We start from the raw sequence: 144,179 nt of genomic DNA on the forward strand, positions 1-144,179 counted from the left end.
GTCGACTAAATCTACAGGTGCAAACGCGTGAAGCGAACGCAGCTCGTAAATTGCAATAACAACAATTAGAATAAATTACGTACTTTTTTTTTCTTTTTAGTTAGTAATTTTTTTAAGTTTTCTACTGTGTGTGTGTGTGTGTGTGTGTGTGTGCGTGTGTGTGTGCGTGTGTGTGTGTGTGTGTGTGTGTGTGTGTGCTACAGCTGCGCCCTCTGGTGGCGGGCGGGTGGTGTCACAGCGGGACAGACACACGGACACACAGACAGACAGACATGATCTGCAGGGTCTCATTGTTAGTGCTCATTGCGTTCGCAAAAAGATTTTTGTCGACTAAATCTACAGGTGATTTAGTCGACTAAAATGTATTCTGGCGGGCCTTGATGCCGTCGTAATGGCTGATTTTACATTTGCTGAAAATAGCCGATCTACAAGCACACAGAGTACAGCATCTTGCAATGGGTCTGGTCCACAAGATTCGATACACCACCAAGATACCCATGTACCTGTCTAAATACTTCCTCAATGTAAACGAAGTCCACACCCACAACACCAGAGGGAGTGCAACAAACCATGTACAACCCAGATTCAGCACAAACAAGGGACTAAATTCTTTTCGCTCCTATGCCACCAAAATGTGGAACGCCCTACCAACAGTCATTAAGACATGTGAATCCCTTGACTCCTTCAAAACCGCTCTCAAAGGGCACCTACGGATGGCTGCAATTCGAAACTGGCCTCTGTAAAATCTGAATCCCCCCCACCCCCCCACCCCATTTTCCCTCACTGTATATTGTATCTTTTCCCTTTTTTGCTTCCCATTATGATGAATTACTGTTCTGTTCTTTAGCTACATAGAAATGTCTATTTGTATGACTCTAAATGTTTGTATGTCTTTAAATGTTTTGATGAATTGAACAATGTGGACCCTGTTGTAAACAAGTGTAATGCTTAATTGGGTCGTCCACTCACAGTTGACAGTCTTTGTATTGAGTTTGTGCTTAAAATGTACTGTAAATTCTACAAACTGTTAATAAATATTTCAATCAATCAATCAATCACAACGTGGCGCTGCGTCACGCTGCGATACGTTGTGAGCTTGTAGATAGAAGTGTAAAATGACTGGATCTCTTGTACACTAGTCCCTCCCTAACATTTTAGTCTCGTTTTTATTTGTTCAAAATCGACAGTATATTTAGTCATAGTTTTAGTCATCATAGCATAGTTTTGATTTAGTTTGTGAGTCAGTGAAAAAATGTAGTCGACGAACACTTCGTCATAGTTCTTAGTCGACATAAACAACACTGCCTGGCACCCCTAAATAAGCTACTGTAGAAACCATTACAACGCTTTTACTTGGGTAGTTTAAGTATATAACGATAAGTATATAGCGATACTTTTGGCATCACCACTGCATATAAAACACACACAACACATCAAAACATTCAGATTTAAGCCACTGGTTCTCAAACATTTTTATGTCAAGAATCCTCACATTCATCATGTATTTGGCCGCAGACGCCCATTTGAAATGATTTTCTGCCAAAACTAAAATAGGGCTTAAAGGGATATTTCACTTTCAAACTACTCTGGCTTTTGTGTTTAACCCCAGACAGTTTGTTAAGTTGCTTGATTCAGTATTTAGATATTTTATATACATTTTATCAATGCTATGATATACATATACATACTCACACGATGAGTGTGAGTATGTAGTACGCAGTAATTTTATTTTATTTAATTTTAGCTTTATTAAAAAAGTTCTTAAATTGACAATTTGTTTACTGTTGAGTGAGAAAACAATGTTGTTGCACAATCACTTTTTGTTTTGTTTGGGCTCAGGAGATAGAGCAGGTCGTCCAATGATCCGTGGGTCGGCGGTTCGAATCCCGGCTCCAGGCGTCTGTCTGTCTGTCTGTCTGTCTGTCTGTCTGTCTGTCTGTCTGTCTGTCTGTCTGTGATCCAACACGGACGGCGTGTTCATCATGACACAGACAGGTACAACGTACAGGTACAGTTTTTACAGCGACGCGGCCCACACTGGAGACAACAATTCTGCAAGGGCAACACTAAGCACGAAGCAGAGTTAATTACCGCAGCTAGGCTCAGCTTGAAACCCCCTTTCGTCCCCCCAAAATTGGGTCAAACCTAATTTGCTGTGTTCTGGACCGGTATGAGACATGAGAAGATTCAGCAGCAGAACACAACATCTCTATTTGTGGACTACCGAGTACTACCGAGTTCACCATTTTTTCACCACAATTTTGCAAACGCATCCAATGGTCTACATCAGTGGTTCCCAAACCTTTTTGGCCATGCACCCCCTGTTACCTCCCAACCTAGCTGATGCACCCCCCCCCCCCCCCCCCCCACATGGAAATATAAATTCCATAAGCTATATAGAGATATATATTTCCTTTTTATCCACATATATGCACATAATTATATGAACCTGAATATGCAGCCTAGGCTATATTCTGCATTACTTGCCATATATTGGCATAATATGTTAATATATTTATTTGTGTGTGTGTGTGTGTGTGGGCTACAGTTTTAACTACTTAAACCTTTCATTGACTGGGGGTTCGACATGGCTCTACGCTAGGTAGGCTTCTTTTTTCCGAAGTCTCTTTGCAGAAAATAGCAAAGAATTAATCTACAAACGTGACGCGTTGTGAGCTTGTAGATTTGCCAATTTTGGCAATTGTTCTTGTCAGAATAGGGACGCTAGTGTTCATGTGGTCCTTACAGTCCTTACAGTACCTAGCACCAGGCACGCGGCCAATCAGAGCAAAGGCTGCAATTAATTAAAAAGGCTCAACCAATGATTGCTCAGCGGAAAACCCTGAGCACAAACCTACGTTCAAGTCAGACACAAAGTTACAAAGCAAATAATGAATCTGCTGTGGAACTTTATTTTAATGTTTTTATTTGATATCATCTATTGGCTGGCATTTAGCCGACTATATCAATCCAGTAAACGCTTAGCCAATGCTTCCTCAGATGACCCCTGCAGCAGTACAGACCAACATGGTGCCAACTCGAAAACAAAACATAATTAATTGAACAGACAACAAAGGGATCCTTTTATCCTATTGAAACTTACTATGTCGGAGCTGTTGTAAACACATACACACAATGCATGCACACACACACACACACACACACACACACACACACACACACACACACACACACACACACACACACACACACACACACACACACACACACTAACAGCTAGAGGAGAGGGAAGATCATGGTCTTTGAATCACTTTGTTTTGCGCGATTATACTTACCACAACAAAACACAACAGGAGTCAGGACGAGGTGTAACTATAGGGTCAAAATTCAAATCACTACAGTAAACAGCTCTGTCCGTAGTGCCACTGCTGCCTGCTGAATAACAGGCTACTGACACTACTGATTGTAAATTGGGAAATTAGACTGGAGCTGCGCTGCAACGACAACGAGCAATTGAGATAATAGGCTGGCTGTGGGCTGTGGCTAAATAATATTACTGGGTAAAACTGCGTGTTTTGATACTGTTATTGTTATCTCTATATGACAATTATAATATTCCGAATATATATTTGTTATTTTTTATATTTTCATAACTTTACATAGAACATAAACTGAGGGTGCACATTTTGCAACTCAGGGTGCTATGCACCCTCAGGCACCCCCGTGATTAGCTGAGCCACCAGGCAACCCATGAGTCATGGCGTGTTTTAAGGGAAATATTCCTTTTATCAGAACAACCATCCTCTATGTTTGGTGAATACGTCTCATGTGTAGGTGTTTATGAGAAAACTCTGACCAATGTCACTATGACTCTGTCCTCTGTTTCACTCTCTCTTCGTCAGTGTGTGTGAGTGTGAGAGACAGAGAGAGAGTGACTGACTGAGAGAAAGACGCACACACATCTACACAGAGTGAGATAATGACTAGGCCTGTAGGCGGCTCCTGCACCACGTCAAAGACCTCCACTCATCTGTCTGCACTCTGCAGCGAGAGAGAGATAGAGAGGGAAAGGGAGAGCGTGAGAGAGAGGCTGCAGACTCCTGCCTCATCTCTAAGTTACACTACTGTACAGAGTTAGAGGGACACACACCACCCCGCACAGAGAGAGACACACACACACACACACACACACACACACACACACTCACTCACACAAATATACACACACAGAGTTTGGTATTATTTCTCTCTAATCCGCCTCTATGCTACAAACAAAGTTATGCCTCTTTGCGTCTGAAGCTGAAAATACTTAATTTCATGCACTGGATTTGGGCAACCTTGAATTTCTGTTCCATATGAGGAAGACAGTAAGAGTAAGTGCATGTCTTATTTGTGTCGTGTGTGTGTGTGTGTGTGTGTGTGTGTGTGTGTGTGTGTGTGTGTGTGTGTGTGTGTGTGTGTGTGTGTGTGTGTGTGTGTGTGTGTGTGTGTGTGTGTGTGTGTGTGTGTGTGTGTGCGTGTGCGTTGCACGTGTGTTTGTTTGTGTGTGTGTGTGTGTGTGTGTGTGCGTGTGTGTGCATGTGTGGACAAAAGGGTCTTCACCGCCATTTCCTGTTACTTGAACCTTAACCTTAATGTGTTCTGCTCATTAATTCAAACGAATCATTGCTTGAATTGGGCTTGAAGTTTGATTGCATACCAGGTACATTTGAAGGGATGGGACGCACCTTGCTGTGTGTGTCACTTCATTGTAGTTTTTGTCCAGTTGTGGTGGCAGTGTCTGTAGTAGAGATTTCAATCTAGCCTCATGTTTAGCCATGCTTCCTTACTCAGGCACTACTTTGTCATACGCTGAATAGTAAAAACAAGAAAGAATAGATAGATATGCTATTTTGATTATTTCTATCTATCTAACTATCTATCTATCTATCTATCTATCTATCTATCTATCTATCTATCTATCTATCTATCTATCTTTATTTTTTTACATTTATTTTTAATTCGTTAATTTAAAATGGGTGCAGTACTTAGTTTAGACAGTTTTTGGTTTAGTCTAATCATTGGTTAGACCAGTCATTAGTCCTACAACTACAACCAAACCCTCACCCTAAACCTAACCTCCCACGGGGCAGCACACCTAAACCTAACCTTAACCCATGTCTAATCAATGACTAGTCTAAACTAAGTATGCACCCCGTTTAGATGATGCTCTTACAGATTGATGCTTTTCTAAGCGTATAGTTAGTTACCTACCTGTGAGGATTTAGTGGATCCTCTATGACTTAGAGGTAGTGAGCAATAGTCTTAACGCACCCCTCACCAACCTTATGTCTAACCAATGCTATGTCTAACCAAAGGATGCCTCCCGTCATGATGTAGGTTCTAAAATCCTTTTGAGGAATTCCTAAAATGCATGGCTTTCCAAAATTACGTCATGTGGCAGCCAAGTCTATGGACTTTAATGTTTGTTTAGGGCAGTAAATGACAACGTAAGACGTCATCAGTCGACTAGTTGTTTAACTACCTATTATGGGGGGGACGGGGGGGGGGGGGGGGACGTTTTTATTTTATTTTATTTTTCTTCTTATCAACTAGTCAAGCAAGGTACCAGCAATATCAACTAGTGGATTTACCAGTGTGATGTTTTATTCCAGGGAAATGTATTGGTGACCCCACTTGATTTATAGTATCAGTGCAATTTCAAAGTTGGAATAAAGCATGTTTTAAAAATAAAGCATACAGTTGTACATAAAGTTGTAGCATTGATTAGAAATACATTACAACTCTTTGATTCCTGCTGATTTTAGTTTAAAAGCTACAGAAAGTGTTTCTGTACACATTTGTCAATGGAAGCATGCATGCATAATAGCCTATAATGCCAATAACCTTTAATAAAACTAATAATATGCAAATAACAGACTCAACAGGAAGGTTCCTTTCTTTTATTTATTTATTATCATTTATTTATTTTTCACCGTCACCTTCCCAAGACATTGTTTGAGATCCTCTTATCTAATTTACATACAGGATTTGGGGGAACTAGCTCTCGAGGGTTAAATGAGTATTTTTGGACTAAATATTTGGGCTTTTAAACATTGTGTGGCAATTTGAACTCTGGGCAGGACATGAATACAAGCCTGCACCCAGGGACCTCACATCAGGGTACTGTCGCTGCCAATATAGTTATGTTCAATTAACCAGACTGTCTATGGGCATTGTTCCTCTGTGTGTGCGCGTGTGTGCGAGCGTGTGTGTGTGTGTGTGTGTGTGTGTGTGTGTGTGTGTGTGTGTGTGTGTGTTTTTGTGTGTGCGCGCGTGTGTGTGTGTGTGTGTGTGTGTGTGTGTGTGTGTGTGTGTGTGTGTGTGTGTGTGTGTGTGTGTGTGTGTGTGTGTGTGTGAGCGAGTGTGTGATCAGTTTGTTTGTTGTCTAGCCCAGTGGTTCTCAAAGTGGGTTCCGGGGACCCCCAGGCGACACAGAGGGGGTTCCAAGGGGTCCCCAGATAAATCTTTGATAGTTACAAGGATCTGTTCGGTTCCATTTGTACAGAGTTATGGGTCTATGTGGCCTAATGCCATATACCAAACTGCTGGGGTCTGTGACATTTAAAAGTTTGAGAACCAATGCTCTAACTTGTTCAAGCTTACTTTATTCCCATCGTCACGGAGATAAACTTTGTAAATAACATCCGTACGTGTTTGTTATTTGTGCAGTGCAACTTATACTGTATATAACAGTGTGTTAATGAGACCTATAGAGATAATGATATTTGGGACAATGAAACCCATTCAGACATATAACACTACACAGTAGGGTATACATGTTGAATGCTTTACATCAGGGGTTTTCAACGGATTATGAACGAGGGACCACCACCCTGGCTAAGAATCAACCTGGGGACCACTGGGATATGGGTGTGGGGAAGAGCTCGAAATGAAATATTGACTGTTAAGGGCTTGATTTAATTCACATCAAATTAACAAATTAAATTAAGCCCTTCACAGCCCTTAACAGTCATTATCTAACTAACATAATTATGCTAGTGGTCCAGACTGAGCTAAAAAAAAAAAAGAAAGATTGAGAACCACTGATTTATTCCTTTCCCATAGTTAGTCTGTTCTCTTAACCTTCCATATTAAACTCACGTCTGATTAATTGCAAATTATGTATGAGTAAGCAGGCACGTGCGATTGCATGATAATATGGGCACATTCCCTAATAACCCGCCCTGACCCAACAGGTCAATCTGGTACACTTTCCCTTGAAATTCGAACTCCCTTTTCTGTGGAAGTTTGTTGACATCCGACATCTCTAACTGACAACATTGACGTGTCATCATACATCACCAGGTTATTTAGTTTCCCAACTAGTGGTACATTACTATATGCATGGTCAGGGACCAAAAACGCTTTTTCCGTGCTCGGACACAGGGACACAGGGACCCAGAGACACACAAAGCTCCGTGTAGGAGTGGTTGCACCACTCAAAAAATAACCTGTGTTCCAACGAATCCAATGTAGTTATTAAATTAGCCAGACAAACTTAACCATGCACGTTCTGGATTGTTGAGCTTGTAATCGACTACTTTTGCATGACACTCTTGCATGACAAATCATCGCATTTGTTTACAATAAAACAGAAAGTTGAAATGTGGAGATGCAATTAGGGTTTCTGCTCGATCTCAACAATATGCATTTTCTGTCATTATCAATCTCAGTCACCATTGAATATACAATCATTTTGTTCATTCGTACAGTGACATTTTCAGGTAACTAGGTTAGTTCAGTTTGGAGCCCTTATGTTATTTGACCCAGTTTCAGGTCACTTCCCCATGATCCAAAGCTAATTATATGGAAGAAACCTACATTTGGCAGTAATGTTTTGATTAAAATTTGATTTTAAATAAAAAGAAAAGGCAAATACAATTAATTTATGGTTTATGGAGGCCTTGGCAGTGGATGCTGAGTTACGGTATGGCTCCCCCATATCTTGCAAGTATGATTGAACCCTACAAACCCTCCCGCGCACTCAGATCAGCCAACGCAGGGAAGCTGTGAGTACCCTCACTAAAAACGCCGGGACAACGCTCCACACGTCCCAAACTCTTCTCCCTTCTGGCTCCAAAACTGTGGAATGCACTTCCCATTGCAGTCAGAACTGCAGCATCACTCCCAATCTTCCGCCGTAGTCTGAAAACCCACCTTTTCAGACTCCATCATGGCCCATAGCACTTATCCTACCCCCTTAGATAGCATTTCGGTAGACTTAGATAGCATTTGACAGACTTATAGCATGTTATGTAGACAGCACTATAATTGCATTGTATATAGTCATAGCACGCCATAGTACATATAGCATAGTAGTATAGATATATAGATGTATAGTCTCATAATATAGATATTCCACTGTTACTTTCTTAGCTTACGCATGTTTCATGATACAGTAAATGCTTTTTTGTGATGTATTCCCATGCTTTTTGTTCCTGCTTAATGTAAGTCGCTCTGGATTAAGAGCGTCTGCTAAATGCCTAAATTGTAAATTGTAAAGCAATATTTACCATCAGTCTATGTTTCATTTTCAAACAGTGCACGAAAACACCAATTATCCAGTCCATCTAATGCATAACGGCATGCAATGTTTCTCCTTTCAACTCTTCACAGAGATGAACCATTTGCCTTTGAGAAAGGCACAGTAAAGTAAACTACTAATAAAATAAACCACTTACAACTCTACCTAAGTTGACCGCGGTCCTCCAGGGCTCCATACTTGGACCCCGCCTGTGCCTTGTTTCCCTTTATACTGAATCTCATCACCAAAACAGGTAGTCTACAAGCTCACAACGCAACGTGCTTCGACGCGTTGTGAGCTTGTAGATCGGCTATTTTCCGCGAATGTTCGCCTATTTGTCCCATTATGTTATGACATGCCCAGAATTGGAATCGCTAGGGTTCATGTGGTTATAGATAAAAGATAAAAAGCCGAAACGTTATTTTTTACCGCTCTGTTAATAAATTATTGTGTGTAATAATTATGTGCAGACCTTCTCAAATATGCTTTTGTGCTGTTCTTGATCCTTGAACAGCTGCTGCACAGCTCCATCGTGGGCCAACGGATGTAGGGATGCAACAGTTAATCAAACTAATCCATTCAAAAACAGAATCGACAATGCAATAAAATAATTGCTTATTTTCACAGAATGTTCACCTATTATGACAGTATAGGGAGGCTAGGTATCATGTAGTCAAATGTTCTTATAGATAGATGTTCTTATAGATAGATAGGTCTTAAATTAGTTAAGTTCTGGGGATGCCTGATGGCCTAGCCAGTAGTGCATAGAACAGTCCTTGTGAGTCGTGAGGATGCGGGAATCAACTCCTACTCTTGTCACGTCTTCCATCTCTCAGACCTTGGGTTTCCTTTCTCTACACTTTCCTATCTAATAATGCATACAATGCCCCAAACATTGTTATGTTATACTTTTTTGATCCCTGTGGGGAATATGTGTCGTCTGCATTTGACTCACTCTATTAGCAGTGGTGGGCAGCCACTTGGCAGTGCCCCATTGATGGACACAGTCCCTAAGGCCAGTGTCTTGGTTAGGAGTATGTCCTTAACATCCGTGTCTTTTGGTGTGTGGTATGAGTAGTAGGCTATATTGTACAACTCTATCAATGCAGTAAACTGCTTCTTGTTTACTTTTCTTTTCTGTCAGATCTTGACGGCACCTTGTCTCCTCTTAAGTCTTCTGAGTGCGGTTGGGGTTTGCTCTGGGAAGTTCGGGACGCCCATAACAGATGATGTGAGCAGGCTGTCGCTGTTGGTGAGCTATGTTTTGCCTTGATTGTTCGCTGTTTGGCTGCATGACAATTACTTACATGTGTGTACGTGTAGTACGTGCCTTGCTTGCAACAATATCAATAATTATTAGTATTATTTATTCCACAGATTGTTCGCTGTTTGCCTCAGTCTGCATGACAATTACTTACATGTGTGTATGTGTAGTACGTGCCTTGCTTGCAACAATATCAATAATTATTATTATTATTTATTCCACAGATTGTTCGCTGTTTGGCTCAGTCTGCATGACAATTACTTACATGTGTGTACGTGTAGTACGTGCCTTGCTTGCAACAATATCAATAATAATTATTATTATTTTTTCCACAGAAGCAGAATATTCCAAGTGATTATGAGATTCCTGTTAATTACATCCCCAAAGAAGTGGTGAGTAAAATCTAATCAAACTTGTAAGACAGCGGTAAAGTACAGCAATACATCATCCGTGGGCCTGTATTGCAAAGTGTGAAGATGATAGCACTAATGCCTGATTTAAACTTTGTTGTGCATCGGGTCGTGCCCCTGGAAATAGCTGATCTACAAGTTTTGAGCTTATTAGATCTGCAATTTTCGATGCATGAGGCCATTGTATAACTACGTGTAACTGAGGTTTAATAGTGTTTGTCGTCAGTTCACAGTTCATTTACGAAGTAACAAAGTCTGTTGAAATAATACTCCACCCGAGGCAGTTCAACAGACTTTGTTCCTTGTAAATTCACTGTATACTTCAGTGGGTACTGGGTAGACAGTGTCTGTCACAGTCAGGATTGGAGCACATGACACGTTTCATCTAATCTTGCATTTTGTCTTCCAAGAGCATCTGCTAAATAAATACCTTAAATATAAATCGCACATTGATACGGTAACACATGTTGTACATTCTCTTAAAATACATACAGCTTTCCGGGATCTTAATAGTTGTATTTCTACTTTTATTTGGAATAAAGCCCGTCCGCGTGCCAAAAAAGCTCTTTTGGAATTACCAAGACCATCAGGAGGCCTGGGGTTGCCTAATTTTATGTTTTATTGACTTACTTGATTTACTTGATATGTTTTATTACTGGTCGGCAAATATTAAAAAGGTGAGTTATTGGGGCTTTACAGGAGATTGGCCCTCCTCTCTTGGATAAAACAAAATCAGCCTGGGAACAGGACCTGAATTTAGAGCTGGAGGAAGAGGCGTGGGAACTCTCTTTGAGGCGTATTCATACTACGTCTTTATGTCTTAGACTTTGCCTAATTCAATTCAAAATAGTACATCGTTTGCATTTCTCGAGAGAAAAACTATCTAAAACTTATCCTGACATTGACTCTACTTGTATAAGATGTCATCTGGAGCCAGCCTCTGTTGGTCCCCTTTCCTTGAATTCACCCTTTCACTGTCTTCTGATTCACTGTCTTTTGATGATGTGTCCTAAGTGTTTTCCTACATGTAATTTGGTTCACTGTGTAGCCCCTTAATCTAGTAAAAGGCCAATTTTATTTTATTGTATTTATTTCATTCTATTTTATTATTTATATCCTTTACTACCTGTTTATTTTATTATTATTTTTTGTTTTGTTTTGTGATGGAACCGGGGAGGGTGGGGTATATGTGGGGTTGTTTGTCTACAAAAACTGAAAATCTTATAAAAAAAATAAAAAAAAATACACACAGCTTAATGTTGAACAGTGAAAGTAATAGTGTGTGTGTGTGTGTGTGTGTGTGTGTGTGTGTGTGTGTGTGTGTGTGTGTGTGTGTGTGTGTGTGTGTGTGTGTGTGTGTGTGTGTGTGTGTGTGTGTGTGTGTGTGTGTGTGTGTGTGCGTGTGCGCGTGTGCATGTGCGTGTGTGTGTGCGTGTGTCAGAGCGGTATGTGCTGGGTGGTGCTGAACATCTACCCTCTGGAGCAGAGCCTGAAGAGGCTGGCCAACATGTTTGGAGCCATCTCCCACAACAAGGACAACATCATTGTCTTCATCACCATGCTGAAGAGCCTGCGCTTCACCTTCAACCACGAGGAGTTGGTGAGTATAGGAGCTGCCCCCGGCATTCTACTGTTCCACAGTGGTGGAAAGCAACTAAGTACATTTACTAGAGAGAGAGAGAGAGAGAGAGAGAGATGGAAATGTATTGTTTGTCTGACTCAAATGCATTATTACTGCATTACACGCTCTTGCGTGAGTAATTGTGTGACCAGTCAGTCACATGACTGTAAACAGGGTGATGTGTGAACCACTGCTCTGCTCTGCTCTGCCCTGTCCTATGCCAACAGTTTAGTACTACTGGGACAGTGGGATCATAGAGTAAATCATTTTTCAAACAAGAAGCTAATCTGGAATAAAAATGTAACATCCTCAAGTAAGAATACAAATAAGGCTAAATAAATAGATAGATAGATGAATATATAAATGAAAAACAAGTAGCAAAAGCAACGGATAAAACATACGTACGTACTGTACAAATGAATACAAGAAGACTCACCCCGTTTCTGTTTTCCTCCCAGAATTTTCCCCAGTGAGGGGTGGGAGAGGCTGGACAGCAGACGGCTGGATTTTGAATTTCTCTAACTATAAACATTCATGACAGCAGACAAGTACAAATATAATTTATGGAAAGCTACTACAGTGACGTCTGTTCACAGAAGTTGTTGTAGGATATGTGGGGATTATCTGACGAGGTACCATTTGAGGGGGCAAAACCTTACATATACTAAATAATACTAAATTTATAGGGTCAATATAAGTAATATAATATAGCCTTTCCACAGGAGTATCTTTTTATATTTTTCCAAAAAGAATACAAACAGCCAATAGCATATTACAAAGTTATCCCCCTCACTGGGGAAAATTCCGGGAGGAAAAACGGGCACGCACCGGGGTGAGTCTTCTTGTTACCGTACAAATCCACCTGCTACAACGTGTCCAGAAGAATCCAACATACTTGCAGCTTCCCAGAGGACTCTTTCTTTCCCAGAAAGAACTCTGGTCTCTTTGTGTCTCGCCGATAATCTTAGCATCTCTGCTACCCTTAGCAGAGGAGGAAGTGGAACAATACATTCATTTAGGATTTGGGTTAGTGACGTTCTGTGTCGCAAACCCTGCAGGAAGAGATAGTTGGAAGGCAGACTACTCCTTAAGATGGTTCTGCATCTCTCTCTATAGCTTCTTGATAGAAACTGCTTGTCTGACCTTGTTGTGATAAAGATAAAAGCTTCTCTTTGTGGTCTTATCCACTGTCTGAGGGGAATCAGATATACATCATTCGCTTCTTTGAATAATTAACCACCAGGGATGCGTTGGCATTTCTATACTGGATGTGTCATGATTGGCAAACGTTCCACGAAAATAGCAGATCTACAAGCTCACAACACGTTGTGAGGGGCCCACTCCTTTTTTTCCCAGTGTACCAAATCTGTTCGCCAAAGGTTGCCGATCTACAAGCTCACGTGATGTCCCAATGGGACAAGGATAGATCCCTAGGGGAAAGTATATAGGGTTTAAGTTATTAACACTAATCATAATCATCATCATCATTAACCTTATTTTGTGAGAAGGAAATCAATCTAGCAACGTGGACTTTTTATTAACCACTTGGACCCCAGGCATCCATATTCTGGGGGGAAGATTGGCCAAAAATCTGCTGTTTTTGGCAGAGAGATTTGGTGTAGACGGGAAAACGTGTTCCAAGTACAAAGCCAACTCAGGGTTTAAGTGGTTACGGTGCAAAGTACAAAGCAGGATGTCTGGATGTTTATGTGTACTACTACACATCTGCTATTTTGGAAGGGGGGGGGGGGGCACGAAAATGTTTGCCTAATAACATTCCGGTGGAAAGTGATCACTGAATGTATGGTCGCAGACATGAAAACATGTATCTTAAGTCAATGTGTGTCACATGTCACATGTTTGTGGGTTAGGAATGCTAGGGGGTGGCAATTGCCATTCCATGTGACCACAAATGATGCCCCTGCAAACTAATTTTTTTACAAACTATTTAAACAAAAAACAACAAAAGAAAACAATGTGGCCATACAAGACTAAAGATAAGACCAGAGGCTGAACAGAGAGGCTGCTGTGTGGTTCCACACCTGCTGACTTTCCCGACAGCATCAACAAAGCGGCAGCAGCAGTCTGTCCGAATTGCCGGGCACGAGTGAATGGCCACAGTGAGCGCTGAATGAATGATTGTACCGTGATATGTTTGGTCTACTGGCAGTCATATGTCTTCAACTGTCCCCTTGTACTGTTTGTGTGGACCTGTTGTCCCTGAGCCGCTGGAGACATGAGTCACGGACGTCCTGTGTGACTTTATGAGTTGTCGGTGGGTCTCTACGACAGTGTCACACCATCACTTCCCGTAGATTTACTTGACATACTATTAGTGACACATTAGTATAGTCACGTTGTGATTGCATAAACACAAGAGCCATTTGTCTAGTCAGTACAGCTGCCTAAATAAAAGGCGGCCTTTAGTAAGCTGTGCATTCGATTTAAAGCTGGGGCAGAAGATATCGGTCAACTTCATTTGCTCATTTAGTAGAATATCCATGATAGATTTGGCAGTGGTTCTCAACGTGGGTTTTCCGAGACCCCCAGTGGTCCTTGAGGGGGTTCCATCCATGGGGTCCGCAATGAAGTGATTGATAGGAAACAAATGGACACTGTGGATCTGTAACTCAGAGAATGCACACATGGAACCAAATGGACCCTTTAAGCTTTTTAAGATTTATAATTGTCTCCACCAGGCCAAAGGCACGAGGAGAGAGTTTGTTTTGCACTCCGTCTGTCCAGCTATTCTCCAGCACCGTTAACCCGGTCGATGCCAAATTTTGCACACACACTCCCTGGATGCCAACATGAACCTCTGCCCCACATTTTCTATCACTATCTCTATAGTCATGTGTTCAAGACGGATCTGTCCGATATTTCATATTCCATCCTAATTGGCTAACATTGGCTTCCAAAGTTTGCAGGATTTGCCCGACGTGCAATTTAGGTGAAGTCTTTCACAGACTTTCCTACTAGGCTGAGGAATATATCCCACCCTTTTCACATTGGCCTGTTTTTGGAACACATTAACATAATGCCTCAAATCATCCAATTGCCATCCAAGGCGTAAGAAGAAATGGCACCCTTTTCACATTGGCCTATTATTGCGCCACAACCTGACCTGCCCTGGTGGAGACCTCGAGGGGCACTTTTTCTAGTTCGTCACATGACAGTGTTGTGTGCTGAAAATAGTCCATCCAGATGCGACGTGCGACGTGTGAGCTTGTAGATCTGCATATATATATATATATATATTGAACTATTCTTTGTTCTTGTAGGAAACGGCGATGCAGGTGTTCAGGTGTCACTACAGACAGGGCAACCTGCTGTCTGGCCTGTACTTTGACTATGTCAAAGAGCTGCTGAACACCGCAGCGCAGGGAGTAGAGGGGTTCCCCTGTAAGCCTCCACCCTGCCACCACTCACATAACACACCAGGTACTGTATTTGTCTTTTTATTTCAAAAATAGTGAAATTATTAGGGCTTAGAATGACCTACAAATGTAAAGCATGGCATGATGTAGCCTAATGACTTTCTAATTCAATTGTGATATTCTCGGACATATCACACAGCAGGCTACATTTCTCAAAAGGAAATGCATGTATTTAATTCGGTCTGACCAGAAGCAGGGGACAAAACTGACCTCAATGTTAATTTGGCAAAAAACAAGGTTTTTGTAGCAATTTGTAGCAATTGTGGAAATACTATGCCTTTAATGTCAAATGTTCAAACATGTTCAAATCAGTACAAATCAGTAGTAGGTGGCGGCCTATACTTTACATTCCAAAGTCTTTATTTTGATACTCGTATTTTTTGGAAGAAATTAGGACTGAAGCCGATTCTAAAAACACCTTCTGGCCTGGGCCATGGCTCAGTGGTCCAGGCACCTTGGCTGGTAATCTAGTCTGGCAGTGTTTGACTCCCGATCCTGACGGCCTTTAATGCATGTCTTCCCCCCCATCTCTCTCCCCATTTCCTGTCAGCCTACTGTCTGTCCCTCCATAAAAAATATAAAATAAACTAAAGGCGAAAGCCACAAAAAAAAAAAACTATTTAAAAGACACCTTCTCAAGCCTGACCTAAGTTTTACGAAAAATAAATAAATGTTATGTTGCTATACTGTACATAGCAACAAGAACCCCAAAAGGGGTTCCCGTCTAGCCTGGTAAACCCCTCCCCCTTGAATGAATTTGCATTTTTGATATGTTTTCAAGGGAAGGAAGGGTTTACCAGGGTAGTTCCCTTCCAGAAAGGTGCCCACTCTTCCGGTCACCGATAAAACATATGAATGAATGACCAGAGGTGGTTATGTATCAAAGAGAGAGGTCTGGATTTCCCCCCCATCAACCCAACCCCTAAACCTTCTTTTCTTGCCATTTATTTTCTATTCTATTTATTGGTTTCTTATATATTTTTCAGGAGGTCAAGAAGAGGATGCACACAGCTGGTCTAACAGGAGTGCATGGTTTCTGCTTGTGATACCCGTCACAGCCTGTGTTGTCCTCGTCCTCTGGCTGGTAAGACTCTCTTTTCAAGGCTTTTCATCAGTGCTGGATTTCAAGAGAGGGAGAGAGAGAGATGGCCTACCTATCCCTAAGAAATAACAAGTAAATAAAGTAACAGCATGTGAGTCTAAAATAGATGGCATGTCAGAAAAATTTCAGAAAACATCCCATAACGTCACATTAATTAGTAGTTCATCACCCGTGGGTTACAAGATCTGTAGAGCGAAGATCAAAAAGGCTTCACATCTTTTTTAACAACCAGATCGTGATCACACGTACCATCTACAGTACACTGTAGGGCTGACATTGAGGACGGAAATTAGCCAGGAAACATATGACATGATTATGATCAAACACTTTGGGGATCGGCAGCTTGGATGCCCTTGTTTGCCCTCATAACCAGGTCAGTCTTTCTGATAGGCATCCCAATCAATCACTGGAGGCTCCCAAAATTCCCAAATGCTTCCGCCTACTCGTCTGGAGCATTTGAAGATTGCGGAAGAGATAGACTCGCTTGAGAGCTCTATGGAGGACTCCACTCATACTGTATCCAATCCAGTTTATTTATAGAGCACATTTAAAGACAACAGCATTGTTACTCTTTCACTGTTCCCCTTAAGTGGCCTTCTTACATGTAACTTATAATTACATCCTATTTTAAGTACAGTAGATATTTTAAGGCTAAAATTCAGAAAGTGTGAATCCTTGATTTATCTTAGGGGGAAAGGAAAAGCTTGTCTTACTTGCCTTAATGTGTCCTATAGTTTCAACCTCCAACTTTATGAGCCCAATTCAGGGTTGCCAAGATCTGGTTGTTATATTTCAATATACAATTTTCAAGGGTATATTATCTCACTTATTACACATGCACGCACACATGCACGCTTTGTTGTTAGCCAACCATAAAAACACTAAAATAAAAAAGGGAAGAACCTTCAAGGTTCAGGATTTTTATTGTCCCATTATAGAAACACACTGCTGCAGCATTATACGTAGTGTGAAACTCTTGGACTTCAGGCTTCCTCAACGGTGTGGATGATAATAAAATATACATCTAAATTAAGTCAAACTAGGTAGAATAGTTAAATAGTATTCAGATTTTGACATTGTAATGTTACGTGTGTGCGTGTGTGCGTCCGTACATGCGTGCGTGCGTAACAGAGAGCATGAGACACATTCTAGCCAACTGAAGTATAATTTAATTGTTGCGTGAGGCCATAAATGGTATTCATCATCTTCCCGCTTAAAACATATAGCACTTTTGGCGAGTGACAATGTCACGTAACAAAGCAAAATTAGGCTTACCACTTAAATTCTATATTCTTAGTTGTATGGGTCCCTAGGGCTCTAAGTCCTATATATTTCCCTAGTCTACACCAACTCTCTTCGCCGACTATCTACAAGCTACCAATTTACGGGGCTGAGTCGGCTAAGCGAACTTCGCAACATTCGACACGGCAACTCGCCTGCTATAGCGTGCTCGGTGGTGTCTCTCGTGGCTCAAGTTCGCTTGAGACGGCACAGCGCCCCTCCGTCACGGTCTGAAACTGTACTTTATCCCATCCTACTAGTAGGAGGGGGGTGTGACCATTTACCCAGCACCCCTTCCCTACTTCCTTCACAGGTGTTACCGATGCTACTAATTGTCTCCACCAGGCCGAAGGCATGTGGGGAGAGTATGTTTTGCACTCCGTCCGTCCGCGTGTCCGTCCGTCCGTCCGTGTGTCCGTGAACAGCTAATCTCGGCCACCGTTAACCCGGTCGATGCCATATTTTGCACACACACTCCCTGGATGCCAACGATGAACCTCTGCCCCAAACTTTCCAGAACGGCCTGTTATAGCGCCACCAGGAGGCCGCTTTGTGCAAAACAAGTTTTTGCACAGTACACCTACAGATTTTGTCCAAACATCACGCAAATTGGTACACAGTCTCTCTAGAGCCATTCAACGAAACGGGTCTTTCAGATTTATCAGACTCCATCCTGATTGGTTAAGATTGGCTTCCAAAGTTCACAGGAGTGCTCAGTTTCAAACAAAATGCTGCAAATCATGAACACATCGCGTGATTTCCGTGAAATTGTGCACCCACATTCCCACTAGGCCGAGGACGAAATGCCACATGAACAATTTCAACTCAGCCTCAAGGTGGCGCTATAACTGGCCGAAAGGTGTTTTTACCTCTAACTGCACGGGGCACTTTTTTTAAAGCTCTGTTCCATTCTGGTCAAACAGAGTCAGGGACAGGGTGCTGCAAATGTGCATGTTGGCTCACTGGAAACACACCAGTGGATCTCAAGGTGTCCTTGAGTGGGTTCCATCTCTGAGAGTGTACAGATGTGTAAAGTCCATTTCACTGAGCCTAGAGGGTTAAGGTTTGCTCAACTTTTCTCCTCTGAATATATTTTTACTCAGGTGATAATAAGGAGGAGGAGAGCCCCGGTGTTTGACATCGAGAGCGGCCGGGCAACGCCTTGTGACACGGTGCCGACCGTCTCCGCCAACGTGAGCCCTGCCGACTGCACCTCAGTCCCCCTGCACGTGCTCAGCTGCAGCAGTGCTGCCAACGTGCTGCCAATAGGACAGCACGGCAGCAGTGCCACCGTGACCGAACACGAGAGGATTCAAACACACAACGAGAGGAGAATGAAAGGGAACTCTGCTCAGCACTGACAATGCTCCCTCTCCAGGTTCTTACTTCTTTTACTGGCAGGTAAATCGTCAGGCTGGATCCAATGGCCGTCGCTCGATGCTCGGTCATCTCTGGCGGCTTCGACACACACGGACGGCCACAAGAGAATCCTCTAGTCAACTACATAGGACCTGAAGCGCCTGTCCCGATGGCTGGCGGTTGCCAGCAACTTCTGATAAATTGTTTTTTGTTGTGCTTTGGAAATAGAGAGGTTCTGATGGTTTTTTGTTTTGGGAACACAGATTAAAGAAAAAATAAAATAAGAAGATAGATGGTTACCTGCTAAAGTGGCATAGACTAGATGGGCCTATTATACCAGATGCTGCCAGCTCAGTTCACAGGCGGTTTGGCTGGTCGTGGCGGTGAGTGGGGAAACCTTCTCTATTGATCAGTATTAAAAAAAACTGTTCTCAGCTCAGATCTGTGCCTGAAATGGTATGGGTGTATGTTAATAGTTTCAGTAGTACAACTAAAAAACATAAATGGAATCCGATACTGTATCACTAGAATCACATTACATGGAATCACTGGATGATTCTGTTGAACTGGAACTAATGGATTTCATTAGACTTTTCATTTGATCGTTAATCAGGAATATGTGGCACCACGTCAGTTTAGCAGGTCTGATCTATACCACGGCAACAACCAAGAGGTCGATCCTTTGCAGAAGTGTCCTTGAGAAAGAATGCACAGTGTCAGTACATTACATACATTTACCTCTTTGCTTCAGATGACGAAATCAAGAAGAAAATCCCTAACATTTTGTCTAACACGATGGCTGAAGTGCTCTAAAATCCTTAACAACAAAGTGTAAGACTTAGAAGTGCAACTAAGGGCCACTGACTTGACCACTGTCCTGCATTCGAGGACAATTTTCTTTTTGTCACTTGGCTTCTGTTCTGAGTGGATGTTGACATTATTATGATCTGTGATCTGTCAATCTACCAGTGACAAACAACACGCTGAGAAGCTCTGCAAAGTGCCCCCACTTTCTCAATCAAAGATCAGACAAGATGGCAGATAGCCATCGCTGGAAGTCTCCTTCAATCCAACCATTGTATTCCAATGTTGTTGCCAGCTCGAGATCTATAGCCGCTTCTCTGCCTCAAATGAGTGTGTTTTGTACATCTCTCACTCAGTCCCTCAGTGATGGCCAGTCATGAGAACATGACTCCTCGAGAGCGTGAGTGTTCTTGTACTGTATGTGTCAGAATAAGAGAGAGAGAGAGAGAGAGAGAGAGAGAAGGGAAGGGAATGTAGTGTGTGTGTGTGTGTGTGTGTGTGTGTGTGTGTGTGTGTGTGTGTGTGTGTGTGTGTGTGTGTGTGTGTGTGTGTGTGTGTGTGTGTGTGTGTGTGTGTGTGTGTGTGTGTGTGTGTGTGTGTGTGTGTGTGTGTGTGTGAGAGAGAGAGAGACTGTGAGTGTGAGAGAGAGAGTGTGTGAGAGAGAGTAAGGGAGAGATGATGATCTCAGTCCAGGGCATAAGAAGGGCTTGTTCTTGTCACAAAAGAAGTGGCCGTAGGCTGGAGGAAATGACAGTTAGCAGCAGGACTGATGCCGGCGGAGCCCCGATGAATCAACAGCATCGCAATCTGTCCAGACCGCAGGGTATTTTGCCTCGTCTGTGAAAAATGGGGAGCATTTCAATAACGTTTCAATGTACAGTACTTCATGGGCTCATATGGGTTCCAAAATGAATGAAAAGAATGAATACGTTTTATTATGTTTCATTAATCAGCCTCTGTAGAAATATGTCTCACTCCTGTGTCAAAATGTTGCTTTTTTAGGTTAAGAGGTTAAAATAGCCTTTAACTGAAAACATGCAGTCTGTTTTTGTAACAGAACACTTTTTCCATTAACTCAGTAATATGACATTTCAGTTATTTTTTTGAATTGATGTATTTATTTTGTACAGGAGATATCGGGTGTGTGTGTGAACTTATTTGTTCAATCTGAATTATTAAAGGACTCGAGTTGAAAGCAATTCTACACATCAGTGTGATATTTGAGATGCTGAGAGAGACTTTTGAGCCAGGAATGTAACTCCAAATGTGTTTATGAAATTCTTTTGTTGTTTTTATATATTCTGATGCAGTCTGACAACACTGTAATTCAGAAACAAAAGGTACATATTGGAAGTGTTACACAAATAATTACTGTTGTTGTTGTTATGATTATTATTATTATTTCTGCATGTTAGAATAAATGCCAGTATATATTATTCCTACATGTATGCAATGAGTGGGATCCCATTCATCCATAAAACACAATATTAGGAAATAATTTTTAAATATAAAATGGTAAACATATACCATGTCTTTCTGAAATGCTTTACCAATTACCACCCATTCACACTGAAGAAGTCATGGAAGTTGTCCATGGCGCCAGCCGCCAAGCAGAGCGGGCATCAGACCATTTGGTTCCATTTCTGTACCGTCAGAGTTATAGGGGTCCTTGAAATTAAAATATTTCAGAACCACTGGATTAGTGAAATATGCAGACTGTTACTCACAGAGCTGCCTCATTCACGAGCCTTTTTGTTTCATAATTACTCAGAGAATAAATAAAAACACCACATTCTGTACATTTGAGTAAAAAGAAAAAAGTCAAGTCATCGTTTCAGACCTCAGTCTGTGGTCTCTAGTCATTCCACAGGAATGATGATCGGTCCACATAGCCTGACAGAGGATCTGATGCGTTTATCCACATCCTCTTTGACAATAAAAATTAATTGCAGTTTTATGGCGGAAAGTGAAAGCAGTCATTCACAAAAACTGGCTTTTGGAGACTGGTGTCAGATTTTGAATGGGAAGTGAACTACAAGTTACAGGATTTGTCTTTAAAAAAAAAATTATACTTGATTTAAGCGTACCACCTATGTAGACAACTTGGCTGACAACACTGCAGAGCTCAAGAACCTGATGTTGGATAGGACTTTGTGGAGGGCAGCGATCCAGGAATCCCGAGTTGGTGTTGGCTAGACCTCACTCTCGCAGCAAGAATACTTGATTAGATTATTTTTTATCAAAGTTGTTTTTGTTGGTAAATCATACAATCTCAGCTATCAACAGGCACGGGTGTGATTTGTGGTCTAAAGCCCTATTCATAGTCCAGATTTAGGTGAAGAGGTGGTCACCTTTTCGGTGGTCACCTCATTTTAGGGGCTGGCAATTGCCAACCCCTGGCCTATAGAGCGTTGCAGTCCCGCCCCCTTTCATAACGATGTGAGACCCAGAAGTGAATTCTCCATTTTCTCCATAGGTTTTTCAAAAAGTATTTATTTAAAGACGTTTACGCCACGGACAAAGCCAACTGGAGTTATGACAAATCATGACAACAAACAACATTTTGGACCGAACAAATAATTACAAAGAAGAAAAACAACAAAAATAGTGTTGTAACCTGCCGTTTTCTTCTTCTTTCTAATTATTTGTTCGGCCCGAAGAATTGTGTTTGTTGTCATGATTTGTCACAACTCGAGTTGGCTTTGTTTGTACGAGGCTCAATTAAAAGGTCTTTACATACATACTTTATGAAATGTCTATGAGGAAAATGAACGGGGAATCATTTCCTGGGCCCTGGTAGCGGGCGGGACTGCGACGCTCTAAAGTGTTCATTCTCTGAGTCCACCCACCAGGCCGAAGGCATGGGGAGAGAGTATGTTTTGCACTCCGTCCGTGTGTGTGTGTGAGTCTGTGTGTCCGTGTGTCCGTCCGTCTGTGTACAGCTAATCTCCGGCAACGTTAACCCGGTCGATGCCAAAATGTTGCACACACACTCCCTGGATGCCAACAATGAACCTCTGCCCCGAATTTTCCAGAACGGCCTGTTATAGTGCCATCAGGAGTCCGACTTTTTCAAATCATGAACGCAGCGTGCAATTTACGTGAACTCTTTCACAGACTTTTCTACCAGGCTGAGGAATAGGCTATGTCCCACCCTTTTCACATTAGCCTGTTATAGCGCCACCAACAGGTGGATTTTTGCAAAACACATGTTTGGAACAAAATGCCTCAAATCATCCAATTGCCATCCAAGGCGTAAGAAGAAATGGCACGCTTTTCACATTTGGCCTATTATAGCGCCACCAGGAGGCCACAACCTGCCCTGGTGGAGACCTGTGCCCCGAGGGGCACTTTTTCTAGTTTAACATCAAATTCAGTCATTTTATGCATATTGTCCCCGACTCTAAACATATTTTTTGTAGATTAATCTGATTTCAGATCAACACTGAGGGCATCTCAATCAATGGAAACACCATCTACATATAGGCCTACAGTATATAGGCCATATATTTATTGCAACCGAAAATTAAGGCCCATGCCCCAGCCCATACCTGCGCCCTAACTGGGCCCTAACTGGGCTGGCCCGAGAGGCCACACATTTTACGTTCTACCCGACCCAAAAACATCAAAAAGAAAAGAAGGAAATATGGGCATTCCCAGACCTGTTGTTTCAGCGCTTCTCGCCCTCAGGGTGTCTTACTGGTTTACTACATGTTGTGACATGTGTTACTGTAAAATCTATCAATCAAGCCAAAAACACATCTATAACACAGTGTTATAGATGTGTTTTTGGCTTGATTGATAGATTTTACAGTATTATGACAGGAAAGGGGGGAAGACATGCGGCAAAGGTCGTCGGGATCGGGACTCGAACCCACGATGCCGACATACCGTCACGTTGGATTATCAGCCTAGGTGCAGGCATCCATATAGGCATATGCATATTCCATGTTTTGCTAATGGGCTTTAAGGTAGGGTATGTCATGTTTGCAGTTCCTCTGTTAGTCTGTTAAAATAAGTGTTTGTCTGTTAAAATAATAAATGTCTCCTCTTAGCTCTTCAGTAAACAGAAAATCCATTTTCAGACTGGGATACCAGGATAAACAAGTGAATTTGGAAGTGATGGCACAAAGACATGAACAGACAAAATCGGAACTGGAATACTAGCCTACTCTCTCCTAATTTGCTGAAATTTGACCATCCACCTGAAAATGAAAAATGTTCTATTTATCAAGAGTTGGAGAGACGGAGAGATCTCACACCTTTAATAATTAACCTTTAACAAAAACAAACAAACGGTTTTGTTAAACCAAAAAATACCATAGGCCTATAGCCTACTCTACCTTCAAGTGGTAATTAATTTTTTGCCAGAATTGCCAATGCAATGCCACCCATATTTTGTTCTGAAATGCTTCTGCTTTTAGGTTAGGATAATAGGAATGGATTAGGTTAGGAATAGGATTAGGGATAGGATTAGAATAGGATCTCTGAAAATACACGGACCGATCTCTCCATGATGATTTCTACAATCAACACAGTAGCCTACCACAATAATTCAAACGATGAGAATGTGGGATTGTTTTGGAATGTGATGAGTGTAACAGATTCCAAGTAGATTTCATAGGAACCGACATACTTTTATTTTGTGGAACGACACATGATGAACAGAATGAACGCAACAGGAAGGACTCTTATTTTGGAATTACTCTACCCCCAGAAGTCGTTTAAATATTCTGGGTGGATTCATTGACGGTCTGAAATACTGTTGCTTAACGGTTTAAAGCGTTAACAAGGGCGAAACATATACGTACACATCTTTGCACAGCTGTTTCATTGATGCTCTCTTAAGTTATACATCGTCTGTGTCTGAAATGAATAAACGACATAAAAATGGAGGTAAGTTGCTAAGTTAGCACGCTAGCTTGAAAAGCCTTGTTACCCCGGCGTTAAGAATGTCTACATCCCCCATAGCCTATACTCTGTCTAGAGCAGTGGTTCCCAAACTTTTTCATGTCAAGGACCCCCAAATTGACACTGATGAGCCCGCGGACCCCCATTTTTAAAAGATATGCCAGGGACCCCCATAAGAGAAGATTTTGACGGCTAGCAGTGATTCTCAACCCGTTTAATTTCAAGGACCCCCAGTTTGACATGCATTAGTCAGTCCACGGACTGATTACTCAGTCAGTGCAGTGGTGGAAAGTAACTATATACGTGTACATTTACTTTATTTATTTAATATTATTATTTTTTACTTTAAAGTATTTCCAAATTCCAATACTTCTACTTCTACTCCACTACACGTCAGATCCCAATATTGTCCTTTTACTCCAGTAGCCTACATTTATTTGAAAACTTTAGTTACTAGTAATACTTTGTAGATTTTGATTATTCTAGAAGAGCAGCTTCTATTCTATTGCAGTGCCTTGTTTGAGGGCGGTAGAGTGTGCTGCTTGATGAGTGATGAGTTCCTGCTCAAGGGCACTGGAGGGAGAGCACTCTTATCACTTACTCACTTGCACCAGAGCCTTAGAAATAGACACGGCTCTGACTTGCACTAGCCTTGACGACCTTACAGGCTTATGCAAAGTAAAAAAAAATATTTTAGATAGCATGTTATGTAGACAGATGCCCTATAATGTTTATAGTTTCAATATACAGATTATTGATTTTCTTTGTATATTCTACTGTTTGACTGATGATAAGTTATTGGTTTACTTATGATCCTAGATGACTAATTTAATGCATTTGATTTGATGCCTTGTGTTGTCCTTGCTTACTGTAAATTGCTCTGGATTAAGAGCGTTTGCTGAATGCCTAAATTGTAAAAAAAAAAAAAATGTAATTGTATACTGATTAGCTCTTCACCACTGGATAAAACATTGAGAACCACTGTAACAGCATACCCATCTCCAATTATATCTTCCATACAGGTGTGTATGCTGTCCCTCTTTCTCTGGCCTCTCTGAGGCTGCTGGCCTCGCCCCTCCAGCTGACCTATGCCTACATCTGGCAGGTCATGAAGCAGAGAGACGTCAGACAGTACAGCAAGGTGGAGGAGTTTGTTGCCGCTGTGATAGACACCCGTCAAGATCTCCTGAGATTCAAGCAGAGTGCCCAGCTCCTCCTGGGACTGAGGGCACGGGTGAGAGCTCTTTGTCATGCATATGTCTTCGTGTATGTGCATGTCGGTCAGTTGTCATCCATGCAAGCAGGTCATTCGACTGTCTGTTTGTCTGTGTGTCTGTTCAACAGCTAATCTGGCATACTTTTAGAGCCATATCTCTTGTACATGCTTACAGCAGGCCAATGACCTCAATTCCTCAAAAACTGGCACCTCAACATTAACGTTTTGGAGATCAGACGGCGAATTGCAGTCGCTGTACCGCACTGTTGTGACGAAAAGAGAGTTGAGCCAGAAGACAAATATCTCTGTCTAGTGTCTACCGAGCAATTTTCGTTCCTACTCTCACCTATGGTCATGAAGTGTGGGTCATGAACGTCCGAAAGAATAAGGTGGCGAATACAAGCGGCCGAAATGAGTTTTCTCCGACGGGTGGCTGGCATCTCCCTTAGAGATAGGGTGAGAAGTTCAGTCACGCGAGGGAGACTCGGAGTAGAGCCGCTGCTTCCTCGCCTGGAAAGGAGCCAGTTTAGGTGGTTCGGGCATCTGGTTAGGATGCCTTTCGGGCGTCTACCTAGGGAGGTCCTCGATGCACGTCCCACTGGGAGGAGACGGGGACCTCAGGGCAGAGCAAAGCTTTAGAACGCCCCGGGATCCCCCAGGAAGAAGTTACTAATGTTGCTCTGGAGAGGAATGTCTGGAGCTCTCTGGTGGAGCTGTTGCCCCTGCGACCCGTCACCGACTACGTTTTGGTCGAACCCAGGTTTCTTAAAGGGGAATACCACATTTTCAGCTATATTAATGACATAGTAAAATGTTGAAAATGATTGGTATTCCCAGTGGTATTATTCAAGCAAAACTTAGTTGTCAAGCTAAGTATTTGTAATTTTGTATAAGCTCTTTTCCATTCTGGACGCATTCTTCAAAACAAACTGCATAGTTGAGGTTTGACTGTATTTGTGAGAACTGACAACCTGGTTTGCAGTGGTCATACATTTTGTCCAATTCCATGTTTTTGATTCTGTGTTGTAGATCATTTTGGAGTTGCTCCAAACAGAGGATAGCCCAGACTCCGGGACCATTCAGGCTCTGATCGAGAAACTTGACGTTGGTGTCAACAAGGTAATACCAGTAAGACGCCTTGAGGACGAGAAGCAACCTCGCCCTAAAGGGTGAAACAACAGGTCTGGGAATGCCCATATATGGACCCTTTTTTGTTTGTTAATGCCTTCGTTTTCGGGCCTGTTGAGAACTCTAGTTTTCCAGGCAGCCTGGCTGCGCTAATGACTTTGGGGCGTCTAGAGTTTGAATGGACAGGTATCACACACACACACACACACACTCCCTGAGCGGGTTGATAAAATTGGCGATCGCTATCGATACAAAACAACAAATACAACATAATTACATTATAGTATTAAAGTATTGAGAATCTGTGCAACATACAACCAATAGTTTCTGTCTTTCATTGTCCCTGCTAAGAATGCAGACTTCTGATGTTGACATGTGTGCTGTGTATATTTGCAGAATGATCTAGAGGTGCAGCAATGTCAGGCTAACTTCACAGAGGTTGTCCAAATGCTGCTTAAAAACCCAGGACAGAAGAAACAGTTCTTCCAGGTAAAAGTCAATCTGAAGGAAGCCGCCTAATATAAAATTTATATTTAATTATCTAGTTCTAGTCTTTAGTAATGACAACTGAAGCATAATCATATGGCAAGTGGAAACAAACACATTGAAAATAATGAAAAATGCACCAGGATCGTCTGTAGCTGACTGGATAGTGCATCGACCACATATTGTTTATTCCACACATGGAGGATTGTTGCATACACACACACACACACACACACACACACACACACACCTGATAAAAGGTAGATTTGCATGTAACTGTATATGGGATACAATAACATATTGCATTTATTTCACCAAAACCTACACCATAGCACTGCCATTTAAGTGTGTGTGTGTGTGTGTGTGTGTGTGTGTGTGTGTGTGTGTGTGTGTGTGTTTTCTCTCAGGATGACTTCCCTGTGAAGTATGGCTCCAGTTTTGATACAGATCTCCAGGCCCTGATAGCAGGCCTGGTGTGTAAGCTGGAACAACTGCTTCCTGTACCCAACCTGTCCCAGGTAGCTAGTGGTACAACAGCCTGATTTATGAACAACATACTGTGTATAGAACTGTGCCCTCGGAACTGGATATGGCACCCTACCTAACTATCGGTGACACACAGCATAATGCACACAGGGTAGCTGTACCTGTTTACCTCTAGACTTGGTAAACAGGGCCTTAGTTTGCTCTGTACTGTACTGACAGATTTCTTTTCCCTGTCCACCAAATCTCTTCACCATAAACAGCCGATCTACAAGCTTGTCGATCTACACATTTTGGCTAATGATCGCCCCCAGAATAATGATGCTGATGTCACTGTGCGAGTGCTTAACTACTGCCTGGCATGCCCGCTACTGCAATATTTTCATTGGTACCCAGAATACATACAGAAAGACAGCATGAGAGAGAGGGGGGTCAGGGTTTTACCATTTCAGCACTGCAGACCGTGGCACAGTGGGCTGGGCTAAATGCTGATCAGTGTAAACTGACGTGTTAATTACGTTTTTATTTTATTTGTATTGATATTTAATGTTTCGTGGTTAGTACGAGTCGAGTCACCGCCAGCTGCGCTTACGTCAACGAGGAATCTCAGGAACGCAATGTGTTGACAGCTGGGCGTGACGTATATTAGCAGCTTTCATATGTAGTAGTTTCAAGGCTATTGCGGCCACATTAATTCCATTTTCTCCAGAAACTGGCTGTATCAAATATGAATGGACATCATTAACGACGCACAGCCACCCCCCTGTGGTTGGAGTTAGCTAAAGGCTTCAATTTCAGTTTCAGTTCATCCCAAGATACATTATTATTACTATATATAAGACTAAAGGCGGCGATCCGAGCACTCAAAAAGTTAAAAATTAGAGGGTAGGTTAAAAAAATATGTTACTTTACAGTATCTATAAAAGTTCAAAGAAGCCTGGCTTCTTTTAACTTTTATAAATGAAGTACATATTTTTTTATTGTCTTTAGTATTCCAGTCCCACTGATCTTTGAAGCACCAGCCTACTTTATATTATTGTTTTTTTAACATCTCCATCGAGCACCTGGTTGATTTTCTTTTCGTCGCGTTACATTATTATTACTATGTATGTTCATTCTCTCTGGCTCTGTCTCCTTTCTCCACTCAGCTGGGTGACATGATCTCTACTGCACCGTCAGACCTGGAGGCATGTGGGCAGTACATCCCTGGCCCCGATGAGCTCAAGACCCTCCTCCAGCACCAGAAACCCAGAGCAATACATGGTAGTTTTCCATTTGAGCATCTGTATTTGTAGTATTTAAATACTTTAAATACTGCTGTTTGAAACTCCGATCACTTCCAGGGTCTAAGGACCCCGGACTTGTAGCCAGGCTAAAAACTTAAGCCTGGCGAATTTGCGCTTGGCAAAAAAAAGAAAAGAAAAGCTGCACGACAGTGGGATATTAGTCTAGCTACTGGACTTGCACCATTGTCGAGAAACGCAGTAAGGCTGCCTCAGTGTTCTTGAAAACTGCTCATTCTGCACCGCACTCCCTCGGCTATACACCAGACAAGTTTAGCGATTACAGACAGACAGACGGACGGACGGACGGACGGACGGACGGACGGACATTCACTGTATAATCCTTTTTTCCTCATCTGTAAACCCTTTTAAAGCCAATGCAGTATTTCATATAAAAGTTCCATGGCCACCTCAGTTTACAGAACAATAAGAATATACTGTATGTGTTTTCGTGGTCAGTGCCACATCAGCTCTGTTTAATGGACAGAAAGGTTATTAAGTTAGATGTTTCATTTACTGTGCAGGCTTCTATAGAAATAATTTTAAAGAAGTCCAGAGATGTTTTTAAACATCATTCAGAATACTTTTGGGAGAAGGATAGGAACTGCTGATCAGCCTTGATATCCACGTGTAGCACTACAGCATTTAGATTACTGAGCCTTAAAGGAACAGTTCACCCATTCGGAAGTTCATCTTAACCCATTGTTTCCCTCTGGTCCCTTTGCGTTGCAGCCATCACATCCACTGTGGGCAACTGCGTCTTCTCAGCACTTTCCTTCTGTCCCGCCGCAGTGGAACCGCCAAAGTCACCAGAGGTCGCCCTGAGTGTAGCAAGCCCTGCAGCATTCAGTGACATAGAAGACCTGGGAGAGATGTCCAGAGACTCGGACCACCCTCGGGTGACGGAAAGCCCTGCCACTCCCACAGACGGAGGAACGAGTAGCATCGATGCTACATCTGCAGACCCTGCGCCTGAGACGAATCAGGAAGACACTGCTGAGACAAACACTGCAGCAGCGACACCAGTAGCCAGCACAAGTCAGGAGAACACTCAAGAGGTCTCTGGAACTAAAGAGTACACGCGTATCCAGGACAGAGTAGAGACTGAAGAGCTGCAAACGACACCCCTACTCGGAATGCCGCCAGAGTCACCAGAGCCAAGGCAGTCTCCTATGTTGATCCCTTTGAAGATCATTCCCATGGCGATAAGGGATGATTCTGCCTCGCCGAATGAAGGAAGCACAGAAACCAGCATCCCACAGAAGCCACAGACTCAACGAGTCACGCTGCAGCAGTGGGTGTCCCAAATAGCTATTAACTCCCTGTCACTCCCAGCCCTGCCACCCTTAATTCCATACAAGTTCGATGATGTGAGGGCAGGGTCCAGCGAGAAACAGGAGGTGAACAGCGGGAACCGGGAAGTGAACAGCGAGAAACGGGAAGTGAACTTGAATGAAAAAAAGACTAAGTTGGCGTCTAATCCCCCAAAAGACACCAGGGTCACCTGTGAAGTTTGCAGAAAGAAATTTCCCAGACAGTCTCAGCTGGAAGACCACCAGCGCATACATACGGGTGAGAAGCCGTACCCATGCTCAACGTGCAGCAGGACATTTCGGACGGAGGCCATGCTGACATACCATCAGAAGATCCACACTGGTGCGCGGCCATACAACTGCGGCCACTGCGCCCGGGGTTTCATGAGACTGCAGACCCTCCGGCGGCACATAAGGTTCCACGTCACTCAGAAACCTTTCTACTGTGAAATCTGCAACAAGGGCTTCACACAGAGTCCTTACTTCAAGAAGCACATGGAGTGCCATACCAGTACGAGGAGCTTTCACTGCAAGCATTGCAAAAAGACTTTCCCAACCCAATTCAAACTGACAAACCACGAGCGCTGGCACACAAGGGAGCGTTCGCACATGTGCGAACGCTGCGGCAAGAGCTTCACTTTGCCCTCCATGCTAAGGAGGCACATGGGCTACCACTATGGTAACAGGCAGTACTTGTGCTCGAAGTGTGGCAAGACTTTCGTCTACGAGTCGGACATGAAGAAGCACCAGCGCTACCACGTGGCAAGGATCCAGACGCCATGCTCCGTCTGCCAGAAGACATTCGGTACCAAGTACGCCATGACGGTTCACATGCGGATCCACACCCAGGAGAAACCCTACCAGTGTCCCATCTGCCAAAAGTTCTTCAGACAGTTCGGGAACCTGCAGGTGCACAAGCGGCTGCACACAGACGATCGACCCTACAGCTGTGAGATCTGCGGGAGAACCTACAAGCTGTCCTCCCACCTGAACGTCCATAAGAAGTCGCACACGTGCGAGCGGCCCTGGACATGTGACATTTGCGGGAAGGGGTTCCCCATCCCGGGCCGCCTGAAGAAGCACATGCTGACGCACATCAAGGAGGATGCTTCGGGGGGCTCCAGTAAACGGCAACCCAGGAGCAAGCACAGGAAACGCCCTCTGAAGACAAAGTAAAATGATGATAGCAATTGTAATAATGTTCTCAAACTGTTTTTCCATCCGGGGATCTTAGAATGTCAGCTGTGTTTAGTGTAAGCTCTGTGGGGTGCAGAGCAGACCTGGCAAAGGATGGACCTTTTAGATGTGGTGTTTTGGTGTCTCACACTTTGATTCCGCAATTTCCGCTGAGCTTCCACTGAGCTCAAAACGCCTCACAACGGGGTTGTGACCCTGTAGATCTGTTAACTTATGTTTTAAGATAACAAAAAACAAAACAACAACAAAACAAAAAACAACAAAAACTAAGGCCATTTTCTTTATCATTAGTTAGTTTCAGTTTATTTTTAAAAACAAAACAGCTTCAGACTTTCAGTTTAAGTTATAGATTTGTTTTCTTTTTTTATATATATATATTTTTTTACTTTTCTGTGTGTGTGTGTGTGTGTGTGTGTGTGTGTGTGTGTGTGTGTGTGTGTGTGTGTGTGTGTGTGTGTGTGTGTGTGTGTGTGTGTGTGTGTGTGTGTGTGTGTGTGTGTGTGAAGCCTTGTTTAAATTTCGTAAAGTTAGCTAAAATGTTTTATTTTGTTCTATTATAGTTTAAGTTTTGAGTTATTTTGTTAGTTTTAGTTAACACCCAAAGATTATGTTTTATACGGCCCATCGCGGTCCCGCCGCTAGTCGCGTTAGAATTTATCATAGCTCCCGTTGCTGTCGATCGCCTCGGGAGTGTTTTGGCTACATCAAGCTAAATGTGCTCCGTTGCTGCAAATTGCTGGGTGCTCTGGTCCTAAATACCCCCGGGTGTTCATGGTGTTAACTATAATAACCTTGCTCCATACAGGCCGCCGCCAATGGTCAAGACGCCGTGCCCCATGTGCGGCAAGGTGTTCACCAAATACACCATGAGGATCCACATGAGGATCCACACCCAGGAAAAACCCTACCAATGCAACATGTGCAAGAAGGCTTTCACCCAGATCGGCAACCTTCTGGTCAGTGCTGGAAAGCAACTAAATATAGCTTTACTCAAGCACTGTACTTATGTGCAATTTGTGCAATATGTCAATTTGTAGTATAGAGGGTATGCACATGACATCATCGTACCTGGAAGTTATGCGGGAACGCCCACTGAGTGGCAAAAAACTACTTTCTGGCCTTGACAGCCCATTCATCCAAAAGGAAAAGTCCTGTCTGATTGCATTAAACAATGTCAAACTCACCAACATTGCAGCTGTACAAAAAGCTTGAATTATCCTCTTTCTAGCAAAGTTTTTGTATCATAAAAATCCACCATAGTAACGTTATGAGCTACTTTCCGTCAAGAAATGCCCTGCATTTGATTATCTTTCTAAGTGTCAGAGTTTGGAAGTGCTTGTTTTCAATAACACAACATTTAGCTGCCTCCTGCATTATGGGACATTTAGAAACAGGTGGTACGCAGGACTGTTGAGTGATTTCCAACGAGCGCTTCCAAACTCCAACACTCCATGCTGCTCAATGTTTTGACACTCAGTCTAGATGAGGGGGGCGTGTCCTGATGGGAAAATCATGCATGTGCATACTCTATTGAAATTGATTCAAATATGTCTAGATGCAAATGGTTTTATTTTTTGACACCACCGCCAGGTGCACAAGAGGCTGCACACGGATGAGCGGCCCTACAGTTGTGACGTCTGTGGAAGAACCTACAAGCTGTCCTCCCACCTGAACGTCCACAAGAAGTCACACACAGGTAGGACTGCAAGTATTATTTTTAAACTTGTTTTAAATCAATATTTTATACCTTGCTATACAACGGTGTGGCGCAAGTATTGCCCATCGACAAGCTCACAGTGTGTTGTGATGTGACACGTTGTGTGCTTGTCAATTGGATATTTGCTTGTAGATCTCATAGCTTGTAGATCTGCTATTTTTGAAAAGGTGTGAAAATGCGGTGCAAATCTTTGAATATAATAATCTTTCAGATCAAATGTTTTTTTTTTTTTTTTTAACTTGTTTATTGCCATTAAAAGATCATTTACAGGCAATTTGTTTCATATTATAAGACATGTTCATTTTCTCTCCGATAAGCATACAGTACATGCACACACATCTACATACGTTTATACACACATACATCTTCAGATCTAACGAAGACAAGAAAAAACTAAAAAAGGAAGGGTATCTGGGCAGCAGCTCTACCCATTTGTAGAATCTGCTTCCAGATATTCTGCCACTAACTCCCATCTCCTTTTTGAAGTTAGGAAGCTTAATTTGGGCTGTCATATATTTCATCTTATATATCTGTTCAACTTTTTGTAGCTACTGATCAATAGTAGGGGGGTTGGGTTTCATCCAATTAAGTGTCACAATCTTTCTTGCAACTGTCAACAGACTAACAGAGCGAACGTTTTGGAACAACATATATATTTTCAGATGGGGGTCGGCAGCCAAATCCATATGTTTTTTGGGGTTCTTGTCATGAAAATGTTTGAGAACGACTGACACATAAATAGAAACATAGGTTTTTACAGAAAACTGTCAGCATTTAGATGGCATTTGTAGAATCGTCCTCCGGTCTAAATGGGTTAACTGTTGCACACCTCCACACAGGAGAGCGGCCCTGGAAGTGTGAACTTTGCCAGAAGGGCTTCTCCATCCCGGGGACCCTGAAGAAGCACATGCTGACACACACCAGGGAGCAGGCTCCGGGGGGCAAACAGATTCACAGGAGAAAATACAAGAAACACACCGGGAAAACGGAAAAGTTTGAGGACGATAGCGATGTTTATTAACGTTGTCAAACGTTGCTTTTTCTTGTCGATACATGGATTATTGCAGGGGTTCTCAAACTATTCTGAATCATGTTATATTATCATTAAAATCTTTTTCTTTTACAATTATTTGGGCCCTGGCCCACAGGTTGAGAGTCATATTATAGTAATATTATTACTATAATATGACTCAACCTGTGTGCCAGGGCCCAAATAATTGGCAAAAAAAGATGGAGTGGAAGTTGCATTTGCACTCACATAATATGAGTGCAAATGCAACTTCCACTCCATCCCATGAGCGTAATACAAAGACGACGAAGAGCGTTGTGCAGTGAAAGATAATAAATGTTCCTTTTGCCATTGCATTTACCACACAGGCACTAATATCCCTATTCTGGGGGCGAACGTTGGGCAAAAATAGCCAATCGTAGCTAGATTGTAGATTTGGCGATTTTCGGCCAAGAGATTTGGTATAAAATTATGATTTGCCGCCTGGAAGTTACGCTGGGTGAATTTCTTCCATAAACGAGACTTATTTTGAAAAAGAAAGAAATCCCTTATACTGTGTCACTGTTTGGCATTTTATTTAATAGTGGCATGTGCCTACTGCACAAGGCTTTGCCATTTAATTAAATATGTATACTTTTTACTTTTTTTAACATTCCATTAAACAAACATCCAAATGAAATTAAATCTGCATGGAATGACAGATAAATAAATTCCTTGGCTGCTGTGACATACAGTACTTCTCCACGTTGTCTTTGTTTTTGAGCTGTATTTAACTTACACTTGAAATTATTTATCTGAAAAAGGATGTGTGAAGGGATAAAAAACAAAGAATAAATATGGAAAATCAACTTGAGGGGTTCATTTATATGCCAGGTATTGTATACACATTAATTAATCTGATACTTCACACCCAAGCTGTTATCCAAATACAAAGTTAAAGGGTAATTGATCATCAATTTATGTATTATTGTTTTGGTTTTTGTTTCGTTTGTACACTTTAAGAGTTGCATACCAAAAAGATCCTAAGTGGCATTGCTGGAGTCAGAACATTGGCTAAAATTGACCATTTTAAATAAACTATTATTATGGCAGATAGGGCTCTATTTTCGTCCATGCTAAACCCCTTATCCCTAAACTACTAAACATTTTTGAATACCGGTAGTTAAAATAGCCAATCTACATCGACACCTTGAGACCTTGTAGATTATTCAAAAATGTTAAAAATATAAAATAGTAAAAAAGGCAAAGTAGTTTAGGTATAAGGGGTTTAGCATGGACGAAAATAGAGCCCACAGTTCCATATTAGTTTATTGTGGGTTAAGTTAAGTGCCAAAACAAACTGGAAGCTACGCTTTGCTGCCATCTAGTGGATTTCCCCTCCAAATTGCTTATGCAGAATAAGCAATTTGGGCTTGATTGATTGAAAACTTATTAAAAGTTAAGCACAGGGGGGAAAATATATGTGAATAATAAAATCAATAAACATATGTTATTTTTTTTTAAACAGTTAAGCACAGGAAAGTACAGTTAAGTGCTAACAGGATTAGAAACCCAGAAAGGCTTGTTTCCATTGGGGACGGGTCCACATGTAACCCATTTTACCCAGAACCACCCATTTTACCTAGAACCATGCATGATGCATGTGAAGATGAAAACAGTAAGGTAAGGACGGTGTACATTAGGTTTAATTCGGTGTGATATCGCTGCAGCTGCTCTTGTTGGTGCATTGGTTTGGTACGGTTAAATATAAACGTACTGTTGTGACTTTGGGCCTACATTAGATTAGAGTACAACTGCTGGTTTGTTGACTTTTCGTTCAGTTTGTTGTTTAAAGTAAACGTTAATTAGGGCTTGATGGTGTCAGCTGGATCATCAGTTGGCGTCCATGATGAGAAACAACGCAATTTCACCGGACAAAAATGATGCAAATTAAGACCTGAAGTCAAGTCTGAAGTCAAGGAATCTTCAATTCTCGGGCTATGCGTACCTATAGCTGCAATAATCAGTTACAGTGTGTTATGAGTGTTACTTTTACTCTGATAATTGAAATGGATTGATTTGGTTCTATTTGTACAGTCCGAGTAAAACAAAAGTACATTACTTTATTATACTGTAGATTTTTCCCCGTAACTATGATAGTCTTGGGCTCACTTTCCGCGCTGAAATCACGTACTTCTTCGTACATGTAAAAAACTAAAATGCTGACCCTGTAGCCCCGAATGTTAAGTCGACATTCGGAACCCGTGTGGATTTATTATTATTGTTATTAGGCCGTGTTTTTCATTAGATATGTGCATCTTAATAATCCCGTGTCGGATCCTGACGGAAGTTCTGGGGGCGCATCCGGTGCAAACCGGTATTACCATAGGTATATGCTCAATGTAAACAGAAATCAGCCTAGGCCTAAACAAGAAGGGGATGGCGTTCAGGAACAGAAGAGATTAAAACACATATTAAAGTATACAGACTAACAGAGACGCCGAGTTAACATCCGGGGCTTCCGGGAAGCATATTATATTTTGCATGTGTACATTTTCTTAGGAACACGGACTTTACGGGCGGATGTCCAGTGAATAATGTGGGGTAAAGCTCAAGACGATCATAGACGTGCAAATGTAAAAATCGATAAAATACATGATAATCTTGAAAGGCTAACTTTACTGTGACTCTTCAACAAGTTGAACTTATTTTGTTTAAGTTTACCCTTTTGCTTAATGTATTAGGCCTACTGGCTCTCAATTACATCAGAGTAACTGAAATGTAATTAGATTATAGATATCATATCCTGTATTTGGTGTTTTACGTTATTTTGCCAACCAGATTGTTCCAACTAGGCTTTAGTTTTTAAATCAATAAATCGATTCACCAATTTATACTTTTTCACACAACAATGTCATGCAAACAATGTCAACTTACAACTTGTAGTTGCAAGTTTGCCGATCGGCTATTTTCAGCAAAGATATTTTATGTAGAGTGAAAAAAGAAAATACACTAGCATAGAGCCCTGAGGGACTCTGAGCAACTATACTATTGTTAGGTGTAAATCGATTAGTTCAATAAACTGTTGGGCCTTATAGTTAACTTCCAACGTTTAATGAGGTGCTACCGTGCTGCATGAAATCAAATTTCAACCACTGTCTTTTGTCTCTTGTAACGATGTGTGCCATTCCACAGGCACTGTTAGAAGAAGACAGTGAATAATAGCTGAACAGCAACAAGACAAATTGACAAGATCCCCTCCTCCCCGTCTTCCTGTTCCTGACCCTCTCTGAAACAAACCTATTTCACCATGAATGAAGTCAGCATAGTCAAAGAGGGCTGGCTCCTGAAACGAGGTGAGTGAATCTTTATTGAGATTTTGCTATTCTAACATAGAAAGTGGGTAGCATTATTATATCAATAGATAGTTTTACCCATCGTGGTGGTGGGTAAAACTCAATTTCTACTGGGTGTTTCTACTGGTTGTTGGCACCGAGTGTGTCAGCAGGGAGTTTTGGGCGGGAGGAGTAGGACAAAGTCCCTATACGTCCTCCCGGTGGGGGCTCCTCACTGGCAGGTGAGTCATTAGGATAGTAGTAAAATGGCTAAAATATAATTGGCTATTGCCATTTTTTTTAAATGAATAAATTGTGTTGCTTTGATAGGGAGATCATGGTTAAAATGTTCACAAAGAATATAATTACACAATGTAACCTTCTCAAAAATGCATCTTCTTGTCTTGTCAAGGTCTGTACCTCAAGACATGGAAACTGAGGTACTTCATCTTGGAGAGCGATGGGTCCTTCCTTGGCTTCAAAAATAATCCTCGTATAACTGACCCGAGTTTACGTCCACTCAACAACTTTTCAGTGGCCGGTCAGTCCCAAATTATTGTGAGACAGCATAGCAAGTTTAACATTGCTTTTTGCTCTGGACTATTATAATGGTTATCACCTTGACTTTTTTCACCCATACATTTCTAAAGCCCATAACCTGTCCTCTACCAACTAACTAAATGTTTAATTGCTCTTTATGTACAATTAGAATGCCGGGTAATGAAGACTGAACAACCCCGTCCCAACACATTTATCATTCGTTTCGTGCAGTTGAGCCTTGAACGCAGCTTCAGGCACGGCAACGACGGCAGGCACGGCAACGACGAGAGGTGGGAACTGAGTATATGTCACCACTGTGTTTAACTTAAATGAACCCTAGTGTACTTCCCTATTCTGGGCATGTCATAATTGGTGAACATTCAGCAAACATTTAGTGAAAATAGCAGATCTACAAACTCAAAATGTGTCGCAATGCATCGTGAGCTTTGAGCTATGAGCTTTTTCGGGTAAGAGATTTGGTGTTGTAGAGGGAAGAATTAGGGGAGGGAGTATAGATCCCCGGGGGACTCTATTCAACTGAAGTATAGGGTTTAAGTGGTTAACGAACAGTTTATCTGAAGTTTTCACCTAGTACATAAGGGCCTTAACTCTTGAGCCCCATTGCCCCCGCCGGTGGGGGCAGCGGCTCAGAACCTCCGAACAGCGCTCAGCGGGTCAATGGAGACCCAATTGGTGTCCGGTTCCAAATCCGATGTTGCAGATTTTCCCCCTGGGGTTTAAGAGGCTGCATTGTGATATGCATCCCCTACCAACAAACAAGGAGAATAATTAATTCAGCATTCTTCTCAAACACTAATAAGACAGGTTGTGCTTGGTGCTACAAACATGTAAAGAATTATATTGTTGAGAATTTTGTTAACACATTTAATTTGATTGTTAAATAACTGTCCATACTGCTGTTTGATTTCAGTGCATTTTTATTGCATTTTTATTCAACAAGCCTTGTTTATTGACTCTCATTGAAAATAGTTTTGTGCTGCTGTCATGTTGTCCCTATAGTTTGTCGATGTAGCATGACAAGAATGTTAGATAACTAAAGTTGGATGAAATTAAAAGGGTTCAGGTAAAAAAAACAAAAAAACATAACAGGCTGCATAAGACTGACCCTATTATAGACCATGTTGTAAGCAACACAGATGCAGCTAATACAATGAATAAGGGGTGTGTTTTCTTACGGTAGATTTAAGTGTGCCAATGTGCATTGACAGTTCTGTTGACTTCTGTCTATGCATATAGTAGGGGGTTAAGGGTGATTTGTGATGTAAGATTGTGAGATTTTTGTGCCACAGAGAGGAGTGGATGCGAGCAATTGAGTCTGTGATCAATGGCCTCAAAACATGTGAGCAGGAGGAGAAACCCACCTCACCGAGTGCATCCAGCCCAAAGGAGACGGAGGGGGCCACGAACCTTAACAAAGTGGTGAGAGGCCCTAAGTATCATGCAGTGGGAAACATAATTATGTTTAGGAATGCAAATGATTTATATATGAGCCCGTGATTCTATTTGCGAGCTATGGGACATCCAAAATGCTGTCACACCAAAGACATAAAATATGTGTCCTCATGTTGTTGCATACTTTTGTGAGTTCATCCTGAAGTATGATGAGACAACAAGTTAAAACGTTATTGCTTCTTTGAGAATTAAAACTTAATTCACTTAAATTAATAATGAGCTCAATGTATTAGAATTAGGGCTGGGCGATATTTGTGGACAAACCTAAATGTTACATATGTTTTTTTGTTCAAAGTGTCTTCATTAACATTTTCAAATCACATATGGGTCAATAGAAAATAACTTTTTTTACCAATCTCCAATCTCTCTATTTTGTGGCCATATTATCATATTGTAATGTAATACATTTTTGGTAAAAAAAAGGGGTGCACATTTAACATGACTTTGACTTTTAACATCAAAGTCAAAGTCGTACGATTTGTCACGTTACCGCAGTTAAATTTGTTGTCTGCATTTGACCCATCTCTTGGAGCAGCCATGCCGTGCTCAATAATCATTTGATTAGTTGATTTGACCCCCCAATCCAACCCTTTGATGCTGAGTGCCAAGCAGGGAGGCATTGGGTCCCATTTTTACAGTCTTTGGTATGACCCGGCCGGGGATCGAACCCTGACCTCCCAGTGCGGGAGGGCGGACACTGTAACAACAAGGCCACTGTCTGGTCATTTATGTCATATCATATTCTATCCAAATCCCAGACGATATCTGGTCTCATCTCATGTCATTATCTATATATTGCCCTCTCCTCGTTCAATTGACGTTTATGTCACATGTAATAATTGGTACAGTATTTTATTGCACCTTTGTTCTGCTTTATAGACAATGAGTGACTTTGAGTACCTGAAGGTGCTGGGTAAGGGGACGTTCGGGAAAGTTATCCTGGTTAAAGAGAAGTCCACTGGTGTCCATTATGCCATGAAGATGCTACGCAAACAGGCCATCATAGACAAGGTTAGATGGCACATTTAAGACCACTTTATTAACCATATTCATAATATGTCATAATAGGCAAACATTTGAGGAAAACTTGCAGATTTACAACACGTGAACTATTTTCATCAAGGATTTGGTGTATAGGGGAAAAGGGATGGGGCACTGCCTTTTCAACGTGGTATATAGGGTTCGAAAGGTTGATTACTCTTGTTTACAACATGGTGATAGTTAGAAACCAATGGTGGACATTTTTGGTTAAAAGAAGAAAAAAAAAGCTTAATCTCTATATTCTGGTAAGACAGGAGTGATATTGTAAGATATTGCAAGTTAAAAACATCCAAGTGGTGTATTTCAAGCTGCATCCCAAGGTCTCTCAAATGACAGATACACGTTATTACGTAGTAGTTGCTCAATTCTTCTCTCTTAACCACTTAAACCCTATACTCCATTGACCAGAGTTCCTCCCTTATCCCCTCTACACCAAAACTCTTTTCTGATCATGTTTACACAAAATCATACTGCTTCTTACTGTGTGTGTGTGTGTGTGTGTGTGTGTGTGTGTGTGTGTGTGTGTGTGTGTGTGTGTGTGTGTGTGTGTGTGTGTGTGTGTGTGTGTGTGTGTGTGTGTGTGTGTGCATGCGCGTGTGTGTGCGCGTGAGCGCACGCAGGGTGAGATGGCCCACACAATTACAGAAAGCAGAGTGTTACGAAACATGAGACACCCTTTCCTCACAGTGAGTACAGCATACTTTCTTCATACACTCCATGTAGGGCTGGGCATTAAAATGTATCATCTGTCATTGTGGGATCCATTTAATATTGTGAATCATGATATACAATTTTGTTAAATGAACACTACCAGTTATGTGTTTATGCAGTCAAATGTGATGAACATCAACTAGATCATTTGATGTAATTTTCCTTATTGAGATCATAACGTCAACGTGGAAACAATATTTAAATGTTTCACTAAATAAACTATATCAAAATATATATGTATCACTATCGGAAGAAGGTCTTTTGAATAACCCAAAGACTTTTTATAATCAAGTAATCTTATTATTGTTTTGATTAGATACAGTTATAACATTTTATTTTATTAAGTCTAAAGTTTACAGTAAACTATGGTAATACAGTAGACAGTGATGGTAAAAGTTTTCAACCTCAACAGACATTTAGACAAAAGTATTTTAATTTTGGTTAGGTTGTAAAGAGCACATGCATAATTCATTGCTAAACAAAAAGTAGTAATTAAAAAACAAATGCCAATAATTCCTGTTTTACAGACATTGAAATATGCTTTCCAAACCCTTGAGCGGCTGTGCTTTGTATTGGAATATGCCAATGGAGGCGAGGTGGGCACACAAACACATGTTCAAACACAGATGTCACACGCTACAGTTTCAAATGACATAAGTGGGTTTGGCTTGCACATTGAAGTACATTCGGTGTTGTCATTCTTTCTCTCCGCCTCCCCTCCTTTAGCTCTTCTTCCACCTGAGCAGGGAGGAGGTGTTCACAGAGGACAAGTCACGATTCTATGGTGCTGAGATTGTGTCAGCACTGGACTACCTCCACTCACGTGGAGTAGTGTACAGGGACCTGAAGGTGAGAACGACAATGTTCTCTTAAAAGAACATTTGGGTATTACAGGATGGTAGCATATTAATGGTCCACTGGAATCAGTGTCCAACATTAATAATAATAATCTTTATTGTCCCGAAGGATATTAATGGTTGCCTGAGTCCGACATTAACGGATGCCGGATGCACAACGCTTCACGTTGCGATGCGTTGTGAGTTTTACTCTGCTATTTCCACTGAATGTTTGCCCCATAATAGGGATGCTAGGGTTCAAGTGGTTGGAGACAAAACTGAAGACAAAACAACATGTTTGGGGGTTTTACATGACACTCCCCGAGTTCCTTGTCAAATTGTTGACAGACATTTAAACTCAACAGTATGTTTACATAGATACATACATACATACATACATACATACATACATACATACGTCAGAAAGCCAGTATCTACTAGCTGTTAGATAGGTACTGCTTATCAGTTACCCCATTTGTTTCCAAACTGCGAACAATCTTCAAGTGGATGTTTTTTCTGTAACCGAAGTTACAGAGCTGATATCATTGCGAGTTTCAGCTATTTTGTCCCTGCGGCAGTACTAGCATCATGTCCAGGGGGTGTACTTGTACATCAAGCTTCACAGGAGATAGGCTCCTGCCCTATGGCCCTCATGGCTCAGCAAGGCTTCCTTACTTACTTAATGATGCACATGCACATGATTTCCGGCCTAGTGGAGAGAATTACCACCCACACGTTATTTAAGTATGATTGATGTGCTACATAGAGTCTTCTGTTCCTGTGTGTATTCTGTTTACAGCTCGAAAATATTATGCTGGACAAAGAAGGCCATATCCAAATCACAGATTTTGGCCTATGTAAGGAGGGCATTACTACTGATGCTACCATGAAGACCTTCTGTGGAACTGCTGAGTACCTAGCACCTGAGGTAAGGCACTGATGACAAGACAATGCAAATGGCATGTGACGTGACTATTATACTATAGTATACTCCTTACTGCCAGCTTCACATACACATGGCCACATACACAGACTGCCACAACAGCTTTGTTCGCTTCCCGCGTTTACACGTCTTACTTGTAGTATATTATCATGACCGTGTGCCTTCAACAGCCTGCAACTCTACTACTGTCACATTTCATGGATAGTATACTGTAATGAGTTATGACATAATAATGTATGACTATATGTACCTAAGCTACAGTTTTGTATATAGCCTATCAGTATAGATATATATTATGCCATGACAACATAATGGAAACAACAATTGCATGTTTGGAAAATGCTGCTAAAATACCAATGTGTCTTTTACTTCTCGGGTACGTTGGCTTATACTTTAGCTATTGAAAAATAGCAGACCTACAAGCTCATAGCGCGGCACAAACCTTTGTATATTCTTTCAGAGCGAACGTTTTTAACTCAAATCTTTGCCATTTTCAGAGGAGGGTCGGTGGGGGTCCTTGACATGAAAATGTTTGAGAACCACTGACCGAAACATAGGTTTTTCAGAAAACTCATGATTAAGAAGACTTTTTGTAGAATCGAGTTCAGGTCTAAATGGGTTAATTGAACTTTCAGCCGATTAAACATCAGCAAACCAAAGACAAACATGTATTTGCCCACGTTCTTGTCAGACGAGGCATGAATGGTTTCTAATGGTGCCCAATTGAATACTTTATTAGGCAGAGATGCAATCACGCTCCAATTCTATTTTATTGCAGATTCAGAAATGCCATGCAATTAAGTCTAATGTCCAGACCTTTCTAAATCACTTTAATGTCCTTCATTGTGCTAGATCCTCGAGGACAATGACTACGGCCGGGCAGTGGACTGGTGGGGTCTGGGTGTGGTCATGTATGAGATGATCTGTGGCAAGCATCCCTTCTACAGCCAGGACCATGAACGCATGTTTGAGACCATCCTCATGAAAGAAATCAGCTTTCCTAAGAATGTATCCTTTGAGGCCAAGGATCTGCTGGCTGGCCTACTCAAGAAGGACCCCAAGCAGAGGTACCCGGCGTGTGTGTGTGTGTGTGTGTGTGTGTGTGTGTGTGTGTTACTTATTATAATAAAAAATCAAACTAAACCAGTGGTTTTCAACACTTTTCATATCAAGGACCATTATTTACTCAGCATCTGAGCCACGGACCACCATTTGATGAGACTTTTCAGACCTAAAACGTAGAATATTTTGTTCTTTTATAGATTTTATAGATTATAGACTGATAACAGGCAAATGTTGATCAAAATAACAATTCTTCTACATTCTTTAATTTAATTAATTGTGTAGACTTCTTGTAAATTAAGTAATGCAGATGTTTAACAATAATGTAACTCTTGAGAGTGTAAAATACATTACAGAGCCTTTTCATAAAACTAAAATCTAAACTAAACTAGCAAACCCGCTTTAAAAATATATTTAACTGAAAATGAACTGTCAAAGCAAAATAAAAACGAATGACATTCTTAAAACTGTAATAACTATTTTGTTCTGGATTCATATATTTTGCCTTGACATTATTACTCTTCAATTGATAGGTTAGGAGGAGGCCCTAACGATGCCAAAGAAGCAATGAGCCACACATTCTTCACCTCCATCAACTGGCAAGACGTGGTGGAAAGGAAGGTAGGAAATAGTGAGGCCAAAGAATGCAAAGATTTGAAGTTTAATTCCAGACATGATAAGGTGAGTGGGGATCAAATCACATTTTGTAGTCTACATTACAGCTAGCTATTACAATTACCTATTGGCCTATTATATGCTATTATCCCTTTGTGTTATTCAACTCCCCTTATAAAAAACTTCAACTTTGGCATTGATGTTTATGTTAATTATTTTAATTTTGAAAATGTAATTGAAATTGCTACTCCCTAAAAGCAGCACCAATATTGCACTGGGGCAAGCCCTCAGAATGGCTGACTAAAACTAAGACTAGTGGACAAGAGATCCAGTATAAGTCATTTTACACTTGGTTGCATGCTGAAAATAGCAGATCTACAAGCTGCGACACGTTGTGAGATTGTAGATCTGCTATTTTAATCTGCTAGTGTAAAATTACAACGGTATCAAGGCCCGCCAAAATACATTTTAGTCGACTAAATCAACTGCAGATTTAGTCGACTAAAATCTCATGACATTTAGTCGACTAGACTAAAACATTCCAGGTGACTAAAATGAAAATGTCCTGACAAAAACTGTTTGACCCTGACTGTTATGAGTCCCAGAGGTTAAATCTGCAACTTATTATGTATCAGTGTACACTTGTACTCCGTAACCATACTTGGTCATTGCTCCATCCCACCTCAGCTTACCCCGCCCTTCAAGCCACAAGTGACATCCGAGACAGACACCCGCTACTTTGAGGAGGACTTCACAGCACAGCCCATCACATTCACACCTCCAGATGAGAAGAGTAAGTATTATCATGTGTGTTGGGGGGGTTGACATTTGACACTTTGTGACCTAAACTGTTCTCAACCAGGTTGATGGACAGTCAACAGTTTTGACAGTTTACACATGTTGACATTTCCTGTTGTTTGTTTGTTTACAGATGGCAGTTTGGATTGCGAGGACCAGAGCCAGAAAGCACATTTCCCAGAATTCTCCTATTCGGCTAGCATAAAAGAGTGACTGATACTATCTCAACCACCAGCACACATGCTCATACTCACAACCAACCACACACAGACAGACAGCTTCTGTGGCCATACCTAAGCAGCTTTTCAGTTACCAGTAGTGCCATACAACTTTGGTGATATATAAATAAGCATGTTTTACAAGGCTTCATAACTACACATTCTGTGTAGAACTTCTTAATTTTATTGTATTGTTTTTAGTTTTTGTGTGTTCTTGCGAGCAGCTGTGTGGGACTGGGACCCAGACCTTCCACAATCGTATCAGAAACAAATGCTAAATGGCATATTTACTACTGAAGCCGTAGTAGCCTATCTCAAGCATAAAGAATATGTTTACTCAAGAGCTGAAGACAGCTTTTGACAGGAACTTTAGCACATTCACTGAAATGCTGTTATTTTGTGAATCATTGCACTATTCTCAACTTTGTCCATTTCAAGTAAGCACTTTGTCTTTTATTTTATTTTATTGTTGATATTGTTATGGGTTCTTGCGAGCAGCTGTCACAGGGAGGACAATGTGGGACCCAGACCTTGCATTATTGGTGTGATTGCACTATTCTCAACCTTTTTCAAGGAAGCCCTTTTTATTTCTTTTTTATTGTTGCTATTGTCTTTTCTTATTCTTTTTTGTGTGTTCTTGCGAGCAGCTGTCACAGGGACAATTTGGGACCCAGACATTGCACTATCACATCAGCAACACACTCTAAAGGGCTTAAGTAATAGCCTATTTCAAGCATAAATAATGTATCCGTTTATTCAAGAGCAGCTTTTGACAGGAACTTTAGCACATTCACTGAAACGCTGTGCTATTTTGTGAATGGTTAGTGCACTATTCTCAACCTTTTTTCATTTCAAGTAAGCTCTTTTTCTTATTATTTCTGGGACCTCCAAATAATCTACACTATCTTAATTGAACTGATAGTGTACACTACAAATGGTTTTATTTGTACATTCTCTCAGGGTTATACAGAAACTGTATGCTAACTATACAACAGGAAACGATACTTTTATTGTGTAGAACATTAGTCGGAAAGGCTTAAAACCTTTATTTTGGAGATACTCTACCCATAATTCGTGTTGACTTTATTCTGGTTGGCTTGACTGTTGAATCGTTTTAATATACCTCGTTCGTTGGACGACTGGTCCATTCATGTTCTTATCTTCTTAGCTTATGTTCTTATCGGGTGAAAAATGAACAAGAGGCACAAGACAACGGGTAAGTTAGTTGATCATTCAGCTTTGTATAGCCATGATGCCGCCCAGCCGAGCAGTGCAGCTAACATTAGATCCTATACGCCAGAGGGACGACGGCTCTGGCTGCGATTGGTTAGCTGTTTTCGATTATTATTTTTTTGATTTGATGGAAAGTATTTTTTGAAAATGTTCATAGTTCATGGAAATTGTTTATAAATAAATACATAAAACAAATAAAATCAATGTACTTGTTTGTTTATTTAGTAAGATTTGGTAAATGTTTTTTGTTTTCTTTCATACATTATTTGAAAATGTATTATCAACCCCAACGTTAAATTATGTTTCATTAAACGATCTAACAATCTTAATATTTTATAAAAATATGCCAACGAAATAAAAAAAAACTACATAGCAACCAAGGAAAGTGGCCAATCAGAGCCCCACTGTCGCTCTGAGCTATGGGATCCGTGTTAGCCTTTTGGCTAACTCGTCAGCTAACGGCTAAGCGTTTATGTTTATGTCTGAATTTGTGCTCCGTCGTTGCGCGCAGACAATGGCAGATCTGCAAGCTCACAACGCGTGTTGTGACTGTGAGCTTGTAAATCTATTATCTGCGCCCAACAACTCTATATGCGCCCAACCCACCACGCACGCACGCGCGCGCGCACACACACACACACACACACACACACACACAGTGACACGCACTACACACACTTTTTGATTGAAGTATTTATTAACAGTTTGCAGAATTACAGTACATTTCAAGCACAACTCAATACAAAAAACTGTTTACTGTGAGTGGACGACCAATAAAGCACTAGACTTGTTTGTTTACAAGAGGGTCCACCTTGTTCAATTCATCATAACATTTAGAGACATACAAATAGCCAAATAGGCTATACACTTCTATAGCCTATAGCGGGAAAAAAACAGGAAATCATCATCATAAAGGAGGTAAAAAGGGAAGAGAAAACATATACAGTGAGGGGAAAAAGGGGTGGGTTAGGGATTCAGATTTTACGGGGGCAGTTTCGAATTGCAGGCGCGTACACACACACACACACACACACACACACACACACACACACACAGTGAATGTCACTGACAGAATGTGTCACTTTTTACCTCTGCACAGAGCCCCTTTATTTGACTGCACACAGAAGTAATCCGTATATATTTTAAATACTTGATCTATATCATGATCCATACAGGTGTGTCTGCTGCCCGTGTTCCTCTGGCCTCTCTGAGGCTGCTGGCCTCGCCCCTCCAGCTGACCTATGCCTACATCTGGCAGGTCATCCAGCAGAGGGACGTCAGACAGTACAGCAAGGTGGAGGAGTTTGTTGCAACGGTTACTCAGACCCTTCCAGATCTTATGAGTTTCAAGCAGGCAGCTCAGCTCCTCCTGGGACTCAGAGCACGGGTGAGAGCTCTTCGCACATGCATGCACTATGCCATACGCTGCAGCCTGCAGTGTTAGTGTTGGTATGCAATGGGTTAATTTAGAGCAGTGATTTTCAACCGTTTTCATATCAAGGTCCAATGGGTCCAGGTGGTCCCCAGCTAAATGATGTAGAGTTGGCAACCAAATGGTCCTTTATTAGATCTTTTAACTCTTGAGAGCGTAACATCAATTACCTGGGTGACTTTAGTGACATTCCAACATTGACATTGAGTGTTTGCCTAATGGATCATTGAATCTCTGTTTTATAGATCATTTTGGAGTTGCTCCAACCAGAGGCTACTCCTGACCCCAAGACCATTCAGACTCTCATCAACAAGCTCAACGTCTGTCGCACAAAGGTAACATTATGGGATTTAATTTATACTTAAATTGGGAAAGTTGATTGAGAATAGACACTCTTTTTCCAGAAATGCACTGCATCCCATTCATAGTTACAAGTATATACTTTCGAATCTGGTGGCTTCCCAACACAGTCCTAATCTTACAATTCACAGTATTAAACGGTAGAGGGCTGCAACTGGATTTGGATAAAAACATTCTATAGATAGAAGTATAGACCTTCAAAATAGGTGATCGCATCGGACGATATGGTTTATGGTGATTGGCTCTGAAAAACCTGATCGGATGGATATATACCAATGTGTGTTCCATGATACATTTTTGAAAGATTTGCGTATGAAATTGAGCACTAATAGTTTTGGTTACAAAGAAGTTCACAAACAGCTCTGCGCTGCAGTGTTTAATTTATTATAGAAATTAGAAACACCGACATTTACAGAATCTGTAAATAAATGTCAGTGTTTCTTCAATAGAGGGAATGCGCGTGACATCATCATCATACCCGGAAGTTACGCGGGAATGCCTACTGAGTGGCAAAAAACTACTTTCTGGCCTTCATAGCCCATAGATCCAAACAGAAAAGTTTTGAACCAGTAGTTTTGGGGACATTTTAGCAGAGTGCTAATTAATAAAACACCACTGTGCGTTGTGTTTTTGCAGAAGGATGCAGAGGTGGAGCGATGTCAGACTAACTTCATGGTTCTGGTGCAAATGCTGCTTAAGAACCTAGCACAGAGGAAACAGTTCTTCCAGGTAAAATGCCAAATGTCATTATGTCAATTTGAAGGAAGCCGCCTAATCATGTAATGAATATATATTTAATCATGTAGTATAGTCTTTAGTAATGACTAGCAATGATACACACACACATCACACACACACACACACACACACACACACACACATCAAAAGTTATTTACAGTAACAGGTGTAAAAATAGATCTGATGTGGTTAAGGGACGCAGAGCGACTCGCATGGAGTTTTGAAAATACGATTTTCACACCTTTTTTTTTTTTAGAAACTTTTTTAATATTTAGAGAAAGCATGGGACAAAGAACACACACACACACACACACAGGAACAATGCCTAATTAGTCACTTTTTACTACAATACAATACAATACATGACACTGTTAATTTGTCCTGGATATTTCTGATTGTTTTAGGATGTCTTCCCGGTGCAGTATGGTCCTAAGTTTGATACAGCTCTACAGGCCCTGATAGCCGGCCTGGTGTGTAAACTGGAACAACTGCTGCCTGTACCCAACCTGACCCAGGTAGGTGCAAAATGTAATACTTTGCATATTACTAGTTACCGTCATTCTAAATAACTGTCTGGTTCTCAACTTCTGGTCCGGGAACCACCAGGGGTCCAAATGAACCCTTGCGTTTCTGTAACTCTTGAGTGTGTACAAATGGAGCCAAATGAACCTGTTTGTTAATTTGTTAATTTTTCAAATTGAGGATTTTACAGTGTAGATTGGGGACGGGGTCCCAGAGATGAAAAACTGGTCCATTGTCTCTTAAAGTAATAAGAGTACCGGTAGTTTAGTAATAACTACCTTAATACTAACTATTCATCTCCTTCCATCTCTCAGCTTGGTGCCATGATCTCTACCTCTATGGAGGCATGTGCACTGTTCATCCCTGACCCCAGTGACCTTAAGACCCTCCTAAAGCACCAGGAACCCAACGCAATGCTGGGGAAATACGGTAACTTTCATTTGAGTGTGTCACTTACATTTGTATATTTTGTTTAACATGACTAATTTACTTATATTCATTTAATACACGTTGACTATACTTTAATATAATATAATATACTCGCTTGTATATTTTGTTTAACATGACTAATTTACTTATATTCATTTAATACACGTTGAATATACTTTAATATAATATAATATACTCTAAACCAGGGGGTTCTCAACATTTTTGGCTGGGGACCCCCGGACATGCTTTGGCCATGTCTCGCGAATGCACTGTAACTTGACATTACATAGAATGTTAACTTATTGCATCCCTCTGGTCCCTCTGCACCACAGCCATCTCATCCAATGTAGGCGACTGCGTCCTCTCGTCGCTGTCCTACTGCCCCACCACAGTGAAACAAGAAAAGGTAGAGACCGCCGCTGCCGCAAGCGCAGCAAGCCCTGCCTCTTTCAGCGACACAGATGACGTGGGAGAGATGTCAACCAGAGATGACGACCATCAGGTGGCAGAAACCTTCGCTACTCCTACGGACGGAACGGAAAGCAGCGATGCTAGATCCACTGACCCTGCGGGTGAGACAAATCAGGAAGACACTGTTGAGACAAACACTGCAGCAGCGACACCAGTAGCCAGCTCAAGTCAGGAGAACACTCAAGAGGTCTCTGGAACTAACGAGTGCACGCATATCCAGGACAGAGTAGAGACTGAAGAGCTGCAGACAACAACCTCATCTGGAAATCCACCAGATGCACCAGAGCTGCAGGAGTCTCCTTTGAGGTCGATTCCTTTGTCGATCAATGCAGGAAGCGCAGAAACCAGCAGCTCACAGAAGCTACAGACTCAACGAGTCACGCTGCAGCAATGGGTCTCCCAAATCGCTACCAACTCCCTCTCACTCCCAGCCCTTCCGCCTATTCCCCCACTCAAGATGAGACGCCCCGGCGTGAAGCAGGGACAAAAGGTGAAGAAGAAATCTAAGCCTCCAGTAGACAAGTTTGACTGTGAATCTTGCGACAAGCGCTTCCCTTACCAGTCTCTTCTGCTAGACCACGAGCGCATCCACACGGGTGAGAAGCCGTACCCGTGCTCAGCATGCGGAAAGAGTTTCCGGACGCAGGGCTTGCTGACCAACCACCAGAAGCTCCACAGTGGCATTCGGCCATACAGCTGCGGCCACTGTGCCCAGGGTTTCATCAGCATGGCATCCCTCAAGAGGCACATCCTGATCCACCTCGGTCAGAAGCCCTTCTACTGTGAGATCTGCAACAGGGGCTTCACACAGGCATCGTACTTCAGGAGGCACATGGACTGCCACAACAGCCAGATGAGCTTCGCCTGCAAGCATTGCGACAAGACTTTCCCAACAGAGTTCAAACTGGAAAACCATGAGCGCTGGCACACGAGGGACCGCCCGCACATGTGCGAGCGCTGCGGCAAGCGGTTCCTCATGCCCAGCATGCTGAAGAGGCACATGGGCTACCATGTCGGTGAGAGGCAGTACCTGTGCTCGCAGTGTGGCAAGACCTTCGTCTACATGTCGGACTTAAAGAGGCACCAGCGCTACCATGCGCCAAAGGTCAAGACGCCATGCCCCGTCTGCCAGAGGCCGTTCAGCAAATACTCCCTGAGGATTCACATGAGGATGCACACCCAGGAGAAACCCTACCATTGCTCTATTTGCGAAAAGTCCTTCAGTCAGCTCGGGAACCTGCAGGTGCACAAGAGGCTACACACTAACGAGCGACCCTACAGTTGTGACGTCTGCGGGAGAACCTACAAGCTGTCCTCCCACCTGAACACCCATAAAAAGTCACACACAAGCGAGCGGCCATGGACATGTGACATTTGCGAGAAGGGGTTCGCCATCCCTGGTACTCTGAAGAAGCATATGCTGTTGCATTCCAGGGAGACCACTCCCGGATTCTCCAATAAACAGCGACACAAGGGCAAGCATAAGAAACATTCCCTGAAAAGGAAGTATGATGACATTGACCATGGCAACGAAGATTATTGATGTTCTCAAAACATGATTTACTTTTCTTTTTTCTTTTTCTTTTTTTAATCTAGGTTAAGTTTCCATCCTCATGTTCCTGTCTAGAGCTTCATTAAGTCACTGGTTCCCAACCTTTTTTCCTTGGAGCCACCCCTTCTTACATCTGATGAACAATGAGACTTTCCATACATGCACACACACACACACACACACACACACACACTTGTTTAAAGGAGACATAGCCCCTTAACCCATTTTGGGGCGGGAACCCGTTTTGGTGTTAGCATTAAGTTATGCTTTAGCTATTTCAGATCTCCAAGCTCATAGTGCGACACCGAGTGGCACGCTACGAGCTTGTAGGTCTGCTAATTTTTTTTAAGCGAAGAACGACTGACATAGAAACATGGATTTTTCAGAAAACTGTCAGGATGTAGAAGACATTTTTAGATCTGATCTCAGGTCAGAATGGGTTAAGTCCTATATATTTAAGTTCGGTCCTCATACAACAAATAGCAAACAAAAAGATGACGATCTTTCATAGATCCGCCTGAACCGGGGTCAAATCCAAAAGTTTACCACAATCCAGCTCATGTCATGTTTCACAGGAGTGCGCCGGCCTGTCTCTCCACCTGTCCGATTGCACAAGCCTCTCTACCTGCCCGCTCGCCTCTCATTGAAAATGTATTATTATGTGCATCAGTCGCTTCCCGTGTGAAAAGCCCTCAAAACGTAGTATGTACTCATTGTACTGTAACATGTTTCATTGAAGGAGGCCCAGGTCTCCTCTCACCACAATTAGATGAGACTAGGGGTAAAAAATAAAAAAAGTGCTAATATTCAAATGTATTTTGCCATTTGAATGGCATCGAAGCTTTGAACTTTCGATATAATTAGATCATCAATCAATTTATGTAGTTTGTTATTGTTTGAACTCTCCTTATATTTGGAATAAGGACACTGTATACATGATACAAAAAGCCCCCCCCCCCTTAGGTATTCGTCTTACATACAGAAGTCTATTCAAGTAATCATACACTTGGAAATCATATATCAAATATTTGGCAATTATGATGACCATCTGCTTTGTTTGTTTTGATTAATTATGATAACTCATATTGGCTAACTATGATGTGGATATTAGAACGCACAATGAAATAGGTTACAGCCAAGAATTACCGGTGATGTAAATATCCAGCTGTGTCTGGAAATTATTAATTGTTTGAACTAGCAGTTTATAAAAAAAAATTAAAAAAAGATTGAAAAGAAAAATTACGGAAAGCTCATTTTGAATTCTGTAGGTCAATATCTTGATTATTCAGTGTGACAGAACCTGAAGTTTAGATGGATACAATGCAAATCCAAATGACGCTTTGTTTGTTGGAAATGGGATATCTGAAGAAATAAAATGAGAGTCTAGTAACAGCATGGCCTCCCTGTCTACTGATAGTAAGTCACTCTGTGCCGTTTGTGAGCAAACCCCATCCATCCATCTTCAACCATATCCGTGGTTGGGTCGCGGGGGCAACAGCTCCACCAGAGTGTTCCAGACGTCCCTCTCCAGAGCAACATTAGTGACTTCTTCCTTGGACGTTCCAAGACCAGTGAGTCGATGTGTTTCCTCCAACTGCACATTGGTCTTCCCCGGGGTCTCCTCCCAGTGGGACATGCTTTGAGGACGAGCAGCAGCGACTCTACTCAGTCTCTCTCGTGTGACTGAACTTCTCACCCCGACACAAACAAACAAACCCTGACACATCTCAATGTACTGTTGTGTTCTGTCTGTGGCAAAGCTGCACTATACAGGTTGGTGTCTCCCATTTTTTTTTACATTTTAATTAAGTAGTGATTAGTGAATGAATAACTACAGTATACCCCAATTCAAAAGTATTGTTCAAGTTATAAATCTTGTTTGTCTTCAACAAAGATTTGGTGGCACTGGCCCCCCTGCAGTATCTCTGAGGACCCGCTAGGGGTCCTTGATCCCCTGTTAGAAGACCACTGATTTAGACTTCAATCAAACCCTTATCAACTTGTATTATTTTTGTTTGGGTCAGCCATTTTTAATGTTTTTAAGAATTAAGAATAGGTGGCGCGTGGCGGTATGAGATTGAGTTGAGTTGTGCTTGAATTGTACTATAATTCTGCAAACTGTTAATAAATATTTCAACCAATCAAACCTTATTTTGAAAATTAAGACCCGGAAATTCTCGCCGCTGACAGGCGGGCACCGGAAGTCTTATATTTGCTGCGTTGACACTGGCGTCTCAGGCCTGGGAACGGCTACGAGGCTAGTTCTACTAGCAGATATAAGTTCTTGACTTGTGATCACTCCAAACTATACCCTTTTTTCATCAAAGAAGACACAATCAACATTACGGATACTGTGTTGTGATTACTGATTAACCCCGGGCCGGTCACCAGGACAACTCCAGGACAATGTTCAGTCCAGTGTGACAGACATTTGCAGCATGCATGGCTAACTAAACTGTAGCTGCTGTTATACTTCCAACAGGTTCTACTGTCTGTAAATACAAATATAGTAAGTTTAATTTGAACGAGGGTGGTCGAGGAATATGGATCAACAAAGGTCTAAGAAGAATTCTGCTGGTAAGAATAAGAAACCACCTCATAATGTCTCACTCTCATCATAGCCTAGCCAGTCCTCTACGACCCCCTGGGCAGAGATGGGCAGTATTTGAAATACATGTATTTGAAATACGTATTTGAAATACTTTTTTGTATTTTGTAATTTGTATTTCGCTGGGATGGAAGAAATTAGATGTATTTTGTATTTAGATAAACTTTTTGACCCAGTATTTGTATTTTGTATCAAAATACATTTTCAATATATTTTGCCCATCAGAGATGGGCAGTATTTGAAATACATGTATTTGAAATACGTATTTGAAATACTTTTTTGTATTTTGTAATTTGTAATTACCTGGGATGGAAGAAATGAGATGTATTTTGTATTTAGATAAATTTTTTGACCCAGTATTTGTATTTTGTATCAAAATACATTTTCAATATATTTTGCCCATCAGAGATGGGCAGTATTTGAAATACATGTATTTGAAATACGTATTTGAAATACTTTTTTGTATTTTGTAATTTGTATTTTGATGGGGATGGAAGATGTATTTTGTATTTTGTATTTAGATACATTTTTTGACCCAGTATTTGTATTTTGTATCAAAATACATTTTCAATGTATTTTGCCCATCTCTGCCCCTGGGTCAGCTCATTCTATAAAGTCTTAAAAATGTCAGAAACTTTACTACCATTGGGTTCTGACTCGCGGGGCTAATCATAGCCCTGATCTAGCCATGTTGCTTGCCTTGTCTACTGACTTGGAGATCGGGGTTCGATAGCCCTGGTCCAGAGAGGGTAACAAGACAACTCACCCCGTTTCTGTTTACCTCCCAGAATTTTCCCCAGTGAGGGGTGGGAGTTTAGAGTATATACTCTAAGGGTGGGAGAGGCTGGACAACAGACGGCTGGACTTGTAATTTCTCTAACTATAAACTTTCATGACAGCCTAAGTACAAATATAATTTATGAAAAGCTACTACAGTCTGTTAACAGAAGTTGTTAGATATGTGGGGATTGTCTGACGAGGTACCATTTAAGTGGGCAAAACCTTACATATACTAAATAATACTAAATTGTTTATAGGGTCAATATAAGTAAAATAATATAGCCTTTCCACAGGAGTATCTTTTTATATTTTTCCAAAAAGATAATGGACAAAATGTTTTGATCATGTGACCATTGCTAGGGTCACACTCACAGTGACTTTATATTTGCCTGAACTGCACTTATTTATATACTACTTGATCTATATCATCTATACAGGTGTGTCTGCCTCGCCTGTTGTTCCTCTGGCCTCTCTGAGGCTACTGGCCTCGCCCCTCCAGCTGACCTATGCCTACATCTGGCAGGTCATCCAGCAGAGGGACGTCAGACAGTACAGCAAGGTGGAGGAGTTTGTTACCACTGTGTTAGACACTGGGTGTCAAGATCTCCTGACATTCAAGCAGACCGCTCAACTCCTCCTGGGACTCAGAGCACGGGTGAGAGCTCTTTGCCATGCAAGCACTTTATGCGCTGCATTAATTTGTGTGCAGGAATGTGTTGGGGGGCCGTGTCCTCCACAGAAAGTGTTTTTATTTTATTTATTACTTTCTAAAGTTACATTAAGTCCAAGTACATACCACCATTGTCACCAATGGGGAGTGGGTGCACTGATTTAAGGGCTGCTAGTGCTAGATAGACATTAACATGCCGGCTATAAAACTAGCCTAAAATGGCAGATTCTCTTGTTCAAAGGCCATTATGAGGTCCCACCAAACATTAAAGGAGGTGGGTTTGTCTTGCCACTGTTCTGCACTCATCATAACGGTAGGGCACTGGCAGAGGCATCCAAGTGTACCCAAAGTGAGTGGGATACTGTGGGGCATGAAAGTCCTCTACCTCTAGGTATGTATGTTAAAGCCAGAAGGGGAAATTGTTCCTCAGTTTTGTTGCTGCGAGAGTGAGGCCTAGCCAACACCAACTCAGACATTCCTGGATCGCTGCCCTCCACAATTTCCTATCCAACATCAGGTTCTTGAGCTCTGCAGTGTTGTCAGCCAAGCTGTCGCGCTGCCGCAGCACGTCTATATAGGTGGTACGCTTCTTTCTTTCTCCCCCTGGCTTTGCCCTGGTTTGGCTCCCATAGGGTCAATTTACTTGCCTCAAGTTCTGGGTGCCTGACGCTGTGCCCTGCCAGCCTCATCCTTCTTTCTCTGACTTTGTCCGTGACCCATGGTAGGTCCCCATAGAGGTCCACACCTAGTGCCCTACATAGGGCAGAATTTATAGGCTTACTGTACCAGGCTAACTTTAGTGACATTCCAACATTGACGTGTTTGTCTGAAAGTTATAATGGATCATTACATCTCTGTTATAGATCATTTTGGAGTTGCTCCAACCAGAGGCTACTCCTGACCCCAAAACCATTCAGACTCTCATCAACAAGCTCAACGTCTGTCGCACCAAGGTAACATTATGAATATGGGATTTAATTTATACTTGATTGGGAAAGTTCATTGAGAATAGACACACTTTTTTTCTTTCTTCCAGAAATGCACTGCATCCCATTTATTCAAGTAGACTCATTCAAATCTGGTATCTTCCCAACACAAACAATCCACAGTAGAGTGCTGCATGCAACTGGATTTGTATGAATATCTTTTTTAAATGGAATTATAGACCTCCTTCAAAATCGGTGATCACATAGGACGATGTGGCGTATGGCTTATCAGCTCTAAAAATCCTGGATGGATGGATAAATGGATAGATGATCAAAAAAATAATAAATTGCGTATGAAATCGAGTTGGCACCGTCGTTTTGGGGACATTATAAGTGTGTTTAATAATAAAATACTACTGTGTGTTGTGTTGTTACTTAACCTATTTTGACCTGAGATCAGATTAAAAAAATATCTGAAAAAGCTATGATTCTATGTCAGTCGTTCAAAAATAGCAGGCCTACAAGCTCGTAGCTTGTAGATCTGCTATTTTTCAATAGCTAAAGCATAACATAACGCTAACACCAAAAGGGGTTCCCGCCCAAAATGGGTGTTAATAAAATACCACTATGTGTTGTGTTATTTAATACAATATCACTGTGCGTTGTGTTTTTGCAGAAGGATGCAGAGGTGCAGCAATGTCAGACTAACTTCATGGATCTGGTGCAAATGCTGCTTAAGAACCTAGCACAGAGAAAACAATTCTTCCAGGTAAAATTATGAAGTCAATCTGAAGGAAGGAAGTATCATGTAATGAATATATATTTAATTATCTAGTCTAGTCTTTAGCAATCTGGGAATCAGCATAAAAAGAAAATCAATTTCGGTGGTGTGTCTTTTCTTTTCATTCATAACATTCCTAAACTCTGCACAGGAGTTGCCGACAGATTCCGCGGCGGAGCTCTTAATCTGTCTTGAACGATAGATACACATTACACAAGTCGTATTACACACACACACACACACACACACACACACACACACAGAGTAGGCCTACATGACACTGTTAAATTGTCCTGGATATTTCATTTCTGATTGTTTTAGGATGTCTTCCCGGTTCAGTATGGTCCTAAGTTTGATGCAGCTCTACAGACCATGGTAGGAGGCCTGGTGTGTAAACTGAACAAACTGCTGCCTGTACCCAACCTGACCCAAGTAGGTGCAAAATGTAATACTTTGCATATTACTAGTTACTGTCATTTTAAAGCACTGTTTGGTTCTCCATGTCTGGTCCCGGGACCACCAGGGGTCCAAATGAAGCCTTATGGTTCTGTAACTCTTGAGTGCGTACAAATGGAACCAAATGAACCTGTTAGGTCTATTTCGTTCCATTTGTTTAATTATCAAACTGAAATTAGAAAAAGGTTGCTAATCACTGTTTTTTTTTTTATATTTATATTTATTGGGTTTTTTTCTTCAACATAACATAACATGACGTAACATAACATGACGTAACATAACATAACATAACATAACATAACATAGCATAGCATAGCATAGCATAGCATAACGTAGCACCTCACGGTGGGAGCGGGGAAAAGGAGGAGACCTCGGGAAGCCGATACACACACACACACACACACACACACACACCATGCCATTTTGGTCACACCGTAACCTCACCACTCGACGTCCGATTAATCACTGTTTTAAATGAATAACTAACATAATATTATATTATACACTATTCAATGTCTCTCTGTCTCCTTCCATCTCTCAGCTTGGTGCCATGATCTCGACCTCTATGGAGGCATATGCACAGTTCATCCCTGACCCCAGTGACCTGAACACCCTCCTCAAGCACCAGGCACCCAACACAATGCCGAAACTTGGCATATATGGTATATTTTGTTTATCATGAAAACTTTATTTACATTAAGTTAATTGTATACAATTATTGCATTATTTATTTTACACTTTTTTTTTGTAATGATACTTGGACATTAAGCTGAGTTTAAACTCTTGCCTGCTGTCATGAGTCATTTCAAGTATACTGTAATAAACTCATAGTCAGACTCATTACTCTAAACATGCCACTATCGTGGTCCTTTAAAATGAATAATAAAACATTAAAAGTAATTTTATTATTTTTAATAAATGCACTTTAATAAATGCACTTAAGTAGCCTACGTAGCCTACGTTTATTCAGTTGCATTTCTGGTCAAAACAATGCTTATTGCACGGAGCCTAGCGGTCGCAGTAATGGCGCCGGCCTATGCTTCTCCTCGGCCTGTGAAACAATAACAATCGATCCGACAACACACACACGCCATTAAGCTGACACAACATCCGGCCGCAGTGTTTTGGATCTTTCCTGGCATGTTATTAATTAATCCCGGCGGGTTAAGGGTTAAAAATAATACTACCTAGAATGTTAACTTATTGTGTCCCTCTGGTCCCTCTGCACCACAGACCTCTCATCCAATGTGGGCGACTGCGTCCTCTCTTCACTGTCCTACTGTCCCCCCGTTGTGGAACCACCCCATTCACCAGAAATGGTAGAGACCGCCGCTGTGAGCGCAGCAAGCCCCGCCTCCTTCAGCGACGATGACGACGTGGGAGAGATGTGGGAGATGTTCATAGACTCGGACGGTCAGGTGACAGAAACCCCTGCTACTCCCACGGTACTACGCTTCTCGCAACAGAGAACGAGAAGCAGAAATGATAAATCTACAGACCCTGTGGGGCAGAAAGAAAACACAAAAACCAGCAGCCAATGGAAGCTACGTGAGCTACGGGTCACTTTGCAACGACTCAAGATGAGAGGTGGGAGGGCAGGCCCAGAGAAGCATGGGCAAAAAGTGAAGAAGAAACCCAAGCCTCCAGTAGACAAGTTTACAGGTGAGTCTTACTTCAAGTGCCTCCCCTACCGCTGTCTCTGCTGCTAGACCCAGACCACCGTTACACGAGAACGGTTGCCAGAGAAAACGGTAAAAGTCCCGCTGCGTTCTCATTTTTATTGACCCTTTACACGAGAATGCACACGCTATAATGTCGCTAGGTGGCGGTAACGGAATACCAGATAGACCAGTCACCCACTCCCCTCCTTCACGCAACCCTATCTGGATTTTTCTTTTGAATAACGCTTCCAGACCACAACATCTCGTCACTCCCTGCTTTCTACTAACCGCATCGAGTGACACACAGGCTGACAGGCAGCCCAGAGGCATGCAGGCAGGGCGTGCCACAGGATGGTTATATTTTATACATACATTAGGCTGCTGCTACATAAACGCTGCTGCCGCCGGCTTTTTATTTACGTCATGGTTTTACATTCACCATCGCTGATGAGCTGCGTTTTGTAGGCGAGGAGGACCGCTTGCTCATTGTAGGAACTCCAAATATATCACATATGGCTCTGCATCAATGTAACCATAACGCGTTGTGAGCTGACGTGAGCAATCACAAGTTTTGCGCATTCACTGTTTTGCCTGTTTACATGGAGACTGGAGGAAACAGCGTTTTCAAAGATTTCCACTCTGGAAGGTGTTTTCACCCCCCGAAAACGGCGCTGTTATCTAAAAGGACGCCCGCAAACGATACTTTATTGTGCCGTTTTCTAGGAACACTGTTCTCATGTAAAAGGGGTCTCGGAGCACACTGTTTCCGGATGCAGGGCTTGCTGACCAACCACCACAAGTTCCGCAGTGGCATTCGGCCGTGTGTAAATCATAATGTCATATAAGCAGTAATGCCAAGTAAAGTATACTGTGGCCCATACTCTAAACATGCCACTAACATGGTCCCATTTAACCCACCTGTAAGTGTAACCTATACGTTGTTATACCACAGAGCTATCTCTGTGTTGTTGCTATTTAAAATGTATTAACATTTAGGTTTTCAGAAAACTTGGATTAGGTTTTAGAAGGTGTTTGTAGAACTCATTAAATACAAATGCACTTCTTAAAAATCACATTTCAAGCATGTTCACTTATTGCGTCCCTCATGTCCTCCTGCACCACAGCCATCTCATCCAATGTGGAACCACCGAAGTCACCAGAAAGGTTCGAGACCGCCGCCGCGAGTGCAGCAAGCCCCGCCTCTTTCAGCGATGCAGAAGACACGGGGGAGATGTCCGGAGACTCGGACGACCATCAGGTGACGGAAACCCCCGCTACTCCTACGGGAAGCAGCTATACTAGATCCACTGACCCTGCAGGGCAGAAAAATCAGGAGAACACTTTTGAGACAAACATTGCAGCAGCCACACCGGGAGCTAGCACAAGTCAGGAGAAGACTCAAGAGGTCTCTGGAACTAAAGAGTACATGCGTATCCAGGACAGAGTTCAGACTAAAGAGCTGCAGACAACAACCCCATCTGGAAATCCGCTAGATACACCAGAGCTACAGAAATCTCTTTTAAGGTCGATTCCTTTAAAGACTGCCCACATGCCGATTCAGAAATTTTCTGCCTCGCCGAATGCAACAAGCGCAAAATCCAGCAGCCCACAGAAGCTACAGACTCGGCGGGTCACGCTGCAGCAATGGGTCTCCCAAGTTGCTACTAACTCCCTGTCACTCCCAGCTCTTCCGCCTATTCCCCAACTCGAGATTCCGGAGAAAAGGCCCCGGGGAAGGCCCTGTGGAGCCTCTGTGAAGCAGGGACAAGAAGTGCAGGAGACCCCAGCAGGCTCCGAGGAGCTGACACAAATAGTGAAGAAGAAACGTAAGCCTCCAGTAGAAGGGTTTAGATGTAAAACTTGCAACAGGCACTTCCGGAAGCAGTCTGTGATGCTAGACCACGAGCGCATCCACACGGGTGAGAAGCCGTACCTGTGCACAGAATGCGGAGGGATTTTCCGGACGCAGCGCTGTCTGACCAACCATCAGAAGATCCACAGTGGCATTATGCCGTACACCTGCGGCCACTGCGCCCGTGGTTTCATCAGTGTGACACGCCTAAGGAGGCACAACCTGGTCCATCTCGCCGAGAAGCCCTTCTACTGTAAGATCTGCAACAAGGGCTACACACAGGCATCGTACTTCAAGAGGCACATGGAGTGCCACACCAGCCAGACGAGCTTCCCCTGCAAGCATTGCGATAAGACTTTCCCAACAGAGTTCAAACTGGAAGACCATCAGCGCTGGCACACGAGGGACCGCCCGCACATGTGCGAGCTCTGCGGCATGAGGTTCATGACGCCCAGCTCGCTGAAGGTCCACATGGGCTACCATATCGGCAAGAAACAGCACCTGTGCTCGCAGTGTGGCAGGGCCTTCGTCTACAAGTGGGACTTAAAGAGGCACCAGAAGCAACATAACACACCAATGGTCAAGATGCCATGCCACGTCTGCGGGAAGAGATTCACCAAATACTGCCTGAGGGTTCACATGGTAACGCACTCCACGGAGAAAACCTACCGTTGCCCTATTTGTGATAAGGCCTTCCGCACTGCTGGTACATTAACGAGCCACAAGAGGCTACACTCCAACGAGCGACCCTACGCTTGTGACATCTGCGGGAAAACCTACAAGTTTTCATCCCACATGCGCGAGCATAAGAAGTTACACACATGCAAGCAGCCCTACAAGTGTAACCTTTGCGAGAAGGCGTATACCTCCTCTAGTAGTTTGAGGAATCACAAGCTGTTGCACTCCAAGGAGACCACTCCAGGATTCTCCAAAAAACGGCGACACAAGAGCAAGCATAAGAAACATTCCCCGAAAAGGAAGTATGATGACTATGACGACAAAGGTTATTGATGTTCTCCAAATATGCTTTTCTTAGGTTAGCTTTTATTCAACGAGCATTTTAGTTTAGCTTTTATTCAACATGCATGCCATCCTCCAGCATGTTCCTATGACCCTATGATCTTCTTGTCACCGGTCAAAAGAGCTTCAGTCCACTCACTGGTTCACAACCTTTTTTCCCTTATTACATCTGATGAGACTCTCCATACCATACGTGCACACGCACACACTTCACACGAAGGAGACATAACCCCTTCCTATATATTTAAGTTCAGTCCTCATACAACAAATATCAAAAAATGCAGATCTATCATAGATCCGCCTGAGGGGGGCCCGGAACCCCAGTGTGGGAGCCACTGCATTAACTGTTGAGGCTTTTATTTGGATCTTATACCCACAGCTGTATATTCCTACGGTAGTTTAACTAGTAGCTCTGTATTACGAAGAAGAATAGGGCTGAACTTCAAAGCTTGGATGTTGTGTTGTCCGTTGCATTGAAGCGTAATTCATGCAATTCATTAAGCAAATATTTGGGAATTATCAGGACCATCTGCTTTGTTTATGTTTTGATTTATTATGACTCATATTGACTAAACTATGATGTGGATATAAGAACACACAGTAAAAGAAGTTACAGGCAGCCAAGAATTAACATCATCTGTATCTGGAAATGATTGTTTGAACTAGCAGTGTATGATGGAAAAGATGGAAGGATGAAAAAGAAAAAATACTGAAAGCTAAACTGAATTAATTCTGTAAGTCATTTTTTTCAATATTCATTGTGACAGAACCTGAAGTTTAGATACAATGAAAAAAGTCAATTGATGATTTATTTATTGTTTGTTGGAAATGTTCAATAAAAAATGAGAACGCAACGGGACTTTGCCGTTTTATCTGTATAATGGTGTTCGGTGGCGAAGCTGCATTATACAGGTTGGTGTCTCCCAAATAAATTTATTTTAGTAACATGAACCATTTTAATTTGCGACCCAAAGTAATTACTTATTAGAGAACTAATCACTTATACCCCATTTAAAAAAGATCAGATCTGAAAAAATATCTTAAACTTGTATTATTCTTTTTGTATGTGTCCATAGTGTTTGTTCCTTTTTAAGCTGCCTCTTGTGCTATGTTCTACTTCCTTGTACCTGCAGTTTATTGTTTACTAATGGGATTGATCTACCTGTCTCATCATTATTATTATTAGTGTCATATGGGTATAGACCAGTTTGAAAGGTAAATGTTTTACTCACAACCATAGACTGTAAAAGCTCACAACCCAAAATGGGCCCAGAGTCTGATTTGGAAACATTACCTAAACTTGGCAGCAATGTATTATTATTATTATTATTATTATTACAGTAGGTGGCGGTATGGCGCTGCACTTCAGTGGTTGTTAACCACCATAAAGCTAACCTCGCGTCACCAGGCTTTCCACCATAAAACTAAAGATATGATATTTTTATACAGAACATTTATTTAGAAAAATAAGACCCGGACGTGTTTGTTATATTGAAAATACTATTGCAATGTATGTGATTGTAATGTTCATAGATGGTCATTTTACTTACATAACTTCTTTTTAATAAATAAGACCCGGAAGTGTTTCCACTTCCAGGGACAAATTCAGCCGAGCGAGCGCCGAGCGCGAGCGTCATAGGGCGCTTCAGTTCCGTTCAGCTCAGCTGGCTGGAGATGTAAACAACGAATGTTTAAATTATATACCCCTCCACGTGGCAAGCTAAAAAAAAAAAAATATTTTCTTAAAAAAAAAAATCTAAGACAAACAACATTATGATAACATTACAGATGTGAGTTATGTGACTAACCCAGGAAACTTCAGTGTGACAGACATTAGCAGCATGGCTAACTGGCTAACTAGCTGCTAGCTGCCACCAACAGGTTCTACTGTAAATAATACAAATATAAAAAGTGTTATTTGAACGAGGACTATGGAGCAACAAAGGTCAAACACGCCTGCTGGTAAGAAACTGCCTAAATATCTTTAGATTCTATCCTATAGTGATGATAATAATAGTAACTTAAAGCTTCGTTGCTGTCGGGAGGAAACCGCCTAACTCTATTTTTTTGGTTTTTGATTTTATTCCATAAATCAGAACACCCTTTACTGTGTGTTTCGAAAATATTTAACCAATGGAAAGTAGTAAAAACGCTTTGGACATAACCTCTTAACTCCATTGGACCCTCAAACTGTCTGCTAAAACAGCTAACTCTACCACCACCTAGGCTCTCCCCCGATTTTGGAGATTCTTCCCAACAGCAGAGAACGTTTTATTTTAAAGTGTTTTATTGTGACTGTGAGAAAATATAGCTGATCTACACGCTCACCTCAACCGTGTCAATTATCGTTCTAACCTTTTTCGTTTGATCTGTGATGATGTCAAGTGAACCAGAGAATCGATGGGCAACTTTGATGATGGAGAGGGCCACATTGTATATTATGCGTTTTGAGCTTGTAGGTTAGCAATTATTTTGCTATAGTTGAATTAAAATCCAGATTCTTTTTAAATTGGAATCCTGAAAAGTAACATTTTTATTTAATTTCAAATGCATTTAGGTATATGTTTACTTTATAACTAAATACAAATACATTGGACGTAAAAATATTTTAATACTAGTCATTAAGCTGCTATATAGACTTAAGTAATTAAAGCGGGTCATGTTTGCATGTTTGGTATTGTAACAGCTGAAATGAATAATATTTCAGTATTCTGATATTAACCTGAGGGCCACAGTAAGTGATGGTGGGTAGCCTGTTGCCCATGTGTGAAGTAGACTACTGTGTTCTGGGTGTAAGCACAATAGCACATCTAGGATTCCATGCGCGGACAAAAGCCACTCGTGGCCGAGTCACCGAGCCACTCTTCTGGGTTTTTAGACAGCTGGTGGATGGAAAAGAAGCTCCACCCACGCGGCAGGATGCAGCCTCAGCCAGATTCCAGGAAAAGCTTGCCCCCGCAGCATTCTGCCGCATGGGTGGAGCTTCATTTCCATCCACCAGCTGTCAAAAAACCTGGACGAGACAGCGGAAAATGGCCGTGCCTGTCTGCCCAAATGTGGAAACACTGATAATGAACTGAACTGGTGGGTGTGGCCCATAAAACATAATTTTAACAGATTCTGTACACTTGAAAATACTTTCTCCTAGTATAATCATCATAGTAGTACCTACCTGGTGATTATGTTTTAGTGGGGATTTTTAAACAAAACCTTTGCATCTTGAAAGAGGATAATTCAAGCTGTTCAACATTGTTTAATACAAGATCGGAAATTATTTGGATCAATGGGTTGTCAATGGAGGGTATTGCAACTCTAGATTCATCCCATTGTAAAAAGAAAAAAGTGTTCACATAGACGGCTGACAAAGCCGGTTGCACTACGGTGCATTCGAAACCCACAACTTCCATGCTGGTGCGCACTGGGCAGTCTCTTTACCACTGTGCCACCCAAACTGCAACACAATATAGGTTTCCCTACTTCATCTTTCTCTCTCAGCTTAGTGGTCCTTCCTTGGCCTAAAAAAACATTGAAGACCCCTGGCCTGCACTGGAACATATTTATAGTTTCACTCCATCTAACCAACAGTATTTGCAGTGATCATGTTGAGAGTTTCGCGTTGTAACTTGTCCCTCCCTGACAACTTTTCCCCACTTTCAGGAGGCCAACTGACCTGCTCCACCTTGTCTCTTATGGTTCCAACCTTGCGTCTGATGTCAGCGTTTGCCTGGCAGGTGGTTCAGCATTGTAATGTGATGCATTATGCGAAGGTGGAGGAGCTGGTGCAGTTGGTGACGGAGGTGGTTCCAGACCTCCTGAGTCTCAGAGAGAAGGTTGACCTTCTGCTCGGACTGAGAGCAATGGTGAGATGGATGTTTTGTTTAAAAAAGTGATTTAGTACAGTGGTTCCCAGACTTTTTCATGTCAAGGACCCCCAAATTGACACTAATTAGCCCTGCGGACCCCCATTTGAAAAGATATGCCAGGGACCCCCACCCCCATAAGAGAAGATTTTTACGGCTCTAGTAGTGATTCTCCACCTGTTTGTCTGAGTTACAGACACATAAGGGTCCATTTGGTTCCCAACTATCGTTTAGTTGGGGACTCCCTGGAACTCCCTCAAGGACCCCACTTTGGGAACCACTGATTTAGTAGATGATGAAGACTTATTCCAGTGGAGCTGAGTTTTTCATACCAGTGTTGCGGACTCTATTTTTTCTTCTTGTTCTGCCTTTTGTCCAGCACCTGGGCTAGAGTGGAGGTGCATGCTCTATTTCCTTTGTTGTTGACCATACTCACACTCACAATGTGTCCATTTTCAGGCTGCAACCAGCGGTCCAGTGTCTGTAACAGACTTACAGACACTGGTGTGGGAATTCATCTCCAGACTGGATAAACTGCTGCCTTTACCAGACATCAAACAGGTACCATAATGAATTATACTGTAGACCTGACTTATTTACCGGCCTTTTGGTTCTGGGTGAATATACAGTGGTCAGTGAGACGTCAAAGTGTCTTGTTTGCAACTGCGTTATGCCTTTCTTGCGACGCAACCTCATTCTGGCAAGAACCATTGTGATTATTTGGCAGTTCTTTGTTCTTTTTAGTGTTCAACTTCTTCCTTGCACTTTTGCAATATGCATAACCGTGACTGCCCGTAACCTCACAATATCTTGCCTAAACCTAAGTTTAACCCTAACCTTAACCTCACAAAAAACTAGGCTTGACCTCATACTTACACTAACATGAAAAAATAAAGGAAAAAAAGTATGTGCGGTCGTGGTGGGATTTGAAACCATTGTTGTTGAAACATGAACCCATTGTCTTCAATTACTGAGCTATCAAGCTCGCTGTTCCATTGGATATTATTTGATTTTGGATTTAGCCAGAATGAGGCTCAGGGTCTAAGAAGGATTCAAATTTTTCATGGGCACTTTGGGAATAGAAGCTGCAGCATTATGGGACAGAGTTGTGAGCTAGTGTATAGAGCACAATTTGATGTATTATTCTTTTTTTTTGTACATTCAAATGTGTTCCCCTTGTTCATTTCAGACTGCAGAGTTGCTCGGTGCTGCCCCCTCTCTTCTGGAAGAATGTGGACAACTGGAGTTTGAACCAGCCCAACTAAAGACACTGTTAGACCATCACACACAACAAGATAATGCCATAGAATGTATGTTGTGAAATCCTACTGGATATTTTATTTTGTATGCATAGGATTGCCGTTGGATAGCGTTTGGGTTTAATCCGATATCCGAAGGACAAAGCACAAAACGATTGCATAAATGCAAGATTTGCAATGATGACAGTAGTAGTAGTAGTAGTAGTAGTTGTTCAAGTTGCGTCAGGGAGGCCTCCAATTCTGGGGCCAACATTCACCGAAATTAGCAGCGAGTCACAACGCATCACTTTTTATGTGTTTGTGAGTTTATTGAAGGGCTATTTCTTGGGCCGACAATAGCAGATCTATAAGCTCACAACGCTAGGGGGAGTAGATAAAAAGCCACAGCAATGATGTGTAAACAGGAGGAAGTATTGTATTTAAGAATAACTCTTTAATCATCTATCCTCCCAGGTTCCTTGGCTCAGAGTCTGGATATTCATTCATTATGGGTATCGGCTCCTCAAAGCAAAGCACAGCAGGACTGCTCCAACAGAACGACGAGGTCTGGGAGGAAGCTGAAACCACGCAGGACAGAGGAGGACAAAGATGGACAGTCTGATGATCATACATACAACATTGAGGAAGAGGAGGATGCCATGGGAAAGCAAAGTGATGAAGAATGGCTTCCATTTACAGAGGACTGCAGTAGGTGGCTGCTATACAGTATAGTATGCTAGTATAAAACAATGGCTTTCTGGTTATTTATTGTCACTCATGGTCTGTTTAGGTCCTACTCGAGTTGAGCCTCACCCAGCTGCATTGATGACCCAAGCAGAACCATCATCACCACATGCCCAAGTTGCTACTGCTGGTGAGGGAAATTTTTAACTAAATTATTATAATTTAAGCTATTACACACACCTTTACAAATGCTTCCCACCAAAGGTTAATTTGATATTCAATTACACGTGATGTGTATTTATTCACATACTCTCCACCATTGCCATATGCTTCTTGCATGGATTCACTACTGCCACCCTAAGGTTTCCTTGGGCTCTGTACGTATTTCTATGCTCTGGGGCTTCGTGCAGCCAACACATAGAAAGGTATGCAGACTATGGACGAAGACCATTTTCATTTCATTTCTTATTCCTCATAAAAGATGCCATTGCCTGGCCCTGTATCTCAAAAGGCCAAATAAATAGTTGATTAAAGGAATGTATTCAGCAAAATGTAGATTTTTATATTAGACATTATTTATTGAGGGAAATTAAGATTCTCAGATGAAAAAACAAAAAAGGCTGCTTAACTAACTGGTTAATCGATAAGCGTGCGTGCGTGTCTCTCTCTCTCCCCCACCCCCCCCCCCCCCCGAAGCTAATCCCTCAAAACCACTCCACTGATATTTGCCAACTGCCAACAAAAGTACCGCCACCAGGGTAGTTTTGTTTGGTACTAAAGTTTATAATGGAAGTCATGTTGCTCTGATCAGGCTTAAACCTTGCCCACATTTGGAGTCATACTGTACAGGGCGTTGTGTTGATCCATTGAAAGATGGACACAGCAAACGGAACACGGCAAGGAAAAAACTATATAGCTCACTGGAAAGGATGTGTGGGAGATCAAGATTCAAACTAAACTTTCAACTCTTAACTTTTATCATTTGCAGTTTCCAAGAACAACTCCATGACATGGTGGACCTCTAACTTTGCACGAAAGAAGAAGAAGACGTCGTACATGGCACGGCATTTTGGAGATACACTTTGTGCGTTGGTCAGGAACCATCCACATCTGTATGATGAAGCATCGCCACTACGCAGAACGCATCTCCTCTCCACCTGGGATGACATCAGCAGAGCTTTAAAACTAGGTCAAAAAGAGTGCAGGCTTAAATGGAAGGCCATACGTGACCGTTTTGTAAGGTCCAATAAGAAAGATCCGGAGAAGCGGACTCGTCATGATCTGGCAAACATCCAACGCCTGGCATGGTTGAGTCCATACCTTAAAACTCGTTTGTTTTCTGCGATGACAAACGTTCCAAATGATGATATGGTAAGTGTCATATCTTACATCTTATCTTACATCTAGAATTGGAGAGCCCTGTTTGTGTTCAGGTTTCCTCAGAGCACCATTTTCCTTCAAACTGCAAAAATCACACCCGTGTGCACTGAGCGGTGCAGGCTGCTCAACAACACCGCTGGCTCCCTGCAGTTATTGACCTGGTTTCCTATTCCCCATTCCACCAAGTCTTTGAGTTTTGTGTGTGCATAACTTCCTTTTCCTCTTGCTGTGTTGCCAGATTTGGCAAGAGAAACAAGTGGCTAGGTCTATGAAAACAAGCAGAAATGAAAATAGCAGATCTACAAGCTCACAGCGATATATTGTGAGGTTGTACAACTGTTGTTTAAATATAATATTTTGAGTATTCTTTTAACATTTTAACAAAATGTTCAAATGGATGTCCGTGGACAGTTACATCTGGGGTTCCTTGACGTTAAGAAATGTGGGAACCACTGGTTTATTCAACATTAGGAAGTAATCCCAAATAAGCAACTACTATACACTTTAGAAAAAGCCCATAAAACACAACCAGCAACTACCAATAATTTATTTACAAGCGGCTTTACAGAAAAACAAGGCAAAGGTCGCTTATAATAAGCAGACATGGCAACACTGGATGAATGAAGTGAAGCACACACAAGGAGCCCCAGTACAATAATACAATAGTTATAGAGCGTCACTGTCCCGCCCCCTTTTATGACGATAACGGGCCCGGAAAAGCATTTCCCATGCATTTTTCCCACAGACATTTCAGAAAGTATTTATTTAATTTTAAATGTATTTATTTAACCTTTATTTAACCAGTAAAAGCACATTGAGACTGCGTCTCTTTTTCAAGTGGGAACTGGCCAAGCGGCAGAATACATAATTACACTTTCAACGCTACATTGTACATGTCAACTCAAGTTATACAACAGCCAAATAATAAATCCATGAGAAATACCCCCAGAAGCCTATACAATATATACAACAATACTCAAAATAAAACAAAATAGTACACTAACAATAACCGGGTAAGAAATTTGGCACACAAATACACAAGTACGTTTATGGACAGGAACCAAAAAAGACCTTTTAAGCCTCGGACAAAGCCAACTCGGATTGTGAAAACTCATTACAACAAACACAATTTTTTGGACCGAACAAATAATTTAAAAAAAGTGTTGTACCCCTGCCATTTTTTTCTTCTTTCTAATTATTTGTTCGGCCCAAACAATTGTGTTTGTTGTCAGGAGTTGTCAAGATCTGAGTTTGTTTTGTCCGAGGCTTAAAAGGTCTTTAAATAAATACCTTCTTAAACGTCTATGGGGAAAAATGCATGGGAAATGCTTTTCCGGGCCTGTCGTCGTCATGAAAGGGGGTCGGACTGTGGCGCTCTATAGCTGGTGGGCGGGCAGGCTGCCGGGTGGGTGGAAGTTCTCTGGTGCACATCAGCAAGGACCTGAGCTGGTCACAATGTGGGCACCGTTCTTAACCCATGAGGCCGATTCTACAAAATGCCTTCTAAATCAATAGTTCTCTCACTTTCAAGATGTATTTGTTTATTTTTCAATGGCAGATTTACAAGCTTGTGGTACAGCACGAAGTGACATGCTATATAGAGCGTCGCAGTCCCGCCCCCTTTCAGAATGAGTGGCCCAGGAAATGATTCTCCTTCATTTTCTCCATAGGGTTTTCAAAAAGTATTTATATAAAGACTGTTACGCCGCGGACAAAGCCAACTCGGATCGTGACAAATCATGACAATAATTACAATGTTTTGGGCCGATCAAATAATTGGTAAGAAGAAAAACAAAACAAATAGTGTTGTATCCTGCCTTTATTTTCTTCTTTCAAATTATTTGATCGGCACAAAATAATGTGTTTATTGTCATGATTTGTCACGATCCGAGTTGGCTTTGTCCGCAGCGTAACCGTCTTTAAATAAATACTTTTTGAAAAGCCTATGGAGAAAATTAATGGAGAATCATTTCCTGGGCCACTTGTCGTTCTGAAAGGGGGCGGGACTGCGATGCTCTATTGGGGGGCTTTGAAGAAGGGTCGGCATCGGGGACTTTCTAGCAGAAAGAGGCCAAATGCCCAAAGTGACCGGGTGCTTTTTTTGCTAGTTCTGGTTCACCTTTGCTTATTGACTGAGTGTGTCCTCCTAGTAGTGAACCTACCTCTTCTGTATAATACTGTGTGTCATTCAGAATGTAATAAAAAGGCCTAAATGACAGTCACCTCATCTGCTTTCTACTAATACCTCGCTCTGCCTAACAAAATAAATTCAGTTGTGAGAATTGTATTATTATAATTATAATGATTTATTATTAATTAGTTGACATTATTAGCTTAAATCCCCCTGTATTACTTTGATTTGATAATTCAAACAGTTATGAGCTTGTGTATCGAGCACAATTTGATGCACTGTATTACCACTTTTATTTGTACAAATGGGTTCGGCTTGTTTCATTTCAGGCACCAGAGTTGCCCAGTGCCCAAGAAGAACCATCATCACATGCCCAAGTTGATACAGCTACTGCTGGTGAGGGAAATTCTAAACATTGCACTTACCTTTTCAAATGCTTCCAACTCAAGGATCATTGTCTCCACCAGGCCGAAGGCCTGTGGAGAGAGTATGTTTATGAACTCCGTCCGTCCGTTACCAGCTAATCTCCGGCACAGTTAACCCACACACTCCCTAGATGCCAACGATGAACCTCTGCCCCAAATCTTCCAGAACCGCCTGTTATAGCGCCACCAGGAGGCCAACTTTTGTTTGATTTTCAATTACACGATTAATTTACATACTTGTCACCACTGCCATATGCTTCTTGCATGGATTCACTACTGCCACTCTAAGGTTTCCTTGGGTATTGCTCCGTACATACGAATTCCTTAAAAAAGAAAAAAAAAAAAGTATCCCAAGATTTTGTAACCCATTTTTCACCCCTGTGTCAATTATCTAATGTGATCCTGGGCTCTACACACCCTCCGTCAACCTAGTCCCCATATATGGGGGACATGGGGAGAGCAACATACTTTTACATGCTTTTACATACTTATTCCTAAACTCTGAGGCTTCGTGCAGCCAACGCATAGAAATGTATGCAGAGTATGGATGAAGGCACCCAGTCTGTATCTTTTTCTGTACTAAATTGGCGTTTAAGGCTAGTTCATACTGGATTTATAGTACGGATATAGGCTTTAGAGAGGAATGCACACGCAGATTAGACACACCAACGGAACGACATGCGGAAACGACGGCCGGACATGCGGTCGAACATACACTTCTCCGTGCTTGCGGTCAGGGTTAGGGTTTTTGGTATGTTGTCAGTCTAATGACAGTCGGACCAATTGTATGTCTAAACTAAAGCCTGGAGACTTTTTTTCCCTCTTTTAGCCAATTGTTTTTACACTTTATTCTTCCGAAATTAGTCATTAAGCCAGTTAATTCCTGCCCACACGTTTATGGCTTTCCTGCCAGTGAGTAAACCCCCACCACAGGATGTAGCGCCTCTATCCTACTCCTGCCATTCATCATTCTCCACTGACAGGTGCCGGTTCCGTAGGAGTACTTTCAGTGACACATATGAGCCTGCCCGTCCCACTTCCCTCCCCTGAATATGGTGTTTGTATTGACAAACACCTTTTCCCCTAAGCTAGTGCTCAAATGGGTCTTTATGGAATTACTAAGGATGATAACAATTAATCATTTATCAATGAATCACCGTTGTAGCGTCAAAGTCCTATTACTTTCGGCTACTGGTTGTCCAACGCCGATGATCTAGTCTAGATGTGTGATATAAAGATTGATGTCCAAACGTTGACTTAAAGTTCAAAATTGATATTTTATTCACTGTAACTTGTATTAAAAACGGCAAAAAAGGCCTGGGCCGTGGCTCAGCGTTCCAGGCACCTTGCCTGGTAACCCAGTCTGGCAGTGTGCCGCGGGTTCGACTCCCGATCCCGACGGCCTTTACTGCATGTCTTCCCCCCATCTCTCTCCCCATTTCCTGTCAGCCTACTGTCTGTCCCTCCATAAAAAATATAAAATAAAGGCGAAAGCCAAATATATATATATATATATATATATATATATATATATATATATATATATATATATATATAAATAAGGCAAAAAAGAATGTCAAAACCATATAAATCACCAGCCTATGTCTCACAGTCAGAAAACTGTTTGCCTTCACATCAGGACAACAACCGAGCATTCCATCAGGTGTCATTAAATAACCTGGCCGACCTTGGCCTTGACCAAGCCCTTGGAATGATGTCACCAAAAAAACAGAAAATGAACAGAAAAGAAATGGCTCTTACAACCAATTCTTCAATTAAACATAACAATGAATTACAAATTCTATTCTATCATTGGGTGGTTTTCTGTGAATGTAATGTTGTCTGCCCACACACGTGGCCGAGGAACGCACATGTGGGCCGGTTAAAAAAGTCCCCCCCCCCCACCTTGGTAGCCAGAGAAACAAGTCTCTGCATTTGCATGTGATGTGACAGACAAGACAGTGCACTTTTCATTTTATTCCTCATAAAAGATGCCATTGCCTGGTCCTGTATCTCAAATGATCAAATAAATATTTGATTAAGGAATGTATTCCTTCTGTATATCAGTAAAATGTAGATTTTTATGTTGGACATTAATTATCGAAGGAAATTAAGATTCTCAAATAAAAATCAAAAACTAAAAAACGCTGCTTATCAACTAACTGGTTAATTGATCGATAAGCTCTCTCAACCCCCCCGGAAGCTAATCCCTCAAAACACTCCACCCATCTGTGGCCAAAAGATGGACACCACAAACGGAACACGGCAAGGAAAAAACTATATAGCTCACTGGAAAGGATGTGTGGGAGATCAAGATTCAAACTTTTAACTCTAACTTTTATCATTTACAGTTTCCAAGAAATCCAGGGTGAAGAAGTATTTCATCATGGGAGAAGGTTTCATAGATGCACTCTGTGAGTTGGTCAGAAACCATCCGAATCTGTATGATGCTACATCGCCACTACACGGCACACAATATTCCTACGCCACCTGGGATGTCGTCGGCAAAGCTTTACAACTAGGTGGACAAGAGTGTAGGCATAAATGGAAGTACATACGTGACCGTTTTGTAAAGGCCATTAAGAAAGATCCGGAGCAGCAGAGTGGTCGTGATCTGGCACTGATCCAACGCTTGACATGGTTGATACCACACCTTCAACTTCAACCTGTGATTCCAAATTATGATATGGTAAGTGTCATATCTTGCATCTTATCTTACATCTAGAATTGGAGAGCCCTTGGAGAGTTTGTGTTCAGGTTTCCTCAAAGCAACATTTGCCTCCAAACTGCAAAAATCACACCTGTGTGAACTGAGCGGTGCAGGCTGCTCAACAACACCGCTGGCGGCCGGAAGTTCTCTGTTGCACATCAGCAAGGACCTGAGCTGGGCACATCATGTGGGCACCGTTCTTAATCCTTAAAGATTCTACGAAATGCCTTCTAAATCAATAGTTCTCACACTTTCAAGATTTCTTTCATAAAAAAAAAAAGAAAAAAGCAGATTTACAAGCTTGCAGTGCAGCACGAAGTGACACGCTGTATTGGGGGGCTTTGAAGATGGGTGGGCATGGGGGACTTTCTAGCAGGAAGAGGCCAAATGCCCAGGTGCTTTTTTCTGCTATTTCATCTGGGCGACAGTGGCTCAGGGGTAGAGTGACCGGATGGAAATCGCAAGGTTCTCAGTTCGAACCCGGGCTCCCCCAGAGTTGGTGTCGAAGTGTCCTTGAGCGAGACACTGAACCCCTAATTGCTCCCAATATGCAGGTTGGTGCCTGCATGGTTTACTCCGGCATCGGTTTGTGAATGTGTGTGTGAATGGGTGAATGTGCTGGGTGAATCAATGTAATGCACAATCTATGTAAAGCGGCTTGGATAAAGATGCTATAGAGCACCGAAGTCCTGACGTCACTGTCGGTAGATGGCGTCAGTCCCCAGGTTCATGTATTTTTTATTTGAATTGAAATCCCCATTTTAGATCCCTTCATATAAGTTACTGCGTTTGAAAAATAAACCGATCATCCCGGTCTTTTCACTCATATGGATATGAAGCATCGACTGAAGGTGGAAATGTACAAATATACCCAAAGAGTAACAAAATAAGCGTTAGAAATGAGTCACGGGGCACGGTGGCACAGTTGGTAGTGCTGTCGCCTCACAGCTAGAAGGTCCTGGGTTCGATTCCCGCTCGGGACGCTGTGGGTGCTGGCGGCGTGTTTCCATCTCCGTGTCATCAGTGCCCATACCCAGTGCCTGTGTGGAGTTTGCATGTTCTCCCCGTGTCCCCTAGGGTAGGTACCCTCACAAAAAACATGCAGTAATCCTGGTCACTAAACTGCCTCCCCCTGGCCAGCCGGGGCGCCTGATGGAGGGGAAAGGAACTGGTTGGAATAACGTGTTCCTTCCACGCGCTACGTCCAACCAGGGAAACTCCCCTCTGTCAGGTGTAAAGGAGAAACTTGGACACTCAGGCATGAAGGAAGCATGCGTTCAAGTCTGTTGCTCTCCCCTTGTCCCCCATATATGGGGACTAGGTTGGTGGAGGGTGTGTAGAGCCCAGGATTAGATGATTGACACAGGGGTGAAAAATTGGTTACAAAATCGTGGGATAAAAAAATATATTAAAAAAAGAAATAAGTCAAACAACCCAGAGACTAAATTTCGGGGTAGGCTGCATCTGCCCCGTCGCACAACAGAAACTGAATGTTAATTAAGTTTATTTTTATTTTTATTTTATTGATATTTAATGTTTCGTGGTTAGTACGAGTCAAGTCACCACCAGCTGAGCTTACGTCAATGAGGAATCTCAGGAACGCAATGTGTTGACAGCTGGGGCGTGACGTATATTAGCAGCGACATTGCCTTCATATGGAATTTCAAGGCTTTTGCGGCCACATTAATTCCATTTTCTCCAGAAACTGCCACACAGCCACCCCCCTGACAGAAAGGCTGAGATGATCGTTTATTTTTCAAACACAGTTCTTATATGAAGCGATCTAAAACACCCCTATGGGGATTTCAATGCAACTAAAAAAATCACACCAGTGTGAACCAAGTGGTGCAACTCCCGTGCGTCCAGCAGGTGGCAGCCATGTCACATACTTCTCTCGTTCCATGCTCACACAGACACACACACAAACACGTACAGGGCATTGTAAGCTGGATGTAGAAGTGGTTTGCACCACTTAATAATAATAATAATAAAAAAAAAAAAATGCATGAACCTGTGTACTGGCGCCCTCTACTGAAAGTGATGTCAGACTTCGGTGCTCTATATAAATGGATAAAGATGCTATATAAATGCACCATTTACCATGTATCTAAGCTTATTGACTAAGTGTCCTCCTAGTAGTGAACCTACCTCTTCTGTATAATACTGTCATTCAGAATGGAAGAAATAGGCTTCAATAACAGTCACCTCAACTGCTTTCTACTAATGCATCTGCCTAACAAAATAAATTCAGTTGAGAATTGTATTAAATTATTATAATTATAATTTTGTATTAATTTGTTGATATTATTAGCTTAAATCACCCTGCATCGCTTTGATTTGATAATTCAAACCGTTATTAGCTTGTGTATAGAGCACAATTTGATGCACTGTATTACCACTTTTATTTGTACAACAAATGGTTTCTGCTTGTTTCTTTTCAGGCACCAGAGTTGCCCAGGGCTCCCGTAGCAAGTAAGTAAAGAAACTGAACATCACACACAGTAGGGAAATGCCAATATTTTCTGATATACAGTACAGTATGCTAGTATAGTACAATATGGTAGTTTTGTTCGGTACTTCATTGAAATATTTATTTTATAATGGAAGTCATGTGGCTCTGATCAGGCTTAACCCATTTTGGGCGGGAACCCCATTATGTGTTTATACTTTAGCTATTGAAAAATATCAGATCTACAAGCTCATAGCGCGCCACCGAGTGGCGTGCTACGAGCTTGTAGGTCTGCTATTTTTGAAAAGTCGCCAAAATGTGGCGCAAATCTTTGAATATATATTTCAGAGCGAACATTTTTAACTAAAATATTGGCTTCTGGGGGGTCCCTGGAACTACATATTTTGAGATGGGGGGGGGGGGGGGGCTCTGTGGCCCAATAGAGATAATTCTGGGTGTCCTTGACATGAAAAAGGTTGAGCACCACTGACATAGAAACATAGGTTTTTCAGAAAAAAATGGGTTAAACCTTGCCCACATTTGGAGTCATACTGTACAGGGCGTTGTGTTGATCCATTGAAAGATGGACACAGCAAACGGAACACGACAGGCACTATATAGCTCACTGGAAAGGATGTGTGGGAGATCAAGATTCAAACTAAACTTTTAACTTTAACTTTTATCATTTACAGTTTCCAAGAAGAACATGGCACCAGGTTTTTCAGATTCACTCTGTGAGTTGGTCAGGAACCAACCACATCTGTATGATACAGTATCGCCACTACACACATTACAACATTGCTGCACCACCTGGAATGACGTCGGCAGAGCTTTCAACCTAAGTGGAGAAGAGTGTAGGCGTAAATTTAAGTCCATACGTGACCAATTTGTACGGATCAGTAGGAAACGGAAGAAGAGTCAGCGTGATCTGGAAAGGATCCAACGCCTGGCATGGTTGAAACCATACATTAAAATCCGTACAAACGTTCCAAAGGATGATATGGTAAGTGTCATATCTTGCATCTTATCTTACGTCTAGAATTGGAGAGCCCTGTTTGTGTTCAGCTTTCCTCAAAGCAACATTTGCCTCCAAACTGCAAAAATCACCTGTGTAACTGAGCGGTGCAGGCTGCTCAACAACACCGCTGGCTCTCTGCAGTTATAGCCCGCGGGCGGCTGGAAGTTCTCTGGTGCACATCAGCAAGGACCTGAGCTGGGCACATCATGTGGGCACCGTTCTTAATCCTTTAAGACCCGAGGCCGATTCTACAAAATGCCTCCTAAATCAATAGTTGTCATACTTTTAAGATTTTTATTGCAGATTTACAAGCTTGCAGTGCAGCACGAAGTGACGTGCTGTATTGGGGGGCTTTGAAGATGGGTGGGCGTCAGGGACTTTCTAGCAGGAAGAGGTAGGCATGTAACGATATATCGTATATCGATTTAAATTTATATGAATCCCGACGATATTAATTGATTTAATAAAAAATAAAAGGGGGGGGGGGGTAGTGAATTATGATGTGTGTGATATAATATAAATTAGATTCAGTAGTAGAATACTGCAGAGGGGAGCTGTGTGTGTGTGTGTGTGTGTGTGTGTGTGTGTGTGTGTGTGTGTGTGTGTGTGTGTGTGTGTGTGTGTGTGTGTGTGTGTGTGTGTGTGTGTGTGTGTGTGTGTGTGTGTGTGTATGTGTCTGACTGTGCCCAGGTGATGGTCGTTGATGCTCAATACATCAAGGAAGGCAATTATGTTTCTGCACTGTCAAATAGGTCTACATCTAACCTAAGATGCCATCAAAGAAATCTTTGTTTTACATGCAATGTAGTTAAATAAAAAATTGAGAAAAGCTCGGGAGGGGGGAGATAAATCATTTAAAAAATATTCTTTTCGGTCATTTGTCTGGAAAATATTTTTTTGTTTAAAATATCGTGAAAAATCGTATCATAAACCTCATATCGTGATACTGTATGTATTGTATCGATTCGTGAGTTTAGTGTATCGTTACATGCCTAGGAAGAGGCCAAATGCCCCGTAGGGACCAGGTGCTTTTTTTTTGCTAGTTCTGGTTCATCTTTGCTCATTGATTGAGTGTGTCCTCTTAGTAGTGAACCTACCTCTTCTGTATAATACTGTCATTCAGAATGTAAGAAAAAAGCCTAAATGACAGTCACCACAACTGTTTTCTACTGCCAGTAAGACCCCTGTGGGCGAGACCTTGCAAGGTCACGCTGAAAGAACAGAGCTTCTTAATTCGGCAGAGAAACAGGAGTTCAGGAATCTGGTGTCAGTGAGTTCAGATGTAGAGTTGCTGGCCGGCTCCATAGTGTTTGATGAGGTCAGTGTCGTGATCTTCATACAGTATATGGAGATCCAGGTGATGATAGTCAGCTCCACATATGGAGATCCATGTGTTGTACCAACTTGGTTCATTTGCAAGTGTGACTCGCGTCGCGGCAACCACACTGGTCATCATGACACTGTCACGATATGGCCATATATTGACATTCCCATATATGGGCCGCTTAATATTGATGACATCGGGGATCTCCATATATGGGCATTCCCAGCCGATGCCCTAATACAATCCCTGCTATGCCCATATATGTGACCATTCCTGACGGTCAATTTAATTGTTTCATATGAAAGCATATGGGAATCATGGCTTCAAATTGACATTGGCTCGTGGCTGTTCAGTTTGACCCACCACTTTCGGAGATATGGAGAGTAATGCCTTGCAGAAAACAGCGAGTTGAGAAAACAGGCTTTAAAAGTTCACTTCTGTGTACTCCTGTTTAACTGCATGTTTATTGTTTAAGCATTTATTTTATATTTACATGTCGATTTCAACTCTGACATTTATTTCAGACATGCTGTATTATGTGAAGAGTCTGCATGTGCTATTAACTCATTTTGGATTAAAAAAAACAGTTTTTCTCCTGAACAGTTAAGGTCCCCACACACCGAGCGCATTTTTCGGTGTGCGTTTCTGCATCGGTTTTCCGAAAAACGTGTCCAGTATGCAACCACCTTTAGTCTCGCCATGTCTGTCTCTGTATCAAAAAGAGTCACATAGGCCCAGACACCTAGGCCAGCCTGACGGTGTGCCGTGGGTTCGACTCCCGATCCCGACGGCATTTGCCGCATGTCTTCCCCCCCCCCCCCCCCCCCCCCTATTTCTATCCCCATTTCCTGTCAATCTACTTTCAACCTATCAAAAGGCTATTAAAGAAAAATAAAAGTCACATATCAAACAAGTTGAGAAGTTGAGAAACTATTAATCTGATGTCCGTGAGGTCAGATGTAGATTTGCTGGCCGGCTCCATATATGCAGATGTAGTTGCCGGTGATGATCCAGTCTTCATATATGGCTATTTAGGGTTTGATGAGGTCAGTTTTGTGATCTTCATATATGGATTTCCATGTGTTGTACCAACTTGGTTCATGGCAACAACAGTGGTTGGACTGACAACCATATATGGAGATCTAATGGTCTCCATGATGTCACGAGGCGTGACCATATATGGGGTGTGATGTCATGAGGCGTGACCATATATGGAGGCGTGGGTAACTGAACGGGGAACTAACAGGAAATGCAGGTTTTCATAGTAAATGCGGTCGCAAATATGTCTGCCTAAAAAAAGCTGTTTTGAGAATTCTATTATGTATTATTAATTTTTTATGTTGTATTTGGCGGCATTGGCTCAGTAGAGTGGCCGTATGGGAACCGGAAGGTTCCCAGTTCGGGCCCAGGCTCCCCCAGAGTTAGTGTCGAAGTATCCTTGAGCAAGACTCTGAACCCCTAATTGCTCCTGATAAGCAGGTTGGTACCTCCGCCATCGGCGTATGAATATGTGTAAGCGCCTTGGATAAAGGCACTATATAAATGCACCATTTATTCGCTTAAATCCCCCTGTATTGCTTTGATTCGATAATTCAAACAGTTATGAGCTTGTGTATAGAGCACAATTTGATGTGCTGTATTTAATATTTATTTTATTTGTACAAATGGGTTCTCCTTGTTCCATTTCAGGCACCAGAGTTGCCCAGTGCTAAACCCTCTCTCCTGGAGAGTGTAGTAAGTAAGTAAAGAAACTGTTAACATCACACACAGCAGGGAAATGCCAAAGAATGTATGTTGTAAAATCATACCGTGTATATAATGCATGAAGTTCAATGTAGTTGTTTGTTTTAAACTCATTAGTTGAACATTGAAGTGCATTAGAAACAATTGTAATTAGACTATGTGTATGTATGTGAGTCACTCTGTCTGCATATTTGTTCACTAAAAATGTGTTGGACATGAAAATAAATACGCTAAATGATATTGCTGTAAATGGTTTCATAAATGGAAGCAAGAAGAGATGCAAAACTATTTTAATGAGGCTTTGTCGATCTGCAGTGAATATTGTATCATATCAAACACGAGACTATGGAGTATGGACATTTTATATATTATATCTAACTCATTTAGGCATTTGATGTAATTTGGTCATCAGATTAATTATTATTTAATGCATAGTTATTATGCATTAATATGTACATAACTGTAAATTGTAGAATGATGACGAGACACCATTTATTCCTTTACTTCCTGAACTAACTATTCTATAATAATCTAATGTAGAATTACAGCTAATCAGCAGTGTTGGATATTTTCATTATATTGGACCTTCACACAAATAATACAATTCTAGTTAACCCAAATAAATGCATCATGGTTGGTTAGTTATAATTCCCTTGATAAAGTTGATATGCATTTCCCTTGTAGGTGCAAATATACAGGCCAGTGAAATTCTGATTGCAATTCTAAACTCTTCTCTAGAAGAAAACCACAACAATGATCTGTACAGATAAGGAACTGTCTAACTACTAACTACTACTTATTTATGCATTCTTTAATGTTCCACCCTCCCAGGTTCCTGGGTTCAGAGTCAGCGTAAGAATCCATCCACAGCATCGTCTCCTCCTAGCCAATCTGTGAATCCCATCGTCAAATATTCGGGAAAACAGCTGCCCCTGTTGTTCCAGCCAATAGTCTGTCTTGAGAGACTACCTCAAAGCAAAGCACAGCAGGACTGCTCCGATATAAAGAAGTGGACGAGGTCTGGGAGCAAGCTGTTACCACAGGGGGCCGAGGAGGACAAAGATGGACAGTCTGATCACAGCATTGAGGAAGAGGATGGTGCCGAGGGGAAGCAAATTGACGAGGAATGGCTTCCAGAGAACTGCAGTATGTTGTCAATGCTGATACACACTATGCCAATATTATATGGCAATAGTTTTCTTGTTGTTGTTTATTGTATCTTATTGTCTCTTATTGTCTATTTTAGGTCCTTCTACTCAAGTTGAGCCTGACACAGATGCATGGATAACACAACCAGAACCTGCTGGTGGTGAGGGACAGCATATGTTTGTTTTATTGGTCTGTGTAACCCTAAGAACTGCTGTAGATAAACCCATTTCCCATACAATACTTACCTGTTAAATAATGACCCAAATCCTGATGACTTCAGTATATTTATTCAGACACTATTGTCATTTGACTGATGTATCGTGACAGTAAGTACTATTACTTTAAATGCATGGGATGGGGCCATAGCGGATCAAGATCAACAGTGCTCAAGACTGATCTGTCCGATATTTCATATTCCATCCTAATTGGCTAACATTGGCTTTCAGGATTTTGCAGGATTGTCCCGTTTTGGACAAAAATACTTAAATCATGAACGCAGCATGCAATTTACGTGAAATCTTTCACACACTTTCCTACTAGGCTGAGGAATATATCCCACCTTTTCACATTGTCCTGTTATAGCGCCACCAACAGGTGGATTTTTGCAAAACACATTTTTGGAACACAATGCCTCAAATCATCCAATTGCCATCAAAGGCGTAAGAACACACAACCCTTTTCACATTGGCCTATTATAGCGCCACCAGGAGGCCACAACCTGACCTGGCCTGGTGTGGAGACCTGTGCCCCGAGGGGACACGCTTTTTTCTAGTTTAGGAATATGTATTTGTAACCTCTGTGGCTTCATGCAGCCAACGAGTTGACATTTTTGCATGCATGCACAGTATGGACGGAGAATCGGTGTCGTGAACCATAGCCATACTTTACACTGTATAAATGGGCCATTCATATGGATACAGATACAGACAGACTTTGTCCGTACTCTGCATACATTTCTATCGGTGGGCTGCCAGAGGCCCCAGAGCCAGAATGCAAAGTCAATGCTGATATTCAGTATTATAAGGCAAAGGCAACAGTTATTATTGAATGTATCTTATTGTCTGTTATGTCTGCTTATAGGTTCTTCTACTCAAGCGCCTGAGCTTGCAGCTGCACTGGCTGCATTGATGAGCCAAACGGAACCTTCGCATTCTGAAGTTGCTACTGCTGGTGAGGGACAATGTGCACGTTTATTTAGTTTACCTTTTATGAGGTTTTTCTATGTCCAGCTTTTAGTGTTCGTTTAAACGCAAACATTGCGCAACACAAACAATGAAGACGAAGGTGAGGTGATATATGATGATGTATTATTTATATGTATACGTCATTTGAAAAGTGCTATAAATTGCATGTATCATGATTACGGTGTATATATATAATCATGATACATGCAATTTATAGCACTTTTCAGAATTCTCAAAGTTGCTTTTAATGGTTTGTGAAACCCTAAGAACTGCCTGTTTTAGATTAATCTAATCCATCCACCGTGTCATCTCCTCAAAGCATAGCAGAACTGCTCCACGTGTAAACCACTGACATCAGATTAATAGTTTAACTCGTGCTTCTCAACTTGTTTGAGGCCTGAAAACGTCAATTAAAAAAAAATCCATATGTGACCAGGTACTATATGTACATTTTCAGGTACTACGTGTAAATGTATTTGTGGAAAAAAGACCCCTTGTTTGTACAGCTGTACAGCCTGTAAAAATAATCACACCTGTGTGAAGTGGGGGGTTCGCTCTTATCATACGTCATCATCTCATTCTGGCCAATCACAATCTGTGTCTTCACTTTACACACTTTTGTCTTTACACACTTTTGTCTTCAATGTTTGTGTTTACACACTTTTGTCTTCAATGTTTATGTTTACACACTTTTGTCTTTAATGTTTAAAGCTGTACATAGGAGAGGCTAGCGCCCCTCACTGTGATAAGAGAAACCCAACAGCTATGCAGTTTGTGCAATATGCTTTTAAATGATCTGAAACCCTTGTACTTTTTGTGGTAAAAGCGCTCAAACTTTCTTTCCTGCCTTGATCTCCTTACCCCCTCACACACCCCCCCACCCCCCCTCTTCCATTCCTGTATTTCTTGGAACAAATTGCACGATGGGAACTATGCACAAAAACTAATTTCATCCACTTTTTTTACTTTTAATTTGATTCTGATTCCTGAATTAACTATTCTAGGTGATACAGTATATAATAATGTAAAATGACATCTAATCAGTGTTGGATATTTTCATTATATTGGACCTTCATTATTATTTATTGTATCTGTTATGTCTGCTTAGGTTCTTCTACTCAAGCGCCTGAGCCAGCTGCACTAATGAGCCAACCAGAACCATCATCGCATTCTCAAGTTGCTACTCCTGGTGAGGGACAATGTGCACGTTTATTTAGTTTACCAATAGAGCGCCGAAGTCCTGGCGTCACTCGCTCATCCCCTCGATTCCCCTGGTTCACGGAAGTCATTTCTCTATGGAAAATAACATGGGGTGATATTTAATATATCGTCTACAATAAGCATTGTGGTCCAAAAATAAACAAGCTGTCTCTTGTTATTGTCAGGGAGGTGTCTCTGTGTCGTTTGCAACAGTCATTCACTCATATATGATACAGTCTGCGAAATTGTAACTAATTCAGTAGAAGTAACAATAGCGTTTTCTCTCAGTCAGTTGATTCTTCATATCCATATGAGCGTAACAGCCTGGATGAAGATTTTTTTTTCAAACACAGTTCTTATGAGGCGATCTAAAATCCCCCTAAAAATAAAAAATGAACCTGTGGATTTGCGCCCTCTACCGATATTGTCGTCAGACTCCGGTGCTCTATTCTTTTAATATATATAATAATGATACATGCAATTTATGTAGCATTTTCAAAATTCTCAGTTGCTTTTAATGGTTTGTGAAACCCTAGATTAATCTAATCCATCCACAGTGTCATCTCACAGCAAAACTGCTCCACTGACGTAAACACCACACATAGTAAAAACAATATTCCCAGTTTGATCAATGTTGAATGCTCAATGTTGAGATATCTGCCGAATTTTCTTTCATGGTCTGATTAACACCGTAATCGCCCAGAACGGAGTTCACCGTCATTATTATTTTATCCAAGTTTATTGATACTAGTCCTTACCCGTTGTGAGATATTTGCCGATATTTCCGATCTACAAGCTCACAACGCGTCGCAGCGTGACGCGTTGTGAGCTTGTAGATCTGCTTTTTTCAGCATTCGTACAAAGTATAAAATAACCTATAGTGGATCTCTTGTCCACTAGTCCCTTCCTGACATTTTAGTCTAGTTTTTATTTGTTGACGAAATTGTCAATATATTTAGTCTGAGTTTTAGTCATCATAGCTTAGTTTTCATGTAGTTTCCATTTAGTTTTCGTCGAAAAAAGGTAGTAGACAAACATTTTTTTCGTCTTAAAACACTTTTAATAACACATTTGCGGTGTCCAACTTTATCATTTGCAGTTTTCAAGAGAAGACACAATTCACTCCCATTTGAAGATGGGAGTTGGCCAGGATGCGAGTTGATCAGGAACTGTCCACATCTGTATGACGGTTCCGCGCCTCTGTATAATGAGGAGCCACTGCACAACAAAAGAATCCGGGACAGCTGGGATGAGATCGCCAGAACTTTAAAATTAAGTGTGAAACAGTGTAGGAAAAGATGGAGGAACATACGCGTTCGTTTCCGGTCAGCCCACAGCAAAGTTCCGGTGATGCAGAGTGCTAGTGATCGAGCAATGATCCGAAACCTGAATTGGTTGGAACCATACCTTGATCACGTAGTCAGGAAGCTGTTGCCACGCAGGACTGAGGAAGACAAAGTCACAACAGGTCAGAAATCTCCTGCATATCAATACCAATAAACACAATGTTTAACCCATTTCGGGCGGGAACCCCTTTTGGTGTTTTAACCATTATTATAAACTTTAGCTATTGAAAAATAGCAGATCTACAAGCTCATAGTGCGGCATTCGGTGCAGCGTTATGAGCTTGTAGGTCTGCTATTTTGCCACAAATCTTTGAATATATATATTCTTTCACAGTGAACGTTTTAACTCATATGTTTGTTTCTGGGAGGTCCCTGGAACAACATATTTTCAGATGGGGGTCGCCCTACACATACATATACTGTCATTCTGTGGGTCCTTGACATGAAAATGTTTGAGCACCACTGACATAGAAATGTGGTTTTCAGAAAACTGTCAAGGCATTTGCAGAATCGTCCTTATGTTGGTGGACATAACAATGGATTCAATAAACCTAGGGGGGAACCGTAATGCAATGGAAAAAGATGGGTTTTTAACTTTTTTATCCTGTTGTAGATTTAAAAATGTGAATCAACCTTTATTTGTCAAATACGGATTAAAAACATAGTATTTCTAAAATGCAGTGAAGCCCCACAGATAGTTAATAATAAAACAAGACAAACCTAAAAATAAAAATCAACCATTTAAAGCACTTAGGAATACCCATCTACATTTCCAATCCTAATACTAATAAAATGGCCGAATGGCCTGGGGATAAAAACTTTTTCTAAGTCTTTCCAGGACAGCCTTGTGCATCCTGTATCTTTCCCTGAACTTCAGCAGCTCAAACAGCCCGTGAGCAGGGTGGGTACTGTCCTCCATGATTCGCTTGGTCATTGTCCTGCGTGCTTGGTGTAGAACCTGTGATCCGCCCCGCCGTCCTGACTACCCTCTGCAGGGCCTGCTGGTCTCGCACCGTACAGTTCCCATACCAAGCTGTGATGACTCCTGACGGGACGCTCTCTATGGTGCAGGTTTAGACGTTATGTAGTGCAAGAGGAGACACTCCGAATGATCTCGGGCGTCTGAAATGGTACAGCCTCTGCCGTGACTTCTTCACCAGAGTGTTCGTCTGAGTTAACCATGACAGGTCTTCAGTCAAGTGGACACCTAGATATTTAAAACAGGTTAGCCCTTTCCACCATGGTCCCACTGACGTTAAGGGGAGTTCTTGTTGCCCTTTACCCTGGAATTCACTAGCTTCTCCTTTTGTCTTGCTGGTGTTCAGGAGGAGACACCAGTGAGTCAGTCTCTCCACCTCCTCCAGGTAGGGGGACTCATTGTCTCCACCAGGCCGAAGGCATGTGGGGAGAGTATGTTTTGCACTCCGTCCGTCCGCGTGTCCGTCCGTGTGTCCGTCCGTGTGTCCGTGTGTCCGTGAACAGCTAATCTCGGCCACCGTTAACCCGGTCAATGCCATATTTTGCACACACACTCCCTGGATGCCAACCATGAACCTCTGCCCCAAACTTTCCAGAACGGCCTGTTATAGCGCCACCAGGAGGCCGCTTTGTGCAAAACAAGTTTTTCGATGCCATATTTTGCACACACACTCCCTGGATGCCAACCATGAACCTCTGCCCCAAACTTTCCAGAACGGCCTGTTATAGCGCCACCAGGAGGCCGCTTTGTGCAAAACAAGTTTTTGCACAGTACACCTACAGATTTTGTCCAAACATCACGCAAATTGGTACACAGTCTCTCTAGAGCCATTCAACGAAACAGGTCTTTCAGATTTATCAGACTCCATCCTGATTGGTTAAGATTGGCTTCCAAAGTTCACAGGAGTGCTCAGTTTCAAACAAAATGCTGCAAATCATGAACACATCGCGTGATTTCCGTGAAATTGTGCACCCACATTCCCACTAGGCCGAGGACGAAATGCCACATGAACAATTTCAACTCAGCCTCAAGGTGGCGCTATAACTGGCCGAAAAGTGTTTTTACCTCTAACTGCACGGATCTGTGGATAACCTGGTGGAGACCTGTGCCCGGAAGGGCACTTTTTCTAGTTTCACTCTGTAATCGGGCCAATCACAGCCGTGTCATCCGCAAACCTAACTATGGAATTGGATGATTGAGTGGCTATGCGGTCATGTGTGTACATGAGAGTACAGTAGTGGACTCAGTACGCAGCCTTGTGGTGCACCTGTGTTGAGGGTCATGGTTGATTAAATATGTCTTCTGGTGTTTACCGCCTGTGGTCTGCCTGTCAGGAGGTCATGGATCCATCGATTTATAGCCTGTTTGTGTATTGATGTTATTGGTTTTAAGCCATTTTGGTGTTTTTAGCATTATGATATACTTTAGCTATTGAAAAATAGTAGATCTACAAGCTACGCGCTTGTAGAAAATGTGGCTCAAATCTTTGAATATATTCAGAGCGAACATTGTTAACTCAAATCTTTGCTTCTGGGGGGTCCCTGGAACATATTTTCAGATGGTGCTCGCTGTCCTTCTACTCAAGCTGAGCCTGACCCAGCTGCAGTGACGACCCAACCAGAACCATCATCTCCTGCTACAGCTGGTGAAGAAGAATGTATGTAGGCATGCAAACGTGTTGTTTTTTTGGCCATAATCGCCATTTTATAATGCAAGTGTGTGTGTGTGTGTGTGTGTGTGTGTGTGTGTGTGTGTGTGTGTGTGTGTGTGTGTGTGTGTGTGTGTGTGTGTGTGTGTGTGTGTGTGTGTGTGTGTGTGTGTGTGTGTGTGTGTGTGTGTGTGTGTGTGTGTGTGTGTGTGTGTTCGTTCTGAGAAGAGCTACTCAAAGTGATTTCCATGCTAACGAGACAACAGAGCGTGAAACTCCATGATGCACTGGATGCGCACGCATTGCATTGTGTAGAGACTACAGTTGGGATTAGTGGTGGGCAAAAACGTTCACCATTCGTCTGCTCCCAGCAGAGCGCATAAGCTACTGTACGCATGCAGCTGTGTGCATCCGAAACACAGCACTGTCGATTTTCTAATTTGCACAGGGTAACATTTCCGTTTCAGGAAATGAACTAGTTCCTTCATGGTCACAGAAAAGAACCAGTTCTTTTGAACGAACGAGTCGCGACCCATGACTAGTTGGGATCCTTTAGAACTTTCTCACAATTTTTAAAGGGGGATAAACGGAAAGAAGGTCCACACACAGCAAGTTGAAGCAGCTCACTAGCGTGAAGAATGATGCATCAGGTCCAGCTTTGGTGAACTATCACCTGGCAGTGATAGGCAATAACCAATGGGATAGATACTTCTACTACACGTCTGGAAAACCGGAAAATGTCTTTAAGGGCACAGCCCACCAGCTGCTCAAAGGCCAGAAGATATCAAAGTAATGGCTGAAATGCTGCCTGGGCGTAGCGTTTTGCTCGCTGAACTTGAATCGTATGTATGTGCCCGTGCCCACTGCCTCTCCTGGATAGAGCAATTCCTGGTCGGCCATTATGGGATTTTCTGAGGAATTACAAAGGAATGGCATGTCGTTTGAGTCGCCTTTTTTGCACTGACACCCATTGAAAGGAACTGTAATTATCAACGTTTGGGGGATCAATCGTTGTGGACCCTGGCTTTTACTTCCGTTCGCTGCAGCTCAACAACAGCTGGATTTGGGGTTCCAAATCCAAATAGACCCTTACAGGTCTGGAACCACTGGTATTGTAATTTTATAGAAGACATTGATCTTGCATGCCGTCCCCTTATGGCTAAACGTATTAGAAAAACATTTAAAATAGTTCAAATCGAGTGGGTATGACTATGCGCATACTGTACTGTACATAAAGTGAGTGGCAAAGTGAGTTTAATGTTGTTTAAGGTTGTTTAATGCAATCAGATTTTCTGTTTGGATCTATGGGCTGTCAAGGCCAGTAAGTAGTTTTTTGCCACTTAGTAGGCTTTCCTGCATAACTTCCGGGTATGATTATGATGTCACACGCATACCCTCTATAGTTGTAGTTGAACAATTTTTAAATGTTTTTCAAAATAGTAAAAAATAGCAAAAAAGGTTTAGGGATAAGGCGGCACAGGAAGTCCACAACTCCACATCCCATCTCTGACGGTGTGATGAACCCGATTCCGGAAATGGTTCCAAATGTGATGGAACCGATTCTGTGTCTTCAATGTTCTGGTTCCTCTGGTTCCGGATCCCGGTTCCCAACCCTAGATGAGACTGGATATGCTTGCACGTTGCGCCGGCTGTCAAGAAGATCATGCGCATGCCTTAGCTCTTGGCTTATATTACCTTTACCATTAGCATGCATTTACCACATATATATATATATATATATATATATATATATATATATATATATATATGTATACATACACAATATAATGCCAAATACATTATTATGCAACTAATATATTTTGATACATTCTGGATTTTGATTTGTATTCCAATTTATTTCTTTTTTCTAACAATTACGATGATGCAAATAACATGCAAAATCATGTTGGAGCAAAGTATTTGTGATCACGTCTGGCAATTTGTGTTTAGTGCTGCTGTGAATGCCAAGGAAAACTGGAGATATTTCACTAAATACCCATTTTCTATCAAAACACACACACACACACACACACACACACACACGTCTGCATTTTGAGCAAACGTGCAGCACTATACCATGGGGTCTGGGTGAATGTAATGCGCAATCTATGTAAAGCGCCTTGGATAAATGCACGTTTTACTGCAAGTACCACCTCCTTTGCATTTACGAAAGGGACCCCGCCACCCCAGCTTGCAGGGCTTGGTTTGGTTTGTTGAGTCCGTTACATTAACCTGACTCTGCCAGATTGCGGCAGTATTGAGTTCACAATAATAACTAGAAAAGTCACAATTTTTTAAAATTGCAAAGTGTGGTTGCCGCAGTCGCTTACATATGCCCCTCCCAATAATATTGCCAGCCAATTACAATGTCCCGTCACCCCTGTGATCATGCGTAAGTAATTCTTAAATAAGGGATTTATCCCCCAAAAATCATGTTTTTGCAACGTTACAAATTCAAATTTGGTGGAAATTCTTCCCAGGTCGAAATGGGCGTGGCCTATATGGGGAGCTGCTTCATGACCATCCATGGATCCATGGAAAAATGTACGACTTACGGTTCAAAACATAAAGTGGGCTGTTATAGAGCCATCATGAGGCCGACTGATGTAATTCCTTTTCAATAAATTTTCATAATTATTATGAACCTCCCCCCAAGTCTTATGGTCTCCAAAAGAAAAAATACTTAAATTGGAGACTTAATTAGTCTTCGATCTTCCATTAGCAATGAGCAAGCACACGATTTCCGATGAAGCCGGTCGATTTGACATGGCTACAGTGCGTGGCAAAAACTGAGGGAGGAGTAGTGCGGCAAAGTATCGCTCATTTACAATAACAATAGTGTGGTTGCCCTGTTAGGGCAACCACACTAATAATAATAATATCTGGGACTTATATATAGAGTTTTTCTAATACCTTTCTAATATGTTTTACACAAGTTTCCTCCTACCTCAATCTGGTCTCTCTCAAACTGAAACGATGAACCTGAACCATAATAATTTCGCTGTGGCACAGCTACAATACCAGTCTCGCATTGATCCCACCTCTAGCGGCATATTGCTCACTGCTGCCACCAGCTAGCCGAGTCAGGTTACCTTTACCAGTGGTTTCCAAATCTTTTAGCTCAAGAGCCCGAAGAGAAACTTCGACGTTTGCCCAGGACCAGAACTAGTTAAAATAGCAGATCTACAAGGTTACAACGCATCACTTTTACTGCCACGTTGCAAACTTGTAGATCTGCTATTTTCACTATACTACTTCTTGAACGTTGTTTTTTTTTAATGAAAATCTGAAAATATTTGAGGTGAGATGAGACGGAGGCTATGCTGTACCATAAACATGCTTCGCACTTCCTATCTCTGCCTCGCAGTGTGCACGCTGTGGAGTCGGACACAAGTGGCTTTAGATCCCGGATGGCTGCGACACCAGCAGCCTCTGTTTGACATGGATTTTCAAGAAGAAAAAAAAGGCTGCAAAAAAGCCAGTTCGTGACTTAGCACCAAGAGGAGATCTAACATATTTCCTACAGCAAGTTAATCTGAGTCCTCTTTCCTTGCAGCACACGTTGCCGCCAGGAGGAGAACAATCCACAGGTGCAGCTTCTGTGGGCTTAGAACTGGCGACCTGATACGTCACATGGGAACCCACACACGGCCCTTCCCCTGCGACCATTGCGACAAGCGCTTCCCAACCAAATCCACGCTGGCCTTGCACATGCTCTTCCACACGGACGAGCGGCCCTACCAATGCACATACTGCGGGCGTGGGTTCAACCACCCAGGCACGCTGGTGACACACGAACGCACGCACACGCGCGAACAGTGTTACACGTGCCACATCTGTGGGAAGAAGTCGGTCCAGCGGCCAACTCACAAGAGACACATGCTCACGCACGAGGGTGAAAAGCAATACTTGTGCACGGAGTGTGGGAAGGTATTTGCGAACAGCGGAGAACTAAACCGGCACACAAGATTCCACACTGGTGAAAGGCCTAACCCTTGCAAGCTGTGTGGGAAGAGGTTCACTGCCGTAGGCACACTTACTGTTCACATGAGGACTCACACCGGGGAAAAACCTTACAGTTGCATTCACTGTCCCAAAGCCTTCGCCACCAGTAATGCACGCAAGTTACACATGTACATTCACTTCGACAAAAAGCCTTTTGAGTGTTCTAAATGTGGCAAGGGTTTTGCACAAGGATACCTAAGGAAAATGCACATTAAGAGTGGCAAATGTAAAAAGTACTAGTAGTATAATACTACTAATGCTGCTACTGATAATCTACCCATACATTAATAAAATCTCTGTGCTGAGCATAATGTGTGCAACCACCAATTGACCGACCAACGGTATCTTCAGAACTTCAAAACCAATTTTGTCTGCAACTGTCTGAAGGGGCGTAATGTTATGATTTTGACCGGCCGGTTGAGAGGAGAGTTCGTTACTAAATAAAGAAACCAGTGCTTCTTTCACCTGACAAATATCACTATGTGATCTTTTTTTTTTAGATGTTCCCTTTACCATTAGCATACATTTGCCACAGTTTGTATACGTTATATGCCAAATACATTATTTTGCAGCTAATTTATTTTGATACATTGTGGCACAGCTACATTACCAGTCTCGCGTTGATCCCGCCTCTAGCGGTCTCATGCGGCTGCATATCGCTCCGATCAGCATTTGATCGTAGTGCATCTGACTCCGCCCAGCTAGCGGAGTCATGTTGCCTTTACATCAGTGGTTCCCAAATATTTTAGCTCAAGACCCGAAGAGAAATTTCGACGTTTGCCCAGTACCCAAACTAGTTAATATAGCAGATCTACAAGGTCACACATCGCTTTTATCGCCATGTTGCAAACTTGTAGATCTGCAATTTTCACTACTTCTTGAACGTTTTTTATTCATGGAAATCTGAAAATATTTGAGGTGAGATGAGACATTGGCTATGCTGTACCATAAACAAGCTTCACACTTCCTATCTCTGCCTCGCAGTGTGCACGCTGTGGAGTCGGACACAAGTGGTTTTACATCCCGGATGGCTGCGACACCAGCAGCCTCTGTTTGACATGGATTTCAAGAAGAAGAAAAAAAGGCTGCAAAAACCAGTTCATGACTTAGCACCAAGAGGAGATCTAACATATTTCCTACAGCAAGTTAATCTGAGTCCTTTTTCCTTGCAGTTACTGCCGGGAGGAAACGAATCCGCACGTGCAGCTTCTGTGGGATTACAACTGGAGACCTGATGCGTCACATGGGAACCCACACACGGCCCTTCCCCTGCGACCATTGCGACAAGCGCTTCCCAACCAAACCCACGCTGGTCCAGCACATGCTCTCTCACACGGGCGAGCGGCCCCACAAATGCACATACTGCGGGCGTGGGTTCAACCACGCAGGCACGCTGGTGACACACGAACGCACGCACACGCGCGAACAGTGTTACACGTGCCACATCTGTGGGAAGAAGTCGGTCCAGCGGCCAACTCACAAGAGACACATGCTCACGCACGAGGGTGAAAAGCAATACTTGTGCACGGAGTGTGGGAAGCTATTTGCGAACAGTGGAGAACTAAAGCGGCACACAATATTCCACACTGGTGAACGGCCGTACACATGCAAGCTGTGTGGGAAGAGGTTCACTGCCGTAGGCACACTTACTGTTCACATGAGGACTCACACCGGGGAAAAACCTTACAGTTGCATTCACTGTCCCAAAGCCTTCACCACCAGTAATGCACGAAAGTTACACATGTACATTCACTTCGACAAAAAGCCTTTTGAGTGTTCTAAATGTGGCAAGGGTTTTGCACAAGGATACCTAAGGAAAATGCACATTAAGAGTGGCAAATGTAAAAAGTAGTGATCCACCGAATATTCGGCCGCAGAAAATATTCGGCAGAAAATGGCTGAAAATGCATTTTCGGCCTATTCGGTTTCAGCCCCAATAGGCAGAAAATATATCACCGAATAGTGTATGCAATTAATGCATTCAAAAGAGCTGAATAAATGTTTTATGGACCCATAATAGTGATTATTATTTAAGTTACATTTTGCCATAACCATTTCTTTTTCCATAAATCAGGTAGCTTTAAGGTACGGCCATGACAGCAATGGTAGGAAAAAAGATATATAATTTTAATCCTATTCGGATATTCGGTTTTCGGCCAACTGTTTCCTATATTCGGTTTCGGCCAAGAATTTCCCTTTCGGTGCATCCCTAGTAAAAAGTACTAGTAGTATAATACTAATGCTGCTACTGATAATCTACCCATACATTAACAAAATCTCTGTGCTAAGCATAATGTGTGCAACCACTAATTGACCGACCAACGGTATCTTCAGACCTTAGAAACCAATTTTGTCTGCAACTGTCTGAAGGTGCGCCGATCTATGTTCACGGCCAAAGTTGCTGAAACGGAAACCTTTACAACACGGCTGGGGGTGCTCCCAGGTCCCCACCTAAACCGGTTTAACGTGAATGGACTAGTCTGCATCGTCAAGGGTGCCGTGAATTTACCAAGGGTGTTCTGGCACCAGAGCAACCCCTAACTCTGTGCCTCTGTTTGTCTGTCTGTGGATCTGTGGAGTGTGCAGTGTGCACCAATTCTTTGTGTGTTTAGGAGTTGGTGTAAGATTCAAAAGGGTAATTCATTGTTGCAGGACTAATGATCAGGACCTTGCACATCTGGACAGTTAAAATAAAATAGAGATAAAATCGTAGTGTCTGGGTGTGTGAAACTTGTAGCTGTGGTTAGTTTGCTTTCTTCTTTTTTTGTCAGGTTAAACCTGACATGAATTAGTCAAATGTAATGACGACTGGCTCCTAGTCGGGATCTAGTCCTTATTGGCTGCCACACATGCTGCTGTCATGTATTGGTTACTCGGGTCATATGACCAGGAAACCGGTAACAGAAATCTTTAGAGACACCCACTGATATGTGACGTAATGTTATGATTTTGACCGGCCGGTTGAGAGGAGAGTTTGTTACTAAATAAAGAAACCAGTGCTTCTTTCACCTGACAAATATCACTATGTGATCTTTTTCTTTTTTAGATGTTCCCTTTACCATTAGCATACATTTGCCACAGTTTGTATACGTTATATATATATATATGCCAAATACATTATTTTGCAGCTAATATATTTTGATACATTGTGGATTTTTATTTGTATTCCAATTTATTTATTTTTTCTTACAATTACAATGATGCAAATAAATAACATGCAAAATCATGTTGGTGCAAAGTATTTGTGATCACGTCTGGCAATTTGTGTTTAGTGCTGCTGTGAATGCCAAGGAAAACTGGAGATATTTCACTAAATACCCATTTCTATCAAAACACACGCGCACACACTGCTGCATTTTGAGCAAACATGCAGCACTATACCATGTGGTCTGGGTGAATGTAATGCACAGTCTATGTGAAGTGCCTTGGATAAATGCGCCATATAAATGCACCTTTTACTGCAAGTACCACCTCCTTTGCATTTACGAAAGGGACCCCGCCATCCCAGCTTGCAGGGCTTGGTTTGGTTTGTTGAGTCCTTTACATTAACCTGACTCTGCCAGATTGCGGCAGTATTGAGTTCACAAGTTTCCTCCTACCTCAATCTGGTCTCTCAAGCAGAAATGATGAACCGGAAGCAGCAGGACAAAAATCTGATATATCCATAATAATTTCGAGTTGTAGTCCTGTTAGGTTGTGTTTACATTTGCTCTGTGGCACAGCTACAATACCAGTCTCACGTTGATCCCGCCTCTAGCGGTCTCATGCGGCTGCATATCGCTCCGATCAGCATTTGATCGTAGTGCATCTGACTCCGCCCAGCTAGCGGAGTCATGTTGCCTTTACATCAGTGGTTCCCAAATATTTTAGCTCAAGACCCGAAGAGAAATGTTGACGTTTGCCCAGTACCCAAACTAGTTAATATAGCAGATCTACAAGGTCACACATCGCTTTTATCGCCATGTTGCAAACTTGTAGATCTGCAATTTTCACTACTTCTTGAACGTTGTTTTTATTTATGGAAATCTGAAAATATTTGAGGTGAGATGAGACATTCGCTATGCTGTACCATAAACAAGCTTCGCACTTCCTATCTCTGCCTCGCAGCCTGCATGCTGTGGAGTCGGACATAAGTGGTTTAACATCACGGATGTACCAGCAGCCTCTGTTTGACATGGTTTTCAAGAAGTAAAAAAAAGGCTGCAAAAAAAGCCAGTTCATGACTTAGCACCAAGAGGAGATCTAACATATTTCCTACAGCAAGTTAATCTGAGTCCTTTTTCCTTGCAGTTACTGCCGGGAGGAAACTAATCCGCACATGCAGCTTCTGTGGGCTTAGAACTGGCGACCTGATACGTCACATGGGAACCCACACACGGCCCTTCCCCTGCGACCATTGCGACAAGCGCTTCCCAAACAAATCCAACCTGGTCCGGCACATGCTCTCTCACACGGACGAGCGGCCCCACAAATGCACATACTGCGGGCGTGGGTTCAACCACCCAGGCACGCTGGTGACACACGAACGCACGCACACGCGCGAACAGTGTTACACGTGCCACATCTGTGGGAAGATGTCGGTCCAGCGGCCAACTCACAAGAGACACATGCTCACGCACGAGGGTGAAAAGCAATACTTGTGCACGGAGTGTGGGAAGCTATTTGCGAACAGTGGAGAACTAAAGCGGCACACAATATTCCACACTGGTGAACGGCCGTACACATGCAAGCTGTGTGGGAAGAGGTTCACTGCCGTAGGCACACTTACTGTTCACATGAGGACTCACACCGGGGAAAAACCTTACAGTTGCATTCACTGTCCCAAAGCCTTCGCCACCAGTAATGCACGCAAGCGACACATGTACATTCACTTTGGCAAAAAGCCTTTTGAGTGTTCTAAATGTGGCAAGGGTTTTGCACGAGGATACCTAAGGAAAATGCACATTAAGAGTGGCAAATGTAAAAAGTAGTGATGCACCGAATATTCGGCCGCAGAAAATAATCGGCAGAAAATGGCTGAAAATGCATTTTCGGCCTATTCGGTTTCAGCCCCAATAGGCAGAAAATATATCACCGAATAGTGTATGCAATTAATGCATTCAAAAGAGCTGAATAAATGTTTTATGGACCCATAATAGTGATTATTATTTAAGTTACATTTTGCCATAACCATTTCTTTTGCCATAAATCAGGTAGCTTTAAGGTACGGCCATGACAGCAATGGTAGGAAAAAAGATATATAATATTAATCCTATTCGGATATTCGGTTTTCGGCCAACTGTTTACTATATTCGGTTTCGGCCAAGAATTGCCCTTTCGGTGCATCCCTAGTAAAAAGTCCTAGTAGTATAATACTAATGCTGCTACTGATAATCTACCCATACATTAACAACATCTCTGTGCTGAGCATAATGTGTGCAACCACCAATTGACCGACCAACGGTATCTTCAGACCTTCAAAACCAATTTTGTCTGCAACTGTCTGAAGGTGCGCCGATCTATGGTCACGGCCAAAGTTGCTGAAACGGAAACCTTTACAACACGGCTGGGGGTGCTCCCAGGTCCCCACCTAAACCGGTTTAACGTGAATGGACTAGTCTGCATCGTCAAGGGTGCCGTGAATTTACCAAGGGTGTTCTGGCACCAGAGCAACCCCTTAGGGCCGATTCATACTCCTATTTTAGAGCCGAATAAAAGTCGGTTCGGCTCTGTAGAGCCTACAATTTGACGTCATTTGAGGTTCGGGGGGGCGGGTACCATCCTAAAGTCGGCTCTTCGGTGCTACTGAAAATTTCTGACGAGCCGAAATCATCTCGGCACTACAGCGCCGAAACAGCGGTAAAATAGGAGTATGAATCGGCCCTAACTCGGTGCCTCTGTTTGTCTGTCTGTGGATCTGTGGAGTGTGCAGCAGTGTGCACCAATTCTTTGTGTGTTTAGGAGTTGGTGTAAGATTCAAAAGGGTAATTCATTGTTGCAGGACTAATGATCAGGACCTTGCACATTTGTGCACATCTGGACAGTTAAATTAAAATAGAGATAAAATCGTAGTGTCTGGGTGTGTGAAACTTGTAGCTGTGGTTAGTTTGCTTTCTTCTTTTTTTGTCAGGTTAAACCTGACATGAATTAATCAAATGTAATGACGACTGGCTCCTAGTCGGGATCTAGTCCTTATTGGATGCCACACATGCTGCTGTCATGTATTGGTTACTCGGGTCATATGACCAGGAAACCGGTAACAGAAATCTTTAGAGACACCCACTGATATGTGACGTAATGTTATGATTTTGACCGGCCGGTTGAGAGGAGAGTTTGTTACTAAATAAAGAAACCAGTGCTTCTTTCACCTGACAAATATCACTATGTGATCTTTTTCTTTTTTAGATGTTTACCATTAGCATACATTTGCCACAGTTTGTATACGTTATATATATATATGCCAAATACATTATTTATTTATTTTGCAGCTAATATATTTTGATACATTGTGGATTTTTGTTTGTATTCCAATTTATTTATTTTTTCTTACAATTACAATGATGCAAATAAATAACATGCAAAATCATGTTGGTGCAAAGTATTTGTGATCACGTCTGGCAATTTGTGTTTAGTGCTGCTGTGAATGCCAAGGAAAATTGGAGATATTTCACTAAATACCCATTTTTATTAAAACACACACGCGCACACACGGCTGCATTTTGAGCAAACATGCAGCACTATACCATGTGGTCTGGGTGAATGTAATGCACAATCTATGTGAAGTGCCTTGGATAAATGCGCCATATAAATGCACCTTTTACTGCAAGTACCACCTCCTTTGCATTTACGAAAGGGACCCCGCCATCCCAGCTTGCAGGGCTTGGTTTGGTTTGTTGAGTCCTTTACATTAACCTGACTGCCAGATTGCGGCAGTATTGAGTTCACAAGTTTCCTCCTACCTCAATCTGGTCTCTCAAGCAGAAACGATGAACCGGAAGCAGCAGGACAAAAATCTGATATATCCATAATAATTTCGAGTTGTAGTCCTGTTGTGTTTACATTTTGCTCTGTGGCACAGCTATTGATTGATTGATTGAAATATTTATTAACAGTTTGTAGAATTTACAGTACATTTTAAGCACAAAGCTTTTAAGCTACAGTACCAGTCTCGCGTTGATCCCGCCTCTAGCGGTCTCATGCGGCCGCATATCGCTCGGATCAGCATTTGATCGGAGTGCATCTGACTCCGCCCAGCTAGCGGAGTCATGTTACCTTTACATCAGTGGTTCCCAAATCTTTTAGCTAAAGACCCCGAAGAGAAATTTCGACGTTTTCCCAGGACCCAAACTAGTTAAAATAGCAGATCTACAAGGTCACACATCGCTTTTATGGCCACGTTGCGAACTTGTAGATCTGCAATTTTCACTACTTCTTGAACGTTGTTTTTATTTATGGAAATCTGAAAATATTTGAGGTGAGATAAGACATTGGCTTTGCAGTACCATAAACAAGCTTCGCACTTCCTATCTCTGCCTCGCAGCCTGCATGCTGTGGAGTCGGACACAAGTCATTTTACATCACGGATGTACCAGCAGCCTCTGTTTGACATGGTTTTCAAGAAGAAGAAAAAAGGCTGCAAAAAAGCCAGTTCATGACTTAGCACCAAGAGGAGATCTAACATATTTCCTACAGCAAGTTAATCTGTGTCCTTTTTTCCTTGCAGCACACGTTACCGCCGGGGGGAGACGAGTCCGAATCCACAGGTGCAGCTTATGTGGGTTTAGAACTGCCGACATGATACGTCACATGGGAACCCACACACGGCCCTTCCCCTGCGACCATTGCGACAAGCGCTTCCCAAACAAATCCAACCTGGCCTTGCACATGCTCTTCCACACGGACGAGCGGCCCTACAAATGCACATACTGCGGGCGTGGGTTCAACAACTCAGGCACGCTGGTGACACACAAACGCACGCACACGCGCGAACAGTGTTACACGTGCCACATCTGTGGGAAGACGTCGGTCCAGAGTCACACTCACAAGAGACACATGCTCACGCACGAGGGTGAAAAGCAATACTTGTGCACGGAGTGTGGGAAGGTATATGCGAACAGTGGAGAACTAAACCGGCACACAAGATACCACACTGGTGAAAGGCCTTACCCTTGCAAGGTGTGTGGGAAGAGGTTCAGTGTCACAAGCTCACTTACTGTTCACATGAGGAGTCACACCGGGGAAAAACCTTACAGTTGCATTCACTGTCCCAAAGCCTTCGCCACCAGTAATGCACGCAAGCGACACATGTACATTCACTTTGGCAAAAAGCCTTTTGAGTGTTCTAAATGTGGCAAGGGTTTTGCAGAAGGATACCTAAGGAAAATGCACATTAAGAGTGGCAAATGTAAAAAGTAGTGATGCACCGAATATTCAGCCGCAGAAAATGGCTGAAAATGCATTTTCTGCCTATTCGGTTTCGGCCCCAATAGGCAGAAAATATATCACCGAATAGTGTATGCAATTAATGCATTCAAAAGAGCTGAATAAATGTTGTATGGTAATGGACCCATAATAGTGATTATTATTTAAGTTACATTTTGCCATAACCATTTCTTTTGCCATAAATCAGGTAGCTTTAAGCCTTAAGAGTGGCATATGTAAAAAGTAGTAGTATAAACTACTGCTACTAATAATCTAAACCTAAATTAACATTCTCTGTCGATTATAATTCAGACACTGTAGGCCTACGACCAATTGACCTTCTGCACACCGCTGCCATCTTGCCAGCAAGGTAGTAACTACTGTAGGTGCAATTTCCCTTTGAGAGCCCATTCATCCAAACCGAAAAGTCCCATCTGATTGTATTAAACAACGTCAAACTCACCAACATTGCATCTGTACGAAAAGCTTGAATTATACTCTATCTGCAAAGTGTTTGTTTCATAAACATCTACCGTAGACATGTTATAGACATGTATATTTCGTGCTTGGACACATGTTCATGCTTGGACACAGGGACACACACACATAGCTGTATATAGGAGTGGTTGCACCACTCAAAAAAATAAATCCACCTAATGAACTGCCCACAGCCCTCCTATGAGATAGAGTAGAAATAAATTGTGGCAATTTATCATCAACATTAGTGAGGACCAATTATATGAAGATAGGTTGAAAAGTGGTGACGTGGTCCTTTAAATATATACATTATACTTGGTACAGTACATTCTGGATTTTTGAGTGGTGCAATGTGTGTGTGTGTGAGCACGAACATTTGTCCGAGCACGGAAATAGCATTATATCCTTTGTTCACCACCAAGTGTCACTGTTGCACAACCTAACATACAGACACACACAGGCCAGGGAGGAGGGCTTGTACAGTACAGTACAGTACAGTACAGTACAGTACAGTACAGTACAGTACAGTACAATACAGCACAAGTACAGTACAGCACCACTCACTTCAGATTAGCCTGGGCACCATTTCATTTCCGTATATGATCCGACAGACAGGAACAACAGGCGTCAACTTTATTGAGGGAAAAGGAAGGTTCCTTCCTTTTTTCTCAATAAAAGCTACAGGCTACGAGAGCTTTTATTGAGGGAAAAGGAAGGAACCTCATATCATCCGCTCCCGCCCGGATCATACAGACTTTTGAAACAGAGACCAGGCTTTCCTCCGACGTAGTGGAAAGCCTGGTGAGGTGAGGTTACTTCAGATGAGTCTGATGTTTTCATGTTGTATTATTTTTGTTCTTTCTTATAACTTTACAGTGATGCAAAATCATGTTCCTGACATGATGCAATGTAATTGTATAATCACGTATGGCACATCACATTTAATTAAAATACATTTGAATGAATGTGTTTAGTGCTGCTGTGATTGGCATTCTGTCCCATAGTTTCATTTTCTGTCAACATGTCACCTACACACGTGCATGCACGCATGCACGCACACACACACACACACACACACACACACACACACACACACACACACACACACCCCTGCAATGGATGAAGAGTTGAACAAACCATATAAGTGTATTACATCACTTGTTGGCATGCTGCGTCAGAACCAAAGGGCAAACCCATTTTCTTGTTCCTATAATGGCCCAGCAAAAGTCACAATTTCACCATGTACCGTTTGCAAATGCATTATACCGGTAATCTCCATGTATCTTAATGAGGTTTGGGGCAAACTTTACACTTGATTGTATTACCATAGTAAACATTTTCATAAACACTATTTTCAATCACTAGTTTCTTTTTAATATTCGTTAAGTAAATTATGGTCCCATTCATTTTAAAATTGATAATGTACTGTAGGTGTAGGCCCTACACCTACATTATCAATTTAAAAATTAAGGGGACCTAAGGGGCCCTACACTGTAGGGTATGTTTCTATATGGTTTCTAATGGTTCTACCAAGTGAAGACCCGCCCCCGCTGGGGTGGCAGCCATAGGCGATTTTTGCCTCTGCTAGCAAAGAAAATATACCGGTATGAAAGAAGATATATTTTGCTAATTAGTTTTTTTTAGGGGTACCGAACACATTTTTGAGCGATTGGGCGACAGAACATGGATTATACAGGTTGTATAATAATAGTCTAGAATAACTTGTGTACACATCTGTGAGAACTCTAAGTAAGATCTGTGCCCGTCGGCCACCAGCATACATGGGAACGATGCAAGTTGCGAACCTTGTATGCAATACCCGTTGTCATAGCACCCGTTTGAACAATCTGTGTCCCTTTTGTGCCCAGCCCCATATGGAGATCTCGCTATCTGTTTGTCTGCCTGTGTCTGATAGTGCAAACTGACTGTGAAAAGTGGACTGCAGGTTAAGCAATCAAATGGCAGGTGGTGTGGGGTTGCAATGGCAATCAATTGGCTGAGGCAGAACCTGGGAATTGTGCAGGTGAGGGGACTTATTAGGTACTCTGGTAGAGACTGACCAGAGCTTTTTGTGCCAATAGACCATATTCGCACGGCACGACAAGTCGTATGTTGGCATGTTGCATTGAAAAAGCTGGGTTGCATCCGTAGACATAGAAAAGCTCTGGGGTCAATGTTCTCAAGAGTGGGCAAGCCCACGAGTGTCAACAACAGAGTGTGGAGGGGTGTTGTCCAGGGGTTTTCTTTTTTTTTTACTGCTAGGTGTGTTTTTTTTTGTCTTTTTCTTTTTGTATGCTTTATTTAAAATCATTAAAAAACTGATGACAAAAAAAAAAAGTGTGGGCAAGCTTGCTAAAACAATATGGCACAGCCTCCCCCTGCGGCTGTTGGAGACATATACATCAAGCAGTGTTCATGCTTTAAAAAAGACGCTGAACAAACACCACCTCAGTAGTCAGTATGTGACTCTTATCCCACACCCCGACTTTTATTCATCCAACCTTCACTTTTTATTTACCCCAGACTGAGTAGCTGCAGATCATTTATAGGCTCATTGAATATGTTTTTCCTCAAAGCCTGTATCTGTTTAAGCTTGAACAAAAAAAAAAGCTTCCATGATGTTGCTTCACAGGATCTTCCTTGTGCGTCACAGAGCGGATGTTCGGCTCTGACAAGAAGCGCTGTGGCCAGTATCAATTGTCAGCATGGTGTAGCATGCCTTTGGCACTTCCGGCGCACTTCCGCCCCATAGTGTAAATTGTGCGCTAAACACATACATGTAGCTCCAGCGGCAAATGAGGCATCTATTTTAATATCTATTATTTTAAAAGGGGCGACTGTGGCTCAAGACGTAGAGCAGGTCGTCCAATGATGCATGGGTCGGCGGTTCAAATCCCGGCTCCTCCTGTCTACATGTCGAAGTGTCCTTGGGCAAGACACTGAACCCCAAATTTCTCCCGATGTGCTGGTTGGTTGGTACCTTGCATGGCTTCCGCCGCAATCAGTGTATAAATGTGTGTGTGAATGGGTGAATGTAATGCACAATCTATGTAAAGCGCCTTGGATAAAGGCGCTATATAAATGCACCATTTACCATTTAATATCCATGGTTGCAAATTTGCAACGGTGTGGCATTTCATTAATTTGATGGCAAGATGGCCGTCGGTTGCATTTTGGACTGGATAAAGAAAGATGGCGGATTTGAAATAGCTACAAAATAGGCTTCATTTACTGTCTGTAGAAACCAATGGTGTGACTTTGTCCATTTCTTTTTTACATTGTCTTTCAGGCATTGGTCTCTACACACCACCGGGTCTGCACACATGCTCTCTGTGTTCGTTCTCTCACAGCCAAGAAGACTGTCTGAAACACATCAGACAGGAGCACATCACCGGAGAGCCCAGCACTGCAGCCGACTCAGCACCCAAACACGACGATCTCCTATATTCCCACATCACATCCCCGAAGAGACCACAGTCCTTCCCCTGCGACCATTGTGACAAGAGCTACAAAAGCAAAGATAATCTGGTTAACCACCTGCGCTTGCACACGGGCGAGCGGCCCTTCCTGTGCACATTCTGTGGGCGTGCGTTCCGCTCCATGAAAACGCTGAAGGTACACGTGCACATACACACGGGTGAACCGTGTTACACGTGTTACATCTGTGGGAAGACGTCGATCCAGAATAACACTCACCAGAGACACATGCGCATGCACAAGGGAGAAAAGAACTACTTATGCACAGTGTGTGGGAAGGCATTATTTACGTCTGGAGAGCTGACGCTGCACACGAGAACCCACACTGGTGAAAGGCCATACAAATGCAAGGTGTGTGGGAAGGGCTTCATTGCCAGTTGTTACCTTACTGTTCACATGAGGAGTCACACTGGGGAAAAACCTTACAGTTGCACGCTCTGTTCCAAAGCCTTCTCCTGTGCAAGCCAACTGAAAAGACACATGTTCATTCACTTTGACAAAAAACCTTTTGAATGTTTTAAATGTGGCAAGGGGTTCGCGCAAGCATACCCATTGAAATTGCACATTCGGATAGGCAAATGTAAAAATTAGTATAGCCTACTTGCTACTACTACTACTACTACTACTATAAAGAAAGTTGGTCACTGTTCTGCAGCAGTTTGAAAGACATTAACACCCTTAGTACTGAAGGTGTACATACGGTATGTGTGGGGAGTCGTGACTTTCTTCACCTTATTGGTCGCTGAAGCGACACCTCCGTAATATCTTACGGGGTAAAGTTTGGCACCTATACTGTAACCACTCCTACACACTTTCACTTAGAAACTCCATTCAAACTTTGACATGTTCAGCTTACTGTGGAATCCTGGGGGTGTGCATGAATATTTGAAATGTTTTGTTGTTCTTTTGATACTTGACTTTAAGTGATAAAACTTTGGACCCTCCCTATTCCTTCATACTTGCACAGAATTTGCAGCAGCGCTGTCGCTAAGTACTGCAAGTGTATGCAAGTAGGGCAGAACGCGGGGGGGGGGCAACAAAAAGTGCCAAGCCGACCTTCATAATAACAATTTTCTCCACGACTCCGCAACATAATACTGCATTGCACACCCATGTGTACGTCCTCGTAAACGACGAAAGTAGCCGATCTGCATGAGAACGCAGCGCTCTCCTCGGGAGGGGAGGCAGCACACATAATATGCGAGTAGGGCAACCAAATCGTCAGCGACGTCCCTGATTTGCAGTTTTGGAAATATATAACTTCAAGCACTCGTGCCCCAATGCATTGTCAATGGTCATAGCCAAAGCGTAGCAACAGCAAAGAACACAAGTCTATATCTTTTACAATGCTCTTGTAAGCCAGATTGTGGAGGCCAGGGAGCCAGATTTGGCACAAATGACCAAACATTTGTGTTTGATTGCTGGTGTTGATACGTGTGAATGAGGCCTGAGTCGCTCTGCCAGCCAATCAGGCTGGGCCAGCTCCGTTTTGAGAAGCAGCCATATTGCTTTTAGTCTAGTGCAGACAAGAAATCAAACTGGCAATGTATTTATTTAACAACGGAATGCAAAAGTGCACTACTAAACACATGTAATGAACACAGAATGCTGTGTTGGCCATGTTTGAGTAAGAAACTGGTCACGGAACGTACATTTATGTAGATTCTAAACGGATTTCAAATTTGCTTTCAGTTTGCATATCCTCTCTAGAGCGGATACGGAAATAGCCTGTATTCAAGCGTGGAAATCACTGGATACAGTAGGCGGGGCTAGTCTGTGACAGTCAGTTTAGTCAGCATAATGTTTTTTATTTTGTATTTCATTACATCCAGAATTATTAAGTTGTTATTAGCTTTTGGTATTGTGTTGTATTAGCAGTCTCTGCAAAACATGGCATAAACATTTCAATAATGTCATTATAAGTGACAAATAAATCCCACTTTGAATTGGACACATTCATTGAGAAAACAGGCCTGAAAGGTTATCTTCTGTGGACTCTTAACATTACATCTCCTAGCTACATGTATAAGCATTTATTTCAAATTTAGATGATTGATTAGATTTTTGATTTGATTTCAGCTCAAGTCATTTTGGATTTAAAAAAACTGTTTTTCTCCTCTGGTGAAAAGCTGGAGGTTGCACAATGACAGGCTCTCAGTCAAATCTGGTCACAAAACATCAAAAGAAAACATATCATAAATAACATAAATATCTGGTTCATGTTTTTTAAGAAAATAAATACTCAACCTTTTTACTTTCAAGGACCCTTACTTTGATAGGCATTAGACCATGGACCCCCATACATTTTAAATCTCTTGACCCATACTTTTCCATACTGTACACGTTTTCCCCCTTTTTTTATATATATATATTTTTATCCCACGATTTTGTAACCCATTTTTCACCCCTGTGTCAATTATCTAATGTGATCCTGGGCTCTACACACCCTCCGCCAACCTAGTCCCCATATATGGGGGACATGGGGAGAGCAATGTTTTCCCCCTTTTTGAGTGGTGCTGACGTCACTCGCTCGTCTCAAAGTACATGAACCCATGGATTTGCGCCCTCTACCGATATTGACCCCCAAACAGTAACTGTCATTTCTCGACAGTTTCGGACGCGGGCGGATGCTAACTTGCATATATTGGGCAATTTTCATAATTAGAATAATATTTTCATCATGCTTTAAGTAGCATGTGACGGGTCAAACTAGGGGTTTTTCATGATTCTGAATCCATTGCAAGCATTAGTTTTGCACGAAAAACACTCATTGGGCTAAATGAATGCCTGCAATGGATTCAGAATCATGAAAACCCCCTAGTTTGACCCACATGCTACTTAAAGCATGATGACATTTTGAAAATGTTGCCTTAAATTGCTTGTTAATGGTACCCCAGCTAATTATGAAAATTGCCCAACATATGCAATAGCATCCGGCAGTTTCTAAATGCTGGGGACCCACACTCAACATTTATAACATAAAACTGTTGGTAATTAACTAGTGATAATAATCCCCCAAACAATACTGTACATTGTACAACAAGGTCAAAAGTGTATATTTGAGTGTATTAATCAAAATTGTTCTGAGGTCAAAGTAGGCTACAATATAAGTGTATTTTCCAAAATAGAGGTATACTGTTAAAAAATAAAACACATTTGGAAAATAATAAGGCTACCAGAAAATGCTAAAAATAAATAAAAAAATAGATAAATAGTAGACTAGGCTACTGTAAAATAGATCAAAATGACTGAGTAGCCTGCTGTAAAATAGTTCGCCTTTTGTATTCTTTTTTTTGCCCTTGAGCTTGCCGTCGACAGATCATCACATGCGGCTCCGTCTTTTGAGCTAATTTAGAACTTCCTGTCTGAGAGCTAGCTAATTTAAGACATCCGGTTGCCTTCAGAATAAAATAAGGTTATTTAATTAATAATTATTACATTACATTATTAGTATTATTATTACATTACAGTTATTGTAAAGACACACATTATGTTTCTGTGTAAAAAATAAGTAATTAAATAACATCAAAAAGTTATCTAAATGGATAAATGCTATTCACTGGAGTGAATATTCTATTATATTCTAAAAACGACTTATAAATCCTAAAGCCTTGTCTATACTTCACTGTGCAACGGTCCTATGCTGGACAATAGCAGATATGCAAACTCACAGCACATCTCATTCAAGACACTGAACTTGCAGATCTGCCATTTTTGAACACACTATAAAGTTAACCATTTATCATGCTGCTCTACGTGGCACTGCATTCTGTGACATTAAACCAAATGGCATTTTCCACTCTATGACACTACTGTTCTACATTTTTGTCTAATAAAATAGGCTATTAATTGAATCAATCAAACTGCATTAACTAACAGAGATACTACTAACCAAGCTATCCATGTCAACATGCTCTATAGGAGTCTCAATAACAGGTATAAGTAACGTTTAATGTTTAGTAATTTTAATGTAGCAGAAGAGGCCATTCATTGAACAGAGTTTTGCACAATTTTAACATCCCAGATCGATTGAAATATGAATCTACTGTGCTGTGCTACACCATGATAAGAGTACAATAACATTCCATTGTGAATAAAAACGTATTAACCACAGTGTAATGCTAAAGGTTTCATCACAGGGCTGTCTGCTTCATGTAATATCATTAAAAGTGTTGTTGGTGACAGTTATATGAGTTGGAAGCATTAAGACCCATTTTAACCCTCAATGGCTTCCTTTCTGACAAATAACGTTATTGTAAAAAAAAAAAAAGATTCACGCGTTCATATCGCGGGCGTGGCCTCACACCGGAAGGAAGTGCCGCCGCCCTCAAATACGGAAGAGACGCGTGGAGGTAGGTTTGGTCAGTGTTTGTTTGGAAGTGCCACGTCACCATCGGTCTTCGGAGCAAGTAAGTGATAAATGTTATTTAATACTTAACGCTGTTGTTGTTTGTGTGTTCAAACGTCTATCACTTGAAGTTACTTGTTATGATGTTTATATATGATGTTTGTACGAAACTGTAAAACAGTGTTTCAGTAGCCGAATGGTTAGTGTTGAAGGTTTATAAACAACTATGCCCGGCCTCAATGTTTACTAACCGTCGACAGTACCCACTCGACTACCGTAACACGGCTTTAAAGAGTAGTATTTACATATCTAAACACAACAAGTAACTTCAAAAGTGATAACATGTTTGAGCCACGGACCACCATTTCACATTAATAGACTCTCACAATGGTGGTCAGTGGCTCAAATGGGTCTGAGAGACTAGATGGCCTCAAATGTTGGTCCGTGGCTCAAACGCTGAATAAATAATCGACTAGAGGTGAGAAGAGTATTGTCTGGTAGGTAAAAGGACAAACATTCTGTGAAAATTGGCACGAAGCAACAAACATTCTTTGAAATTGGTGGGAAACGATCCCGGGCACTCATGTTAACAAAGCTCAGTCACTAACCACTATCGCTATGCTACAATCAGCATTATAAAATCCAAGGATCAAAAGTAGCAATCTTCTACATTCTCTAATTGTGTAGTTTTTTGGAAATTAAGCAGATGCTTAACAACAATTGAACTATTGAGAGTGTAAAGATCTACTATTGGGGTCAATTTGGTTACCTAAATTAAATTGCTCTGTATTGTGACAGTAATCATTGCTATAGAGTGTGTGTTCAGTAACAGTGTTAAATAGCTCTATAGTGTGACAGTAATCATTGCTATAGTGTGTGTTCAGTAACAGTGTTAAATAGCTCTATAGTGTGACAGTAATCATTGCTATAGTGTGTGTTCAGTAACAGTGTTAAATAGCTCTATAGTGTGACAGTAATCATTGCTATAGTGTGTGTTCAGTAACAGTGTTAAATAGCTCTATAGTGTGACAGTAATCATTGCTATAGTGTGTGTTCAGTAACAGTGTTAAATAGCTCTATATTGTGACAAAATCATTGCTATAGTGTTTGTTCAGTAACAGAGGTCTCCCGGTCTCTCCAGTTTTTTGTTAAACACAGTCCCATAGTAACGGTACCTCTCATTCAGTCCCATTCACTCCCATTCACTTTTATTCACTCCCATTCAGTCACATAGTAACAGTACACCCCATTCAGTCCCATTCACTCATCGTATCAGTCCCATAGTAACAGTACCTCCCATTCACTCCCATTCACTCAAATAGTATCAGTCCCATAGTAACAATACCTCCCATTCACTCCCATCCACTCCCATGCACTCCCATAGTATCAGTCCCATAGTAACAGTACCTCCCTTTCACTCCCATTCACTCCCATAGTATCAGTAACTCCCATTATCTTGCAACACAGCAGCCAAGTATATGCAGAACACATATACACGCATTTGACACAAACAACAAGACAATTTACATACATAAAGACATGAAGACAAGAGCAATATCCACCGCTTAGATTATCCTGTGGCTACTACAACTCCTGATTAAACCCTTTTCTATTTATTAAAGAGCTGGAGAGACAGGAATATTCCTGTTACTGAACACACACTATAGCAATTATTACTGTCACAATAACTTTGTACTTTTGCTACTGATGTTTGTGTGCAACATTTGAGCTGGTGTCAAGTCACCTTAATTCAAGTGATAGATTATATACAGGGGCAATGGGGCATGCCATATGGTCTACCTGCACAGCCTTTGTGATTACTGGTAGATCACGATGTACCTTTTGGGCACCCCTGCAATACAGGATTCCTGTCCAGAATTGTTTTTTATTAAATATAGAGGGTTTAAGTGTAGGGTTTGTCATGTTGGTGTTCTCTATAACTTTTCGTCCTGGGCATGACGTTAAACTGTCCAGTGTAACTCCAAGTTACATGGGGTGGGTATGGTTTGAGAGTTTGTGATGCTCAGTTCTTTTTTTGCGTCTCGGTTCCTCAGGTGGAAGCTGCATAGTTGGGTTTTTGATGGGTTGGGTTTCAAGTGGCTGGTCGTTTGTTTAGATATTGAAAAGGAGGGGGGCGAGCGCGCTACCTTGTGGGAGGCCGTTCTTTTCGGCTTTCCATTTACTCCTCTGGTCATTTAACTGAACATAGAAGCGCCTGTTGTTGAGGAGGCTTTTCCTGACCATTGTGCGGTGTTGGACAGTGTCGTAGGCAGCAGAGAGATCTCTGAATGCTGCTCCAGTTATTTGTTTCCCCTCAAACCCATCCTCAATGTGTTGGGTGAGGTTGAGCTCTGTCCAGCACAGGAGCGGCTGGGACGGAAACCAGCTTGGTCTTTAGTCAGCTTGGTATCTATGAGTGGCAACAAGGCGTTGGAGTAGCAGCTTCTCATATAGCCTTGTAGGTGATGCAGAGGGAAATGGGTCGGTAGCTCTTTGTGGATAATGGGTCTTTGCCAGGTTTAGGGATTGCAACCACTTTGGCCTTTTCCCAGACAGAAGGGATGGTTTTCTGTGCTATGCATGTGTTCAGCATCCCCACAAGCCAGGTCTTTGCGTTGGGTCCCAGGTGCTGTAACATTTCTGCCAGTAGGTCATCAATCCCTGCTGCTTTTCCGGGTTTCAACTTTCCCATTGCAGTTTCAAGTTCTTCTAGGTCGAAGGGTTTGGTTTGAGAGCTGGCTGATTGTGGTTGGTCTGATACCACTGTGCGATGGTATTCTCCTGTGGGTCGGTGGCGGTCTTGGTCACAACTGGTGGCCAACAGTTGTAACCAACACCGCCACCGACCCACATAGAATACCATCGCACAGTGGTATCAGACCAACCACAATCAGCCAGCCCTCAAACCAAACCCTTCGACTTAGAAGAACGTGAAACTGCAATGGGAAAGTTGAAACCCGGAAAAGCAGCAGGGATTGATGGCATACTGGCAGAAATGATACAGCACCTGGGACCTATCGCAAGGACCTGGCTTGTGGGGATGCTGAACACATGCATAGCACAGAAAACCATCCCTTCTGTTTGGAAAAAGGCTGGAGTAGTTGCAATCCCTAAACCTGGCAAAGACCCATTATCCCCGAAGAGCTACCGACCCATTTCCCTCCTCTGCATCACCTACAAGCTCTATGAGAGGTACTACAATTTCTGAACAGACTATATTTACATCAATATGTCTGGGTCCCCACCTACTCACTCAGGGTTGACGTGTCACACCTGCAGTGATGGGAGGGGCACCAAAATGTGGTATTTTGATTGTTTAATGGGGGCACTCCCTTAGTATAAAAGTGTATGTTTTGTGTACACATGACCTGATGAAGATCAAATGGATCGAAACGCTGTCAGTATTTCAACAAAGAACGTCTTTCTTATACCTGTGGTGTGCGGGCTCCATCCAATACCTACACCAGTTGTGATGCAACAGAGTTTGCTGTGACCGTTGTGAATTATGGGTGGTGTGGTTTTTGCCAAGACGGTGGATTGTGGCCCATGCCTTCCTGCTGTTATTTGACATGTTGGTGTTCTCTATATCTTTTCGTCCTGGGCATGACGTTAAACTGTTCCGTTCGAGAGGACCAGCGACCCTCGAATGTAAACGGCCACGAAAGGAAATTATGTGTGTGTGAGGTGTTCTCTATAGGTTGGGTTTCAGGTGGTTGTATTGTAGTAGCTTGACATTTCTTGGAGGGCACTTTCAAGGACAGACTCAATCTTCTGGAAGTCTGCTTGTTGGGTCGTAATGCAGAGGTTGTCGGCGTAGATGAAACGCTGGCATTAGGCATTGGGTAGTGGCTGGTCGTTTGTGTAGATATTGAAAAGGAGGGGGGCGAGCACGCTACCTTGTTGGAGGCCGTTCTTTTGGGCTTTCCATTTACTCCTTTGGTCATTTAACTGGACATAGAAGCGCCTGTTGTTGAGGAGGCTTTTCCTGACCATTGTGAGGTGTTGGACAGTGTCGTAGGCAGCAGAGAGATCTCTGAATGCTGCTCCAGTTATTTGTTTCCCCTCAAACCCATCCTCAATGTGTTGGGTGAGGTTGAGCTCTGTCCAGCACAGGAGCGGCTGGGACGGAAACCAGCTTGGTCTTTAGTCAGCTTGGTATCTATGAGTGGCAACAAGGCGTTGGAGTAGCAGCTTCTCATATAGCCTTGTAGGTGATGCAGAGGGAAATGGGTCGGTAGCTCTTTGTGGATAATGGGTCTTTGCCAGGTTTAGGGATTGCAACCACTTTGGCCTTTTCCCAGACAGAAGGGATAGTTTTCTGTGCTATGCATGTGTTCAGCATCCCCACAAGCCAGGTCTTTGCGTTGGGTCCCAGGTGCTGTAACATTTCTGCCAGTAGGTCATCAATCCCTGCTGCTTTTCCGGGTTTCAACTTTCCCATTGCAGTTTCAAGTTCTTCTAGGTCGAAGGGTTTGGTTTGAGGGCTGGCTGATTGTGGTTGGTCTGATACCACTGTGCGATGGTATTCTCCTGTGGGTCGGTGGCGGTCTTGGTCACAACTGGTGGCCAACAGTTGTAACCAACACCGCCACCGACCCACATAGAATACCATCGCACAGTGGTATCAGACCAACCACAATCAGCCAGCCCTCAAACCAAACCCTTCGACTTAGAAGAACGTGAAACTGCAATGGGAAAGTTGAAACCCGGAAAAGCAGCAGGGATTGATGGCATACTGGCAGAAATGATACAGCACCTGGGACCTATCGCAAGGACCTGGCTTGTGGGGATGCTGAACACATGCATAGCACAGAAAACCATCCCTTCTGTTTGGAAAAAGGCTGGAGTAGTTGCAATCCCTAAACCTGGCAAAGACCCATTATCCCCGAAGAGCTACCGACCCATTTCCCTCCTCTGCATCACGTCTTTCTTATACCTGTGGTGTGCGGGCTCCATCCAATACCTACACCAGTTGTGATGCAACAGAGTTTGCTGTGACCGTTGTGAATTATGGGTGGTGTGGTCTTTGCCAAGACGGTGGATTGTGGCCCATGCCTTCCTGCTGTTATTTGTCATTATGGTGTTCTCTACGTATATCTTTTCGTCCTGGGCATGACGTTAAACTGTTCCGTTCGAGAGGACCGGCGACCCTCGAATGTAAACGGCCACGAAAGGAAACTGTGTGTGTGAGGTGTTCTCTATCATTTCATTCCAGACTTCACTGTCTATCTCCTGTGTTTTCCATTCATCTTGAGCGTTACACAGTCGTCTGATGTGCGGGGGGAGGTGCCGGCTAGCGCATAAAGGCACGGACGGGACAGGTGTTGTCTTGACCCATCCCGTGATGATGCGACAGGTGTCATTTAGGGCTGTGTCGACCAATTTGGTGTGACGTGATCGGCTCCAGCTTGAGCAGGCATACTCTGCTGTAGAGAAACACAGGGCCATGGCAGTTGCACGGATTGTTTGTGGGTCTGCGCCCCACTTGGGAGTTCACTAGTTTTCACAGGATGTTATTGTGGGTGTTGACCGTGGCTTTTGTGTTCTCCAGGTGTTTTTTTTAAGAAGAGTGTCCTGTCCAGTGTAACTCCAAGATACATGGGGTGGGTATGGTTGCAGAGTTTGTGACCATCCCAAGTGACGCTCAGTTCTTTTCTCGCGTCTCGGTTCCTCAGGTGGAAGCTGCATAGTTGGGTTTGTGTGTCTTTCTTTTTCTGTCTTTCTTTCTTAGGACGGAGATCAAGGTAGACGCCATAGGAAGGCTCAACACTAGCCGATGCCCCTAGAGATCCATCCCAAAGCTTCCCTCAGGGAGCACAGCAAGCCAGCTAGCCAGCAAGCCTGCCCAGTCAGCCAACGCGGCCAGTCAGCTCCGCCAGTCAGCCAGTGTAGAAAGTCAGGCTGCCAAGCCAGAGCATATCAGCCCTTGCAGTCAGCCATTGCAGCCATACCAGCCTTGCTCAGTCAGCTCAGCCAGGCCTCTCTTGAGGCCTGGCTCTCTGTCTGCCTGGCCCGGTCTGCCCTGCCCTGCCTTGCAGCAACAGAACCAGCCTTTCTGGAAAGCCAGCCAGCTCAGAATGCGAGCTGAGCAAGCCAGTGCAGCAGCAAGCCCAGACTAGGTTACCGCAGCCTTACTGTGCAGCCACAGCCACTCAGTCTAGACCAGCAGGAGCTGGCCAGGCTCCAACCCTTGCAGCGCAGCCTTAGGCCGGACAGTCCCCCTGCCTGCACTTTGTTGCCTTCCTGGCCTGTCTGCCTGCCTAGGCGCCTCGGTCTTCCTGTCTGTCTGCCTTGGCCTGCCAGTCTGAAACTGGTTTAGACTAACTGCGTGCTTGCCAGCTGCGCTGGCTTGCTGAGCTCGTATTCTGAGCTGGCTGGCTTGCCAGCAAGGCTGGTTCTGTTGCTGCAAGGCAGGGCGGGGCAGACCGGGCCAGGCAGACAGAGAGCCAGGCCTCGAGAGAGGCCTGGCTGAGCTGACTGAGCAAGGCTGGTATGGCTACAATGGTTGACTGCAAGGGCTGATGTGCGCTGGCTTGGCAGCCTGACTTTCTACACTGGCTGACTGGCGGAGCTGGCTGGCTGCGTTGGCTGACTGGGCGGGCTTGCTGGCTAGCTGGCTTGCTGGACTCCCTGAGGGAAGCTTTGGGATGGATCTCTAGGGGCATCGGCTTGTGTTGAGCCTTCCAACGGCGTCTACCTTGATCTTCGTCCTAAGAAAGAAAGACAGAAAAAGAAACACACACACAAACTCAACTATGCAGCTTCCACATGAGGAAGGCAGGCAGGCACGCAGGCAGGCACAAGCTGCCTGCGTGCTTGCTTCGCCCTCCAGTTGCTGCTCCAGTTATTTGTTTTCCCTCAAACCCATCCTCAATGTGTTGGGTGAGGTTGAGCTCTGTCCAGCACAGGACGGGACGGAAACCAGCTTGGTCTTTAGTCAGCTTGGTGTCTATGAGTGGTATGAGGCGTTGGAGTAGCAGCCTCTCTTGTAGGTGATGCAGAGGAGGGAAATGGGTCGGTAGCTCTTTGAGGATGATGGGTCTTTGCCAGGTTTGGGGATTGCAACCACTTTGGCTTTTCTCCAGACAGAAGGGATGGTTTTCTGTGCCATGCATGTGTTCAGCATCCCCACGAGCCAGGTCTTTGCGTTAGGTTCCAGGTGCTGTATAATTTCTGCCAGTATGTCATCAATCCCTGCTGCTTTTCCGGGTTTCAACTTTCCCATTGCAGTTTTGAGTTCTTCTAGGTCGAAGGGTTTGGTTTGAGGGCTGGCTGATTGTGGTTGGTCTGATACCACTGTGCGATGGTATTCTCCTGTGGGTCGTGGCGGTGTTGGTTACGACTGTTGGCCACCAGTTGTGATGCAACAGAGTTCGCTGTGACTGTTGTGAATTATGGGTGGCTCCCTGAGGTCCTTGATCGCCATTGGGTCCAACAGTGGTCATTGAAGCATGCACACATGCACCTACACACACAGGGGCACATGCGTATGCACACCTGGACCTTTAAATGAACAACAACACAAAAACTAAGGCACTGGTGTCGGACTTCTGGTTTACCGGAACGGGGTTCAACTCCCTGCAGTGCCCTGCTCAATGTGTTGTATTTCATTCATTGGTCCATGGTCTCAGGTCATTGAGCGGCGCGCTATAGTGTGCGATTCTTCATCATTGTTGAGGATTTTTTAAAGGTGAAAATCAAGGAAAAGCAAAAGGCTATAGTCCATGGTCACGGACCGCATACTGGTCAAGGTCATTTATACTGGTGAAGATCATTTACTAGTCTTCTAAAGGTCATTTATACTGGTGAAGATCATTTACTAGTCTTCTAAAGGTCATTTATACTGGTCAAGGTCAATTACTAGTCTCATGAAGGTAATTTATACTGGTCACAGTCATATACTGGTCACGGTCATTTCTACTGGTGAAGGTCATTTATACTGGTCAAGGTCATTTGTACTTGTCAAGGTCATTTATACTGGTCAAGGTCATTTACTAGTCTTATTGAAGGTAATTTATACTGCTCAAGGTCATTGATATTGGTCAAGGTCATTAAGTGGCACGCTATAGTGCGCGATTCTTCATCATTGTTGAGGATTTGAAAAAAGGTTAAATTGCAGAAAAGCGAAAGGCTAAAGTCCATGGTCACGGAGGGCATACTATAGTATGTTGTTTTTCTTTTTTTTGGTGGTGTGCGGGCTCCATCCAATAACTACACCAGTTGTGATGCAACAGAGTTTGCTGTGACCGTTGTGAATTATGGGTGGTGTGGTCTTTGCCAAGACGGTGGATTGTGGCCCATGCCTTCCTGCTGTTATTTGTCATTTGTCATTATGGTGTTCTCTATATCTTTTCGTCCTGGGCATGACGTTAAACTGTTCCGTTTGAGAGGACCGGCGACCCTCGAATGTAAACAGCCACGAAAGGAAACTGTGTGTGTGAGGTGTTCTCTATCATTTCATTCCAGACTTCACTGTCTATCTCCTGTGTTTTCCATTCATCTTGAGCGTTACACAGTCGTCTGATGTGCGGGGGGAGGTGCCGGCTAGCGCATAAAGGCATGGACGGGACAGGTGTTTTCTTGACCCATCCCGTGATGATGCGACAGGTGTCATTTAGGGCTGTGTCGACCAATTTGGTGTGACGTGATCGGCTCCAGCTTGAGCAGGAATACTCTGCTGTAGAGAAAGACAGGGCCATGGCAGTTGCACGGATTGTTTGTGGGTCTGCGCCCCACTTGGGAGTTCACTAGTTTTCACAGGATGTTATTGTGGGTGTTGACCGTGGCTTTTGTGTTCTCCAGGTGTTTTTTTGAAGAAGAGTGTCCTGTCCAGTGTAACTCCAAGATACATGGGGTGGGTATGGTTGGAGAGTTTGTGACCATCCCAAGTGACGCTCAGTTCTTTTCTTGCGTCTCGGTTCCTCAGGTGGAAGCTGCATAGTTGGGTTTGTGTGTGTCTTTCTTTTTCTGTCTTTCTTTCTTAGGACGGAGATCAAGGTAGACGCCATAGGAAGGCTCAACACTAGCCGATGCCCCTAGAGATCCATCCCAAAGCTTCCCTCAGGGAGCACAGCAAGCCAGCTAGCCAGCAAGCCTGCCCAGTCAGCCAACGCAGCCAGTCAGCTCCGCCAGTCAGCCAGTGTAGAAAGTCAGGCTGCCAAGCCAGAGCATATCAGCCCTTGCAGTCAGCCATTGCAGCCATACCAGCCTTGCTCAGTCAGCTCAGCCAGGCCTCTCTTGAGGCCTGGCTCTCTGTCTGCCTGGCCCGGTCTGCCCTGCCCTGCCTTGCAGCAACAGAACCAGCCTTTCTGGAAAGCCAGCCAGCTCAGAATGCGAGCTGAGCAAGCCAGTGCAGCAGCAAGCCCAGACTAGGTTACCGCAGCCTTACTGTGCAGCCACAGCCACTCAGTCTAGACCAGCAGGAGCTGGCCAGGCTCCAACCCTTGCAGCGCAGCCTTAGGCCGGACAGTCCCCCTGCCTGCACTTTGTTGCCTTCCTGGCCTGTCTGCCTGCCTAGGCGCCTCGGTCTTCCTGTCTGTCTGCCTTGGCCTGCCAGTCTGAAACTGGTTTAGACTAACTGCGTGCTTGCCAGCTGCGCTGGCTTGCTGAGCTCGTATTCTGAGCTGGCTGGCTTGCCAGCAAGGCTGGTTCTGTTGCTGCAAGGCAGGGCGGGGCAGACCGGGCCAGGCAGACAGAGAGCCAGGCCTCGAGAGAGGCCTGGCTGAGCTGACTGAGCAAGGCTGGTATGGCTACAATGGTTGACTGCAAGGGCTGATGTGCGCTGGCTTGGCAGCCTGACTTTCTACACTGGCTGACTGGCGGAGCTGGCTGGCTGCGTTGGCTGACTGGGCGGGCTTGCTGGCTAGCTGGCTTGCTGGACTCCCTGAGGGAAGCTTTGGGATGGATCTCTAGGGGCATCGGCTTGTGTTGAGCCTTCCAACGGCGTCTACCTTGATCTTCGTCCTAAGAAAGAAAGACAGAAAAAGAAACACACACACAAACTCAACTATGCAGCTTCCACATGAGGAAGGCAGGCAGGCACGCAGGCAGGCACAAGCTGCCTGCGTGCTTGCTTCGCCCTCCAGTTGCTGCTCCAGTTATTTGTTTTCCCTCAAACCCATCCTCAATGTGTTGGGTGAGGTTGAGCTCTGTCCAGCACAGGACGGGACGGAAACCAGCTTGGTCTTTAGTCAGCTTGGTGTCTATGAGTGGTATGAGGCGTTGGAGTAGCAGCCTCTCTTGTAGGTGATGCAGAGGAGGGAAATGGGTCGGTAGCTCTTTGAGGATGATGGGTCTTTGCCAGGTTTGGGGATTGCAACCACTTTGGCTTTTCTCCAGACAGAAGGGATGGTTTTCTGTGCCATGCATGTGTTCAGCATCCCCACGAGCCAGGTCTTTGCGTTAGGTTCCAGGTGCTGTATAATTTCTGCCAGTATGTCATCAATCCCTGCTGCTTTTCCGGGTTTCAACTTTCCCATTGCAGTTTTGAGTTCTTCTAGGTCGAAGGGTTTGGTTTGAGGGCTGGCTGATTGTGGTTGGTCTGATACCACTGTGCGATGGTATTCTCCTGTGGGTCGTGGCGGTGTTGGTTACGACTGTTGGCCACCAGTTGTGATGCAACAGAGTTCGCTGTGACTGTTGTGAATTATGGGTGGCTCCCTGAGGTCCTTGATCGCCATTGGGTCCAACAGTGGTCATTGAAGCGTGCACACACATGCAAATGAAATAAATGAACAACAACACAAAAACTAAGGCACTGGTGTCGGACTTCTGGTTTACCGGAACGGGGTTCAACTCCCTGCAGTGCCCTGCTCAATGTGTTGTATTTCATTCATTGGTCCATGGTCTCAGGTCATTGAGCGGCGCGCTATAGTGTGCGATTCTTCATCATTGTTGAGGATTTTTTTAAGATGAAAATCAAGGAAAAGCAAAAGGCTATAGTCCATGGTCACGGACCGCATACTGGTCAAGGTCATTTATACTGGTGAAGATCATTTACTAGTCTTCTAAAGGTCATTTATACTGGTGAAGATCATTTACTAGTCTTCTAAAGGTCATTTATACTGGTCAAGGTCAATTACTAGTCTCATGAAGGTAATTTATACTGGTCACAGTCATATACTGGTCACGGTCATTTCTACTGGTGAAGGTCATTTCTACTGGTCAAGGTCATTTGTACTTGTCAAGGTCATTTATACTGGTCAAGGTCATTTACTTGTCTTATTGAAGGTAATTTATACTGCTCAAGGTCATTGATATTGGTCAAGGTCATTAAGTGGCACGCTATAGTGCGCGATTCTTCATCATTGTTGAGGATTTGAAAAAAGGTTAAATTGCAGAAAAGCGAAAGGCTAAAGTCCATGGTCACGGAGGGCATACTATAGTATGTTGTTTTTTTTGTTTTTGGTGGTGTGCGGGCTCCATCCAATAACTACACCAGTTGTGATGCAATAGAGTTTGCTGTGACCGTTGTGAATTATGGGTGGTGTGGTCTTTGCCAAGACGGTGGATTGTGGCCCATGCCTTCCTGCTGTTATTTGTCATGTTGGTGTTCTCTATATCTTTTCGTCCTGGGCATGACGTTAAACTGTTCCGTTCGAGAGGACCGGCGACCCTCGAATGTAAACAGGTGTTGGGACAGGGTCAGGTGTTGTCTTGATGCATCCTATGATGATGCCACAGGTGTCATTTAGGGCTGTGTCGACCAATTTGGTGTGACGGGATAGGCTTGTAGGTGATGCAGAGGAGGGAAATGGGTCGGTAGCTCTTTGGGGATAATGGGTCTTTGCCAGGTTTAGGGATTGCAACCACTTTGGCCTTTTTCCAGACAGAAGGGATGGTTTTCTGTGCTATGCATGTGTTCAGCATCCCCACAAGCCAGGTCTTTCCGTTAGGTCCCAGGTGCTGTATCATTTCTGCTAGTAGGTCATCAATCCCTGCTGCTTTTCCGGGTTTCAACTTTCCCATTGCAGTTTCACGTTCTTCTAGGTCGAAGGGTTTGGTTTGTAGGCTGGCTGATTGTGGTTGGTCTGATACCACTGTGCGATGGTATTCTCCTGTGGGTTGGTGGCGGTCTTGGTCACAACTGGTGGCCAACAGTTGTAACCAACACCGCCACCGACCCACATAGAATACCATCGCACAGTGGTATCAGACCAACCATAATCAGCCATCACTCAAACCAAACCCTTCGACCTAGAAGAACTTGAAACTGCAATGGGAAAGTTGAAACCCGGAAAAGCAGCAGGGATTGATGACCTACTGGCAGAAATGATACAGCGCCTGGGACCTAACTCAAGGCCCTGGCTTGTGGGGATGCTGAACACATGCACAGCACAGAAAACCACCCCTTCTGTCTGGAAAAAGGCCAAAGTGGTTGCAATCCCTAAACCTGGCAAAGACCCATTATCCCCGAAGAGCTACCGACCCATTTCCCTCCTCTGCATCACGTCTTTCTTATACCTGTGGTGTGCGGGCTCCATCCAATACCTACACTAGTTGTGATGCAACAGAATTTGCTGTGACCGTTGTGAATTATGGGTGGTGTGGTCTTTGCCAAGACGGTGGATTGTGGCCCATGCCTTCCTGCTGTTATTTGTCATTTGTCATTATGGTGTTCTCTATATCTTTTCGTCCTGGGCATGACGTTAAACTGTTCCGTTTGAGAGGACCGGCGACCCTCGAATGTAAACAGCCACGAAAGGAAACTGTGTGTGTGAGGTGTTCTCTATCATTTCATTCCAGACTTCACTGTCTATCTCCTGTGTTTTCCATTCATCTTGAGCGTTACACAGTCGTCTGATGTGCGGGGGGAGGTGCCGGCTAGCGCATAAGGGCACGGACGGGACAGGTGTTTTCTTGACCCATCCCGTGATGATGCGACAGGTGTCATTTAGGGCTGTGTCGACCAATTTGGTGTGACGTGATCGGCTCCAGCTTGAGCAGGAATACTCTGCTGTAGAGAAAGACAGGGCCATGGCAGTTGCACGGATTGTTTGTGGGTCTGCGCCCCACTTGGGAGTTCACTAGTTTTCACAGGATGTTATTGTGGGTGTTGACCGTGGCTTTTGTGTTCTCCAGGTGTTTTTTTGAAGAAGAGTGTCCTGTCCAGTGTAACTCCAAGATACATGGGGTGGGTATGGTTGGAGAGTTTGTGACCATCCCAAGTGACGCTCAGTTCTTTTCTTGCGTCTCGGTTCCTCAGGTGGAAGCTGCATAGTTGGGTTTGTGTGTGTCTTTCTTTTTCTGTCTTTCTTTCTTAGGACGGAGATCAAGGTAGACGCCATAGGAAGGCTCAACACTAGCCGATGCCCCTAGAGATCCATCCCAAAGCTTCCCTCAGGGAGCACAGCAAGCCAGCTAGCCAGCAAGCCTGCCCAGTCAGCCAACGCAGCCAGTCAGCTCCGCCAGTCAGCCAGTGTAGAAAGTCAGGCTGCCAAGCCAGAGCATATCAGCCCTTGCAGTCAGCCATTGCAGCCATACCAGCCTTGCTCAGTAAGCTCAGCCAGTCCTCTCTTGAGGCCTGGCTCTCTGTCTGCCTGGCCCGGTCTGCCCTGCCCTGCCTTGCAGCAACAGAACCAGCCTTTCTGGAAAGCCAGCCAGCTCAGAATGCGAGCTGAGCAAGCCAGTGCAGCAGCAAGCCCAGACTAGGTTACCGCAGCCTTACTGTGCAGCCACAGCCACTCAGTCTAGACCAGCAGGAGCTGGCCAGGCTCCAACCCTTGCAGCGCAGCCGTAGGCCGGATAGTCCCCCTGCCTGCACTTTGTTGCCTTCCTGGCCTGTCTGCCTGCCTAGGCGCCTCGGTCTTCCTGTCTGTCTGCCTTGGCCTGCCAGTCTGAAACTGGTTTAGACTAACTGCGTGCTTGCCAGCTGCGCTGGCTTGCTGAGCTCGTATTCTGAGCTGGCTGGCTTGCCAGCAAGGCTGGTTCTGTTGCTGCAAGGCAGGGCGGGGCAGACCGGGCCAGGCAGACAGAGAGCCAGGCCTCGAGAGAGGCCTGGCTGAGCTGACTGAGCAAGGCTGGTATGGCTACAATGGTTGACTGCAAGGGCTGATGTGCGCTGGCTTGGCAGCCTGACTTTCTACACTGGCTGACTGGCGGAGCTGGCTGGCTGCGTTGGCTGACTGGGCGGGCTTGCTGGCTAGCTGGCTTGCTGGACTCCCTGAGGGAAGCTTTGGGATGGATCTCTAGGGGCATCGGCTTGTGTTGAGCCTTCCAACGGCGTCTACCTTGATCTTCGTCCTAAGAAAGAAAGACAGAAAAAGAAAGACACACACAAACTCAACTACGCAGCTTCCACATGAGGAAGGCAGGCAGGCACGCACGCAGGCAGGCAGGCACAAGCTGCCTGCGTGCTTGCTTCGCCCTCCAGTTGCTGCTCCAGTTATTTGTTTTCCCTCAAACCCATCCTCAATGTGTTGGGTGAGGTTGAGCTCTGTCCAGCACAGGAGCGGCCGGGACGGAAACCAGCTTGGTCTTTAGTCAGTTTGGTGTCTATGAGTGGCATGAGGCGTTGGAGTAGCAGCCTCTCTTGTAGGTGATGCAGAGGAGGGAAATGGGTCGGTAGCTCTTTGGGGATGATGGGTCTTTGCCAGGTTTAGGGATTGCAACCACTTTGGCCGTTCTCCAGACAGAAGGGATGGTTTTCTGTGCCATGCATGTATTCAGCATCCCTACGAGCCAGGTCTTTGCGTTAGGTTCCAGGTGCTGTATAATTTCTGCCAGTATGTCATCAATCCCTGCTGCTTTTCCGGGTTTCAACTTTCCCATTGCAGTTTCGAGTTCTTCTAGGTCGAAGGGTTTGGTTTGAGGGCTGGCTGATTGTGGTTGGTCTGATACCACTGTGCGATGGTATTCTCCTGTGGGTCGGTGGCGGTGTTGGTTACGACTGTTGGCCACCAGTTGTGATGCAACAGAGTTCGCTGTGACCGTTGTGAATTATGGGTGGCTCCCTGAGGTCCTTGATCCCCATGGGGTCCAACAGTGGTCATTGAAGCGTGCACAGACATGCACAAATGCACCTACACACGCACAGGCGCACATGCGTATGCACACCTGGACCTGTAAATGAACAACAACACAAAAACTAAGGCACTGGTGTCGGACTTCTGGTTTACCGGAACGGGGTTCAACTCCCTGCAGTGCCCTGCTCAATGTGTTATATTTACATGGTTCATTGGTCCATGGTCTCAGGTCATTGAGCGGCGCGCTATTGTGTGCGATTCTTCATCATTGTTGAGGATTTAAAAAAAAGGTGAAAATCAAGGAAAAGCGAAAGGCTATAGTCCATGGTCACGGACCGCATACTGGTCAAGGTAATTCATACTGGTGAAGATCATTTACTAGTCTTATGAAGGTCATTTATACTGGTCAAGGTCATTTACTAGTCTCATGAAGGTAATTTATACTGGTCAGTCATATACTGGTCACGGTCATTTATACTGGTCAAGGTCATTTGTACTTGTCAAGGTCATTTATACTGGTCAAGGTCATTTACTAGTCTTATTGAAGGTCATTTATACTGCTCAAGGTTATTGATCAATATCAATGACCTTGATGACCCCAAGGTCATTAAGTGGCATGCTATAGTGCGCGATTCTTCATCATTGTTCACGATTTGAAAAAAGGTTAAATCGCGGAAAAGCGAAAGGCTATAGTCCATAGTCTCGGAGGGCATACAAAAATGTGTGGTGCTATACAGGCCGTTCTGGAAAATTTGGGACAGAGGTTCATCGTTGGCATCCAGGGAGTGTGTGTGCAAAATTTGGCATCGACCGGGTTAATGGTGCTGGAGATTAGCTGTTAACAAACTGACGGACACACACACACACACACACTCACTCAGAGTGCAAAACATACTCTATCCCCATGGCTTTGGCCTGGTGCCATACCGTTATTAATTATTGCCTACAATGTCAATTGTGAAATTACTTTACCGTTGCAATGCAACATTTACATTTCAACGAATGGACCTCGTAAAACAAAACAAAAACCAAGGCACTGGTTGTGGTACTTCTGGTTTACCGGAATGGGGTTCAACTCCCTGCAGTGCTCTGCTCAATTTGTTGTATTTACATGGTTCATTTTTATTTTCTGCTCATTGTGTTGCCTTTTCATAGATGATAACCCCCAGGTTCTTTAATGTGTTTGCACTCCCTACAGTTAGGTTACCAAGTCTATTTATTTATTATTTCTGTTCACTAGAACTAGAACCAATTACCAAAGTAGGCTTTCTAATGACACAACTCGCCTTTGTTTTTATGTGTAGCAAAAACGTTCTTTTTATTTACGCCAAAGAGTAGAGGCTGGTCTGCATTCATGCGAGCGGGGAAGTTTAGAGTAACATAGCTCTAAATGAAACGCATTAGAGCTATGGACCAGAGCTAGTAGTCATAGCACTTCATGGTATATGCATAGTTTATATAGTTTCATTATAGATATATTAAACAGAGAGGACTGGAGTCAATTGGGTTATATTATGTTTAACACTAATTTGAAGCTGTCAAAATCTGACAGACTTCTGGCGGCCATGGCCACGCCCACCTTTTGGTAACGCCCACTTTCGGCCAAGCCCACAAAAAGGACCCCCCATGTAATTTGCCAGGCAGGCTCCACTCTCAGACAGATATTTGGCTCCGTCTTATGAGCTAATTTAGAATTTCCTGTCTGAGAGCTAGCTAATTTAAGACATCCGGTTGCCTTCAGAATAAAATAAGGTTATTTAATTCGTTAATTAAATAATTGTCAATGCCCCAAGGCACAGCACTTTTTTGAGCGTTGACCTCAGTAGAAGGTCTGCTGCCGTGAATTTTACACCTCTCCCACTTAGCGGAGAGTGGGGTGTGGTACAGGACATCTCCCCGAACGCGTGGGTATACTGCATCTACAAGTAGTACAAGATAAATTGAAACCATTGACACCTACTTCGATGGTTCAGTTGTCATCTATGCCGGGGAATTTAGCAGCTCTCATTCAAGCGTTTTTTCAAAATCCAGGTCACACATTTGATTGCAAAACAATCTGTGGTGTCACTCAACAACTAGTGAATAGCATCTTACTTGGCCTTAGGAATGCACAATGACCCATTAGATTTTATACACAAACTAGTAGTTTGGTTGAGTATGTGTGGTGTCCACACAGTTGTTCAAGCAAAACATACAGACATCTGTACATTCTGTGCCTGGACAGTTGAAAGCAATTAACAGAACAATAACGGAGGACAATTTGGAAGAAGATGATGATGATGTGGTTTTATGCAATGAAAGTCTAAATGACAATATGTGTGAAGCTATACCATTACCAATTCTAACATTTCTACAACAGACATCTGCTATCAAAAAATGTCACACACGGCTTGAAGAAGCAGCAGCGCAGGACTCAACATTTAGACGGAAACTTGAGAAATTCAATCTAGCCAACACATCAGTGTCATTAGTGTCTCAGAAATGTTCTAGGACAGAAGAATGCACCATATTAAACAGCTTTGTAGAATACACACTTCGGTCTCCTTTCCTTGGAGATGACCTGCTTTGCCTGAAAAGTCTTAGTCTGTATAGTTGTACTCAATGTGGTGACAAGGCCTTACCATCTACAAAGAACATGTCACAATTCATAGTGCAGCCACTTGACGTGTCACAAAAAGGCATCTTAGACACTATTGCACAAATATTACCTGCTCAATCTGAACAATGTGAAACATGTCAGCAGGAAAAGAGCTTATCAACATATGAAGTAATTAACAGCCCACAGACCTTACTTCTCCTGTTAAGAGCTGGCACAAAAATTCCAAAAACGTTCAATTTATCCTGTCTGTACCACCAAAATGAGTATGCTTTGACCAGTATGTGTGTATTTTTCGACAGGCCACCATATGCGTCATTGTACATCCTTAAAGATCATAAATGGCATATCTGGACAAATGAATCGAATGACACAGCAGGCTATACCTTTGATGCAAAGAACATCCGCTCGACAGCACACAAAGACAGTAGTCACAAGTAGTTTCTATGTCGTGTCATACGAGAAAATAAACAGTCGAGAAATAATCAAGTTTCGTCAGGACAAACAAATGCATAAATGCACAGACAGATGCAATCAACGCACACAAGTGACACCCATTCCAAAGCTAGAGGTAACTCCTTGACCTGACTTAGCTTGCGTAGAGAAAGTGATTTCATGTCAATGCCCCAAGGCACAGCACTTTTTTGAGCGTTGACCCCAGTAGAAGGTCTGCTGCTGTGAATTTTACACCTCTCCCGCTTAGCGGAGAGTGTGGAGTGGTAGAGGACATCTCCCCGAACGTGTGGGTATGTCCAGATAGTTGCCTCGCGGAGGCCTCTTTGTCCAGTGTCCATTCTGGGTCCGGAAACGGTACTTTTTTCAGCGTTGACCACAGTAGAAGGTCTGCTGCTGTGAATTTTACACCTCTCCCGCTTAGCGGAGAGTGGGGTGTGGTACAGGACATCTCCCCGAACGCGTGGGTATGTCCAGATAGTTGCCTCGCGGAGCCGTCTTTTGTCCAGTGTCCATTCTGGGTCCGGAAACGGTACTTTTTGTCAGCCTTGACCCCAGTAGAAGGTCTGCTGCTGTGAATTTTACACCTCTCCCGCTTAGCGGAGAGTATGGTGTGGTAGAGGACATCTCCCCGAACGTGTGGGTATGTCCAGATAGTTGCCTCGCGGAGGCCTCTTTGTCCAGTGTCCATTCTGGGTCCGGAAACTGTACTTTTTGTCAGCATTGACCCCAGTAGAAGGTCTGCTGCTGTGAATTTTACACCTCTCCCGCTTAGCGGAGAGTGTGGTGTGGTAGAGGACATCTCCCCGAACGTGTGGGTATGTCCAGATAGTTGCCTCGCGGAGGCCTCTTTGTCCAGTGTCCATTCTGGGTCCGGAAACGGTACTTTTTTCAGCGTTGACCACAGTAGAAGGTCTGTTGCTGTGAATTTTACACCTCTCCCGCTTAGCGGAGAGTGGGGTGTGGTACAGGACATCTCCCCGAACGCGTGGGTATGTCCAGATAGTTGCCTCGCGGAGCCGTCTTTTGTCCAGTGTCCATTCTGGGTCCGGAAACGGTACTTTTTGTCAGCCTTGACCCCAGTAGAAGGTCTGCTGCTGTGAATTTTACACCTCTCCCGCTTAGCGGAGAGTGTGGTGTGGTAGAGGACATCTCCCCGAACGTGTGGGTATGTCCAGATAGTTGCCTCGCGGAGGCCTCTTTGTCCAGTGTCCATTCTGGGTCCGGAAACGGTACTTTTTGTCAGCATTGACCCCAGTAGAAGGTCTGCTGCTGTGAATTTTACACCTCTCCCGCTTAGCGGAGAGTGGGGTGTGGTACAGGACATCTCCCCGAACGCGTGGGTATGTCCAGATAGTTGCCTCGCGGAGCCGTCTTTTGTCCAGTGTCCATTCTGGGTCCGGAAACGGTACTTTTTGTTAGCCTTGACCCCAGTAGAAGGTCTGCTGCTGTGAATTTTACACCTCTCCCGCTTAGCGGAGAGTGTGGTGTGGTAGAGGACATCTCCCCGAACGTGTGGGTATGTCCAGATAGTTGCCTCGCGGAGGCCTCTTTGTCCAGTGTCCATTCTGGGTCCGGAAACGGTACTTTTTGTCAGCATTGACCCCAGTAGAAGGTCTGCTGCTGTGAATTTTACACCTCTCCCGCTTAGCGGAGAGTGTGGTGTGGTAGAGGACATCTCCCCGAACGTGTGGGTATGTCCAGATAGTTGCCTCGCGGAGGCCTCTTTGTCCAGTGTCCATTCTGGGTCCGGAAACGGTACTTTTTTCAGCGTTGACCACAGTAGAAGGTCTGCTGCTGTGAATTTTACACCTCTCCCGCTTAGCGGAGAGTGGGGTGTGGTACAGGACATCTCCCCGAACGCGTGGGTATGTCCAGATAGTTGCCTCGCGGAGCCGTCTTTTGTCCAGTGTCCATTCTGGGTCCGGAAACTGTACTTTTTGTCAGCCTTGACCCCAGTAGAAGGTCTGCTGCTGTGAATTTTACACCTCTCCCGCTTAGCGGAGAGTGGGTTATAGGACATCTCCCCGAACGCGTGGGTATGTCCAGATAGTTGCCTTGCGGAGCCGTCTTTTGTCCAGTGTCCACTTTATAAAGTCCATGCACTCCAGTGAATAGCATTTATCCATTTAGATAACTTTATTATTATTATTATAAGGATTTAATTACTTATTCTTACACAGAAACATAATGTGTGTCTTATAGCATCATATAGCATCATTTAAATGCTTAATTTGTAGTTTTAATGTGCAAATTAAACTTTTTTTCAATACTCTAGAGGGTACTCTTATTTTGAAGAGATCGTCCACCGGAAGTCTTAAATTAGCTCACTAGATTAGCTCACTAGACGCTACCATCACATGCTGTACTGGGACCAATGACTAGCCTGGGACGCTCAGAATAATAAACTTTGGCTGCTGCCTGCAGCCAAAAATTCCCAAAATCATATATATTATATCATATTATTGTACTTGTACTAAAAACACCATACAAGAGCGTTATGGATGGCAAGAAGAAGAAAGCCAACACGTCAAGCGGACGAGTCATTTGGTCCGACGAAGAAACGGCTGCACTTATCCAGGTATGGAGTGAAGATTGCATCTTACGGCAACTGGCTAAAACTCATAGAAACGCTAAGGTTTCACATACCGTAATTATACTATGCGTTAGCCATGGTTCACATGAACCTGCATGAACCATAGAAGCTCGTACTTCTATGAAAGTCATGTTTCAGGGCTTTCTTTCTTTCTTTGTTTATAGTCAGATCAACAACCACCAGAGTGTAGTGTGTGACTGTGTGTGACTGACTGACTGACTGTGATTGGTAGCTGTGTTTAGGGCGCCACTCTGTGGACAGCAGGGGTAACACCCACGTTGATCTCTAGCCTCGATACCAAGGCTTTCATTCTTCGGGGCAAAAATGATCTCTGACGAGTCTGACCCCATGCTTGACTGTGACTAGAGGAGGGTCTTTGAAGATATTACCTTCTGTTGTACAAATATTCACTGCAATGTCATACATCCGGATACATGTAGAGTTTTTTTGAAGATGTTCCCTTTACAGTTAAAATGCATTTACCACTGTGTTGTTTAAAACTAGTGAGGCATGCATCATAGTTCATGTAACCTTTGTCACTTCTGGTACCATTATTAACACTAAATGCCAGAGGTGTTATTTTTCTTTTCATGTAATGTCTTTCAGGAGTTGCTCACCTCACACCACCGGCCGGGCTGCACACGTGCTTTCTGTGTTCCTTCTCTCACAGCCAAGAAGACGGTCTTCTGAAACACATTAGACAGAAGCACATCAGCGGAGAGCCCAGCACTGAACACAACCAACAGTGTTACTCGTGCAACATCTGTGGGAAGATGTTTCTCAAGCACTCTAGTAGTAGGAGACACATGCTCATGCACAAGGGAGAAAATAACTACTTGTGCACAGAGTGTGGCAAGGCGTTTTTGACATCCGGAGAGCTGATGCTGCACACGAGAACCAGGCCATACAAATGCAAGCTGTGTGGGAAGGGCTTCATTGCCAGGCGCTACCTTACGGTTCACATGAGGATTCACACTGGGGAAAAACCTTACGTTTGCACTCTCTGCCCCAGAGCCTTCAATGCAAGCAAATACCTCAAAAGACACATGTTAATTCACAATGACAAAAAACCTTTCAAGTGTGTCAAATGCGGCAAGGGGTTTGTGGAATCATACTATTGGAAAATGCACATGCGAACAAGTAAATGTACTATAATACCGCTATAGTATTTGCACAGCCAGACGATCGGATATCTCTCTGCCTAACAATCGTACGGTGTGGATACCTTTAATTCCACTGCAAAGACACCTTTACTACAACAATGTCATACCTCCACCCATATTCCGAAGGACCGCCCTCCGTCCCTCGCATTGGTTCCGCAATGCAGTTTTATTTCTTTATTTTTATCTGAATTGTCACCTCTGACTCTGACCCACAGAATTAAGAAAGACGGCACCAGTAGACAGATCTCTGAAAGTCAAGCTGTGCGAAACAACTACTACTACTCTTGCCTTTTGGCTAATGGTTAGAGGCCCTTGCAACAAAAACCAATAGGTACAAATTCGCATTCATATCCACTTTCATATCCAATTCGTCCCATCAACAATAGAGCTCAAGTCTGAGGAGGAGGAGGAGGTATAGCTGCTGTTTAGTTTCAGGGGTGGGTGGGAGGATGTTTCTAGTTGCACTTTATTTTTAAACTGCTATCTGGATCTTGTTACAATGTACATGTCTCTCTGTTCTTGTGCATGTATGTTTACTGTCTCTCTGTTCTTGTGTATTTATGTTTACTGTGTTTGTATTATTATTATTATTATTATTATCTGCTGTAAAATGAGTGTGAATGTATGACTTTTCTTTTCAGGATCGGCACTGAGTGTGAGGGCCACATAGTGGCACGAACTCTAGCTTGCACCTATTGTTGGTGCTAAATCTGCATGTAAATTGTTCTGTTTATGTTGAAAATATATCTACAGAAAAGCGGAGATATTTTACTAAATACATGTTTTCTGCAAAAACTGTGCGACGTGCGACGAGCTTGTAGATCGGCTATTTTCAGCATGCAACCAATTGAAAAATGAGTCTGACTTATACTGGATCTCTTGTCCACTAGTCCCTTCCTAACATTTTAGTCTAGTTTGTATTTGTTGACGAAAGTGTCAATATATTTAGTCTTGGTTTTAGTCATCATAGCTTAGTTTTCATTTCGTTTCCATTTAGTTTTCGTCAGTGAAAAAAGGTTTAGTTAAAAAAAGGTTAGTTTTAGTTGACGAAAACAACACTGCTCAAGGACACTTTTACGCCAACTCAGAGAGAGCCGGGTGTCGAGCGGGGAACCTTCCGAATCTCAAGCGGCCGCTCTACCTCCTGATCTACTACTACTGGGTGAGTAGTAGTACGCCTCCCTCATTGCAACTGTGCTGTAATCCTGTGTAAGGCAGTTATCTCGCATGCTTATTCTGGGTGGAAACATTAGGCTGAATTAGCTCCTCTTGGACAAGATACTGTATTTAATGTAGAGGGGGAAAAGGAATGGAACAAGTATAGCCTAAGAATTATATAGAGCCGTGCTCTGGGACTCTGCCAGATGAGCCAGGGGTCCTTGGCTCTCAGGGGCCCTTCAAGGAAATTGGACCGCGCTGTATTGGGTTTGAGGCCCTGAAAAGGGCTCTTGTGGACCTTCATTGGCCGTTGATTTTGTTAAAATTCAAGGTAAATTTAGGGTCCCCAAAAAGTTACCGGCCCAGGGGCCCTCGTGGGGTTTAATCCGTCCCTGGTCATAAGCTCTTGTTTCATTGGTTCAGCATTTAGAAAACACACACACACACACACACACACACACACACACACACACTTAATCACTTTAACTTCATTGTTTTTAAAGCAGCTGTGAACAGTGGTTCTCAAAAATAGCAGAACAAGCTCACAAGCACTAATTTTTTAGCATTTTTGAAAAAATCTTGACATTTGTGGAAATGTGATTAATTTCGATTTCTTAAAAAACACATCTTCTCTTTTGGGTGTCCATTGCACAAAACAGTTTCAGATGTGGTCTGCAGCTATATATATATTATATATATATATATATATAATCTCATTTGGCACAAATAATTTCAGAATTACCGATTTACGATAGAAAGCATTTGTAGAATTAAGACATCTAGTTAAATAATTGCAACAATAGCAGATCTACAAGCGATCTACAGCTATTTTCACTTCTTTAAAGTTTAAAATAAAATAATTATAGAAAAGCTTTGGCAATTGCTGTTTTCACCCAACAGCAATTGCAGTAGCTGTTGGGAAGGTAGCTGTTGCACTGTCTGCAACCTGCAGACAGTGTCATGTCTGTGGTTTGAGGCGATATATCCCACAGGTTAACGGCATGCAATATGGGGCCATGTCTGGGTCACCAGGCCGTACCCACCAGAACACACACTCACACTTGGCGTCGCAAGCGACTCTAATGCCATCTTGACCCAAAAAACACTGGGGTCAAAGGTTACTAGTACAATCCCAGTTTTCACACAGCCTCTCGCCAGCCCGTGAACTAGTCATCACCAAATGGTACGCAGCGTGTTTGTCCCGACCACATACATAAACACAAGTACGGGATAATAAACAACATGGCACCACATTCTGGTTTCTCCTGTAGGCACCACGGACATGACTAAAGTTATTTTAGATTTTGAATTTGGGAAGAGATGAGGGGAGGAGCATTCGTAAGCCTTTATTCGACAGTGAAAGTACGGAGAGACAGATGGGAATCGCACCGGGGACTCGCTGGTCAGTCTGCTTTGATGAGCCTAACATAACTACTTGGCTGTTGGGTAGCATGCTGATGCCAAAGGCAGCATTGATAATCAGCATGCTCTCATGGCTTTGACCGGCAGCACGGGTTTCCTGGCACGAGTTGGCTCTGTACTTGGACCGCTTTTTTTGCGTCCAACATGACACGTTGTGAGCTTGTAGTGGTTAAGAATGTCTGCATTGTGGCGGTGTTTGTTGAATAGAGTGGGTGTACACTGTACAGTATAGTTTACAGTATGTATGGACAGGCAGATGTTACATTGGTATTGCAGAGTTCACAGACTGGTGAGAGTGCAGAGTGAAAACATGGGGCAGCAGCAGCCAGTGACCTTATATCACTTCGAGGAACATTATGGGGATAAAGGACTGAACCTCATCCCCACATGTGCTCCTGAAAGTGGGGTCCTAGAGGGGTTTCCATGGGCTCCCCAGCAAAATGAGGTACGGTTCAACATTTGAACACTATTTCAGAAATGGTGAAAATAGCCCATCTATAAGCTCACAACGTCATTTGTTTGGAGATAAATAGGTTTTTCCCCCTATTTTATTATGCAGCCTCTCTCGTGTCACTTGGGTGTGAAACCATCGTGTCCTAACTTAGTCTGTGAACGTGGGTGGGGCTTAAGGACTTCATCACCACCAGAGTCATCTAGTAAGAGAGTGGCGACACTAGCGTTGACTCCCATTGTAGCAATGGAATGCGGAAGTGCTCATTCCATCTCAATGGGATAGTTCCAATGTTTGGAACTGTCTATAGCCCATAGCTCTTTTACTAGATTACTCTGATCACCACCTAGCCTGGGCAGCATTCCTTTTTGGATCCGGTCGGGAGCGGATGATATCTTATGTCATGTTGTAGTCATTGTTTTGTAGTCATCAGGCCGGAACCCTCAAACCAGAACTTCCTTTCCCTCAAACCAGAATAATAATACCTTCCCAATATACATGTAAGCGTGACTCACTCTCTCTTTGCCTGCGATGAGAATAGAATTTGGGATGGGATAACAAAGGTATACAGACGCTAAATAGTCTATGGAAAGCACATTCACATTTATATTTATTTTTTATTTTAGAAATCAGCAAAACTACACTTTTATTGGTAAGGTATTATTCTTCCAGTTTGAGGAAAGGGAAGTTCTGGTTTGATGGTTCTGGCCTGATGACTACAAAACAATAACTACAACATGATAAGATATCATCCGCTCCTGACCGGGTCACACAGCAATTTATATTAGCTACACAGACCAGCCTTTCCCCCCACTCACCCTTGCTAGCCCCCCAACCGATGCTTGTTGGTTACAACAACTCATTGTAACCCCTAACCTTTGCCTTACAGTGACCTGCATTAGGGAATGGAACCTCTACACCTGGCATTGTTAGTGCCTTGCTTTACTCAATACTCCACAAGAAAAACTGTAGTAAAATGTTCAAGTCTTTTTATTTATTGGATGTGGATAGGATGTGGATATGACGAATCAAACATTTTTTAAATTGGATGATTATTTTGAAAAACTAATCGTATATGAATCCTTTGGGATGGTAGACATATTCCTGTCCGTATTGCTGTCCCCGTCACACATCCCACATCCTAAAAATGTTTACTGTGGCTGCGTGCAGGACTGTTGCACTTCAGTGTTAGGTAAATATTTTGGTGTGAGACCGTCGTATGACGGAGCATAAATTCAGCATTACAGAGGCTTTGAGTCATTCACGGTGAGCATATCGCAACCAAAATTATTAACAGCAAACACATTCAGAAATGATTCATGACACTGCTGTACAAAATGTTCTCAAATAGGCGTGTGTGTGTGTGCCCTTGTTGATGCTTTTGAGTTTTCAAAGTGTTTTTGTGCTGCTCTGCTCCTTCTATTTATTTGTTTTCTCTACTCTTGAATGTACCGGTATACGTCAGAGCTGATGTTTGTGTACAGCATCAGGACATGTACTTAAACTTCATATTTCCGTGTGTGTGTGCTGCGCTGTCCTTCCAATACAATCCAATACAGTGATATTGTGTGTGTGTGTGTGTGTGTGTGTGTTTGTGTGTGTGTGTGTGTGTGTGTGTGTGTGTGTATCAATAATTATATTTTCATAATCGCTCATTTAAAGGTGATTACCTCACAAAAGACATGCACTGCCTGATGGAAGGGAAAGGTACTGGTTGGAATAACGTGTTCCTTCCACGCGCTACGTCCAACCAGGGAAACTCACCCTGTCATGTGTAGGAGGAGGCAACTTGGACACTCATGCATGAAGGAAGCATGAGTTCAAGTCTGTTGCTCTCCCCAGGTTGGCGGAGGGTGTGTAGAGCCCAGGATCACATTAGATAATTGACACAGGGGTGAATAATGGGTTACAAAATTGTGGGCAATCTTTTTTTAAAGAAGTACTTACAGTGGCCCAGGCGGTGGCGTAACCGTCTGGGCACCCGACTGGTAATCCAGTCGCAGTGTGCCGCGGGTTCGACTCCCGAGCCCGACACGGCCTTTACTGCATGTCTTCCCCCATCTCTCTCCCGTTTCCTGTCAGCCTACAGTCTGTCCCTTCAAAAACCAATAAAAGGCGTAAGCCGCAAAACATATCTTAAAAAAAAGAAGTACTTACAGTAGTTTAGTCATTGGTTAGACCAGTCATTAGTCCTACAACCTATCTCAAACCCTCACCTTAACCCTAACCTCCCACGGGGCAGCACATCTAAACATAACCTTAACTCTCTCCCAACCCTTAACGCACCCCTCACCAACCTTAATCCGGTCGTCTTAACGCACCCCTCACCAACCTTAATCCGGTCGTTTTAACGCACCCCGGCCCTCACCAACCTTAATCCGGTCATTTTAACGCACCCCTCACCAACCTTATGTCTAACCAATGCTATGTCTAACCAAAGGATGCCTCCCGATTAGCTCAATTAGGGAATGCGCCTGTAGCTTGGTGGGTAGTGGTTAGAGAGGCTGTCCGGTAACCAGAAGGTCACCAGTTCCCCTCCTGGCCTAGTACACCTATACAAGCTTAATCCACAGCTCTCCCCACCCCGGAGCACTCATCAGCTGGGTGAAGTTGAAACAGAATTTCCTGTGTGGGGCAAATATGGCAAACGAAACAAAACAGTCGCGTCCCTATAGTCAAAACTTCATCCCAGTCCACAGTCCACACAGGCACACCGAGAGGTCACGGCGTGCCAAGCAAGCACTGCAATAACAGTCTGATCCTCATACCCGGTGGGTCAGTGTCCCAAGCATAGACTCCAAGGCATTCTGCTGTTCCACGTGCACGCTCCCGAACCTCACACCCCGGTGAGGCTTCCTCCTCCGTTCCAAGACAAACTTGGCACCAGGAGTGATCATAACATGGCGCTCTTAGATGTGTACGGACAGCAGAATGCATCCCTGCATGCTGTCTCTCTCTCTCTCTCTCTCTCTCTCTCTCTCTCTCTGTCTTTCCTCTCATCCTCAGTAGAGACGACCAGACGAAGGCTGCCTTCTCGCCCCACTCACACTCTGAGGAGCACCTAATCCAACAACACGTCGTCGTACCATCAAGGGCATCAGGAGGCGAGGCGGTGGCTCTAGAAGGGATGTTCAGGTAATATGCAGCTTCTTTTACCTGTGCATGACAGATTGCGCCTGTGGTATTGAGTTGGCCCATGACCTTGACAGTAGGATGAATCTGTGAGTTTGAGTTGGCGCCGGCGGTGGAGAATCTCTTTGGTGTTTGCACGTTGGATTTATGTCCGTTTAGGCATGGCGAGGTAGATTTTCTTTAGTGGCGTTTGCCATTCTTGTCCGGCAGCCGGGGTTGTGGGGTGGGAAATTTGGTCTTTTTTTTATTGGCCTAAAATATTGACTATATACATACATTCATGAATCGACTTGCTGTCGATATTGAGCAATTCTATTTTATAGGTGTTTATATGTGACCATACCATTGACATCCTATATAATGCAAAAATGTCTAAGTTTCATTATGCTTTAAGTAGCATGCAACAAACTAGGGGGTTTTCATGATTCTGAATCCATTCCAAGCATTATTTTTGCACAAAGAAACACTCCTTGGGCTAAAAACGGCCATTGCAATCATCACAAATGTGATGAGCTCAGCCCATTTTGGCGAATTTGGGCACATTTGGTGCCCAAATTGGCTATTGACGTTTTTATAGCTGTACGGCTATGACCGTTTTGAGCCCAAGGATTGTTTTTTGTGCAAAACTGATGCTTGAAATGGATTCAGAATCATGAAAACCCCCTAGTTTGACATGTCACATGCTACATAAAGCATAATGAAAATGTGAAAATCTTGCCTTTTATATAGGAAAAGTTGCTCAATGCCGACAGTCGGTCAGCAAGTGGATTCATGAATGTATGTAGACAATATTTTAGGCCAATAAACAAAAGAAGCCTGTCGGCTGCCGGACTATTCATAATACCTGTCTTCACTTAGCATTAACCACTTGAACTCTTTGTTGACAGGGTTCCCCAGGGGTCTATATTGGTCGCCTCATTTTCCTCTCTACACCAAATCTCTTCACTGAAAATAGCTGGCCTACAGGCACTCAACGCATTGCGGTGTGATGTGTTCTTGTTATGAGCTTGTACTTTTGCAGAATGTTTGCCTATAAAGACAAGCCCAGAACGTTGACGCTAGGGTTTAAATGAAAGAAATCGCACTGGGGTGTATAGATGGTAGAATGGAGTTTAATGGCATGATGTCTAGGGACATGATGATTCCATTGTGTTGATTGATATCAAGGTTTTGTACAGTAGCAATCTGTATAAAGGTGCTATACTACAGAATGTTTCAGTAATATAAATGTGCCAATCATCTGTACTTTAAATGCATGACCGTGAAGCCTATATCATAATGTGTAAAATAATGCTCATACCAATCAACTACATATATTTCTTCCTCAACGGAAAGACAATTTCGTTTGATACTGTGCTTTCATGTTCTGGGTCCCTAACTTCTCATTCATGTTTGACTGTATATGCTTTTCCTCTCCTTCAGGGGAAAGGATGGTTTGCATCACTCACAAGAGCGGAGGCTGTCCACTGATGCTTCTGTCGTTCAGCCGGCATCACCTCCTCCTTCCGTCTCTGACGCTGTCCTTCTTCTCTACTCTCATATGCTCTGTCCTGCCAGCGCTCACGTCCTCTCTCTGGTCTACTACTGCTGTCTCTACCGCCAACATTTCTACCCTCACAACCACACAGTCAATGCCCCACACAACTATTCCTCCCGTAACTCTTACCTATAGTCCTACAGTGCTACAAACGCCTTTGACTCCACAGAGCTCTACCCGTACCCCGGTTATTTCTGTTTCAACAATGTCCCCGACGTCTTCACTAGAAACCTCCGTCACAGCTCCATACCTGACCCCAACTTCACGGTCCACCTCCAAAACGTTACTTTTGTTGTTCCCCGGAACAGGCAAACCGGCTAAACGTCTTGGCAAGTTTTTCAACATGTTACCCTCAACTTCCCGGTCCGATTTAACCTCTCTTCCTCCTTCAAGGTCCCCGCTTCCCAAAAGCTCACAGACTCCTCACACTAAACTTGTCAGCAAATCATTGCTATCGCCATCAGCACCCTCAACCCCTCCTCCTTCTCTCACAACCTCCCAACTAACTTTCTCCACAAGTTCTACCTCTGAAACTGCTCTCCCTTTCTCTTCAAGACCTACACAAACTCCCCGCGGTCTCCCCACTTCGGTTTCCACAACCTCGACTCCCGTTTCTCCTATTTCCTCTTCTTCCTCCTCCCTTCCCACACAAACCTCCTCTTCTCCTCCTCACCCTCGAACCGTCGCATCTCCTCCTCCTAAAAGGCTGCCCCCCCGCCGTGCCAGACCGCCCCCTCCCCCTCCTCGCCTCCCGCACACCACTCGTCCGCTGTTTGATCGTCAGCCATTCATCGTCACGTGGAACATCCCTGACCTGGTGTGCAACAGGTACAACATCTCCCTGGACACCTCCACCTTCAGAGGAGTGGCCACACCTGCAAAGGTAGGAGGGAGGGATTGATTGATTGATTGATTGATTGATTGATTGATTGATTGATTGATTGATTGATTGAATGAGCCTCATCTCCCTTGCAGGTTCCCGGTCAGTTCCTGTCTCTGTTCTACACAGACAGACTGGGTCTGTACCCCCATGTGGATCGCACCGGCACCAGACGTCTGAATGGTGGAATACCTCAGCAAGGCAACCTGAAGGCCAGCATGTCCAAGGCCAGAACAGACATTACATACTACATCCCCTCCAGGTCAGACAGTCAGGAGCTGGGGCATAGATTAATGGACTTTATTTTATTTGTTTGTTTGTTTTCTTTTTTTTTTAACATTTTACTATTACAATTATTTTGGTGTTTTAAGGATTATGTTATAGTGCAAACGTTTTGAACCCATTCTGACCTGAGATCAGATTCTAAAAATGTCTTCTACATCCCGGCAGTTTTCTGAAAAAGCCATGTTTCTATGTCAGTCGTTCTTCGATTTAAAAAAAATATCAGACCTACAAGCTCGTAGCGCGCTATGAGCTTGTAGATCTGCTATTTTGAAATAGCTAAAGCATAACATAATGCTAACACCAAAAGGGGTTCCCGCCCAAAATGGGTTAACTCAAATCTTTGCTTCTGGGGGAGGGGTCCCTGGAACAACATATTTTTCAGATGGGGGTCCGCAGCCAAATGCAGATAATTTTGGTGGTCCTTGACATGAAAAAGGTTGAGCACCACTGACATAGAAACATAGGGTTTTTCAGAAAACTGTTAGGATTTAGAATCGGCCAAAGCCAAACCAAATTTGTATTTACATTTATATGTTCCAAATACTGTTCAATGCCAAAAAACACAACTAAATTGTTAATCGCAATTATTTGTATGACCATTAATCGTCAAGTAAAATGTCATCTCTCCTATCTCCCCTATACCTTCAGAAACAGTCGAGGTCTGGCTGTCGTGGACTGGGAGGAATGGCGCCCCCTGTGGGACAGGAACTGGGGTTCTAAGAGGATGTACCAGAGCCTGTCCGTGGGCCTGGTGCTGCAGAGGTACCCCTTCCTGTCTGCCCGACAGGCCGCGGTGCTGGCTAAACACGACTTCCAGGTTAGTGTTAACCTTTTGTCGCTGTCGGGTGGAAACCTTTTATCTCCAAAGCTGTTACCTTTCAGTGAATTGAAAAAAAGAACCTGTGTTCCATCATCATCATCATCATCATCATTGGTTTAAAGTCCGCTTTCCAGCGCTGGGTTAGACTGGATTCCTCATGGTCGCTGAGTGCTTTCATGTCGGCCAACACTGTCGTCTGTCAGGTTCTGATGAATCAACGTACTTACTGTGAACTCTCTCTCTCTCTCTCTCTCTCTCTCTCTCTCTCTCTCTCTCTCTCTCTCTCTCTCTCTCTCCCCCTCCCTTCCAGAAAGCGGCCAAGAGTTTCATGTCGGACACCTTGTCCTTGGGCAGAGCCATGAGACCCAACTACCTGTGGGGCTTCTACCTGTTCCCCAACTGCTACAACTACGGCTGGCTGGAGCCTGGCTATAACGGCCGCTGTTCCCAGGAGGTCCGGCTGCAGAACGATAAGCTCCTGTGGCTGTGGGAGACCAGCACCGCCCTCTTCCCTTCCATATACCTGCAGGTACAGTATACGTCCTACTCTGTGTGTTCAGGAACAGTGTTGTTTTCGTCGACCAAAACTTAAGACGAAACATGTTCGTTTTCCACTGATGGAAACTAAAATGAAAACTATAAAGCTATGATGACTAAAACTGACTATTTTTTCAACAAATAAAAACTAGACTAAAATGTTAGGAAGGGACTATAAGAGATCCAGTGTAAGTCATTTTATTTTATTTGTAGATCGGCTATTTTCAGCAGGTGTAAAAACAGTCATTACGACAGCATCAAGGCCCGCCAAAATACATTTTAGTCGACTAAATCTACAGTTGATTTAGTCTAAAATCTTATGATATTTAGTCGACTATAACTAGACTAACACTAAAACATTCCAGGTGACTAAAATGTGACTGAAACTAAATGAAAACTATTGAAGAGACTATGACTAAAACTAAAATCAAAATGTGCTGCCAAAAACAACACTGCTCAGGAATACAGGGCCTTTCAAACGACAGGTCTGCTGAAGAGGGGCGCGACGTAAGCGCAAGCAAGCATAAAAAAAAAAGCTAAACAGAATCCAGGCCTGGTGAGTCGCGAGTGTGTGCACGAAACGAGCCCGCGCGCTACGTTTTTTTCATGAAGCTTTCAGAAGGTTCCCGGCCCTTCCATGACCATCATCATCCATCATCTCAGAAAATGTTGACATCTGAAACATTTTTTTAAATATGAATTTAAGCACATGCTACTTGTGTCTGATTTTACTTCAGTCATGCTAGTAACCTTTCAGTAACTACATAATATAATAATAATAATATAATGGGATCAATGTAGTTATTATTTCTTTTTTAATTTATTATTACTTCCGTCCAGGTTTTGGGTATTTGGGGATATGTCATTAATATAGGCGAAATTAGCAGATTACAAGATCATAATGCATCACATCGTGGCGTGTTTTCTATTCCTACTTCTTTTGTTGTCGTAGCAACAAAGTATTCATTCAACCTTCAGTTTTTTTCACAAATACATTGAGGAGTGGACCCTCATTTTCAATGAGGGCCAGGTAATAGAGCATCAAGAAAACAAAATGGAAAAAAACGTAACAACAAAGAACTAATGGGATAAAGATACATGCAAAAAAAACATTAAGGTCAGATTCTCACCTAATACTTCGGTAGACTCAGATCCGTATGGGCGGGGAAATGGAATTCTTGCATATTTAATTGGCTGGGGTTTGCCTTCACACTGTCATTCGCAGCAATTGGAAACGCAGCAGGGGGGACCTTTATCAATGTGTTCCGTTCATAAACTATAGCCTACACAGTGAAATCTATGGTGATAAAATTACACTCATAACGTGCATGTGTCGTGCCGTCTGGGACCCCCCCCCCCCCCCCCCTCTCTCTCTCTCTCTACGCACGCAGCCGTGTTCTTTTGGGCATGGAGGCACAGCG

General features: G+C 43.1%; 6 protein-coding genes across 13 annotated transcripts in view; all 6 read left to right on the forward strand.

The window, feature by feature from the left end:
* Positions 1-24,562: 24,562 nt before the first annotated feature.
* On the forward strand, positions 24,563-34,614 carry LOC310853413 (uncharacterized protein). Its single transcript, XM_083757746.1, has 10 exons — positions 24,563-24,701; positions 25,739-25,950; positions 26,962-27,051; positions 27,457-27,549; positions 27,954-28,064; positions 29,178-29,292; positions 30,045-31,797; positions 32,628-32,778; positions 33,413-33,518; positions 34,379-34,614. Exons 1-10 carry the CDS (start codon positions 24,677-24,679, stop codon positions 34,558-34,560), a joined length of 2,838 nt encoding a protein of 945 aa, XP_083613872.1. The 5' UTR covers positions 24,563-24,676; the 3' UTR covers positions 34,561-34,614.
* Positions 34,615-38,582: 3,968 nt separating this feature from the next.
* LOC310853641 (RAC-beta serine/threonine-protein kinase A-like) lies at positions 38,583-46,094 on the forward strand (the record flags this gene model as incomplete). The annotated part of the gene is made up of 11 exons (XM_083758033.1): positions 38,583-38,692; positions 39,713-39,842; positions 40,755-40,886; positions 41,537-41,602; positions 42,155-42,223; positions 42,354-42,476; positions 43,263-43,391; positions 44,259-44,473; positions 45,002-45,089; positions 45,771-45,876; positions 46,015-46,094. 11 exons carry the CDS (start codon positions 38,583-38,585, stop codon positions 46,092-46,094), a joined length of 1,248 nt encoding a protein of 415 aa, XP_083614159.1.
* Positions 46,095-47,165: 1,071 nt separating this feature from the next.
* LOC310853701 (uncharacterized protein) lies at positions 47,166-54,262 on the forward strand. Its single transcript, XM_083758096.1, has 7 exons — positions 47,166-47,315; positions 48,508-48,719; positions 49,010-49,099; positions 49,761-49,853; positions 50,267-50,377; positions 50,699-50,813; positions 51,146-54,262. Exons 1-7 carry the CDS (start codon positions 47,291-47,293, stop codon positions 52,825-52,827), a joined length of 2,328 nt encoding a protein of 775 aa, XP_083614222.1. The 5' UTR covers positions 47,166-47,290; the 3' UTR covers positions 52,828-54,262.
* An 852-nt stretch (positions 54,263-55,114) lies between these two features.
* Positions 55,115-64,447, forward strand: LOC310853700 (uncharacterized protein). 2 transcript variants are annotated; one of them, XM_083758094.1, is made up of 8 exons: positions 55,115-55,413; positions 56,662-56,879; positions 57,758-57,847; positions 58,497-58,589; positions 58,923-59,033; positions 59,599-59,719; positions 60,291-60,719; positions 61,843-64,447. In XM_083758094.1, exons 1-8 carry the CDS (start codon positions 55,380-55,382, stop codon positions 63,579-63,581), a joined length of 2,835 nt encoding a protein of 944 aa, XP_083614220.1. In that variant the 5' UTR covers positions 55,115-55,379; the 3' UTR covers positions 63,582-64,447. The 2 variants fall into 2 exon arrangements, with proteins under 2 accessions (XP_083614220.1, XP_083614221.1); XM_083758095.1 differs by lacking the exons at positions 55,115-55,413; positions 56,662-56,879 and adding an exon at positions 57,537-57,615.
* An 810-nt stretch (positions 64,448-65,257) lies between these two features.
* LOC310853767 (uncharacterized protein) lies at positions 65,258-97,289 on the forward strand. Of its 7 annotated transcripts, none has more exons than XM_083758203.1 (19): positions 65,258-65,552; positions 67,248-67,450; positions 67,910-68,011; positions 68,640-68,760; positions 69,163-69,396; positions 69,479-69,562; positions 70,361-70,743; positions 73,213-73,279; positions 75,660-75,997; positions 78,460-78,490; positions 79,160-79,470; positions 82,499-82,547; positions 83,384-83,698; positions 83,799-83,861; positions 84,782-84,871; positions 85,994-86,074; positions 87,185-87,553; positions 89,969-90,067; positions 95,236-97,289. In XM_083758203.1, the coding sequence occupies exons 1-19, from the start codon at positions 65,522-65,524 to the stop codon at positions 95,913-95,915; spliced, it is 3,651 nt and encodes a 1,216-aa protein (XP_083614329.1). In that variant the 5' UTR covers positions 65,258-65,521; the 3' UTR covers positions 95,916-97,289. The 7 variants fall into 7 exon arrangements, with proteins under 7 accessions (XP_083614329.1, XP_083614328.1, XP_083614331.1 ...); XM_083758202.1 differs by lacking the exon at positions 95,236-97,289 and adding an exon at positions 93,615-94,653; XM_083758205.1 differs by lacking the exons at positions 82,499-82,547; positions 95,236-97,289 and adding an exon at positions 93,615-94,653 and having other exon boundaries at positions 83,596-83,698.
* A 40,408-nt stretch (positions 97,290-137,697) lies between these two features.
* LOC310853795 (hyaluronidase-1-like) overlaps positions 137,698-144,179 on the forward strand; it is a 12,922-nt gene continuing 6,440 nt past the window's right edge. Inside the window, exons 1-5 of the mRNA XM_083758255.1 lie at positions 137,698-138,702; positions 140,122-141,119; positions 141,212-141,378; positions 142,050-142,218; positions 142,532-142,750. Coding sequence (XP_083614381.1) covers positions 140,130-141,119; positions 141,212-141,378; positions 142,050-142,218; positions 142,532-142,750 — 1,545 coding nt within the window. The 5' untranslated portion in view covers positions 137,698-138,702; positions 140,122-140,129. The remainder of the gene's footprint in view (positions 138,703-140,121; positions 141,120-141,211; positions 141,379-142,049; positions 142,219-142,531; positions 142,751-144,179) is intronic.

The sequence above is a fragment of the Protomyctophum parallelum genome, assembly GCF_964188405.1.
Source record: "Protomyctophum parallelum genome assembly, chromosome: 22".
NCBI classification, from domain to species: Eukaryota; Metazoa; Chordata; class Actinopteri; order Myctophiformes; family Myctophidae; genus Protomyctophum; species Protomyctophum parallelum.

Bases quoted from the DNA above. Each gene is read 5' to 3' on its own strand.
- LOC310853767 (XM_083758202.1), top strand. From the start codon at position 65,522: ATGGAGCAACAAAGGTCAAACACGCCTGCTG. The intron at 65,553-67,247 runs GTAAGAAACTGC...CCCCACTTTCAG, and splicing joins AAGGTCAAACACGCCTGCTG to GAGGCCAACTGACCTGCTCC. The intron at 69,397-69,478 runs GTAGGTGGCTGC...TGGTCTGTTTAG, and splicing joins TCCATTTACAGAGGACTGCA to GTCCTACTCGAGTTGAGCCT.
- LOC310853413 (XM_083757746.1), top strand. From the start codon at position 24,677: ATGAATAAACGACATAAAAATGGAG. The intron at 31,798-32,627 runs GTAAAATGATGA...TGCTCCATACAG, and splicing joins AAACGCCCTCTGAAGACAAA to GCCGCCGCCAATGGTCAAGA. The intron at 33,519-34,378 runs GTAGGACTGCAA...ACCTCCACACAG, and splicing joins CCACAAGAAGTCACACACAG to GAGAGCGGCCCTGGAAGTGT.
- LOC310853700 (XM_083758094.1), top strand. From the start codon at position 55,380: ATGGATCAACAAAGGTCTAAGAAGAATTCTGCTG. The intron at 57,848-58,496 runs GTAACATTATGA...GTGTTTTTGCAG, and splicing joins TCAACGTCTGTCGCACCAAG to AAGGATGCAGAGGTGCAGCA. The intron at 60,720-61,842 runs GTGAGTCTTACT...CCTGCACCACAG, and splicing joins TCCAGTAGACAAGTTTACAG to CCATCTCATCCAATGTGGAA.
- LOC310853701 (XM_083758096.1), top strand. From the start codon at position 47,291: ATGAACAAGAGGCACAAGACAACGG. The intron at 48,720-49,009 runs GTGAGAGCTCTT...TCTGTTTTATAG, and splicing joins TCCTGGGACTCAGAGCACGG to ATCATTTTGGAGTTGCTCCA. The intron at 50,378-50,698 runs GTAGGTGCAAAA...TCCATCTCTCAG, and splicing joins CTGTACCCAACCTGACCCAG to CTTGGTGCCATGATCTCTAC.